Source organism: Solanum lycopersicum, chromosome 4 (genome assembly GCF_036512215.1).
Source record: "Solanum lycopersicum chromosome 4, SLM_r2.1".
Taxonomy (NCBI): domain Eukaryota; kingdom Viridiplantae; phylum Streptophyta; class Magnoliopsida; order Solanales; family Solanaceae; genus Solanum; species Solanum lycopersicum.
The window spans coordinates 6,258,913-6,403,091 of NC_090803.1; the positions used below are offsets into that span (position 1 = coordinate 6,258,913).

The 144,179-nt window shown below is 32.6% G+C and overlaps 13 protein-coding genes across 20 annotated transcripts; 7 read left to right on the forward strand and 6 right to left on the reverse strand.

Annotated features, from left to right (window-relative positions):
- Positions 1 to 7,708: 7,708 nt before the first annotated feature.
- Positions 7,709 to 11,768, reverse strand: LOC101254376 (uncharacterized). 3 transcript variants are annotated; one of them, XM_069297017.1, is made up of 3 exons: positions 11,504 to 11,768; positions 8,947 to 9,445; positions 7,709 to 8,757 (listed from the first exon to the last, which is right to left on the reverse strand). In XM_069297017.1, the coding sequence occupies exons 2-3, from the start codon at positions 9,352 to 9,354 to the stop codon at positions 8,089 to 8,091; spliced, it is 1,077 nt and encodes a 358-aa protein (XP_069153118.1). In that variant the 5' UTR covers positions 9,355 to 9,445; positions 11,504 to 11,768; the 3' UTR covers positions 7,709 to 8,088. The 3 variants fall into 3 exon arrangements, with proteins under 3 accessions (XP_069153118.1, XP_025886409.1, XP_019068871.1); XM_026030624.2 differs by having other exon boundaries at positions 8,947 to 9,451; XM_019213326.3 differs by having other exon boundaries at positions 8,947 to 9,399; positions 11,504 to 11,766.
- Positions 11,769 to 17,401: 5,633 nt separating this feature from the next.
- LOC109118702 (uncharacterized) lies at positions 17,402 to 21,412 on the reverse strand. Its single transcript, XM_004236582.5, has 3 exons — positions 21,168 to 21,412; positions 18,811 to 19,263; positions 17,402 to 18,265 (listed from the first exon to the last, which is right to left on the reverse strand). Exons 1-3 carry the CDS (start codon positions 21,270 to 21,272, stop codon positions 17,606 to 17,608), a joined length of 1,218 nt encoding a protein of 405 aa, XP_004236630.1. The 5' UTR covers positions 21,273 to 21,412; the 3' UTR covers positions 17,402 to 17,605.
- Positions 21,413 to 30,110: 8,698 nt separating this feature from the next.
- Positions 30,111 to 34,312, reverse strand: LOC101249723 (uncharacterized). The gene is made up of 3 exons (XM_004237065.5): positions 34,073 to 34,312; positions 31,489 to 31,941; positions 30,111 to 31,139 (listed from the first exon to the last, which is right to left on the reverse strand). The coding sequence occupies exons 1-3, from the start codon at positions 34,175 to 34,177 to the stop codon at positions 30,474 to 30,476; spliced, it is 1,224 nt and encodes a 407-aa protein (XP_004237113.1). The 5' UTR covers positions 34,178 to 34,312; the 3' UTR covers positions 30,111 to 30,473.
- A 1,281-nt stretch (positions 34,313 to 35,593) lies between these two features.
- On the forward strand, positions 35,594 to 41,388 carry LOC101253773 (pentatricopeptide repeat-containing protein At4g31850, chloroplastic). Of its 4 annotated transcripts, none has more exons than XM_010320899.4 (3): positions 35,594 to 40,440; positions 40,549 to 40,707; positions 41,032 to 41,388. In XM_010320899.4, the coding sequence occupies exon 1, from the start codon at positions 36,972 to 36,974 to the stop codon at positions 40,365 to 40,367; it is 3,396 nt and encodes a 1,131-aa protein (XP_010319201.1). In that variant the 5' UTR covers positions 35,594 to 36,971; the 3' UTR covers positions 40,368 to 40,440; positions 40,549 to 40,707; positions 41,032 to 41,388. The 4 variants fall into 4 exon arrangements, with proteins under 4 accessions (XP_010319201.1, XP_010319203.1, XP_010319202.1 ...); XM_010320901.4 differs by having other exon boundaries at positions 40,549 to 40,702; XM_010320900.4 differs by having other exon boundaries at positions 40,549 to 40,696.
- Positions 41,389 to 50,729: 9,341 nt separating this feature from the next.
- Positions 50,730 to 66,609, reverse strand: LOC101249451 (translation factor GUF1 homolog, chloroplastic). 2 transcript variants are annotated; one of them, NM_001321451.1, is made up of 22 exons: positions 66,237 to 66,609; positions 65,117 to 65,293; positions 63,950 to 64,036; positions 62,669 to 62,725; positions 62,429 to 62,494; positions 61,533 to 61,595; positions 61,115 to 61,159; positions 60,859 to 60,959; positions 60,473 to 60,569; positions 59,684 to 59,755; positions 59,108 to 59,262; positions 58,964 to 59,021; positions 58,470 to 58,550; positions 58,282 to 58,368; positions 57,779 to 57,850; positions 57,548 to 57,682; positions 57,148 to 57,221; positions 54,390 to 54,477; positions 53,777 to 53,854; positions 52,647 to 52,722; positions 52,447 to 52,487; positions 50,730 to 51,117 (listed from the first exon to the last, which is right to left on the reverse strand). In NM_001321451.1, exons 1-22 carry the CDS (start codon positions 66,474 to 66,476, stop codon positions 51,022 to 51,024), a joined length of 2,046 nt encoding a protein of 681 aa, NP_001308380.1. In that variant the 5' UTR covers positions 66,477 to 66,609; the 3' UTR covers positions 50,730 to 51,021. The 2 variants fall into 2 exon arrangements, with proteins under 2 accessions (NP_001308380.1, XP_025886202.1); XM_026030417.2 differs by having other exon boundaries at positions 50,755 to 51,117; positions 65,117 to 65,223.
- A 9,866-nt stretch (positions 66,610 to 76,475) lies between these two features.
- On the forward strand, positions 76,476 to 79,118 carry LOC101253476 (G-type lectin S-receptor-like serine/threonine-protein kinase At5g35370). The gene has a single exon (XM_004237063.3). The coding sequence runs from the start codon at positions 76,476 to 76,478 to the stop codon at positions 79,116 to 79,118; it is 2,643 nt and encodes an 880-aa protein (XP_004237111.1).
- A 573-nt stretch (positions 79,119 to 79,691) lies between these two features.
- LOC101253180 (phosphatidylinositol 4-phosphate 5-kinase 1-like) lies at positions 79,692 to 84,538 on the reverse strand. The gene is made up of 8 exons (XM_010320897.4): positions 82,974 to 84,538; positions 82,705 to 82,869; positions 82,369 to 82,534; positions 82,082 to 82,192; positions 81,766 to 81,959; positions 81,567 to 81,685; positions 81,369 to 81,441; positions 79,692 to 80,400 (listed from the first exon to the last, which is right to left on the reverse strand). The coding sequence occupies exons 1-8, from the start codon at positions 84,107 to 84,109 to the stop codon at positions 80,115 to 80,117; spliced, it is 2,250 nt and encodes a 749-aa protein (XP_010319199.1). The 5' UTR covers positions 84,110 to 84,538; the 3' UTR covers positions 79,692 to 80,114.
- Positions 84,539 to 86,909: 2,371 nt separating this feature from the next.
- On the reverse strand, positions 86,910 to 88,160 carry LOC138347847 (probable sodium/metabolite cotransporter BASS3, chloroplastic). The gene is made up of 2 exons (XM_069296394.1): positions 88,065 to 88,160; positions 86,910 to 87,197 (listed from the first exon to the last, which is right to left on the reverse strand). The coding sequence occupies exons 1-2, from the start codon at positions 88,158 to 88,160 to the stop codon at positions 86,910 to 86,912; spliced, it is 384 nt and encodes a 127-aa protein (XP_069152495.1).
- Positions 88,161 to 93,346: 5,186 nt separating this feature from the next.
- LOC101249169 (uncharacterized) lies at positions 93,347 to 100,176 on the forward strand. Its single transcript, NM_001308012.1, has 10 exons — positions 93,347 to 93,785; positions 95,734 to 95,831; positions 95,912 to 95,957; positions 96,537 to 96,619; positions 96,771 to 96,835; positions 97,783 to 97,844; positions 98,325 to 98,384; positions 98,588 to 98,620; positions 99,597 to 99,662; positions 99,902 to 100,176. Exons 1-10 carry the CDS (start codon positions 93,393 to 93,395, stop codon positions 99,944 to 99,946), a joined length of 951 nt encoding a protein of 316 aa, NP_001294941.1. The 5' UTR covers positions 93,347 to 93,392; the 3' UTR covers positions 99,947 to 100,176.
- A 711-nt stretch (positions 100,177 to 100,887) lies between these two features.
- On the forward strand, positions 100,888 to 117,563 carry LOC101248868 (magnesium-chelatase subunit ChlD, chloroplastic). The gene is made up of 15 exons (XM_004236579.5): positions 100,888 to 101,235; positions 108,240 to 108,418; positions 108,968 to 109,052; positions 109,134 to 109,450; positions 109,707 to 109,830; positions 110,587 to 110,679; positions 111,109 to 111,204; positions 112,679 to 112,837; positions 113,011 to 113,211; positions 113,357 to 113,512; positions 114,205 to 114,312; positions 115,084 to 115,218; positions 116,429 to 116,587; positions 117,092 to 117,212; positions 117,306 to 117,563. The coding sequence occupies exons 1-15, from the start codon at positions 100,954 to 100,956 to the stop codon at positions 117,389 to 117,391; spliced, it is 2,301 nt and encodes a 766-aa protein (XP_004236627.1). The 5' UTR covers positions 100,888 to 100,953; the 3' UTR covers positions 117,392 to 117,563.
- A 6,286-nt stretch (positions 117,564 to 123,849) lies between these two features.
- Positions 123,850 to 126,619, forward strand: LOC101248376 (B3 domain-containing protein At1g49475). Of its 2 annotated transcripts, none has more exons than XM_004236577.5 (3): positions 123,850 to 124,233; positions 125,185 to 125,413; positions 126,001 to 126,619. In XM_004236577.5, exons 1-3 carry the CDS (start codon positions 124,229 to 124,231, stop codon positions 126,484 to 126,486), a joined length of 720 nt encoding a protein of 239 aa, XP_004236625.1. In that variant the 5' UTR covers positions 123,850 to 124,228; the 3' UTR covers positions 126,487 to 126,619. The 2 variants fall into 2 exon arrangements, with proteins under 2 accessions (XP_004236625.1, XP_025886410.1); XM_026030625.2 differs by having other exon boundaries at positions 123,928 to 124,233; positions 125,156 to 125,413.
- Positions 126,620 to 131,677: 5,058 nt separating this feature from the next.
- On the forward strand, positions 131,678 to 132,464 carry LOC138347848 (secreted RxLR effector protein 161-like). Its single transcript, XM_069296395.1, has 2 exons — positions 131,678 to 132,031; positions 132,375 to 132,464. Exons 1-2 carry the CDS (start codon positions 131,678 to 131,680, stop codon positions 132,462 to 132,464), a joined length of 444 nt encoding a protein of 147 aa, XP_069152496.1.
- Positions 132,465 to 135,913: 3,449 nt separating this feature from the next.
- LOC101248091 (remorin 4.2-like) lies at positions 135,914 to 139,260 on the forward strand. Its single transcript, XM_004236576.5, has 2 exons — positions 135,914 to 137,721; positions 138,878 to 139,260. Exons 1-2 carry the CDS (start codon positions 137,002 to 137,004, stop codon positions 139,067 to 139,069), a joined length of 912 nt encoding a protein of 303 aa, XP_004236624.1. The 5' UTR covers positions 135,914 to 137,001; the 3' UTR covers positions 139,070 to 139,260.
- Positions 139,261 to 144,179: the final 4,919 nt, after the last annotated feature.

The following is a 144,179-nucleotide window of genomic DNA, read 5'->3' on the forward strand; positions in this document are numbered from 1 at the left end:
TTTTTCCTTCTACCATTTTCCTTTGCAAAGAGATCCGCCATCATGTTTTAATCCATATGTCAAACTCTTATTATATGCAATCAAAAATAATTATGTCAAAAGAAAGAAGGAAATAAAACTATATCTAATGTATTTGTATATTATCTTTTCAATAGTACTAAAAATATTAAATAATAATTATTTCTAGAAATCTAACAAATATTATATCAAACTATATTATATCTGGAAAAAACTAACTATTAGAAAGAGCAATTGCATACAAACAACACATTGTTAAGAATTACAGAGATTTTTTTAATTATATTTACTTGATAAGTTATAATACAAACATAAAAATATATATTAAGAAAACATGTCTTAGTACATAAAATTAAAGAAAGACTTTAGAATGAAATATATCCTACCTTCATATACTTTTTTTTGTTACATGTTAGTTAATTTACAAAAAAGTATGATGAAGAAGAGAAATTATAACTTTATATGTGGATCTTCATTAAAATAAATATGAATTTATGTAGACAAAATAAAGGAAATAAAAAAATAAGGACTAGAGAATGATATATTTGTTAACATCATGTATTTTTTTTTTGTTACATGTTAGTTTCATTCACAAACCAAATACTAATTTACATAGACAAACATAGAGAAAATAAAAAATAAAAATTTGCAATGAAATATTTCTTACCTTCATATACTTCTTTTTTTGTTACAAACCAAACCTATATGATGAAAAGAGAAAGGATACTTGTGAATGTGAATCTTCATAAACTAATATGAATTTATAGGCAAACTAAAGGAATACCATAAGACATCATAAACTTATGAGAGTTATGAATATTATTAAAAGTAAAAATTAAAGAGGGACAAGTCATGATTAGTAACTCCTAGTGAATAAATTAAAAAATAAAAATAAAAATACTTAAAATGTAAAAAACAATAAAATATTATGATTTCATGATTAGAAGGGAGATAAACAAATAGAGAAAAATATAGAGACTTATAAATGTTTCTACATTAATAAAATATTTATTTGTATAAATAAAGTCATATATTTTTATGATAAAATAATTAATTTAAATTTAAAAAGTCAAAAATAAATAAATTATATTTCTCCTTTTATTATAAGTGAGATAAATAAATAAAAAAGATGAAGAGGTTTTGTTATAAATGATCCTCCATTAATAAAATATTTATTGTAATAAATTTTAGTAATCCTTTTTATGATATAATAATTAATTTATTTTAAAAAAAGCCAAAAAAAAAAAGAAAATAAATAAATGCAAATGGAGGCCATAGAGATGTGCCACATCACCTTGTCTATGGTCCTCATTTATATATATATATATATATATATATATATATATATATATATATATATATATATATATATATATTGATTTGTATTTATAAATTTGAAAAAATCATCTTTATTCAATATAGGCATATGAAAAGACAGAAGTTTTAAGAAACTAATTAAGAGGGTTTTAAAAACAAATACACATCTTTTTATCTTCCATTTTCTTTAATTTCTTAAAATTTCACATTTAATTGGATAATGTATTTAATTTATTTTTTTTGGACTTCTTAAAACAATGATTTAGTTCGAAAAGGTCTTAAAATAATGTTAATGGTTGACTATGATAAATAATGTAATATGACTGACTTTTCATATTTTTCCAATTTTTTGTGATATTCAGCAAGTTTAGAGGTAATTAAAGTTTAATATCTAATTAACAATTAATGAGATGCTATATAATTTTTATTCTATATAGGGGTAAATTGGTAATTTAACTTTACACTTTAGATCTTCCCATTTATAATAATATATGATTATATATGCAATTTTTTCGGAGTTAACAGGTGCACCCCTATCAAATCATGTGGGTCCGCCTCTGCTTGACATCCAGTAACTTAAAATCCTAGATCCGTTTTTGTGTATTATAATAGCATCATACAATCAGTTTGTGTCATATGGTTAGCTTTAGAGCTTATAAATACTAAATGCATTAGAGCTTATAAATACTAAATTACATAATAGAGATTTTTGCTTAGCTGGTGGAGACACCTCCTTGTCCTTGTCAACAACTTCCAAAAAAAAAAAGGGTTCCTTCCATGACGCGCTAACAGATCAGCCACCCTGTTCCCTTCCCTGGGTTCATACTGGATCATTGACTTTTTCATTTGTCGGAGCAGCTCTCTGCATTCAATCAAAATATTTAAATCAGTATCATTACAATTAGCCAACATTTTTATTACCTCTGTGGAGTCTGTGGTAATGACGATGTCCATGACGTTTTGAGCTTGAGCTAGCTTGAGGCCGTGAATTAAGGCTGAGAGTTCTATATATGCCACTGAAACAACACTGATCTTAGTGCTTTTTCCTGTTATCCAATTGTATTTTGAATCACGAATTACACACCCCGTATCTCTTTTATTGTTACTTTGGTTGAAGGAGCCATCGATATTCAGTTTGAGGCCACTAGGGGGAGGGGATCAATTGTAAGTATTGTCCTTAAGGTTTTTAATAGTCTTAGCATTATTTTGTTGTCACGATCCGAGAGCGCCCCCAAGTTGTAACAGGCGTACTCGACCTCGAAGAGGTCTAATACAAGCTCTTAGCATTCATAACATTCGATATGGAAATAGTAAGGAATTTAAATCTTTGATTCAAAACCAAACTATTTAATATCTCATTAAAACATCTTTCAAAGACACATCGGAAGACTAAGTCTCACATTATCATCCTTAGACAAACATAACAAGATAGGGTCAATGACTCTTTATACAATCAAAAATACTAAAATCTAATACAAAGGTCTTAATAGAAACTAGAAACATAGAATCCTTGTCCTCGACATATGAGGACATATCAAAAGGTCTTGAGAGAAACTCTAATCCCAAACTTCACTATAGAAAGCACTTCACTTGTCAACACCTACACTTATAGTAAAATATAGAAGAGGAATGGAGTTAGCATAATTAAATACTAAGTATGATGATCATGCAAAAACATGCAAAAAAAAATACATTTATTTGAGACACACTTTTATGCCATTTTCAATACAACTTCATAAACACAAGTATAAGAGGCACATTATAAGTCATCTACCACATACAAGACAATACCCACATTATAAACGTACTCAACTAGTACCAATATTCAACCATTCACATATTCTTCAAGTAACTCATGTCATCATCTTAGAACATCCACCTAAAGTTACCCTAAGCCACACATAAGTAATACATGGAGGGGTAGCCCATACTACCTCTTCACTCCACCACCTAGGTGTTCCTCAAGGCCACAATAGGTAAGGACCCTTCTATTTCAACTTAACATTCTAGGCAACTCATTCCATAAATATAATTACTCATTTATCTTTTCATTTAGGCTATAAATCAACATTCATTATTAGATACATTTAAGGTTACTTTCATGCATTTGAGGACTTTCACACAGTAGTCTTAAAGACTTAGGGAACTCACTTTAACACCTTCTAAGCCTACTCGTTCCATGTATAGATAGGATCCCATATTACTACCTACACGTTGTAAAACCTATAAGTAACTAGAGTGTACATCCCACATGATGGGAATATGCGTTAACCCACGTAGAGCATCTTTGCTAGACATGAAATTCGGTGTCATAAGACTCCACATGGTGGAGGGTGCTCTACTTGCCAAGGGTAGAACTAATTCACAACCCATGTTTGCACATGGTTTAGGGGATATCCAAAGATGTTGATTGGACTCTAGCCTTTTCTTCGGGAAGATACAATATCTTAACCATATCTGCTCGGTGCTAGACTTAGTTCCCATAGAGTAGTTCATTCATATGTATGTACTAGAGAGGGCGCCAACATTAGGTCCACCAACCCGATCTTCAGTTCAACAAATTTAGTGGTGAGTCCTCATTCTCCGAGGACAATAGTCATGAGTTCATTTCTGTCTTTTACTCATTTAGTTTCGGTTTTGCTACACTTAGCTGGAGCTTGTCCCAACATTTCTAGTCAGTTAGAGGCTTATTTCAGACATAGTTAATTTCAGCTTAGAATTGAGTTAATATTTCCTTTGTATTAAACTCATTGTTTTCAAATATCTCAGTTATAGAATATGGGTATTCACGATCTTTTCAGTTTAAAATTATGATTTAGCTTATGCATTTAGTTACTATATTTAGTATGCTCATGGCCATGCCAGCAGAGTTAGCTTGGGATCACTTGTGGTCCTAGGTTTCGTGTCCGCGTCTCGGGGGTAGCTTGGGGCGTGATAAACTTACAAATTGGTTTTTATAAGGTTGTTTTGCTGGAATTATTAAACTAAGAGCACAATTCTAAATTATATAATTATGCTGATAATACTGGTTGGTTTTAGCAGAAATTGTTTGCCTCAAATTATAGTTAGACTATTGATTATGAGAACAAATCTCTCAAATTAAATTTGATATGAGATGAGTTTATTTAACATGTACGCATCAGGCCAACAAGATTCTCCCATCAAAATTGGTTTAGGGTCAGGAACCAAATTATTTCCATCTAAATATTTGATATGTGTACATATGATTTTATTACTCCACCACGCACAAAGATAGATATCCAAATGAGGTTGAGGGTAAATGTTAGATATCCTAACATTAGAGGGAGATGTGTTTAGTAGTCGAAAATTATGTGTGGTCAATTATCTCGATCCTCGTCAAAAATGTGAACTTGAAGTTCAAGAGATAATTCATTTGCGAAATGTTGCTTTTCTGGATATATAAAAATGACCCAATATTTTATTTAAATTGTAAATGCTCCAATAAATAGTCCTTGAAGGGCAAAATCTATTATACACAAAAAGTGAAGACCAACCGATTCCAAACGTACAACTCCTTAAGGAAGGAGAAGAGAAAATTATCATAATGGTCATGATAATGAGGCAAGTACTTTGAAAAAGTACTACGACATAACACTTCATAATACCTTAGCAAAGGTTCAGGTACCTAAAATAATGAATAATGAAGACATCTCAATAAATTATGTCAAATTGGAATCAATATCAAAATAATTATCGATGGTATATTTGATATGAAGTAACACTAAATGCTATAAATGATTACGAGGATCTTCAATTCAAATTTGTCATATAATATGGATAGATAAATGATTGGCAAAATAAAATGCACGACTCGAATAAATTTTGCTTCACTTAAAAATGTTGTTTTTGAACTATAGTTCATAGTTCAAAAAATATGTCAGTGGGGTACAAATGAATAATTGTGCAGACGTATTACCGTAAGATATAAAGTATGGTTTGTGTCTTAGGACATAAAGGGCTTTCACAAAAGTCCTGACATTAGTTTCTTCAATAGTGAATGCAATAAGACTTATTTCAGTCTGGCAAAATGAATGATTATCATGTCTAACTAGACAGTGAAGGTTATATGAAAATCCTTAAAGATTTTAAAGGTCTTAAAACAATTCCATTGAGTACCCAATGGTTTTGAGACTGCTTAACAATGAAAAATTATCTTTTTGATCTCATGAAAATGATTTAAAATGTCATGTATTAGTGCAAGTGGTGCACTTACATATTGTTGGTTATGAAAATGATAGAAGATTATTTGATATACAAAGTTATGTGAAAGAATTGTCATATTATCATTCAAGTTATGACAAGAAACTAACGAAGCAAGTGATTCAACGCAAAAGACGTGTGATTTTCTTTGAGAAGAAAAGACGAGATTCAATAAAATTGAAATGATCAATCTTTGATTCAGAAATGATTTGATTATTTATATGCAAAATATTTATTTGATCCACATAAATCTCAATCACAAATAGACTATTTATTTATATATGGAGACACAATAATATATTGGCATTCGAAAGAATCACATTAGTAACCACTTCTTCAAATCATGCAGAAATAATATTGATCTATGAATTAATTTGGGAGTGTATTTGGTTGAAATCATGATCTATCATATTCAGAAAATATGTGATTTTCTTTTGAAAAAGATATTTCAATCACCATATATGAAAATATTATACAACTCAATTGAAGGGAGGGCACAATTAAAGGAGATCGGACAAAACATATTTTACCAAGTCTTTTTCACACATGGTCTTCAACCGAATGGTGAGATAGACGTTCAAAGACTCATTCAAGTGATAATCTTGTAAACTTTATTCACTAAGGATTGTCAACATCAATATTTGAGAAGTTGTGATATAAAATTGGAATGCATCGTCTCCGAGATATCACGTAAAATTTTTATCATGGGAAAAAAAATATGTGTTGTACTCTTTTTCTTAACCATGATTTTATCCCAATTGGTTTTCTTGATAAGGTCTTAAACGAGACAACATTCAAAGCGTATAAAAGATATGAACAAATTATAGAAATCACATACTTTTAAGGCAAAATTACAATTTATTCCCTTAAAAGTTTATAATTACAGAAATATGTCAAACATATACAATAATATAAGCGATGAACATTAAAAAGAGGGTCAGATTCATTAATGGGCAAAAAATTAAAGCGCTGATACATTAAAAAGAGGATCGGATATATTAATGGAGGGTCCAGATACATTAATGGCCAAAAAATCAAAGGCTGATACATTAAAAAGAGTCGGATACATTAATTGCATTTTAGCCTTAAGAGAAAAATGAGGAAATTTTTGGATTTGTAAAACTTACAGGAGATAAAGGTAATAAGTACACTAAAAAATGAGATTTTTGTTATTATGTGAATGTCCACTACACCAAGAAGTTACTCTCACCCATTATCTCCATTACTTTATTTACTCCATTATGAAGAAATCATAACCTCCCACCTTTATGCTTTTATGTTACACTATAAAAAGAGATATAAGAGTTCACATTGTATAGACTTGGGATGTACACTTGAAAAAAAAAGTTATCTCATATTGCTCCTCTTGTCCTATACTCTTCTTGTCTTCCTCTTTATATCGTTCTTTTATTCTTAAGTTTTACAACAAATTATAATTAAATAAGTGCCTTTAGGTTTTAATTAAAGGAGACAGGGAGAAGATGATGATTTTGCACATTATTTGTGTGGGTGGATGAAATGAAAGCTCCTTTCTAGAGTATTTTGTGAAAAAAATGTGTAATTAAGGTTTTAAAAAAGTAAGTTCTATAAAGAGATAGTAAAAAAAATATTGTAGAACATGACAAAGTGTTGGTGAATGAAGAATGTCCATGTTTAGAAGATGAAGATGCGTGAATGGATATGTGGGTTAAACAAAATTTGTTAGTTAGAAATGTGAGAGGCTGATTGTAGAAGAAATCAAAGTGGTAGAGTTAGTTATCCGAAAAGAACTAGGAAGAAGGGGACTAGATAGAACTTGACATAACTTCAACTTACATAGAAGACAGCTAGCTCCCCCCCCCCCCCCCCCCCCCCCGGTTTCCTCGTCTCATTATTGTTTCATTTGCTTTGTATCTTGCTATTTGATTGTTATATTTTTCGTGTAATCCTACTTCAACATCACTTTTAAGCTGAGGATCTATAAAAATAGTCTCTCTAGTCTCTGTCCCTTAACACTCTTATTAAATAAAATTTAAAAAGTTGACTACAATTTACATGATAAATATTTCAAATTATTTATTAATTTAAACAACACAAATAATAAAATGATTCTTTATATCTTCTCTGTAATGTAACACTCACAAAACACTTCTTAGAGAAAATTGACCAAACCTTAAGGTCATAAACTATTTATCTAATCAACAACATATCTAAGTATATTCTTATACATGGAGTCGAAGAGAATTCAATATACACAAATCTTATCCTTACCTTTTTCAATTAACAGTTTTTCAAATCATTTAAGCCAATCATAACCTGCTAATGCTCACAAAATACACTTTTCGAAAACTTCACTTTGACCACAAAAATGTTTTTCTATAGGAGAGAACAAAGCATAAGGTCCTATTAACTGCTTGGACTAAAATTTGTTACTAAGTGAATACTGTTGGAGTAGACAAAATGTTTCTCTTCCTTTCAATTTTGTGTGGGAGTTGCTAAAGGGTATTTCTATTATAAGGGAAGAGTGAGATTGTCTGAGCTAGCGTGCACACTTCACAAGGACCAACTAGTGCGGAATACCAATGCAGGAAACGGAGTGGCTCCTTCATTCATCACATAGAGTAGACCTGGTTGACACTTGCACGTCTTTCCTACTTTGAAATTGAGAAAGCTTTCAATTTGAAAACGGTCATAATTTCTTCGACCTTGTTGCAAACCACCAAGGCTCAAACCCCATCCAAAATCATCCTTAGAGGTATCAGACATGGTAACTGCCCACTGTAAATGTTTGGGATTTGATCTTTTCATCTCTACCCATCCACCAATTTTTGTACTTTCATAAACTTCTGACTCTAGGGTCATGGCATGATATCCATCCAAGGCGCTGTTTTCCACAAAGGCCGCATCAGGATGCCCTGAGCGTTGTAAAAAACAAAAAGGCAGCGACATAGCTGCGAGTTCAGGCTGTTGCCGTGACAGCATGGCCATTTTGTGTATGCCCAAGATTGATAGTTTTGTATTGCTTGAAAGTTGGCAAACAACTTGACCAAAAGTGCCAAAACAATACAAAAGACTACCAGACTCTGACTCTGGCAATGCAGAGACAAACTGAGCAAAGCAGCCAACAATATTTGATTTTTTAACCATCACAGAGATTCCACTACCATTTAGCTGATTCAGCAAGGGCGGCCCAAAAGATGAATAGTCAGTCAGCCCCCTTTCCTGCAAAATTCCACAAAAAAATTGTTATTCTAGGCTACACATTAAGGCAACTAAAAATGATGTAATATAACAAGTAGATACAATATGCAACATCTGCAACAACCAACAAATGACTCCCGAGGGGATCTTGCTTGTCAGATTACTATGATCACAAATCAGAAAGCACATTCAGTATTCAGAAGCATTTACCTCACGTGAACTTGTACGTACTGCAACATCTCTGCATCGACCACAGACTGGAATGGCAACTGCAGTACACCAATCACTGATATGTGCTGCATAGAGAACTTTTGCTAAGGAAAGTGGACTACCCAGGATATCCCTTTGGCCTCTTTCGCTGCCAACAAACTCTGCTACAAGTGAATCCTTTTCACGGATAGTTGTTTCAAAAGTCAGCCTAGAATCAATGCCAGTCCTAATTGCATTTTCAATTGCACGGCACTTGGTTCCATCGATGGTACCGATCATCAACAGTGCACCCACAGCATCAAATTCTCCTCTTACGTGAGTGCTAGTTTCTTGGACTGGACTTTCTTTAGAAGATTTAAAGAATGCAAGCACTCGCTCCAACTTCTCTTGTCTGTCTCTTAGCTTCATAATATCTGAAAAAGATTCTCGTTGCAATCTCTCCAAGATTTCATTCTGTAAATGATATTATTGGAAAAGTTGTAAAGCACCATCATACAGACTGTTGCTACATAAGAATTAGCAAATATGTCAAAATTAAAGCTTGCCGAGGGGAGTGCAGTTTGGAAACAGTGATATCTTAAAGCTAATGAGAGTAACAAATCCCAACCAAAATGTCAAAATAAATCGGGTTAAGTATTTTTTTTTTCTCTCGATAAGTAAAAGGATCGTTAAAAGAGATTTTTCTATTACATATGGATAACTCTTTAGTCAATATTATTTCCTGGGAAGCCACATCATACAGGCATCATCACACAGCAGATAATAAACATAAAAGAATTTGATCTAGTGACAATGGAAAAGATAGGAAAAGATGGGAAAAAATAGACGAACTGGAAGAAACTAGATGAGGTTAGGGTACACAGCCAGAGCCTTCTCATACTTAAGAAACCCATCAGAGTAAAGCAGAGCCCAATAACAAAGCTTGTGCTAACTGGCAAAGTAAGAATTTAACTGCTCAAGCTCTGACTACTTCCTAATGACACTGTTCTGCAGTTGAACGTTGCATGACAGGTAACAGATATACCCACTTTAGATCAATAGTACAAAAGTAGGGACGCAAACAGTCTCACCTTCCAAAAAGAGCCAAAACTACCATTATCACATAAGAAATAACATTTTCATACTTGCTTGGATCCCTCACTCTGTATAACTTTTACTGCACATTCTTTTAGGATCATAAGTTGGGAATTTGAATATAATACATATGTGATCCAATGGTGTTCTCTTTTTCCCAAAACATCTATCAGACCTGTCCCAGTAGGGAGGCCTAGAAGTCAAAGAGCCGCATTAACAATTTTCTTTTATGACTGTGAACTTCACAAGGAGCCAGCCCTTTGAGCCAACACCATAGCCTTCAAAACTTGGGGATGATGGATTTCCCTTCTAGTCTCAATCCTTCTCAACTTAATTACAGGACTTAGTAGCTAGTTTACTTGGCACAGGGCTGGAATCTGTGATCTAAGAACAAGTCCCTCAACCTTCCTCTTTTTAACAATCTAGGGAATCAAGGTTCCAGTCCTAATTATAACATATGTAAAACTAAGTAAATTCTTTCCATCAACCTAAATGTTTGGGGACAAAGCTTATCAATACCATTGTTAGTCAAGGAACCTCTAAAAAAAAAAAACAGAGATGTAAGCTCATAATATCCAAATACCAAAAAACTGATAAAGCCCATAGAAGTAATCCATTCCGCTGAACAAAACCAGCATAGCATAAGTCTCATTCTACTTTCTTTACTCATATTCTATAGGTCAATCGGCTTCAACAGGTGAAAAAAAATCAAAATTATCAAATTACTGCTTGAAAACAAATGCAATGAAACTGAAATAACCTTTAATGAGACAGCATAATGTTGCTACTTAACAACGCATACTAGAGCAAATAGGTTTTTATATAATTACTGGCAATCAAAAGAAACAAAAACAAAAAGAACATCTAGTGTCCATCCCAACAGAAATGTTGCATAGGGAAAAAATGAAATGTATCCGAACTAATACTTGAAAACAACAACATACCCAATATAATCACACAATTGGGATCCAAGGAGAGTAGTGTATACACAGCTTACCCCTCTCTATATTATCTCTTTTGATAATCTAGTCAACTTTCAAGCACCTTAACTAGTTCCACAAGATACCTAATACCTCACACAAGCAACAGACACCAGGTAAATCTGTCCACCAAGACAGATAGCAAGAAATCACCAGTATTTTTTGTCTAACAAATCACATAAACAACAAGCATCAAGTAAATTAATCCATCAAAGATAGAACAGATAACAAGTAAGCAGTAATGTTTTTGTAACAACTCACACAAGCAATCCATCAAAGCTAGAAGCATCAGGTAACTCTAACCATTAAGACTAAAACAAATCGCAAGAAATCACTAGTGTTCCTGTCTAACAACTCACACAAGGAACAAGCACCAGTTAACTCTAAGACAAATAGCAAGAAATCACCTGGTCTTCATTGACAATTAGGCCAAAATTTTACTTCTATCCGCAAATGGATCTCTATACAATGACCGGAAAAAACAAAATACACAGTTAATTTACCGGATTGCGGTTGCGGAACACGACGGAAGCCAAATTCTGCGTAGATTTTGCAAAGGATTTTAACTTGTCTACAACTGAAACAGCTCCTCCTTCCATTTTTGAAAACCTAAATGTATGAATCACAAGAAGGAAAAAAAAAAGCTTCGATGAGTTGTGTTAATGGCGTTTCAACAATGGAATTTCACTTTTTCTCTACTCTCCCGCCATAACTGTATAGTACAAGTTTGTTACAGAGAAGATGGAAATGAAAATTGAAATTTAATTTAGATATATTGCTATATCTTATAATCAAGAAATTATTATGTTAACTTATTAATGTATGTTTTTAAAATTATATATTGAAAAATAAATTATTTTATAAATTTTGTGATTCCTATATATATATATTACAGTCGAAACTTAAAAACTTAAAATGAACGAGACAAGTATATACTATGTCATCTTTTATTATTAGTTTTCTAATATTTTTTATCAAATAATTTTTAATAACTCACTTGATTGATCGGATTAATTATTTTATATTCACTTTCTTCATTTTTTTATTTTTTTTCTCTCGTTTTTTTTTTAAAAATGGAGGTGAAAGAAGAAGAAAATAGGATAAAAAAATTTCAAGATGAAAATAAAATTTTCGTAGTTAATTTAAAATAAACAATCAATTAATACCTTTTTTTTTGTATAAAAATAGTCGTCAAGAATTGACTATGAAACTATATATATAAGGTTAATTTTACTTGGGATTAAGCTGAATGATTAATGTTATTGTCATTGTCTATTTTTTTCCACCTATGACTATGTATACTTTTTTTTTCTTAATTTAAAACTTATTTTATATTTTATTTTATAATTATGCTCATTGTTTTGATTATTACATAAATTTTTAATTTATTTTGTTTTGTGTGTTGCGGCTAATGGAAAAGATAATCTTTAAAGGAATAGAACCCCTGGTTGGAACCCAGGCGCCCCCCCCCCTCCGCGAGACCGATTCGTTTGGTCCGACAGGGAGAGTGGAAAGCCTTAGTGGAATCATCGAAACACACAAAATATATTATTATGACTTTATGAAAAAAAAAATTTGTGCGATCGAAAGATCTCCTAAGAAGCCATCAAGCACGAAAGCAGCAAGGAGTGTGCTAGTGAGTCCTAAGCGAAGGAAAGAAGGACATGAGAGGCATAGAGAGGACTCAAAAGAGAAGTCCCTTTAATCGTCGGGCATGTTCAAACATGCCCCGCCAGGAAAACTCGAATATTTTGGGTTCACATGAAAATTGCAAAAAGGATGGTGGATGGTGATAGTGAGCAATTTATTTGAGTGTAATTGGAATTATTATTTTCTTAGTGTGCAACTGATTCTTTGATTTATAACAATAATTCACTAATTTAGTTAAATTTTTTTAAGGATTAATGGCGAGTCCTATTATATTTGGCTTATTATATCTTTGATTGAGGGTAAGACGAAGGATTTAAGTCCTATCTTACTAAGAGGGTAATACATCGCGTGAGAGTCTTGGTTCACCATGATAATGAAATGTTGGGTTGTGTCCAAACAATTAATGACCTAAGATGCCTTTTAATGAGTAAGAAGTCGGATTCAAGTCGCAACGGCATATAATGATGATGTGATGATGACTGAGCAAATTGATATGCTCTTGATAAAAGTCATGAAATTTGTCCAATTGATTTGGTCCTTTCTCTTATGTGAATATAATAGGAGGACATCATGTGTCTGAAAACGACAAGTGATTAAATGTATGATATGAGTATGATAAAATGTTAAGGAAAAATTACCTAACTACGCATCATTTTTTAGCTCGCACGACAATGAAAGAGTGTTCTAGTCCATAGCTTCTCAAAATGAAATTGATAGGAGACCTAACTTTGAAATGAAATATGTGATTTTGATGGTAATGAATATGAGATATGATATGGATTATTTAAAAGAGGGTTGGTTTATGGGTCGAATTAGGGGCATAACTGAGTCCTTTGTTATGGGTCAGATAGGTGTTTTGAAAGTGGATCAGATACTTTAGGGGCATAATCGACCCCTTTCCCTTTCAATATAACTAGTCTTTGCTCACGTGCAATACACGTGTACCCTATTAATTAATATTTTGTTTTTTTAAAATGACACAAGTATAAAATATATAAATGAGGCATAAAGTAGATTTTTTAGAAAAATAATCATAAACTTGAAACAATGAAGGGTGACATGTATACTCCAAATTTTGTGAATTAATTGAAACGTCAAGTAATATTACCCTATTATCAAATATAGATATGAGAACCATATATTTATTCACTGGTCATTTGTATTACATACACTTGTATTATATATATGCATGACTTTTCAATTTAATTGGTACCATAAAAGTGAGGTTCAACCATATTATTTTAATTGTTACCATAAAAGTGGCATTACTACGATGACTTTCTGAAAGTTAATGTCTCTATAATCCTATACTATGTGTTGACAGTAATAACTACATTTCTTAAAGGATGAAAAAGTTCGTCAAAGAACCAACAAAAATTGAAATTCCAAGATAAAAAATAGAAAACTATCACATAACGTATAAAATTGAGCAATACCTCGAGAATACATTTCAAAATTACTAAAAATAGTCAAAAAAAACAAATATAAAGAAACATTCAATGATACAACATATGAACAAGACCACACAAAAATAAAATAATAATTGTGTAAACCTCTTCTAGTCTAGATTGAAACCATAATGAGGCTAAGCATATCAAATACCATAAAACCAACAAAAAAGTTGATATTCAAAGAATACATCAAAATCTAATATTAAGAAAGAAGAATCAAAGGCAAATAACACTAAAAAGATCACACAAAATTAACAAATTGTATTACAGATTCTTAGCACAATTTGATGAAAACAAGATCAAAAACTTAAAGAAAACATATTAAAATACAATAAACAAAATCAAGATTAAATAAATAAAATAATAAAAAAGAAAAAAACATAAAGATTTAGTATGAATGAAATTACCTTTAGTGTCTATACTACTTCTTGTATATCTTTTCTCTATTAACAACCAAAGGTGATAAAGAAATAATCACTGACACAGTCCCAAACCAAAATTAAATTGATTTTGATAAAGAAGAATTGATATACACATTTATTAAGAAAAATACAACTTTTGGTCTTTCCTCTTCTTGTAACTATTTCCCAAAAGAATTTGAATCAGTGTGTCTAGAGGCTTGAATTTAAATAAAAAAATATTATCTAATATTAAATTAATTATATATTAATATTTATTTAGTTTAGAGATAAAATAAGGGCAAAATAATAATTTAACTTTTAAGTTAAGAGCTTCATGCTTATAATAATATATGATTGTCATGTGGTAATGTAAAATAACGTGGCAATTCTATTTGGCATTCTAAAAAGGAAAAATGCACAAGTACCCCCTTATGACTGAAATCCAAGAGACACACCTTAACTAAACTATAAGGTCTTATTACACCCCTGAACTTTTTTTTTTTTTGGTAATTTTGTACACCTTTTTAGCTTACGTGACATTCAAATATCTCTCACGCGCCTCAATTGAGTGGAGTACGATGTGTATTTAAGTTAATTAAGGTGACTTGGGGCAAATGAAATAGAGGCTCGTTTCTAGAGCATTTTATGATGAGCAAAATGTTAGTCAATGAAGAATGTCCATGTTTAGAAGTCGAAGATGTTCAGATGGATATGTGTGTTAACTAGGAGATATGATTAGGAATGAATTTATCTGAGCAAGTGGGAGTGACATTTGTGACAAATAAGATGAGTGTAACAAGGATGTGTAGTTTTGAAGTGTGAAAATGAAGTGTAAGGAGTTAATGATGCGTTAGTTAGGAGATGTGAAAGATTAATTGTAGAAAAGGCAGGAGAGGCAGAGGTAATACTGAAAAAGAACTAAGGGTAACGGACTAAACATAATTTGTTAATGGCCCAAGAGGTGGTAACCGAAAAGAACTAGGGATAATGGAGATAGGGATGACAATGGGGTGTGGTAGGTTGAGCTTGACCCGTAAATTTTTTTAAGGACAACTTTCACGTATAGCAAACATAAAATTCATATTTGAATGCTATAGCAAAGTTTGTATAATTGCACTCCACAACAAACATATAAATGTATAATTCGCTATACATATACAATTGAAGCGAACTATATAAGAGGAAGTGTATAAAACGAGAAAGAGAAAGAGACTTTGGCAGAGAATTGTATAAAAACGAAGTGTATAAAAGCAACTGTATAATTATAAGTGTATATAACGATTATATACAGTTTAAATTTGTATAAAATGAGAAAGAGAGAAAGGCAAAAGAGACTTGGGCATATACAATTGAATCGAATTGTATTAAACGAGAAAGAGAAATTATATACAATTTGAATTTGTATAAAACGAGAAAGAGAGAAAGGCAAAAGAAACTGGTAGGAGAATATTTTTATTGTATATTATAAGTGTATAAGACGAAAATATATGTATATATATATATATATATATATATATACACACACACACACAATTTTTACTCGCTTTATACAAACAGAAACACAATTTATACATTTCACTTCTGTTTGTATAAGCGAGAGAGGCGAGGGTGGAGAGTGAGATTAGGGAGAGTGGCGAGCGTGATCTGGGAGAGGGGAGAGAGGGGAACAACAATATATGTATTTATACAATTTCCTCTGCTTTACACAAATAGAAACAAATTTTATACACTTGTATTTGTATAAAAATTAGAGGAAGCGAGCGAGAGATGGAGCGAGAGAGGAGAGTGGCGAGCGAGAGTTTAAGGAAGATAGGTGATTGACAAACAGTTTGCTACTAGACACAATTAAATCAAAGGATGGTTATAGCAATTAATTTGATTTATTAGTTTGTCATTATATACAATTTTTCTTTTTTAATCCGCCCCACCCCGCACGCCATAGACGTACCCCACATAATTTTATTTAATATTTTCTTTTTATAGTTAAATTTGATACTAAATAATAAAGTTCATAAAAATAATTTATCTTTTCACTAAATTATATTAATTTAATAGGATGGTGACTTAAATTATTTTTTTGTAAGTCAATTAGAAAACATGTAAAAAATTGTATTATTTTTTATTGAACCATATTCATTTATTATTATAATATTTTAGTAACTTTAAAGAAATTATCAAAAGACGTAACGTTTTACCACTCTTATAACCTCTAAAAAATTAAAATTAAGTTTAAACCCAAATAAATTACATATTCTCACAATCCGCTCCGCCCTGCATTAAATTTAAGAAAACATACTTCAACCCACCTTGTATCCCACACGCCCATCCCCACATAGCCATAAATTCATCCCACCTGGTCCTATTATCATCCCTAGATTCGGATTAGAGGGAACTTGACACAAATTTAACTTAGAGATACCCCCTTCTTTTCTCGTTTCAGTACTTGTTTTATTTTCTTTGTACCTCACTATTTGATTGTTGTATTTTCTCTTAACATTCTAATTCAATAACATCGTTTTTAAATCGAGGATCAATAATAACAATCTCTCTACACCTTGATGATTCTTCTATTAAATATAATCTAAAGAGTGTACCCCTAAAACTTCCTTTAAAATAAAATATTAAAAAGTTAATTACAATCTCACATGATTAAACATTTAATATTATTTATTGCTCCAACACAAATCATAAAGTGATTCTTCTAATACTCATAAAACACTTGATCAAACAATATCTAACCAACAACAACATATCTAAGTATATTCTCATAAATGGAGTCCGAAGAGAATTTGATATACACAAAACTATCTTTTACCTTTGTCAACGCTAGTGTTTCTCAAATCATTTGGCCAATCATAACCTGCTATGCTTACAAAAATACACATATCGGATACTTCACTTTGACCACAAAAAAGTTTTTTTAAATGCTTGACCAAGCAGTTGATATAGGAAAGAACAAAGCACTAAAATTTGTTACTAAATTGAACACTGTTGGAGTAGACAAAATGTTTCTCTTCCTTTCTATTTTACGTGGGAGTTGCTAAAGGGTATTTCTATTATAAGGGGGGAGTGTTTTTCTTATGTCTGAGCTAGCTTGCACACTTCATAAGGACCAATTAGTGCGGAACATCAATGCAGGAAACTGAGTGGCTCCATCGATCACATAGAGTAAACCTGGTTGCAACTTGCACTTCTTTCCTACGTTGAAATTGAGAGAGCTTTCCACTTGAAAATGGTCCCACTTTCTTGGACCTCCTAGCAAACCACCAAGACTCAAACTCCATCCAAAATCATCCACAGAGGTATCAGACATTGTAACTGCCCACTGCAAATACTTGGGATTTGATCGTTTCATCTCTACCCAGCCACCAATTTTTGTACTTTCATAAACTTCTGACTCTAGGGTCATCGCAAGATACCCATCTAAGACGCTGTTTTCCACAATGGCCGCATCAGGATGCCCTGACCGTTGTAAAAAACTAAAAGGCAACGACATAGCTGCGAGTTCAGGCTGTGGACGTGACAGATTGGCCATTTTGTGTATGCCCAAGATTGATAGTTTTGTATTGCTTGAAAGTTGGCAAACAACTTGACCAAAAGTGCCAAAACAATACAAAAGACTACCATCGCGTGGCAATGCAGAGACAAACTGAGCCAAGGAGGAAACAGTATTTGATTTTTTAACCGTCACAGCAATTCCACTACCATTTAGTTGATTCAGCAGGGGCGGTCCAAAAGATGAATAGTCAGTCAGCCCCCTTTCCTGCAAAAATTCCCCCAAAAAATTGTTAATCTAGGCTACACATTAAGGCAACTAAAAACGATGTAATATAACAAGTACAATATGCAACATCTACAACAACCATCTAATGACTCCCCTCGGGATCTTGCTTTTACATGAAGCTACATAGAAAGACAACTGAAAGATGTAATATAAGTATATAACAAGTAAATACACTACGCAACAAGCCAACAACCATGTTATGACCTCCCCCCCCACCACAAAATCTTCCTTGTCAACCTGTTGATTTCTTGTCATTCCTCAATCCTCATTCCTAATAAGTGCGAAAACTTTTGCACCTCAGATCTGCAACTCGATATTTTCTTTTGGTTTTGGTGAGTACATCTGCAACTTCATTTTATAGGAATTTTGACCAAACCTTTTTTTGGGAGACTGGTAACAAAACTTTTGACCTTATTACTTTGGCAACTTCTTGCTGATACTGACAATACCAAAAAGAATCGAACATGGAATTGATAACTATGATCACAAATCAAAAAGCACATTCAGTATTCAGAAGCATTTACCTCACGTGAACTTGTAGGTACTGCAACATCTCTGCATAGACCACCGACTGGAATGGCAACTGCAGAACACCAATCACTGATATGTGCTGCATAGAGAACTTTTGCTAAGGAAAGTGGACTACCCAGGATATCCATTTGGCCTCTTTCGCTGCCAACAAACTCTGCTACAAGTGTATCCTTTTCACGGATAGTTGTTTCAAAAGTCAGCCTAGAATCAATACCAGTCCTAATTGCTCTTTCAATTGCATTGCGCTTCGAATTATCAATGGTACCGATCATCAAAAGTGCACCTACAGCATCAAATTCTCCTCTTACAAGAGTGCTACTTTCTTGGAATGGACTTCCTTTAGAAGATTTACAGAATGCAAGAACTCGCTCCAACTTCTCTTGTCTGTCTCTTAGCTTCATAATATCTGAAAAAGCTTCTCGCTGCAATCTCTTCAAGATCTCAATCTGTAAATGATATTATTGGAAGAGTTGTAAAGAACCATCATACAGGTTGTTTCTACATAAGAATTAGCAAATATATCAAACTAAAGCTTCCCGAGGGGAGTGGAGTTGGGAAACAGTGATATCCTACAGCTAATGAGAGTGACAAATCCCAACCGAACTATGTAAAGATAAATTTGGTATTAGGTATATTTTTTTTCTTTCGATAAGTAAAAGGATCATTAAATGATATTTTTCTGTTACATATGGGTAAGTCTTTATTCAATATTATTTCCTGGGAAGCCACATAATACATGCATCGTCGTACAGCAGATAGTAAACATAAAAGACTTTGATCTAGCAACAATGGAAATGATAGGAAAAGATGGGGAAAAGAAAAAGAACTGGCAGAAACTAGATGAGGTTAGGGTACACAGCCAGAGCCTTCTCATACTTAAGAAACCCATCAGAGTAAAGCAGATCCCAATTACAAAGCTTGTGGTAGCTGGCAAAGTATGAATTTGACTGCTCAAGCTCAGAGTACTTCCTAATGAAACTGTTCTGCCGTTGAATGTTGCATGACAGGTAACAGATATACCCACTTTAGATCAATAGTACAAAAGTAAGGATGGTACAATCACACCTTCCCCTGACCTTCTAAAAAGAGCCACAACTAGCATTCTCACAGAAGAAGTAACATGTTCATAACTTTTACTGTTCTCCCCTCTAGTCTCTATCCTTCTCAACTTAATGACAGGTCTTCTTAGTAGTTAGTTCACTTGGCACAGGGCGCGAATCTGTGTCCTAAGAAAAAGTCCCTCAACCTTCCCCTTTTTAACAATCTAGGGAATCAAGGTTCCAATCCTAATCAAAACATATGCATAACTAAGTAAGTTCTTTCCATCAACCTAAATATTTGGGGACAAAGCCAATCAATACCGTTGTTAAAAGAAACAGAAACAAAAACAAAAAGAACATCCAGTGTCCATCCCAACAGAGATGTTACCTCATAATATCCAAATACCAAAAAACCGATAAAGCCCATAGAAGTAATCCATTTGGCTGAACAAAACCAGCATAGCAAAGTCTCCTTTTACTTTATTTACTCATATTCTATAGGTCAATCGGCTTCAACAGGTGAAAAAAATCAAAATTATCAAACTACTACTTGAAAACAAATGCAATGAAACTTAAATAACCTTAATGAGACACCACAATGTTACTACTTAACAACGCATACTAGAGCAAAGAGGTTTTTATATAATGACTGGCAATCAGCTTGCATAGGGGAAAAATGAAATGTATCCGAACTAAAACTTGAAAACAACACCATATCCCGTGTAATCACACAATTGGGATCTAGGGAGGGTAGTGTATACACAGCTTACCCCTCTCTATATTATCTCTTTTGATAATCGTAGTCAACTTTCAAGCACCTCAACTAGTTCCACAAGATACCTAATACCTCACACAAGCAACAAACACCAGGTAACGCTATACACCAAGACTAAGACTAAGACAGGTAGCAATAAATCACCAGTATTTTTTGTCTAACAACTCACACAAATAACAAGCATCAAGTAAATTTGTCCATCAAAGATAGAGCAGATAACAAAAAATCAATAATGTTCTTGTAACAACTCACACAAGCAATCCATCAAAGCTAGAACAGATAACAAGAAATCACTAGTGTCTTTGTCTAACAACTCACGCCATGTAACTCTATCCACACCAAGACTAAAACAAATAGCAAGAAATCACTAGTGTTTTTGTCTAGCAACTCTCACAAACAACAAGCACCAGTTAACTCTAAGACAAATAGCAAGAAATCACCTAGTCTTCATTGACAATTAGGACAAAATTTTACTTCTATCCGCAAATGGATCTCTATACAATGACCGGAAAAAGAAAATACACAGTTAATTTACCGGATTGGAACCTTCGCGGTTACGGACCACGCCGGAAGCGAAATCCTGCGTAGATTTTGAAAAGGATTTTAACTTGTCTACAACTGAAACGGCTGCTGCTTCCATTTTTGAAAACCTAAATGTAAGAATCACAAGAGAAATAAAGCTTTGAGATTCAACAATGGAATTTCACTTTTTCTCTACTCTTCCGCCATAACTGTATAGTACAAGTTTGTTATAGAGAATGGAAATGAAAATTGATATATATATATATATATAAAATTTAATTTAGATATATTGCTTATATTAAAAATGTTTTTATTTTTATAACTTTACTCTCTCCATAATATATATATTATATCGAAATTTAAAGTCTCAACGTTATATATTGACAATGTGATGATTATCGAATAAATTGATATACTCTTACGTACACGTAGCAGCAGGACGTAATATGAATATGAATGAATGCAGTAAGTCATACAAATGTCAATGGTCAATTGTGGTAATTTAAAGGAAAAATATTATGGAATCTTAAGATAACCTTCACATTTGAAGATAATTTTTAGCCATCAAAATGGTATAAAAGCTTACTGGTCACATTGGGTTGGTGCAACTCAATTTGACAATTTTGTAAATCATCTATCAAAATAAAGATAAAAAAATAATAATACAACTAGAATGAGGTAAATCAAATAAATTTGATAATGCTAAAGTGTAACTAATAAAAATTTATGAAGCATGTTCAAATGGTTATGGTCATTTCTTGAAAAGAATGTGACTTTTGTTCGTTTGGATAAAGACATGTTCATGTATGATTAAATAAACGTCGTATTTCACCTCTACAGGAGATTTAAGATATTGAAAAAATATATTTTGACATGAATGATCATTTTGGTAATATACTTTAGTAACTATATAAATATTGTGGTATGTTTTATTATGAACTATTGAAAGACAAAATAAAATAAATACTAATTCTTTTCTATAAAAATTATGGTCATGATCAAAATAAATATTATTGTGTGAAAACACAAATTTGTCATTAGTTGTCAAGAAATAAATCTTGTACGTAATAATTTTAACCATGACAATTATAATATTTTTCTCCTTGAAGGAGATGGTCACCATGAGAAGAGTCTGAGAGTTGTGGTAGTACACAAAATTAATTGAGAGTTTCAAAAGGACTAATTTATTACTATCCGGAGGAATGAAATAGTTCATAGTATTGGGGTTTAAGTTAGTTTCAAAGGAAACTTTTTAAATTTCGGAAGAATTGAAAGAAAAAAAAATTACAATATTGAGACGGTAAATTATTTAAAGATTAAATATCTTCAATTTACTATAATCAAAGCACGTTATGAATATTTACGTAAATGTTACCCGTCTTTCTCTTGTTTGATGTATAAAAATATAGATATGATGAAGAAATCGCATGCAAAAGTAAATAAAAAATTTACTAGAATAAATATGAGTTGGCATAACCGATTGACCATTTTGGTTCAATGTGATGCAAAAGAAAATTGAGAATTCATGTGGCTATATGTTTGAAGAAATAAAAGATTCTTCAAGAATTCTCTTGTGTTGCGTGTTCTCATCATAAAATGATCATGTACCGGCTAAGGTTGGGATCGTATACCCTAGAATTATTTGAAACATATAAAAAGGTGAATATGACCCGTTTACTTACCATGTGGATCGCTAACTGCTATGATTTAATAGATGCATCTATTGTATGACCAAATGTGCATTTGTTTCAAATTACATATTGATTTTTGTAAGGTTATTTGCTCAAATTGTTAAATGCACTATTCCAAATTATATAATTATGTTAATAATACTGGTTGGTTTAGAAGAAATTATTTGCCTCCAATTATACGTATAGACCATCGATTATGAGAACAAAACTATCAAATAAAATTTGATATGAGATGAGTTATTTAACATGCATGCATCAAGCCAACAAGGTTCTCCAATCACAATTGGTTTAGAGTTAGGAATCAAATAATTTCATGTAGAGAAAAGACATAAAGAGACCATCGAAGTTGTCTCATATTTGCATAAAGACACCTAAACTTTTGAAGTGTCCTATCACACCACTAAACAACTATATATCGTTGTAAATTGGCCATTTTTAGTCATTCCATCATCTATGTAATGCGTGTGTTGCTCACTCTCTAGGTAACCCAACCCGACCCTTTTTTTTAAAGATAATTCGTCAACTCCTTTCATTTCATTTATCAACTTTTCCCTAAAAAATCAAATGAAATACACTGTGTTCTTATTGTTGATAATAGTGTTGTTGTTGATATTCTCGTTCTTGATAATTGTTGATCGTTGTTGATGTGTATTTGTGAAGATTCTTGGAGATTGAAGGTCTAACAGGTTAGGGTTCTAAAATCTACACTTTTTTTTCGATTATTCTGATTTTATGGATTATTATAGTGTAGAAGTGTTGGAATCGACCTCCTACAGTTGCCATTGTTAGGATATTTTTGAGTATGTTGGGTAATTGACTTAGTTAGTGTAGGGTATTGTGTTATTGACTTAGTGCAACTGTTAGTGATTAGGGTTTTGTGATTGTGTTTTAGGTTAGGGTTAGATGTTATCCACTTAGTTCGAATCTTATTATTTGTCTCTTATACAATTGTAGACTTCAATTTGTACACTAACAACTGCTATTGTTAGTATTTTTGTTCTGTTAGTACTGTTAAAGCTTAATGTTAGTGCTTTATTCTACTTTTGTTAGTTAGTGTTTCTGTTGTTGTTGTTTGTTAGTGATTATGTTTGTTGTGTACAACTTGTTAGAGTTAGTTATTGAAATGTGTGTGAATTGTGTTTGTTGTTGTTACATGATTTTTCAGGATGGCTTTTACTCTTATAGCTTTAAGATGGTATCATGGTGGGGAAATAGATTTTGATCCACCACCTAAATATATTGGGGGCATGTGACAGAATTCTTAGATGTAGATGTTGATAGGATATCTTATTTTGAGTTGAGGGACTACATAAAGGAACTAGGATATACAATAGATTGTGATTTTTTTCATCAAGTGGGATGGGTTATTGGTCCTTGTTGATAATGATAAGGTTATATTTAACCTTTTCAATATGGTGAATGATGGGGATACAGTGAAGGTGTATGTTTTTCATTGGGTTAGTGAAGCTAATAAGGCCCCACTTGAATTGGAGTTTGTCCCCCATGTGACTGAAAGTGGGGTAGGTGAGGAATCTTTTAATGAGACTTCTAACCCTAATAATCAACCTCCTACTTCTACTTTTCCTTCCATCCTACAACTGGTCCTCCTGAAACTTCCAGCACTCCATTTGAATCTCAGTCTTCTACTGTGCCTCTACCATCTCCTTCTATTGTGTCTCCTCCTTCATCTGATTATCCTATAATAAATGATGATCCAACTGATGATGAAGTGGAAGATGAATCAGGATCTGAAGGGGATACTATTGAAGATACTGAGGTTGACAGTGATGTTCATCAAGAGTATGTAGATATAAGGGCAACCAAGAGTCATTTCAAAAGGTCACAAAGGAGAAGTAGGGGAACTACTTCAGATCAGATTAATATTAATGACAAAGGTCTACATATAGGGTATGATGAGACAAATAATGGTATTAGGGAAAGCTTAGTTGGTAAGCTAGGAGGTGATGAACCTTATTATCTAAGTGATGAAGTTCCTAGCTTTGAAATAGATGGTGAAGAGGTTGATCAAGTAGTGCATAAACCTGTTAGGAGGAAGAAAACCCCAAATAGAGTTGTGTTTGATACAACTGCTGAAAACATTGTTTGGGAATTAGGACTGGTTTTTGGAACTGTTGAAGAATTTAGAGTGGCAGTGACAAGATATGCAATCCAATAACATATTCAAATTGAAAAATATGTAAATGAGCCTGGCAGAGTTAGAGTGAGATATTGTAAAGAGAGTTGTCCTTGGTTGTTGTGTGTAAGTAAGGATAAAACTAGTGGAGATTTCATTGTTAAAACATACAACCCTATCCATAAATGTTTGACATCAACTCATAACTACCTATGCAACTCAAAGTTTTTGGCCACCAAATACAAAGAAAGTACAGACTGTAAATGGTAGAGGTAGAGATAGAGGTACAGGTAGAGGAGCAGGATCAGGAAGAGAAATGGCTCAAGAAAGAAATGTGAATGAAGGACTAAGTAGAGGAAGAGGAATGACTCAACATAGTCAAACTAGTTCAGAAGCAAACTACAGTAGAGGAGGCCTAGGAAGAGGGAAGAGACCAGTAGAACATGAAGACACTAGTGGAGGACAAACAAGACCTTTTAAAAGGCCAAGAATGGTAGGTGTTGGCATATACCAAGCTAAAGATGGATTTACAACTCTCAATGTAAGTTTACAACTATCAATGCAAGTTTACAATTGTGATTGCAAACCTCAATGTAATTGTCTAATATTTGACTGTGTATTTATTTGACCAAGCAGCCTGAATTGCCAAGTAGAAGAGTCATCAATACTGGTACAAAAGTTACAAAGAGGGCTGATGTTGTCACTGGTGATATTGGCTACACACCAGTACGTGGATTCAAATGGAAGGGGAAGACAACTATTACAAGTAGCAATCTGGAAAGAATGAGGGCTGAAAAGGTTATCCAAACTAGGTCTGTAGCTGCTGCTAATGCTGCTAATAGCCAAGGCCAAACAACTTCAAGTAGAAAAACTTCTGTGCCATGGAAGTAGGGCATTTTGATGTTGTCTTGTTCATTTTGACAAACAAAATTTAACTAAGCATATATTTGTGTTGTTTTTTTATTGGAAACAAACTCAATTTTGGGTGTAACCAAACAAACTTGAATGGCTGGAATCAAACTCGATTATGAAGTCTTCTTTTTTGTCAGTTTTGTTATTGACTTTTTAATTGTAATTGACATATTTGTGAAGCTTCTCAAATGGTTGCCATGATAATATAGATTAGAGAACCAAATACATTAACTAATTGTTCAAATCATAACAATTTCGACAACAAAGAACAACAATAACTTGAACATTCAACAATCTTTCAAGTTACACACACCTACAACTAGCAAGATCAAGACAATTAGCTTCTAGGTACACACACCTACAATTTCAAAAATTTGAAAGTAACTAAACATGTCTATGGCAATTTTGATTGCACACACCTACAACCTCCATCCTTCACATTCTTGGTTAGACTTAAACATAGAAAACACACAATAATGATCAAGCCGATTAGCTTCAAGTTACAACATTTGCCCTTCTTTTTCTCCTTCATCATGACTTGGTTACTTTCAACACGACTTTCATAAGATGTCAATATTTCTTCCAACTCCTTAATTCTCTTTGCTATTCTCGGAATAACATACTTGGATCTTATATCAACTTTTCCTCGATCCCTCCATCTAAAGAAGTTGCACGCATCCTCCTAAAATACGCAAAACACAAATTAAAGAAAAATACATAAACAAAAGATCTCCATAAAAAAAATTAGTAAACATACACGATAGCGTGGACAAGACCAAAATCTTTGAGCTGGGTTATGCTCCGACCATGAAGTTTGCATTGATAGTAAGTCACCATGTTTGCATCGCAGTTTCACTCGCAACATCGGATCATTCTCATCATTACAAATACGATTCAACATTGCATTTGACATTTTCAATCAAAAACTAACCACAAAATTAAGAAGAAATTCAACCATAAAAAAACTTCAAATAAACGTTTATACTGGAAATTAAAAGAGAAAAGACGAATTCCTGCCTTATTTTCTCGAGGAAGATGAAGAAGTCGTCAAAAAGAGAGCACCAATATTGTTCTTGCTATGGAAATCAAAATTTTAGGGCTACCAACGGCTATTTTTGAGTTTAAATTGGGGAAGATACAAAAATTGATTAAATAATTAATATTAAAGAAAGAAAATGGCATGTGATTGTTTTAAAGTGGTAAATAAAAAGGAAAAATGGCCCATGACGCGCCTAACGTGCGTGTAAACAACCCAGATGAATTAATGGGTAAAAATGGCCAATTTACAACGATATATAGTTGTTTAGTGGTGTGATAGGACACTTCAAAAGTTTAGGTGTCTTTATGCAAATATGGGACAACTTCGATGGTCTCTTTATGTCTTTTCTCTATAAATATTTTATATCTGCACATTTGATTTTATTGCTCCACCACGCACAAAGATGGATACCCAAATGAGATTGAGGATAAATGTTAGATTTTCTAGCATTAGGGGAGATGTGTTTAGTAGCTGAAAATTATTTGTGGTGAATCATCTAGATCCTCATTAAAAAAATGTAAACTTGAAGTTCAATAGATGATTCATTTGCAAAACGTTTGATTTGCCAAATATATTTGTTGACACGATATTTAATTAAGCTGCAATTCTCAAATAAATAGTCCTTGAAGGTCAGAGTCTATGGTACACCAAAAGTGTTACAGACTTATTGATTCCAAACGTATAACTCCGTGAGAAAAGAGAGGAGAAAATTATCGAAATGATCATGATAATGAAGTAAGTGCTTTGAAAGAGTACTATGACATAACACTTCATAAGACATAAGCAAAGGTTCACGTACCTGAAATAATGAAAAATGAAGAGATCTCGATAAGTTACAAAAATCTTGGATTCAAATTTTTCATATATTGTAGCAGATAAATGATTGGCCAAATAAGATGCATTATTCAAATATATTTTGCTTCACTTAAAAAATGATGTTTTAAAATTGTAGTTCATAGATCAAAATATATATCAATTAGGTACGATGAATCATTATGTGAAAGTATAACCTTAAGATAAAGTATGATCTGTGTCTCAGGGCATAAAGGCTTTTGCGAAAATCCTGACATCATTAAATGGAGATACATTCTCTCGTGGTGAATGCAATGAGACTTATTTTTGTCTACCAATAGATAAAATGTTTGAATATGTATAATAAATGGTTATTATGTCTAACTAGATTATGAAGGTTATATGAAAATCTTTAAAGGATTTAAAAGGTTTTAAAGTAATTCCATTGAGTACCCAATGATTTTGAGATTGCTTAACATTTGATCTCATGAAATGATTTAAAATGTCATTTATTAGTGCACTGACAGATTGTTGGTTATGCAAATGTTAGAAGATTATTTGGTATACATAATGAAAGTTATGTAAAAGAATTGTCATTTTATCATTCAAGTTATGATAAGAAACTAACAAAGCAAGTGACTCAACGCATAAAAGACGTGTGATTTTCTTTCAGAAGAAAAGACGAGATCAATAAAATTGAAATGATCAATCTCCGAGTCAGAAATAATTTGATTGTGTACATGCAAAATATTTATTTGATCTGTATAAAGCTCGATTGCAAAAGGGTTATTTATTTATATATCAAGACACAATAATATCTTGGCATTCAAAGAATCACATTAATAACCACTTCTTCAGATCATGTAGAAATAATATTAATCCATGAATTAAGTCGAGAGTGTGTTTGGTTGGGATCATGACCTATCATATTCAAAAAAATATGTAATTTTCTTTTGAAAAGGATATTTCAGTCACCATATATAAAATAATATATAGTGCAATTGAATGGAGGACAATCAAATGAGATCGGACAAAATATATTTCACCGAGTCTTTTTCACATATGATTTTTAACTAAATGGTGAGATAGACATTCAAGGACCCGTTAAAGTGATAATCTTGTAAGCTTATTCACTGAGGATTGCCAACATCAATATTCGAGAAGTTGTGATACAAGATTGGAATGGATCGTCTCCAAGATATCAAGTAAAGTTTTTATCAAAGGAAGAAAAATACGGGTTGTACTCTTTTTCTTAATCATAATTTTATCCCATTTGGATTTTTCTGGTAGAATTTTTAACGAAGCAACATTCAAAACGTATTAAAGATGTGTACTTTTTTTCCTTCACTAGGATTTTTCTCACATGGTTTTTTCCTAGTAAGGTTTTAACGACGCATATTATCTATGGACTTTCAATTGGAAGTGTTATAAAATATTATAGTGTGAATGTCAACTACACTGAAAAGTAACTCTCACCCATTATCTCCATTACTTTCCTCTATTATGAAGAAAACTATAACCTCCACCTTTATCCCTTTATGTTAAACTATAAATAGAGGTATAAGGGTTCATATTGTATAGCCTCAAAGATAAGGTGTACACTTGAAAGAAAAAAGTTATCTCATGTTGTTTCTCTTGTTTTATTTTCTTCTTGTCTTCCTTTTTATATTAATCTTTGTTTTACAACAAATTATAGTTAAATAAGTACTTTGGGTTTTCATCCAAGGAGAAGGGGAGAACGATGATGATTTTGCACATTATTTGTGTGGGTGGATGAAATGAAAGCTCCTTTCTAGAGTATTTTGTGATAAAAATGTGTCATTAAGGCTTTTAAAAAGTCAGTTCTATAAAGTGATTATTAAAAGAATATTGTTGATCACAAAGGGATAGAGATAGTGCTCAAAAAGAACTTGTTAGTTAGGAGATGTGAGAGGTTGACTGTAGAAGATGTCAAAGGGAGTAGAGGTAGTACCCAAAAAAAACTAGGAAGAAAGGGACTAGATAGAACTTGACACAACTTTAACTTATATAGAAGAGGGATAGCCCCCGCCTTTCCTCGTTTTATTATTGTTTTATTTGCTTTGTATCTTGCTATTTAATTGTTATATTTTTCTTGCAATCCTATTTCAACAACAGCAGATTTATAAAAATAGACTCTCTAGTGTCTACCCCTTAACACTCGTTATTAGATAAAATTTAAAAAGTTGCCTATAATTTCATATGATAAATATTTCAGATTATATATTAATTTAAACAACACAAACCACAAAGTGATTCTTTACATCTTCTCAGTAATGTAACACTCACAAAACGGTCATTAGAGTAATAAACTATTTATCTAAACAATAACATATTTAGTATAATCTCACAAATGAAGTTCAGAGAGAATTTAACGTCAACGAACATTATCCTTACCTTTGTCAATAAAAGTGTTTCTCAAATCATTTAACCAATGATAAAGTGCTATGTTCAAAGGATACAATTTCCTGAAACTTCATTTTGACCAAAAAAATGTTCTAAAAGCTTGGCCAAACAGTTTATATGGAGAGAACAAAACTTAATCCTATTGACTGCTTGGACTAAAATTTATTACTAAAGTGAATACTGTAGTAGACAAAATGTTTCTCTTCTTTTCTATTTTGTGTGGGAGTTGCTAAATGGTATCTCTATTATAAGGGGAGAGTGAGATATATTGTTCACGGGAGTGTTTTTCTTATGTCCAGCCATGGTGTCTGAGCTAGCTTGCACACTTCATAAGGACCAACTAGTGCGGAACATCAATGCAGGAAAAGGAGTGGTTCCTTCATTCATCACATAGAGTAGACCTGGTTGCAACTTGCACTTCTTTCCTACTTTGAAATTGAGAAAGCTTTCAACTTGAAAATGGTTCCACTTTTCTGAACCATGTTGCAAACCACCAAGGCTCAATCCCCATCCAAAATCATCCACAGAGGTATCAGACATGGTAACTGCCCACTGCAAATATTTGGGATTTGATCTTTTTATCTGTACCCAGCCACCAATTTTTGTACTTTCATAAACTTCTGACTCTAGGGTCATGGCAAGTAACCCATCTAAGAGGCCGTTTTCCACCAAGGCCGCATCAGGATGCCCTGACCGTTGTAAAAAACTAAAAGGCAACGACATAGCTGCGAGTTCAGGCTGTGGACGTGATAGATTGGCCATTTTGTGTATGCCCAAGATTGATAGTTTTGAATTGCTTGAAAGTTGGCAAACAATTTGACCAAAAGTGCCAAAACAATACAGTTGACTACCAGGCTGTGGTGGCAATGCAGAGAAAAACTGAGCCAAGCAGGCAGCAATATTTGATTTTTTAACCATCACAGAGATTCCACTACCATTTAGCTGATTCAACAGGGGCGGCCCAAAAGATGAATAGTCAGTCAGCCCCCTTTCCTGCAAAATTCCACAAAAAAATTGTTATTCTAGGCTACACATTAAGGCAACTTTTTCTTCCTTGTTATGATTTCCCTCCCCCCACAAAATCTTCCTTGCCAACCTGTGAGAACTTTCGCACAACAGATCAGCAACTCAATATTTTCTTTTGGTTTTAGCGAGTACATCTGCAACTTCCTTTTACAGGTATTTCAACCTAACCTTTTTTTGGGAGGCCGGTAACAAAACTTTTGACCTTATTGCTTTTGCAACTTATTGGTGATACTGACAATACCAAAAAGAATCGAACATGGAATTGATAACTATGATCACAAATCAGAAAGCACATTCAGTATTCAGAAGCATTTACCTCACGTGAACTTGTAGGTACTGCAACATCTCTGCATCGACCACCGACTGGAATGGCAACTGCAGTACACCAATCACTGATATGTGCTGCATAAAGAACTTTTGCTAAGGAAAGTGGACTACCCAGGATACTCTTTTGGCCTCTTTCGCTGCCAACAAACTCTGCTACAAGTGTATCCTTTTCATGGATAGTTGTTTCAAAAGTCAGCCTAGAATCAATACCAGTCCTAATTGCATTTTCAATTGCATCGCATTTGGATTCATCAATGGTACCGATCATCAACAGTGCACCCACAGCATCAAATTCTCCTCTTACGTGAGTGCTAGTTTCTTGGAATGGACTTCCTTTAGAAGATTTGAAGAATGCAAGCTCTCGCTCCAACTTCTCTTGTCTATCTCTTAGCTTCATAATATCTGAAAAAGCTTCTCGCTGCAATCTCTTCAAGATCTCAATCTGTAAATGATATTATTGGAAGAGTTGTAAAGAACCATCATACAGGCAGTTTCTACATAAGAATTAGCAAATATGTCAAACTAAAGCTTCCCGAGGGGAGTGGAGTTGGGAAACAGTGTGATCCTACAGCTAATGAGAGTGACAAATCTCAACCGAACTATGTCAAAATAAATTTGATAGGTATATTTTTTTTTCTATCGATAAGTAAAAGGATCATTAAATGATATTTTTCTGTTACATATGTAAACTCTTTATTCAATATTATTTCCTGGGAAGCCACATAATACAGGCATCGTCATACAGCAGATAGAAAACATAAAAGACTTTGATCTAGCAACAATGGAAATGACAGGAAAAGATGGGAAAAAATAGACGAACTTGCAGAAACTAGATGAGGTTAGTGTACACAGCCAGAGCCTTCTCATACTTAAGAGACCCATCAGAGTAAAGCAGAGCCCAATAACAAAGCTTGTGGTAGCTGGCAAAGTAAGAATTTGACTGCTCAAGCTCTGAGTACTTCCTAAGGACACTGTTCCGCAGTTGAACGTTGCATAACAGGTAACAGATATACCCACTTTAGATCAATCGTACAAAAGTAGGGATGCGCACAATCTCACCTTCTAAAAAGAGCCAAAACTACCATTCTCACATAAGAAGTAACATTTTCATAACTTTTACTGTTCTGCCTTTAGATATTCATTTGCTTCAAATAAGATTCACATGAAGGAGTAACTGTTATCTTGAAGAAATGTTCAATTTCATACTTGTTTGGATTCCTCACTCTATATAACACTTACGGCACATTCTTTCTGCACATTCTTTTAGGATCTAGGTTGGGAAAATTTGAATACAATATATATGTGATCCAATGCTGTTCTCTTTTTCCCAAAACATCTATCAAACCTGTCCCAGTAGGGTGGCATAGAAGTCACAGAACCATTTTAACAATTTTCTTTTATGACTAAACTTCTTAAGGAGCCAGCCCTATGGGCCAACACCATAGCCTTCAAAACTCACGGATGATGGATTTTCCCCTTTAGTCTCTATACTTCTAGACTTAATTACAGGACTTAGTAGTTAGTTCACTTGGCACAGGACTCGAATCTGTGACTTAAGAACAAGTCCCTCAACCTTCCTCTTTTTAACAATCTAGGGAAGTAAGGTTCCAATCCTAATCATGACATGTGCAAAACTAAGTTCGTTCTTTCCATCAACCTAAATATTTTGGGACAAAGCTAATCAATACCATTGTTAGTCGAGGAACCCCTAAATACCATTGTTAAAAGAAACAAAAACAAAAAGAACATCTAGTGTCCATCCCAACAGAAATGTTGCATAGGGAAAAAATGAAATGCATCCGAACTAATACTTGAAAACAACATCATACCCAGTATAATCACACAATTGGGATCTAGGAAGGGTAGTGTATACACAGCTTACCCCTCTCTATATTATCACTTTTGATAATCGTAGTCAACTTTCAAGCACATCAACTAGTTCCACAAGATACCTAATACCTCACACAAGCAACAAACACCAGGTAACTCTAACCACAAGACTAAGACAGATAGCAAGAAATCACCAGTATTTTTTGTCTAACAGCTCACACAATCGACAAGCATTAAGTAAATTTGTCCATTAAAGATAAAACAGATAACAAAAAATCAATGATGTTTTTGTAACAACTCACACAAGCAATCCTTCAAAGCTAGAACAGATAACAAGAAATCACTAGTGTTTTTGTCTAACAACTCACACAAACAACAAGCATCAAGTAAATTTGTCCATCAAAGCTAGAACAGATAACAAGAAATCAGTAATGTTTTTGTAAACAACTCATACAAGCAACAAGCATCACGTAACTCTATCCGTCAAAGCTAGAACAGATAACAAGAAATCACTAGTGTCTTTGTCTAACAACTCACACCATGTAACTCTATCCACCAACACTAAAACAAATAGCAAGAAATCACTAGTGTTATTGTCTAACAACTCACACAAGCAACAAGCACCAGTTTATTCTAACCATCAAACTAAGACAGATAGCAAGAAATCACCTAGTCTTCATTGACAGCTTGGCCACATTGTAGGCCAAAATTTACCGGAAAAAGAAAATACACAGTTAATTTACCGGATTGGAAACTTCGCGGTTGCGGAATACGACGGAAGCCAAATCCTGCGTAGATTTTGCAAAGGATTTTAACTTGTCTACAACTGAAACAGCTCCTTCTTCCATTTTTGAAAACCTAAATGTATGAATCACAAGAAGGAAAAAAAAAGCTTCGATGAGTTGTGTTAATGGCGTTTCAACAATGGAATTTCAGTTTTTCTCTACTCTTCCGCCATAACTGTATGGTACAAGTTTGTTACAGAGAAGATGGAAATGAAAATTGCTATATATATAAAATTTAATTTAGATATATTGCGATATTTTAAAATCAAGAAATTAATTATGTTAACTTTTATCATGTTTTAAAAAATTATATATTGAAAAATAAATTATTTTTATAATTTTAGTGAAAAATAAATTATTTTTATAATTTTAGTGATTTCTAAGTATATATGATATAAACGTTTTGTCGAAACTTAAAAAGTGTTTGACATGAAGATACAAATATATATACTATATTAGTAAAATTATCGCGCCTCGCGTGAAAATTTAATATCAGAGAATTTATATAATAATATTTTAAATCCATCAGTCACTAAGACTAAAGTACTATATTATCTCATATACGAAATTATTACGTGATAACAAACATTAATAATGTAAAGAAAATGAAATTTATTACATCCTGTCATTTATCCTTGCTAACATAAACATAATTTAATGACTAAATAAATTATACCAAAATCTGTAATATGAGCATTCATCATTGAGTCACTCAACAGGGACAAAGTACATAAATATTTAATTGTGAAGAAGAAGAAGAGGAGGAGGAGGTGGTGGTTTAGAATTTTCGTTGTTTTAATGTGAAAGGAAATCACTTTATTTATAAACAACAAAGAGTATCGTGCACAATTGTTTGTTATACCTTATCTGAAAGGTTACAACTATTTGAAAAAGTTACAACCTTTCGAAAGGTCACAACCTTTCATAAAAGTCACAAATTTTCATAAAAATCACAATTTTTAATGAAAATCGTAATTCTTCATAAAAGTCACAACTTCTCTTTAAAAGTCACAACTATTCATTAAAGTCACAACTTTTTATAAAAATTGGATTTTTTCATGAAATGAGAAGGCTACTTTTAGAAATAAATAAATTTAAAAAAGAATTCTGATTTGTGGTGGTGTCACATAGGCGGATCGGAGGTTTTCTTTTTTATATATATGATTTGTCCTTTATTATTAATTTTTTAATAACTTTTATCAAATAATTTTTAATAACTTAATTGATTGGTTCGATTAATTATTTTATAATGACTTTTTCCATTTTCTCATTTCTTTCCTTTGTTCAAAAAAAGAAATGGAGGCGAAAAAGAAAAAATAGGATAAAAAACTACAAGAATAAAAATTGAATTCTCGCCCTCAATTTAAAATAAACAATCTATAATACATATTATTGACCCCGCAACTATTTAAGAAATTATAAAAATAGGATGATAATTTTACTATATCATGAATATATTTTTTCTATCTCTTGTTTACTTTTTTTTTTTTTGTCTTTATTTATTTGTCCATTTTGATAAATTAAAAAAAAAATTACCTATTATATCCTCAATAAATTACTTTGAAAAAAAGCAGAATTTTTTGAAAATCTTAAATTTTTAATTCATTCACTTTATAATTATTATGGGTAAAATAGTAAATTCATTATGTCAATCATTGTTTTTTTAAATAGGTGTATCAATTCAAAAGAGGATAAATAATTGAAGACAGGAATAATAAATATAACATCTTATAAAATGTAATTAGAAAATAATTATAATTAATGACAAAAATAAATTAGAAATTAAATATAAAATTATTCCTCATTTCTTTTTATTATGATTCTACACAATTATTTAAAAAATTAACAAAAAAATACAATTCGTCTAATATATCCCTACTGGCTATTTAGTCTTGCTCACATAAATAATATTCAATTATTATGGAAATAATATTTGTTAACAGGCTATTGAATTTACACTTTAAATAATCATTGATTGATTATTCTGTTATAGGATTGAATTATAGGCAAAGAATACCGAAAGTTTAATAACATAACTTTATAATAAAACTAAAAATTTCTACACTGCTCAATGAAAAAGATAGCCATTCTCTTTCTGAATGAAATTTTTGTGCCTCCAAATTTTAGTTTAAATAAAAATTATTTCATACTATATGATTGGAGTTACAGAGTATATCACGTAGATTAAATATTTATTTATGTGGTATTTAAATATCTCTCACACGTTTTAATAGTGTGAAATCACGAAATGTGTCATATAAGTCAAGTATCTCTCGCGTGGCATCCATATATCTCTTGCGCGTCTCAACTGCGTAGAATTAAGTGTGTCACGTAAGTTAAAAGATATACAAAATTACAAAAAAGAAAAAAATCAGTTGAGGGGTAATAGAATATGTGTCTCTGAAACTTCAAATCTTTGATGCATCGTAGTTTTGGGACCCTTACATCAAACTTTGAACGAAAGAATCGAAGTTCAAAATTAAAGAATTCCGATATCAAATCAATTTTTTGATTTTCCGATATGTATGCTCACCCATAATTATATAGCGTCATCCCTAATGGATATGAAATAAATATTCGAATTTAGTCGGGGCTCCTCCGAAAGAAAAGAAAAAACTTTCCTTTTTGTCACTTCTCCCCCTTATTTTCCTAAATCCAAGCAAAATGCACTAAAATTTTATCCCACAAATTCCTCATCCTCACTCAAAATTCCAACCCACATGTTTACTTCAGTCCCAACTCCATAATCAGCCGAAAAGCAATCTTTTTTGGCTCATGATTATACATTTCTTATGCAGAACTTGTTCAGATTGTGCTCATGTAAGTTTTTGCATATAAATTTACTTTCTTTTTTTCCATGGGTGTGATTGTACTTAGCTCCTCAGCAATTTGCTGCAATAATTTCAATTGTGTATCTGTTACTGAGACTAGACAATCTACTGGTGGTAATGGGTGGTTGAATTGTGATAAAATTAGGAAAAAACATGTGGGTTCTTCAAGATTTGTGATGAAATGTTCCAATGATGTTGTGTTGGCTGGGAACTTGAATTTTTTCCCAGGTGGGTCTGTGGTGAATTGTGATACAATTAGGAAAAAACATGTGGGTTCTTCAAGATTTTTTATGAAATGTTCCAGTGATGTTGTGTTGGTGAATGGGAAACCTAGAAATGGCATATCTGCTGAGGGAGTATTGAGGAACTTGAGGTCGATTTCGGAACCAACTGAGGCTTTAGCTTTGTTTAAATCCGTAGCGGAGATGCCTAGGGTTGTGCATACGACAAAGACATGTAATTACATGTTGGAGTTTTTGAGGGTTCTTGAAAGGATTAATGATATGGCGGTAGTGTTTGATTTGATGCAAAAACAGATAATATATAGGAGTTTGGATACTTATTTGATTATATTCAAGGGTCTTCATATAAGGGGAGGGATACGCGAAGCTCCGTTTGCCCTTGAAAGGATGAAGAAAGCAGGGTTTGTGTTGAATGCGTACTCGTACAACGGGTTGATTCATTTGATTCTTCAAGCAGGGTTTTGGCAGGAAGCTTTAAAGGTTTATAGAAGGATGATTTCAGAAAAGCTTAAGCCTAGTCTTAAAACATACTCTGCGCTAATGGTTGCCTGTGGTAAAAGAAGGGATACTGAAACAGTCATGAGACTGTTAAGCGAGATGGAGGGTCTGGGATTAAGACCGAATATTTATACTTTTACCATTTGCATTAGAGTGCTTGGAAGGGCTGGAAAGATCGATGACGCTTGTGCTGTATTAAAGAGAATGGATGATGAAGGTTGTGCTCCAGATGTTGTTACTTACACAGTCCTCATTGATTCTCTTTGCATTGCTGGCAAGCTAGATATTGCTAAAGAAGTCTTTTTCAGGATGAAAGATGGGTGCCAAAAACCTGATCGAGTGACTTACATCACTTTGCTAGATAGGCTTAGTGATCGTGGTGACTTGGACTCTGTAAGGGACTTCTTGGACAGGATGGAGGCTGATGGTTATAAAGCGGATGTCGTCTCTTTTACCATACTTGTTGATGCTTTGTGCAAAGTAGGTAAGGTAAGTGAAGCATTTTCTACATTAGATGTAATGAAGGAAAAGGGGATCTTACCGAATCTTCATACTTATAATTCATTGATTAGGGGCCTACTAAGAAAGAAGAGAGTTAATGAAGCGTTGGAGCTGTTTGATAGCATGGAATCTCTTGGAGTCGAGGTTACAGCTTACACGTATATCCTGTTTATTGACTACTACGGAAAATCAGGTGAGCCTGATAAAGCACTTGAAACATTTGAGAAGATGAAAGCTCATGGAATCGTGCCTAACGTTGTTGCTTGCAATGCATCTTTGTATAGTGTAGCAGAAATGGGAAGGCTTGGAGAGGCGAAAAGAATATTTGATGGAATTAGAGAGAGTGGATATGTTCCAAATTCTATCACCTACAACATGATGATGAAATGCTATAGTAATGCAGGGAAAGTTGATGAAGCCATTAAATTACTCTCCGAAATGATAGAAAGTGGTTGTGATCCTGATGTGATTGTAGTCAATTCATTGATCGACATACTTTATAAGGATGGTCGGGCTAGTGAGGCGTGGGCATTGTTTTACAGATTGAAGGATATGAAACTGACTCCTACTGTTGTGACCTACAACACTTTACTGGCTGGATTAGGAAAAGAGGGGAAGATTCGAGAGGCCTATGAGTTACTTGATTGCATGGCTCTTCACGGATGTGCTCCAAACACAATCACTTACAATACTCTTTTAGATAGTCTATGCAAGAATGGTGAGGTTGACACGGCCTTGACATTGCTTTATCAAATGACAGGACCAAATTGCTTTCCGGATGTTTTCAGTTATAACACTGTAATATTTGGGTTGGCCAAAGAAAAAAGGGTAACCGAAGCATTTTTGCTATTCCATCAGATGAAGAAGAAAATGTATCCTGACTGTGTAACTGTATATGCTCTTCTACCTATTCTTGTGAAAGACGGTTTAGTTGAGGATGCTGTTAAGATTGTGGACGGTTTTGTTAACCAGGCTTTGAACAGGTCAGATAGATCCTTTTGGCTGCAACTGACGGAAGGTGTTTTGGGTGAAGCTGAATTAGATCATTCCATTTCTTTCGCGGAAAAACTGGCATCATATCATATTTGTAGAACTGACGTAATAATAGTGCCTGTTATTAGAGTCCTTTGCAAGCAAAAGAAAGCCCTTGATGCTCATGATCTTTTTGTTAAATTCAAGAACAAATTCGGTATTCGTCCAACACTAAGATCATATTATCCCTTGGTTGAAGGACTTCTTAATGTTAATCTTAAAGAATTGGCGTGGCATCTTTTCAAGGAGATGAAAAATTCCGCCTGTTGTGCCCCAGATGTTTATACCTATAATTTGTTTCTTGATGAACTTGGAAAGTCCGGGAAGGTTGATGAACTTTTTGAGCTGTATGAGGAGATGCTCCACAGAGGATGTAAGCCGGTCGCCATAACTTACAATATTCTCATTTCTGGTTTGGTGAAGTCTAATAAAGTAGAGAGAGCAATGGATTTTTACTATGATCTTGTAAGTGTGGGGTTTACACCTACTCCTTGTACATATGGTCCTCTCATAGATGGGCTTTTGAAGGTTAAAAATTTCGACAAAGCAAAGGACTTTTTCGAGGAAATGACGGATTACGGATGCAGACCGAATTCCACTATCTACAACATTCTCATAAATGGATTTGGGAAAGCTGGTGATCTGAAAGCTGCATGTGATCTCTTTAACAGAATGAATAAAGAAGGAATTAGACCCGATTTGAAGACGTACACCATTCTTGTAGATTGTTTATGCTCTGCCAGGAAGGTGGACGATGCTTTGCACTACTTTGAGGAACTGAAATCAGCTGGTCTTGATCCTGATTTGATTTCTTACAACCTTATGATCAACGGTCTTGGGAAATCTGGTAAAATGAAGGAAGCGCTGCATCTTCTTGATGAGATGAAAAGCAGAGGAATCACCCCGAATCTTTATACCTATAATACCTTGATATTCAATCTTGGGATTGTTGGAATGTTGGAGGAGGCCGGAAGGATGTATGAAGAACTTCAGCAACTCGGTCTTGAACCCGATGTTTTTACTTATAATGCTCTTATTAGGGGGTACAGCAAGTCTGGTGATCCAGATGGTGCATATGCCATTTATGAGAAAATGATGGTCGGGGGTTGTAGCCCAAATAGTGGTACTTTTGCTCAACTACCTAATTAACAGCGGACATTTTAGGTTCTTCAAGTGAAGCTTGTGAGAGCGAGTTCCTAAACTCTGCGTTGGGGCTGCTAAGGTATATACTCATTCTACCACTCCAGGGAACTTGCTGGAGAATGTAAATCATTTCTGCACTTTTTGAATATTCAAAACATGCTAAGTAAAAATGTTTTTTTCAAGACAGTTGCTGTAATTTCTTGCTCCTAGAATCATCACGTACCCCGGAGGCAGATCCAGATATTGGTACTAGGTTCATCAAAAAACCCAATGTACTCTGATACTCGTTACTCGAGCTGAGGGTCTTCCAGAAACAGCCTCTCTACCTCCTCGAGGTATGGGTAAGGTTTGCGTACACTCTACCCTCTCTAGACCCTCCTAATGGGACTAACACTGGGTTTCTTGTTGTTGAACCCATGATTTCAAAAATACAATGGGTTCAATGATAAGAACCTTGAAGGTTGAACACAAATCGTAAATCTTGGATCTGCCTCTGTCATCCCCTGCTCTCAAATTTATCACCAAGACTATAAGAAAGATAATTTGCTTATTCCCTTTTCCATTCTCAGAACATCAATGTGTCCAAGCTAGAAGTTATTATTTTGTCAAGGCAGATAGTTAACTTGGCTGAAAGTTGTCTTAACCTTAACTTCTCGATTCTTTTCTGCAGGGGTTACCTCTGCTGATTGGACGTTACTATTTGGAGCTTGTAGATGTGTCAGCAAGGTTCTTGGGGCGGGGCTGAACCTCAAAGTCTTTCGGATTTCATTTTAAGGTGCTCTATAAATCCGAATACGTTGTCTATATAAATTGTTAATATTTGGTTGTTGTAGGTTTATACCTGTGCAGCTTGTAAGAATGAGTGGGCAGTCTTAGCATTAAGTGTAGCATATCTCTTATGCTTGGTGAATACATGGTGCCTATATCTGTAGATAATTCAACCATATTTGAGGCAAAACTCTTTATAAAGTTTTGATTTGTTATTCAATTTACTAAGAAATGTAGTGATCTTCTTGTTGCTAAGAAATGTTTTAATTCATTATTTACGCTGCTTTGTTATGCGATACTTGAGCCGAGGATTTCTTTGAAAACAATCTCTCTATCTCCATAACATAAGGGTAAGGTCTATGTACCCTACTTTTCTTATAGATTTGTCCTTCAAATTGCTCATGTGTGGCATTGTGTAACGACAGAAAATGATACAATCTATCCAAACGTTATAGCATTCGTCACGACAATATTATACAATATCAAATGATATGTAACAACCATCCAAATAAAGTGTTAAAAGTTGAAACGTGATGTTAGATGTGAAGCTCTTCTACAATACAATGCACCAATGTGAAACCTTTTCAAGACATGGATGTTAGATGTGAAGCTCTTCTACAGTGCACCAATGTGAAACCTTTTCAAGACATGAACGTCTTTGACAATTGCATTTAAGGGTTCAGGGGCAAAACACCAACATATCTAGTATAATCTTACGTGGTTGGGTATATATATATATATATATATATATATACTAGTTTCTGAGGACGTGCTTCGCACGTGTATTTCATGTGAATTTTTATAGATACATTAGAATGACTAAAATCTCATGGAAATATATATGTAAATTGTAATGAATAATAAAATATAACAATTACAAAATTCAAAGACTTACGGCAATAAAACATTCACAGAAAACTAAATTAAAAAGTCTAACAGAATGAAAGAAAGGCAAAAAGAAACAGAATATTTAAGAAAAAATACAATATAGACATTATTCTTATAAGATTGATGTATATATAGATGAAAAAATAAGTAAAAATTAGTACATAACTCTCTGAGTTTTTATCGACTCCTTTCATATCCTATCAAAATTCAAGAGTCTTCATCATCTGTTTTTACTATAGAATAAAAATAATACATTTGATATGTGTTTCATGAGATAAAGAAGTTGAATTTATATAAATAGAATAGAAGGAATATCAAAAGATATCTTAAAGTTTTAGTTTAAATATTTGGAGGTTATGAAAATGAAAAGATGAAAGTTATGAATATTAAGAGTATAAAAGTTAAATAAGTAATTAGAAAATAATAATAAATAAATAAAGAATATGAAAAAAAATTAAAGTTAGCAAACCATGTAAAAAGAACAACTAAAGTTCTTATCATGTAATTAAGTATTAATGAATTTAAATTTGTGAAGCTAGAGTCATTCTTTAATAATAATCAAGACGACATTATCAATGTGCGTCTCCATTTTGTAGATTTTGCACCCTTTAAATTATTAAATTTCGTTATTTATCATAAAAGATAATACTTTATCCACATCAATTATATTATTTATGAGAGGGGTTAAGGAAAAAGTTATAACAAGAGGAAAAGAAAAAGAAATTTAGGTAAAGATTTAAAAAAAAATTATAATTATTATATACATATAGATTATAGATGATAAATATTAATAGATTAGATATTTAATTAGGAATTAATCTTAGGAAGTCTACAAGTCATTAACATTTAATTAAATTTATACAATCAAATATTTAAATATTTTATAACAATTAAATTTATAAAAAGGGTAAAACCGTAATTCAACTTTCAATATTTTTGTTCATGCTTTTAGTAATATATGATATATATATATTAGATTTATTCTTGTTTCTGTTTGTGCATTTCAAACATAGTTTTGTGGCTATAAATATGGATGTAGAACAAAATAGTGTCAATATTTTTGTTTTTTCATTCCATAAAATTCATTTTTCTAAAAAAATAAAAAATAAAAAATCTCTTAATTATATTAGTATCAACTTAAAAATTACTTTTCTTACCACTTTGTGTTGATTAAGTAGTAACTGTTATAAAGTCAAGCTTATGGCAATATAAATATAAAGAGATGAAGACAAGAGAAGTAAGATGGAAGATAAGACTTTCTTCTTATTCAAGTGTATTCTACAAAAGATGAATAATGATAACTCTATTTATAGAGTTGAGATATCATCCCAAAGGCCTCCATGATAAATGCTCAATTAGTAGGTACATAGTTATCCAAATGGTTCTTATCACCTTGGAAACATGTATACATGAGTACAATCAAGTCTTGAGTATATCTAAAGGACAATCCACACAATTCAATGGATTTATAACACTCCCCCTTGGATGTCCATAGATAATGTGCCTCGTTAAAACCTTACTAGGAAAAACCCTGTGGGAAAAAATTCTAGTGAAGGAAAAAGATTACACATATCTTTTGATACGCACTATTTGTTGCCTCATTAAAAACCTTGCCACGAAAACCCAATGGGAAAAAAACCTCGGTCAAGGGAAAAAGAGTGCAACGCGTATTATACTCCCCTGATTAAAATAACACTTAATTTCTTGTGATGATGTCTCCAATCTTTGTACATTGTGGTTGGTATATTCTTTTTTAAAGAAAAACCACACATTTCTTGAATATGGTGTGTCATTTATCTCAACCAGACGCACTTTCGACTTGCTTCATGGAGGACTTTTATTTCTGCATAGCAACATTTGTTTGCTTCATTGATCGCCAGGATATTATTGTGCCTCCACATGCAAACACATAGCGTGCTTGAGATAGAACTTTATGCGGATCAGATAAATATTCTGCATTTTCGTAACCAAACAATTTTGTCTTGGATTTCTCGGAATAGAATAAACCCATAACTATGGTCCTTCGAAGATATTCAATCATGTGCTCAACACCATTTCAATGTCCTTTTATCGGGGAGAAACTGAATCTTGCCAATAAATTTTCTGCAAAACAAATATCTGGTCAAATATTGTTAGTAAGATGCACTAGTGCCCTGATTGCACCAAGATAGAGTTTCATCACCAATAAACTCCTCATCCTTCTTTTGAGATCAAACAGAATCATCATTTATGTCAAGTGATCTCATAATCATTGGGGTACTCAATGAATGTGATTTATCCATATAAAATTGCATCAAAACTTTTTAGTGTATGTGCACTGTTAGACAAATATTTCATTTGTCAAATTATCAATCTGTAGGTCAAGACAAAATTTTGTCTTACCAAAACCTTTTCATAAAATTACAAGGACAATTAGGGTCATTCTTTTGTACCCTTTTTCTTCCTTGACCATTTCAATCTATATAAGGATTCTTGAAGCTTTATTGAAAAAGTTTCTTTCAAACTCTTATATGCTTCAGACACCTCGATTGTTTCAAGGATTTTCATATAACCTTCATTGTCTAGCTCGACATTACAATTATTCATTACATGCATTCAAGCTTTTCATATGTTGCCAGATCAAAACAAACCTCATTGCATCCACACAAAAAAAAAGAACATCTCCAATAATGTCAGGATTTTGCGATAAACCTTTATGCCCCAAGGCACAAATCGTATTTGATATCTTACGGTTATAGTATCACATAATAATTTATTTGTACCCCACTGACATTATACCTTGATTTATGGACTACCAGTCCAAAATGTCACCTTTCTAAGTGAAACAAAATATACTTGAATTGTGCATTTTACTTGGCCAACCATTTATCTGTCCACACTATATGACAGATTTAAATTCAAGATCCTCGTCACAATTTATATCATTGAGCGCTACCTCATATCAAAGATATCGTCGACGGTTATTTGATATCGATTCCAACAAGACATAACTTATCGAGATCTCTTCATTTTTCATTATTTCAGGTATGTGAACCTTTTTCAAGATTTTATGAAGTGTTATGTCAATGTGCTCTTTTATAGCACTTGTCTCATTATCATGACCATATTGATCATTTGTTCCTTCCTTCTTCAAAGAATTTTATATTTGGAATCGATTGGTCTATTACGCTTCCGGCGTATCATAGACTCTGTCCTTCAAAGACTTCACATTGGAGAATTTGCAACTGAATTATATCATAGGGTCAGTGCATTCATCTGGCAACTGATTTGCAACATTATGTAACTGAATTATTCCTTGAACTTTAAGTTCACATATATATTTAACGAGGATCTAGATAATTCATAATTAAGCTCACACATAATTTTCAGCTGTCAAAATCATCTCTCCCCCTAATGTTAGAAAATCTAATATTCATCCCAACCTTATATGGGAATTCATCTTTGTGCGTGGTGGAGCAATTAAAATCATAACCGCACATTCTAACATTTTAGATGAAAATTATATGGTTCCTGACCCTGAACCAATTTTAATGGAGAGACCTTGTTGGCTTGATGCATACATGTGTTGCTACATGTTAAATAAATTTATCTCATACCAAATTTTGTTTTGGGAGTTCTGTTCTCATAATCATGATTTAGCTATAGTTAGAGGCATACAATTTTAGCTAAATCAACCAGCATTATCAATATAATTTCATAATTTGGAACTGTGCTCTTAATTTAACAATTCGAGCAAACAACCTTACATACACCATTTGTAAGTTGACAATAAAACACATGCGATCATCGCATAGATGCATCTATCATATAGTTTCAGATGATCCACATGGAAGGTGAATGGACCTATATTCACCTTTTTATATGTTCCAAAAACTTCAGGGGATTACAATCTCAACCTTAGCTGGTACAATGAAAACAAGCAATACAAGAGAATTCTTGAAGAATCTTTTATTTCTTCATCATATAACCACATAAATTCTCAATTACGTTTGTATCACATTTAAATCAGAATGGTCAACTGATCATGCCAAGTGATTTTTATTTCAGTACACTTATAGTTTACTTTTGCATGTGATTCCATCAGCATGCACATGTTTGTGTGCAACAAACACGAGGAAAAAATGGGTTATATTTATAACCCTCTTCAATTGTAGTAATTTAAAGATATTAAATCTTTTCATAATTTATAGTCTCAATATTTCGTTTCTATTCATCCGAAATTTAAAAAGTTTCTTTTGAGACTTACTACAACCCAATATTATTCCATTGATAATAGCACAACTCGTTAGAGCTTGCAATTTAATTTTGTGTACTATCACATATTCCATGACACCATTTCTATGGTGAGCATCTCCTTCAAGGAGGAAATTATATTATCATTGTCATGGTCAAAATCATTACGAGCAAGACATGTTTCTTGTTTTACTTTTGTTGTACCATAGGTACACAACCAATGACAAAGTTGTATTGCCACACAATAATGACTACAACCCTTATAGACAAGAACTATTTGTTTCTTTTGCCCTTTCGGTAGTTCACAATAAACATACCATAGTGACGTATAAACATACAACCATTAACTATTTCTGGCAAATAAAATTTATTTCCTCCCAAACCTCCCGTAGAGGTGAATTTTGGTGTATATATCATTTTTTCTCAAACCTCTCATAGAGGTGAGTTGTGGCATATATTCAACCCATAATGATTTTTTCACATCTTGACGCATTCTCTTATAGAATGATCGAGCATTCACGATACTCATTACAAGTCACATTCTCTTCAAGGAATGGACTAATCATTTATATGTACTTCATAAATTTGCATTATAAGTACATTGTCATGGTTTTTAAAATTCATCATTATTTCCATGACACACCTCAACATCACTTTGAAAGATCAAGTGTATCATCACTTTATCTTCTTGTCTTTTGATGGAGGATTTATAAAGTTGTCAAATTGGGTCGAAAACATTCACAAGTCCAATGACCTTTCATACCATTTTATAACGAAAATTGCCTTCACATTTTGAAGGACTATTTGGAGACCCCGTAGTGTTCTTCCTTTTATAATTATAACAATGATGACTATTATAATTCCGTCATTTCATGCCCTTTTAATATCGTTAAATATTTGTCATCTTTCAGACTAACTATTTACTGCTACCACATTCATACGATAGAATAGAGCAAGTGAACATGCGATTTCAAAATTATCATATGTTGCTACCACATTCTTTTCAAGGAATGAAGCAAATTCAATAGGACTTTTCATCAAAGCCTTAGTCATCATTATATCATCACTATGGTGCATTGACTTAAACTCAATGTCTTATCCATATAAGGCGTTTACACCATAATTCTATGGGACTTGAACCCAATCACGGTGCATCAAAACTCAAATTGATATCTTACCCCTTTGGTGCGATAGAACTTGAATCTTTCGTTTTATCCTTAAATATTTTTCATTATGGTGCATCCGGACTTTAATCAGATGTCTTACCCTTTTGGTGCGATGAAACTTGAATCCATCACCTTACCCTTAACCAACGGTATAATAGACCGAAGTACAACATGATTCACCCTTTGAGTCTTTCAAAACAATCAAAATAACATTCAAACTCATGCTATTAAATTTTTATACCTTCTTCTATTTAAGAAGTTTTGTATAGCATGTTATATTCAACCAATAGTAGTATATGTCTTCGGTTCTTGATAATTGTTAGTGACTGAATATTATTTTTATTCTAAATCATAAAATATTCTAGAAAATACATACCTGATTTTATGCATATAATACCTTGATTCTCATAACGAGATCAACCAAAACATGAGTCAAAGAAAAACTAAAACTCAATCTTAATTGGCTAGAGACTCGTGCTGATAACGTGTTATAAAATCAAGCTCATGGCAATATAAATATAAAGAGATGAAGACAAGAGAAGTAAGTCTTAGTCATCATTATATCATCACTATGTGCATTGACTCAAACTCAATGTCTTATCCATATAAGGCGTTTTACGCCATAATTCTATGGGACTTGAACCCAATCACGGTGCATCAAAACTCAAATTGATGTCTTACCCTTTGGTGCGATAGAACTTGAATCTATCATTTTATCCTCAAATATTTTTCATTATGGTGCATCCGGACTTTAATCAGATGTCTTACCCTTTTGGTGCGATGAAACTTGAATCCATCGTCTTACCCTTAACCAACGGTATAATAGACCAAAGTACAACATGACTCACCCTTTGAGTCTTTCAAAACAATCAAAATAACATTCAAACTCATGCTATTAAAATTTTATACCTTCTTCTATTTAAGAAGTTTTGTATAGCATGTTATATTCAACCAATAGTAGTATATGTCTTCGGTTCTTGATAATTGTTAGTGACGAAATATTATTTTTATTCTAAATCATAAAATATTCTAGAAAATACATACCTGATTTTATGCATACAATACCTTGATTGAAATAACGAGATCAACCAAAATATGAGTCAAAGAAAAACTAAAACTCAATCTTAATTGGCTAGAGATTCGTGTTGATAACGTGTTATAAAATCAAGCTCATGGCAATATAAATATAAAGAGATGAAGACAAGAGAAGTAAGATGGAAGATAAGACTTTCTTCTTATTCAAGTGTGTTCTACAAAAGGTGAATGATATCTCTATTTATAGAGTTGAGATATCATCCCAAAGGCCTCCATGATAAATGCTCAATTAGTAGGTACATAGTTATCCAAATGATTCTTATCACCTTGGAAACATGTATACATGAATATAATTAAGTCTTGAGTATATCTAAAGGACAATCCACACAATTCAATGGATTTATAACAGTAACCATATTGTTTGAAGTTCTCTTATAAAGATATTTAACTCTTAATAAACTCTATTTTTAGTCTGGCTTTGATTAATTTCCTTTCACTCTATGAGAGGGCAACTCATTAAAACATAAAGAAAATAGATCATTTGATAGGATGTGTTAGAAAAAATAATGGGAAAAGGGTCAAATATGCCCCTAAACTATTCAAAAAGGTCTAGATATACCCTCCGTTTAAAGTTTGGTTCACTCATGCCCTCGCCGTCCAACTTTTGGTCCAAATATGCCCTTATGGACGTTAGTTGTCATGTTGGACATATCCAACTCATTTTTCATTTCTTTAAATGCTACATGGAATTGACATGTCATTTTGCGTTACCACATAACATTTATATGAAATGGAAAGATATTCGGATTCATAAACATCTAATCCGACCCATAAATCAGCTCCTTTTAAATTCACTATCCGTCTCATTTTTAACAATTTTGTTTAATTTTCATTATTGCGGTAAATCTCGAAAATGAGTAATTGATTAATAAAAAATAGAAAAAATATGAAAAAAATATAAAATTAACGCCAAAAATTCACAAATAAATATAGTAACCTTAAATCTAACTTGTAGATTTTTTATTTTTTGATAAATCTCGAAAATGAGTAATTGATTAATAAAAAATACGAAAAGTATGAAAAAAAATATAAATTAACACCAAAAGTTCACAAATAAATATAGTAACATTTCAATCTAGAATTTTTTTAAAATTTTTATATTTTTCGGCAAAACTCGAAAATTAGTAATTTTTTAATAAAAAGGGAAAAATATGAAAACAAAATAAAAAAATATACGTCAAAATTCAAAAATAAATATAGTTAACTTAAATTCAATAAAAAATTTATTTTATATTTTTTTCATATTTTCCTTGCGTAATTTTTATTTTTTCATATTTTTTGTTAATAAACTCGTTTTTGGGATTTGTCGAAAAAATTAAAAATTAAAAAAAAATTGAAATTGTTGAATTTAAGGTTACTGTATTTGTTTTTTAATTTTTGGCATTAATTTTATATTTTTTTTCATACTTTTTATTAATCAATTACTCATTTCGGGATTTATCGAAAAAAATAAAAAAAATTTAAAAAAAAAGTGTTTAAATTGAATTTAAGGTTACTATAATTATTTATGAATTTATGGCTTTAATTTTATACCTTTTTTCATATTTTCCTATTTTTTTTATTAATCAATTACTCATTTTCGAAATTTATCGAAAAAATAAAAATTAAACAAAATTGTTGAAAATTGATCGGATAATTTATGTAAAAGGGGTTGATTTATGGATCAGATTAGGTGTTTATGAGTCCGAATATCTTTCCATTTTCATATAAATGTTATGTGATAAGACCAAAATGACATGGCAATTCCATGTGGCATTTAAAGAAATAAAAAATGAGTTGAATATGTCTAACATGGCAACTAACGTCCATAAGGGCATATATGGACCAAAAGTTGGATGGCGAAGGCATCAGTGAACCAAACTTTAAACGGAGGGTATATCTAAACCTTTTTGAATAGTTTAGGGGCATATTTGACCCTTTTTCCAAAAATAATACATGCATTATACTACTAATACGTTGAAATATTAACAATGCAAGGGCCAAGGAATATTAGTGCATGCATTCATATGATTAAAGTCACCAATTGTCCCTCAAAACATTTTCCACATCCTATCCATTATATTTGTGGACGGTAATTTTTAAAAAAAATTATCCTATCCATCGTATTTGTGGACGGTAATTTTTAAAAAAATTATGTAATATATGTTTATTTTTAATACACCATATACTGCATAAAAATAATTCCAGCATAACTACCACAAGCGTAATGAATTGTTTGTGATCAGAAAAAGAATCAACTGTAATTAACAAAAGATAACTGCTCCTTTATATACAAAGTCACTTAAATAGGAACTTCTCAATCTGAATTAGCTATTCATTAATGCTGTGTTTGAAATAATGCAAAAAACTCAAAAAGAAAATTAAAAAAATCCCAGGTCATACAGCTATTCACATGATATTTATATCAGAATCAATGTAGTCCCCACTTTCTTTACTGCATTTTGCCCGCGAACCCAATAGGGTCTGACGAGGGTAGGATGTACGGTAAAAATCTTTACTAACAAAATGAATTATAAGACCTCTTTTTCAAGTTTTAATACAGCCATGAATGCTTCCTGTGGTACATCAACTTTACCAATGGCTTTCATCCTTTTCTTTCCTTCAGCCTGATGAAAAGATACAGCAAATAAATCGTTATGCATAATCATGCGGCCCCAGTTCACATACAACATATTCAGTGAAATCCAGCTAGTGGGTCTGGAGAGAGCGAGTGTACGCAGATCTTACACCTACCTCATAGAGATAGAGAGACTATTTCCGAAAGACCATCAAGTTTAAAAAAATTATTTCAAAGCAGTTTGAAAAAGGAAATACAGAAATAAAAATGATACCACCAACAAGTAAACAAAATCACCATAAGAAGTGATACGAGTACATAAGCATAGTTAACTGCAACAATTTCACAAGCAAAATATTGAACAGTAAGCGTGGATTACTGTCTCATTTATATCACTTCCTCCTTTTCAATTTGAGTGTCACAGTTTGAGTAGACATGGAGTTTAAGAAAAGAATGGAGAATATTGAATCTTGTGGTTTTAAACTAAATGTGTGTAATGTGCCAAAATGTTCTTTGATTCTTGTGGAGAGTTACCAAGCATAAAATGAGATATTTCTTTTAAAAACGACTACAAGGGGAAGTAAGATACTTGAATTGAAACAGGTAAGGGAAGAATGATCAATATAACGTGTTGATAAGTACTATTGCACCGTAAAAATCAACGCTTTCCTCCAAATTAAAGATTCTCAAGTAACTATGGAATAGGTCAGAACTGAAGGCCAATAGCAACTGGAAACATGACCGGGCTAGGTACTGGGTTCAGACTACTACATTTTCAAGATTTGCTAAAGAAAAAAAAAAGAGTAGAAACACAAGCTAAAAGATGATGTAGCACCAGAGGCAGAAGGGAGAACCGTAGAGGAAAGAAACACGAAATGTAGGGGGGAAAAGAGAAGTAGGTCATCGCCAACTTTCAAAATACCGGAATATGCCCTAGGATTGATCTGAATATCCAGAAACAGAAAGGGACTTGCCAGATACTATGGTCTGAAGTGGAAATCACTTCTAAAATTGAATCGTCAAACACAGAAAAAAACTAAAGCAACAATTAAATAGGCTCTCAATCCTTCAACATATGTAGTTTAAGGCCATATTCTCTACAAGTGTTGATGCTTGGGTATAAGACTTAACTCCAAAAGATGCCACATGATTTCTAGGTATGGGTAGTATAACAAACCTAAACGTATAGCACAACTAACACAACGGGAAGAACATCTTGTTGTAAATAATTTGATTTTCTTTGCATAGGTAAGCATAACCCTAATAACAGCACAAGCGAATATTTTAAGAAATACAGTCTAACCATGCACACGAGTAATTGTAACTAATAACGATGTCCCATAAGGCATTTGTTTAAGGGAACAGGAGTGTACGGTACCTGTTTCTTGAGCAGTTTCTTTTTTCTCGAGATGTCACCACCTACATGAACGAAGATGGAATGTAAAAAAAAACTAAGAGATCATACACATGTCAATGTGAACATCATAAATTCTAGATTATCATGAGCAGCAGAATGAAAATTCTTGTAAGTGATTTCAATATGTATATCATACTGTTAATATAATCTTGTAATCTTACCATAGCACTTGGCGAGAACATCCTTCCTGATAGCAGATATTGCCTCGCTGGCAATCACTTTTGAGCCAATGGTTGCCTGTCATGACAAATTAAACATTCAATAAAACTAATAAGCTATGACAGGGAATAGCATTCCCTACAACATTGCTTCACCTTGCATCTATGTTGTCGAGATACTTAAACACATAATAGCACGTTGTTTAAAATTACTAATAGCTTTGCTCAATAACGTGCACATTTTTAGGTCATTGAGAAATGTTTTGGTTTATTAATAGCACACGACGTCTCTATTAAAAAAGTCTGCTGAATGCTGCTCATATAAAAGTCTCCATGAATAATCTTATGCTTTCTGAAAGTACACGTTCAAACAAGCATATATCCTTCGTAGCAAAAAAAGTAATATATAAGTTTGAAAAAACAATGCAGCACTCATGTTAAGAAATAATTTTGACTGCTCTCCAAATGACGGAATAAAACAGGGAGCAGAGAGGAAGAAATTGACTAGTTGCTGGGAGCGCAAGATGAAAGATTGCATCAACTTAAATTTATATCTCTCACAGGATAGATAACTATTTCAAATGTATAGTATATTCAATCATCAACAAAAGCACTCTTCCAAGGCATAGGAAAATTCAGCGTAAAGCTCAAAATAGAAAAGAAAAAGAACACGAAAAGAAAATAGTGTGTAGCCTATGCAAAACCCTTCGCTATATAGAATGAAGACACCCATGAAATCAGATTGATGTAAAATATGTACCAAACAATGATGCACTACTCTAGAGGGAGACTCATACTAACTGATGATACACTTCTCCTAGAATTCACTTAAATACTTTATGAAACAACCAGGAAAGAGCAATATGAAATCAATAACTAACTGAATTCACATTTGACAGTAGTAGGAACCTAACAAAAGTAACTAAGGCTTTTTCCTTAAGAAGAATCAAAGCACGAAAAGCATAGCAAAGATGTACTAACAATATGTATCATTTGAATGAGAAACTACCAAGAATAAATGCAAAAATCGCTTCCTCTTCGAATGAAAAAAAATAATGTGAAATATGAAAACTCTTAATATCCATTATCACAAAAATAAAAAATATGATCAACTAAGAAAAGAGATTTACTACCTGAATTGGTACTTTAAACATTTGTCTGGGTATAAGTTCTTTCAGCTTTTGGGTTAAAGCCCTTCCCACAGAATATGCCTGAAAAAAAAATAGAGAGAAAGCAAATGTTACATCATATCTGTGCCAAGATAATAATTTGTCTCAAATAAGATGGACAATTTCAGATTGGTAAATAAAGTAGAAAGTCAAGATACCTGCAAACTGTAACTCAATGACTAATCGTTTTTATTTTGTACAAAGGTTGAAGACATTAATAAACAGTCAAAAAGATTATACGAGGAAATGACTTGGATTCCATCAATAACAAAGAACAGAAAAATCAATAAACAATTGCCTGCCAGTCTATTTTCAGGTATCTAATGAATGCTTATGTGGAAGATAGAAGTTACATTTTGTTAACCTATATTCATGAGGCATGCATGTGAAGTTATTCCAGTGCAGTAAACTGTAGCTGACATTGGACGAATTCAATTTTTACATCATTTCCATTAGAAAAAGCTCCAAGTCTGTCTCTACTGTGCACCAGAAAAACTTTATGCAGTAGTTCCATTTCTTTAACATGAATTTGCATTCCGTTTTAAGCACAAACACATGTTACAACGTCCTTCCTTACCTTATCTTTATGTACGATTGTTGCCAAGGGTTCGACACGATCACCATTTATGAGAATATCAAGCTTTATCAAATCACTTTCTGTATACCTAGCAGGCACAATAGAGTGGATATTCATGAATTAAACAGCAATAATCTTTAAGGATCCATGAAAAGATCTTTTTTATGTATCCAGATATTCTAACTAATTTAGTAGTGGATCAAGCTAAATGTTAAAACTTAACAGTGTCCATTCACGAACAAAAATACCAAAAGTATACCTGATTCAGAATATCAAGCTAAATGTGTGCCTTTGACACATGCAGCAGAAATAGTGTGAGCTCTCTTCACATAGACATACCATGAAGGTCACATGTAAAAGAGTTCATAATTTTAATGCGAAAACACAGTGGGTGTTTGGTAGTGAAGAAAACATTTTCTGGAAAAAGTTTCTTATTTTCCCATGTTTAGTTGGACAAAAATTTTGGAAAACAATTTCTCAAGGAAAAGAAGTTCCTGAAAAATAGGAAAATGACTTCCTTGATGGAAGTGGGGAAAACAAGTTCTATAAGTGACTTTCTATCTTTATTGTATCCCCCGCCCACCCAACGCCACCAACCCCTACTCCTTGACCATCCCATCCCGCCACCCCCTCCTACCCCTACATTTTTTGCTAGATTACATATAAATACTCTTGAGATAACAATTTTTTGCTTACTTACCAAACACTAGAAAATGAGTAAGAAACCAACTTGTTTTCCAAGAAACATTTTCCAGCCAAACACACCCACAAAAGGTCTTTGACCCACTGTACTGTAAGGTTTAGAATGTTGAAGTCAAAGTCATGATACCAAAAAAAAAAGTAAATACCACTAGATTGCATCTGTTGCTTCCACCTATTATGCCATGGACAGTGAAAACTTCCAACTAGAATACCTAACTACCAATAAACTTTTTACAATTTTTTGATGGAATAACAATAGGGATCTTCTTTCTGCAGCAAGACCATTTTCATGGAATAACAAAAGATAACAATAGGCTGATTTTATGTGGAAAGAGATTTTATAACGTTTGAAGGGGGCCCTTGGCTTAACTAGTAAAGTTGTTGTCATGTGACCTGGAGGTCACGGATTTGAGCTGCGGAAACAGCCTATTGCAGAAATACAGGGTAAAACTGCATATAATGAACTCTAGTGGTCCATCCTTCCCTGCACCCCACACATAGCGAGAGCTTATTGCACCGGGCTGCCCTTTTTAGATTTCATACTGTTCTCCTTTAGGCGAAATGTCTGGTAGACCCTTATACTTGTATCAGTTTGTATTCTGGACAATTGAACCCTTAAACTCAATTAAAACGAGACTTTTAAGCCCCTCCAACCATGTGTGTATCTCATTCTCCTTTACATAAATGACATGTCATATCTATGTGAGATATATTAATTCTATGTCATAATTATTTCATAACTATTTTTTAAAATTGTTAATCAAAATTATCTAATTAAAGGTAAAAGAATAAAATGTTTAATTTATTCTTTAGAGTATTATTTCACCATTTTATGTTCAACTTTTTCGTCAACTTCATTACTCCAATTTCATGTTTTGCATTTTCATATGTTTTTATGTGTTTTGTTTGATCTATTGATATATTTGTTTAATAAGGGGAAGCAGTGGTGAAGCTCTTAATGAGCTATAATGGAAAAAATAAAAAATTCATACATCCGATTTCCCCATTTCATGGCCAAAATCTATGGAGAATGTCATCATCGCCATTTTTGTCAGGAAAATCAATATACTCTCATCCTCACATGTCTACATCTCCACCGCACGATCATCATTTTCCTTTCCTCCTCAACTCCACAAAATCAACAACCTAAGTCATCGCACCATCAGATCTGGTCTCCGGCGTGCACCACCAACGCCGCTTCTCTCTCACTCCACTGCGATTCAGTGCTCCGACGAGTACCACCAACACCGCTTTTTCCCTCAGTGGTGAATCAATAGACTTAAATTATATCAAAGATCTGATAAATTGATGTTAATAGATTTTGAAGAAGGAAAAAAAGTTGGGTTTAGGATGGAAATGGTTGAAAAAGATTCTGACGAAGGAAAAAAAATTGGTTTTGGGATGAAAAGGATTTTGAAGAAGGAAAAAAAAAGATTAGGTTTGGAATGAAAATGACTAAAAAGGATGGTGTAGTGGGTGAAGAAGAAGGAATTTTTAATTAATAGTTTTTTTAAAATTTATTTCTTTTTTAATTTTAGTTTTTTTTTAACCCAATAATGTCATTCACTCGCTGTAAGAGTGTAGTTACACACTTTTGTCAACTCAGACATTCTAATTCCACACAAGTCTGGTCAATGGCCAGAGGGATTTGTTAAATTGTGTTTAATTAAGTTTAAGGGCTCAATTGACAAATGATTAAGCAGGAGGGTCCAGAATACAAATTGATACAAGTATAAGGGTTCACTAAACCATTTCGTCTCTCCTTTATCATGTGAACTTCTCCTATTCCTCATATGTAAGAGAGAGTGGATACGTAAAAAAGAAAAGTGGATACAAATTTGTCTTTAACCTTGGAAAAAAATTAATAAATCAACTGAATGCTCGTTACCCCAATCAATTCAATAGTGATAGAAGCATCACTTCACTCTGTTTACAAAGAACTTAAAAGTGAAAACACGACATGGAGTTAATATTTAAAAGCGGGTGTAAGTTCCAGATTATTAGGAGATCAAAATCATTAAAGATAGACTTGATATTGCATATTATATTGACTTACCCAATGAAGTTGTATTCCATGCTTGCATAACCTTTGCTTCTTGACTTTAGCTGATCAAAGAAATCTCCAACCATCTGGCGAAGAAAATTGAAATATCATAACCGGATAAAGAAAGACCCTGCTCAACATTCATACATGTTCTTACATAAAAGCAAAAGAAAAATGAAATTATTCCATGATTAAAAAAACAAAATAAAATAAAAAGGAAACAAAATTCATCATGGAATCCTTAAAAAATGAATACACAGCATAAATAGCGAAGTACCAAAACAACTAGTGAACAAGACGACAGCCACCCAAATTTTACATCCTTTGGACATGTATGTTTTGTACCCTCCCCCTTTTACAATATACAAGGGCGCTAGATCAGAGCACTGGTTAACTAGTTACAAAATAGTACCTCAGCAAGAGGCAATTCATATATGATAGATGCTCTATTCTCGGTAATATATTTCATCTCTTTGAATATTCCTCGTCGATCTTGAGCCAGTTCCATAAGAGCACCTATATATTCTTTTGGTGTGAGCAGCTCAATCTGTGTGGAGAAGAATCACAAGCAGATGCCCAACTAGTTAGAAGTGAGACCGCATACAAAATACAAATTAGAGGAGTCGGGAATTCAGAGAGTAACCTTAACAAATGGCTCTTCAATTGACCGTCTTTTTCCAGGTTCAGGAAGCAAAGATGGATTTGAACACTCAACCTGGATCAGATCAGATACATGCATATAAAAACATAACATCAAAAAGCAGTCTCCCATACAAAGTAGCGATATTGGAACATGAACATATACTGCTTGAAAGGATGAAAAACTTAAGCAATGAACTATTTATAAACATCAAAAGACAATCTCCCATACAAAGTAGCAATATTGGAACATGAACATATACTGCTTGAAAGGATGAAAAACTTAAGCAATGAACTATTTATAAACATCAAAAGAAAGTCTCCCATACAAAGCAGCAATATTGGAACATGAACATATACTGCTTGAAAGGATGAAAAACTTTAAGAGATGAACAATTTATAATACTCTGAAAAAAGTCAACATTTAGAGCTAAGCTCTGACAATTTCATCGGAACAAAGAGGCACAACTCAGTATAAAAAGATGAGTACAGGGCAAGAGATGTTACAGTATCACCATCTATGCAATGGACTCTGTAAACAACACTTGGGGCTGTAGTTATTAGAGACAAATTGTACTCGCGCTCGAGCCTTTCCTGGTGAAACAAAAGTTTATCAGAGCACATGAGAAGCACAGACATCAAGTAAAACCTAACCTAGTTATTAACATAGAAGTTAACACAAACATTATTCTGACCTGAACAATTTCCATGTGAAGAAGACCCAAAAACCCACATCGAAATCCAAAACCCATAGCACTTGAAGTCTCTGGCTCAAACTGCACATTTGGAATTATGAGAGAAAGATCTTACACAAATTTGCAACTTCCAAGTTGATGAAAAATATCCTTAACAATTGTTTTAAGTAAAAAAGGAAGATAAAATGGTTAGTACACAAGAATATGCATCAATCTGCAAAATTTATTAAACAATATTTGGCAAAGGATCATAATGGGGACGAATGCTGTGAATGCATATATATATGAACATAACCAACATTTCCAATATAAATTGAAACATAGGGAGTATATCATAAAAGCCACTGTAAAACAGAGGACACATGATGCACAAGATTATGAACACTGACTACAAAAATAAAGCTTCATAAGTTTTCAAAAGCGTTGCTGCGAGAAAGTTCAGGAACACAACAAAAACTGTCAGAATTTATAATGTAAGACCAAAAAAAAATTACCTTCAATGCAGCATCATTAAGTTGCAATTTCTCCAACGCATCACGTAGCTCACTAAACCTGCAGGAATATTGATAACCGTTTATAGGGGAAAATCTATTCGAATTCATATATATATTAAATAAAGTTTATAAATAGAAATATACTGGTCGGCATCAACAGGGAACAAGCCACAAAAAACCATTGGAGTAGCCTCCTTGTATCCCGGTAATGATTGTTCTGCTTTTCTCTGGAAGTGTGTTATGGTGTCACCCACCCTAGCATCAGCTACGGATCTTATGGAGGCTGAAAGAAACCCCACCTGAAATGATAAACTGAAAATCTTACAATCCCATCATTTAAAGAAAATTGACCTATTTAAAATGAAAATTTGAAGGTACCCTATCATGATTTGTTAATGTTTGTCAAATCAATTATTAGTTTCTTTTTCGTTTTTCAATGATTTGCAATACTTTGACGCATTGATTTCTCGATAATTTTATCACAATAGTGGTGTCTGAGCCACCCTGTGGGCACCTCGATTATTCCACCAAGCACCTGACCCCCACCAGCAAAGCTACGGAGTAACTTTGGCCATCAAGGCTTAGATAGATGGGAAGAAATTACCTAGTGATTTTTGTCACTGTTGAGTATGATTTCTCAATAATTAACTGTAGAATCAAATCTGTCTATCTTGGTTTTCAAGGTTGTGGAATTAAATAAGTCAGATAAGATATTTTTACCTCTCCAGCGTATAATTGATCAACTTGCAACTGGTTGGGAGATAAAACTCCTAATTCATCAGCATAATAATCCTGCATTTGTTGTAGTTGAGAATAAGCCAACAGATATTGTGATTTATCCATCAACCAAAAAAGAGAACAGAATGAGTTCAGAAAACTGAGAAGGTCATTGGTAAAGAATTAAAAAAAATCCTCGTACATAAGAAAAGAGGATCTAAGTAAAGATCGATATAGCACTCCAGAACAAGATGCCTTCAAAATTTAAGACATAGACCCTAATCAGAAAACTAAAAGAAAAAAAGAAGAAGATTATCATAGGAATAGTTTTCCATCAGTAAGGTTGTACCTCAGAGTATGTCTGATTCTTTAAGACATCAAGAGGTTATTAATATTCATCAGATCCAAGGGGTTATTGAAGATTTGAAGGTAGACTGAACTACTAATTCTATGGGATGAAAGCATACTATTTCTTGTACAAGATTTCTTTTAACACAGATTAGGAGTTAATAGCATTGAACCCCTTATTGTAAGGGGAAAAAAAGCTTATGAACTCTAAAAGATTAGTTTTTTTCACACACATCGGCTTAGTTGTTAACTGCCTACAAACTGTTCTTGCTTTACATTCTCCTTGGGTAGCAAATCAGGTCTTTCTTATCGAACAATAAGTCAGATTATTATTCTCAACAGTGGAGCACATAGAATCGCAACTATATCACAGAATGTTAGATGATGATTCTCCAAATGACCACCAGGTACAAAATAAAAGGTTAAGTATATATTAAGAAATACCTTCCCACTGGCCATAAAAAGCACTCTATCACCTTTCTTAATAGTCCCATCAATGACTCGAAAATAAACAATAACGCCCCGATATGGATCATAGTAACTGCAAAGGGAAACAAATTCAGTTAGTTATGATGTGTTATTCCAAGTACATGCTAGCAGCTTTGGATAAAATTCACAACGTTAGTATTTTGTTTGCAAATATGGTAACATCTTCCAAAGTAAGTAGTAGATAACATCAATCATATTGAGATTAATACCAGTATTTAACATTGGGTATTGCAACTGCAAGATTCAAAATCTATGAGTATTTCCATGCATAATCTTTCAAATATCTGAATATGGTAGTGAAATAACGCTAATATATTCAAAGGGCTATCAATCAGATATACCTGTCAAATATAAGAGCCCTCAGAGGCCTTTCGGCAGTTGCACGTGGAGGTGGAATCCTCTGAACAATCGCGTTTAGAATTTCACTAATACCTATTCCTTCCTAATGAGCAGAAAACACATATCAAATCCCGCAAGTTGTAGCAAGGCTACTTATTCAACCACTACTTCACCTTTTCTTCTCTTTGATCAAACGTAGAATCTGCCATGTATTCTTTGAACAGAAAGAACGGGAAATGAGTGTTATCAAAGAATTACCTTTGCTGAGGTGTATATGGCATTGCTACAATCCAGGCCAACAATCTATACAACAAGATGAGTTGATTCTATGGTTAATTGTGAAGTTACAGAAGCGTCAAGTATCTTTTTCCTTCAATCATATCCTGACAGCTATACGGCAAACCATTGACAGCAGAGCATGGAAAAACATAAATTATCAATTAAGGCATTATAGTGGTCATCTAACCTTAGAGAAAAATTGCAAAATAATATAGAGCAAGTAGTACTAGTCACAACAGCATCAGTAATGTTGAGAATGACAACCAGAGGGGTAGCAGGAATCTTAGCAATTGCATAGTGATTTAGTGGTGCAGACTTATAATGGTACCACAAATAGTATCTATAACTATAGTAACAGACACAAAGTTCTGAACTGTATTTATATCAACAAACCAACCTCTTCTATCTCTTGACAAACACGAGCTGGATCAGCACCTGGAAGATCAATCTTGTTCAAAACCTGAGGAGAAGAATCATCATTCTTGTAAATAAACAAATAACTAAATAAGTAAGAAACGACATGATTTGAAGATAACAATGACAAAAGAACTGGGCTTCATGATGGATAAGAAATAACGAGAGCAAAGATGCTCCTGCATCTCTACCATGATGTAGAGCACATTTAGTAAATTAACAAACTAGTGAATCGTAGCTTTGAAGTAATTTGTGCATCCAACCCAAAACCTCAATGCAATGGATTGAGTGTCCAAGGACACTATAAACCTCTTGTGAGGCCCTTGCACAGAAAGTGTAGCATTCCCAAACACCCTTTGGGAACCCTTAAATTGAAGATACCTAGGTATTTACTAAATAAAAGCTCAGATGACATTAAAAGGAGAGTAAAGAAAAGAGAAAGAACTCTTAAAAAGTTTTGGTTGTTGATGGTATACAAGAGGGGCTTCTTATATAAGACGGTTTAGTATACATACAATAAGGTAAGTAATTTAATTCCTACAATTGGATACAGTATATTTTAAAATACTGTATACCCTACGCAATGATCTTCATAAGATTCTCTACTCAAGTTCAATCAATTTAAACAAGCAGTGATTGCAGACACATTTAAATATATAACTAAATCAAAGCTGTTGACTTTCAATAGTTTTGGAAAAACAAACTTAGCCAATTTAAAACTATTAATCATGAATTGCTAGAAACCATCAATAATAAATAAATATTGTAACACCATAAATCGGCTGACATTTGCCATAATTGAAACATCTGAAATAGTTATGTGCTTGGAATGTAAGTCACGATATACCAATGATACACATTAGCATTCCACCAACTTACCGGGATGATCTCAAGATTGTTTTCCAATGCTAAATACACATTAGCCAGGGTTTGCGCCTCTACTCCCTAAAACATAAGAACTCAACTTAAGAATTGGTCACTTTAAAGAACTCAATTTACTGAATAAAATGAAATAGAGCAGTTCATATACTTTAACTACAGCAACTAATTAGACTGCAACATAGAATATGCATGGTATGATTATATTCAAAAATATAGAGGAGGCAAGTGATTTTAAACCTGGGACGCATCAACTACAAGTAGTGCACCTTCACATGCAGCAAGAGACCGAGAGACCTGATATTAAAGAAGAATTAATATGGCATCAAATGGAAATCTGATTTGTGCTTCACAAGAGATAATTCACAAATCAACCACCTTTGGGGCACACTACAAATGCATTATGCATTTTGGTGGATTTGGTCTGCTAATTTATAGCATATTGGGTGATTTCACTAAGCTTGATGAAAGTTGGTTAGTCACTGGAAGACAGATCAAGTTTTAAGTGAAAATGAATTATCTACATTTTAATGGTCAGCTGGTCATGTCAACATTTCCAAAGCCAAATATATAAGAATCGCCAAGGAGTAGGGTATTTTATAGTTGGGTCCCCACATATATTTGGAACTGATCCCACTTGATTATCCCCCAACAACCAAGTCTAAAAAGAAGTTTAACAAAAAGATCAGAAATATATAGATCTAAATGAACCATGGATGGGAATGCCTAACATGGTATCTATATTCCCTCCTTCCCAATTTATGTGGAGGTTTTTGACTAGGCATCAAGTTTAAGAAAGAAAGAGACTTTTGAAACTTGTGGTCTAAAACAAGACAGACACTTGTACGGCTATAAATCATCTCATTAAGGGTAAACGAAAAAACTCAAAATTATTTTTTAAAAAAAAGAAGTATGACATTCTTTTTGGGACAGGTGAAAAGGAAAATATACCACATAAATTAGACCAGCGGAAGTATTAGATAAATGCTAAAGTAAAATTGTTGGTCTCCAACCTCCTTCAAGATCAACAAAAGTTATACATTATTAGGCTTAACTTCTCAATCTTTTTTGCTTTGGTTGAATCATTTCGAACGGGCCAAATTAACAATAACCACAAATAAGTGGCATATATGTCATGGTAAAAGCAACTTAAAATTTGAGTCCTTGATGAGCTATTCACCACACAAACCAAACGATGTTGTAAGATTCTAATTAGATAAGAAATGAGATTGCTTAAGTTACGACCAGGTTCAGCTTTGGTATATGACGTCTTCAATTTAAGATGATGATGCAATCACTTCATATATTTAGGAAATTTTATCAGTTATATTGTTATACTACAAATTCGTTGTTGTTTTAACAAAATTAACATCTTGCTCAGTAACCCACCTATGAATATGAAACATGAAACAAAAACCATATGCATAGAGAGTGTATACCTTATAAGATTAGGATGGTTGGTATACTGTAAAATTGAGAATTAGCACAACACTTTCATGTTAAACCATTTCTGCCACATACCTCATACGAGAAATCTACATGACCTGGAGTGTCAATCAGATTAAGGCAATATGGCTCATTTTCATAAATGAAACGCATTCGAGCAGCCTGCAACAAAAAGCTACATGAATTTACTTTGTTTGCATTACAACATATCCACAAATAGAGTCTGGAGAGGGTAAGACGTACGCAAACCTTACCACTACCTTTGTGGGGTAGAGAGGTTGTTTCCGATAGACCGTCGGATCAAAAAAATGTAAATGAAACAGGATGTAAAGAATAAGTGACAGAAAAATAACAAGATAAGGCAAATGAGGCAAAGAAACACAGATTGCAAATAGAATGATCAATACTGAGACAAAGAAAAGGTTTTAAGAACATATAACTCAAATTTTTTGTTGCAACTCTTTGTACTTTCGTCAACTAACACAATATCGCCTCAAACAGCAAATAGCATGGAACTTTATCATGTATATTGCTCATCCATAACTAGTCAAACAAGCATGCGCTTAATGTAGATCCCTCGTGTAAGTTCATGGTTATGGAGAACTCCTATGTATCTCTCACTATTGTTCCCACACTTATGACTATTCCTTCATAGCTAATTATTTATGGCATTCTATGTTGCTCAGACCCCACTCCTTCTACCTTTTCTAGCATTCTGCTAAGCCTACTATTACACATAAGAGTATTGGAGGGAAATGGGAATATAAGGTTGCCTTCATGCAATATGCCAGAAACTTCGTTAAAACAAGTGGTCTTTCCATTATAGGAAACTTAAAAATAGAGAAATAGTTCATTCTTTTATAATTTGCACGATATTTAAAAGAGGAAGGTTCTAAAAATAACAACTTGCTCTTATCCTAGAAGCCCCCATAGATGAGACGATTGCTCATCAAAGGAAAGAATTATAATATCACACTGAAATCCCGTAAATAGCAATGAAACACTACAGCTTGCATTTTACTGTCAACAAGTATCAGTTTCTACGTTCTAGTAGTAGTACTATATACATTATCACTCAACATAAATTAGAAGTCTGAAGTGTGTCTTGTTGCTATCTTCATAAATGCTGTTGGAATCAAACAAACTATTAACTATACCAGATATCTTACTCAAAACTCACATTGAAACCAAGTAAAATATGTTTTTCCTTGTTGGGGTTCTGGGTTAATAATTACAATGCACCTGCAATTTGATAGTGATGCCTCTTTCTCTCTCCAAATCCATATTATCTAGAAACTGTTCCTTCATGTCTCGGCTCTCTACGGTTCCCGTCATTTGCAGCAACTTATCTGCCAACGTTGATTTCCCGTGATCAATATGTGCTATTATTGAGAAATTCCTTATATTTGATATTGGTACCTACATACATACAAATATAGCAAATGCCAATTCATCTTACCAAATGAAATATCACAAAACAATGGACTTAAATTATATAGACTCGTGTTAACATAATCAATAAAATTTAACCTATAATAGCTGATTAGTTACCATTTTTAACAAATAATCTATCAGTTCATCAAGAGATTTATCTATACTAAATATAGTTACGCAATAAGTGAGCTGATCGAGCAAAGTACTTCTTATACATGTCCTTTTTACACTTTTTTAACATTTGATAGCAAGTTAGTTGCTGTTTTTCTTCTTATTTGTTTATAACCCTGGTGTACAGGCCAGCTTGCGCTCACCTCGACTAATTCGACGGGATATTTATCACCTCCCAACAACAACATGTACAAGTTTCTCTGTGCACCAAGTCTAGGACAGATGAGGATAAATCACCTAATATTTTGTCCCTACTAGAATTTGAACCCGAGACCATCTCATGGTTCTCAAATCTCAACCTACTATATTTACCACTAAGCCACACGGTTGGGTGCTAGAAGCAATTTTATCAAACAATCTATTAATGTTTATCAAGAAATTTTCCTATAATTTTCTATTAAGTGAGCAAATTTTGTAAATATTTAAGTGTTTAGATATCATCAAAAGGTTAGTTACTATTTTTATTAGATAATCAATCTATTTTCTCCTTCTAAATCTGCTTTGACATGTGTTTTACTTGAGCTGACAGTCTCTCCAAAAGGTAAGGTAAGGTCTGCGCATACACTCTACAATCCTCAAAACTCCACCTACAGAATTTCAGTGGTTATGTTGTTGTTGTTGTTATTGTAATCAGTTAATCGTTTATCGAAAAAATTAACTAACAAATTACCTAATAAATGAGCTGATTATGTAAATACTTAAACTTCAGTGCATATAACTTATCAAACTCAAAAACAAAAAAATACGAAAATGAGACCTTCAACAGACGGTCTTTCCCGGCGCGAGCTGTGGCTTCGAGGTCAGTCGCAGCTGCTTGGCAATCCACACGCAAGCTACTACGCCACCGTTGCCGCCGCCGTCGTACGGACTGAGCTCCGTCGCCGCGTTTGCTTTTTAAGTGTTGACTGAAGTAGAGATTCGTAGGAAGGTTAAAGCAATTCTGGTGCTGATGATGATGATGAATGAACTTGGGGCGGCAAAAATTGGCAGTCGCCATTTTCGAACGGCGCAGCTGATAGAATTTGGTGCAATTTTGCTATATATCTTCTCGTCTTTCCAGTTTTTTTTTCAGCCACAAGATGAAACGATTAGGCAAGAAAAACATGAATTTGCCGGTTTTTCTCCCTATCGATTAGTAGTAGGATCAAAACTATATAATATATACTTAATTTTAAATTATATCTCGAGTAATTTAATTTACTTGTAAACATTAATAACTATTTTTTGAAGAAAATTATGTATCGAGACAATTTTAATTTGATATGAATAAGCGTTATTAATTTTGATTATAATGAATCAAGAACTTTTAACGGATAAAGATTTGTGGAAGGGAAGGGTGAGATTGACATACCTTTTAGTTGTAGTTAACTCCAAAAATATTTGAACTATTCATATCTATTTACGATTAGCATTCAATAGTTAATTAATTTGTTTTGGCCCTGAATCCCACAATTCACAAATGTGAGCTTTCAAAGCCTCTTTATTTTTTTTATCGATGGAAATCATCTAAAGAAATATTTTGAATCATTTATATTATAGACGAAAGATTTATTTTGAGCGAGCTAAAAAAACTTATGCTAATATAATTGACTAATACATAATATTGCATAAATTATAAATTTCACAAATTTCAAAGGACAGTCGAATATTTTGCCTATAAGATTTGAGTTTTTTTTTTGGAGTTAAATTAGATTGAAGTCTAAAGTTATCCAAGGATAATTTTTTAAAAGAATTATATTTGCATAATTTTTTAAAATATGAATAAAATCTTAATAATAGCTTAAGGGGACATTTGTGTAAAATCAGCCAGCTTGAAGTGATCATTCTGTCGAGTGCCAACTTGGGCTTCTCAATGAAATGGGCCTCTGTCTTTGTAAAATAAATGGGCCTGAAAATAGAGTATTTTCATGGTTTTTAGAAGGGCAAATTTTATATATAGCAAAGAAAAAATTGTCAATTGTATGCTATAGCAAACTATTTAAAATTGTGTTCCGTAGCAAATTAAAAGTTTACTACGGGTAACTTTTTGTGTATAACAGTTAACAAATATCTTCCTTTTATACAATTCAATTTTTTAAAAAAAAAATAAGCGGCAGATAAATAAGGAAAAGATCCCATAATTCACGCGAACTCAGTTTTAGTTTCATTCTCTCTTTTTCTCCTTCACTCGTAATAGCTTCATTATAGACAATTCAAAAAATTGATCAAGCTATTGAAGTAGATAAATTACACACAATTGTATAATGAGACAGTAAATTAGGCAGTATAAGATATGAATATAAAGCAGTTTTTAAGATATTATAAATTTATACAAGAACAATTGTATAAGCACAGAAACAGATACAAGAATTTATTATACATTTATACAAATAGTATTGTATAAGGCATGAATCAACAGAAACACGAAAACATATACTAATATAAATTATACATTTATACAACTACAATTGTATAAGCACATAAACAGATACAAGAATTTATTATACATTTTATACACACACTATTATATAAGGCATAAATCAACAGAAACACAAAAACATATGCTAATATAGATTATACATTTATACAATTACAATTGTATAAGACATGATTCAACACAAAAACAAAACACATAATATAAAATCTAAACATTTACGTGAACAATGATTATACAAATACCTTATGATGCTCGATTGATCCAGAACCAACAGCTTCATTTTTATCATAATGAATGGTATAAACATCAGCTTTATGTTTCCTTTTCTTACTTGACCCAGTAACAACATCGACAGGATTCTTCACACCTCCACCAACATATCTACTTGGATCATTATTGAATTTGGATTTAATCTTTTGAATGGTAGTAGATTTAGACAATGAACCTGAAATCTCCCCAAATTCCTGAGTTAGACCCAATGAAGATGATGGGTGTTCAACATCAATTTCAACATGCAATGGTATACCTCTTGTGAATCTTTTCGATAGAGATTGGGCATCTATTGATTGAACCAAAATTCTGAAGAAATTAACAAGTGAAGTGAAAAGGTAGTTGTAAGAAATTCAAAAAAATGAACAAATTGATAATGTGAGATGAGTTTTAGATAGTACCTTGAAATTTTTGAAATAGTTTGAAAAAATGCAATGACGTTTGTGATAGAAGAAGCTGGTAGTTTGAAATTACAATTATGGAGAAAACTGTGGAGAAATTGAAGGAAGAAGAAGAAATTGTATAAAAAGTGCAGAAAAAGGATAAAAGAGAATTTTATTTTGGGGAAATTTTTTAATACAAAATGGTGGAACCTGGTATAGCAAACTTACGGAGAGTTTGTCCTTTAAAGAAAATAACTGAAAGGGGGTTTATTTGATTTAATTACCTTCCTTAGTTTGCCATTCTCCACAATTTTCCCTTTTTAGAAAAGGGAAAATTACGTGAGATGGCAAACTATACTAAGTAATTAATTAATAAGGGTATAATTTATTTATTTTTACTTTCAGTGATTATAGTTTTATTTTTTTGCCATAATTAATGGGACTCACCACCTATTTGTATACCAGTAAAAGACTTACTTATGATTTTCTATATATAATGTTATACAAAATTAATTTTATCTCTCCTATCCCCATTACATTTCTTTCTCCTAAAATCACTCCTCCACTCTATTTTGAATATCAAATTTAGGAAGATTTCATGTTTTTCATTCCGTTTTGCTCTCAATTTTCGCAGGTAATCGCCAAAATCAACCCATGAATCTATTTTTATAAGAAAAAAATTCTTCATCAACAATTGTATATGTATTATACTTCTTAGTTTTTCATATATTTTTTCAAGAAAATCTTTGTTTTCTTATCAAATTACAAGTTCTTCAAAATCAGAATGGAAGATTCATCTCCATCCATAAGAATTACTTGCTTATATATTGTGTATATAGTTGTTTGTACTCAAATTATTATATATAAAACTGATCAAGGTATTTGTGTTATTATATTCATATTTTAAGTTTTTTTTGTATATTCAAGTAGTTATATATGTTATAAGTAATTACTTTGAAAATTGATACAATTATTTGTTTTAAATCACAAATTTTTGTATTTTACGTTATTATATACAAAACTGCTTGAGGGATTTATGTATGTACAATACAATATTCATATTTTTATTTATACATATACAATTACTTGTATATGTATATAATAATTACTTTACTATTTGATACAAATCAAACATTTTATATTCATTTTATTTACATTCGTATATAACTTTGTTTATACATAAATAATTTTTTTGTATATTTTTATATTCATTTTATTTACATTTGTATATAAAAAAAATTCTATACATATACAATTTTTTGTATATTCAACTAGTTATATATGTATATTAGTAATTATTTTAAAAAATTTAATACAATTATTTGTCTAATAATTTGTTTTAAATTATAATTTTTTTTGTATTTTACGTTATTATATACAAAACTGCTTGAGGAATTTGTGTATATACAGGTAATATATTCATATTTTTATTTTATTCATATAAATTACTTGTATATATATAATAATTGCTTTACAATTTGGTACAAATAAAACAATTTATATTCAATTTATTTACATTCCTATATAAACTTTATATACATTAACGAGTTTAGTTTCTCGGAAACAAGTTTGTATAGTCTTTTTGTAGCTATAGAATTCTTTTTTGAGAAAACATTTAATTTTGAATGTTTAGCTTAAATCATGGAATTATGTAAATGTTTGTTACTGTATTTAGGGCTACTGTTACTATTTGATGGAAAAGTACAATATAGTACAATTTTTTTATAAATTTTTTTTTATACAAATTAAAAGCTAGATGACAAACTAAAATATACTCATAAAATGTAATTATGTAAACTATACCCATATAATGTTATTTCATGAATTTAGTTTGCCATATATGAAAATTTCCCTTTTAGAAAACTAGTCCTAGACACGTGTTTTGTACGTGAGTTATGTGAAACATTATATACGATATGTTAAGAAAATCACACGGCAATAAGTATCACAAACTATTCAACAAAAAATATACAATTTGAGATATATAAACAATCAACCTATTATTTTATAAAATATATAACCCCTAGAATTAAAATAACTTTTATATCACATAAAATAGTTAAAAACGTAAGAATAATAGTGCACAAAGCCTTTCATATTATATCTACTTGATGAACTTTGCGAAATTCATGCTCCTAAAATAAATTACACTTGTTACTTATAGCGTAAAAAGAACCATTATCACATAATATAGAAACTAGTATCAAAATTATTTTTCTAACATATAACTATAAAGCCATGTCAATATACTGCTACGAAAAATTTCTATACTCTATAAGAATATAAGCATGATAAAAATCAAGAAAAATAAATATGCACAACATTTAATCTTTTGTTGTGATAAATGTAAACTTTTATACCTCACTATTTAATTCAAAGACTTGTTTTACATATTTACATTTATATAGGGATACATGAAAGAACACAATAAATTATCACAAATTTAAATATTTAATTTTGGGGGTTGTAAATACAAAAGGAATGATAACTATGAAGATTATTTAAAACATAGGTTATGAAACTGAAGAGGTGCGAATTATTGAAATGTCACCTTCTAATATAGAAAAACGACGAAAATCCAAATAAAAAAAAGGCAAAACTTCGAGGCAATTCCCTAAATAGTCACTCAAGTTAAGAGAATTGTCTTGAAATATCATTATTATTTCATTTAGGACCAAAATATCACTATTTTCCTACAAATATACTTGACACTTTAAAAGCATCACTCTCTCCTAGTTGGCATGACATGTAATTAAAGTTTTTTTAATAATAGATTAATTTAATTCATTAGACTCATTTAACTAAAATAATGATCATATTATTTTTAATTTGTTATTAATATATTAAGAATAAATATTCCTACTTAAAATCCTTTATCATAATTAAATTTTTTATTTTTTTTATATTATGCAGAATACCTTTTTAAAACGTACTATAATCTCATCAATTTTGAATACTTATAAACACATACATTCAAATAAATATTGATATACAAATCAATCATGAATGCTAATTTACTTCAATTAATCATAAGTTGTATAATAAATCAATAACATTGAAAGTCAATTAATTATAATATATGATTATTTTTATATTTTGATTTATGTTTAGTGACATTTCACTGGTTCATATAACTATATATTATGATATATTTAGAGCCACAAATTTTAAATATATTTTTAATCAACAACTAATAGTATTATTAGTATTACTATACCTGAGTTCTAAATAAGCCAAGATTGTTTATATATATATATATATATATATATACACTCTCAATATATACCATACCAACAAAAAACATATATTATATAATTTCATAAATAAAGTTTTAAAAAGATATAATATACGTATATCTTATTCCTTTTTTTAAGAATAGAAAAGTTATTTCTATCAAGTTACTTTTGCAATTTCTCTCTTTCTCTCTCTCTCAAATTTCATATACCATCAAATAACAATAGATCTGAACTAAAAATATCAAAAGCATATCTCAATATACTCTACAAATCGAGAGAGAAAATGTATATTTTTCTCTTTCGGGAGATTTTTCCTCAAAATCGTACCATGATGAGAATTCAATCCTTTCATATTTTTTTATTGGGTTTTTCTCGAAAAATGAAAGGTCCTGGACAAATATTTTGAATGTAATTAAACAAAGAAAAAACACTAAAAAAATCGAATTCGCTTTGTAAGTAATACTTCACACCAATAATATGTCACTTATTAAAAAGATGGCAAAAGGAACGTGTAATTATAGTTTTGATTTCAAATTCTGAATATAAAAAGTATGTAACTCTATATAATACAAATTTAAAATAATTAAACTTTAGAATATTAAAAAAAACGATTAAACCAAGGACTTGTAGAACACAAACTTGGATTTACATCAAAACATTTGACCAAAAATACCTTTGTGGTTAACTTATCTTGTCATGTGATTAATTTTTTTTGTTAAATAAATGTGAAAGGAAAATAAAATATTATTTGGGCGTTGACATTTTTAAAGCTTTAAAATGATGCATGTAACTTTCAACCACTTTCATAAATAAATTTATTTTCTAATTTATTACCCAAAAGACAAAAACAAATTGTCTAACGTGAGGTTGTCACTACCCCACTGAAATTATATCGATGTGATTGAAATAAATAAAATTTCTCTTCACGATAAAAAAAAAAATCAATTTCAAATAAGTGTGTATGCAGGAGGAGTTATCATTTATACGTAAATTTGAGTTTTCTCCTTGAAATTATATATAAGTGAAGTTAGAAATTTAAATCTATTAAAATCAGATGACACACTCTAAGTGATTATTAATAGCACTCTATATAAGAATTATTTTAATCTGAATTCATTAAAAATTTTAATAATAAAAATCTAAATATCAAAACGATTTTAACATCGTAAAATTCTAAATACACTGTAGCCCATATGGAAGTAGTGATTTGTATTATTCAAATAAAATTGTAAATCATTGTGTGAATTTAATAAGAATAATACTGCTGTCCAAAGTCATTGATAACAAAAAAGTTGGTAACATATGAAACTAGATTTGGTTATTTTTTTAGTTTTTATACAGTTCATTTACATATTACAACTTGATCATTTAGAAAAAAATAAAAAAAATACTTAATATATTAAAATTAAACTCATATTTGTATTATCCAATTTTATTTTGTTTTAATAAGGCAAGATCATTTATTATTAAACCAATTGGCATCATTGGGGTTCGTATTTAGCAGTATAAAATACGTCATACTTGTTCATAACATTGACATCATCTAACTCAACAATATTTAATTTTATTTTTATTTTTTACTCGGTGTCAAATATCTATCACATTAAGAGGTCGAAATACTGAATTTATGTATTACAAAGCTTATTTCTTATAAAGAGGAAAAATAATTTTAAAAAATATTTTACGTTTTCAACCCTTTTAATATAAATTTTGATTCCTCACTAATCATATTTCAGTTATTCTTTTATTATTTTTAGTAGTAAGGGAAAATGACAACTTACCCCAACTTATGCTCGAAATTTCAGAGATACACTTGTACTTAGAGGCGGATCTAAGATTTGAAGATAATAGGTATCATTTTTTAGGTTAATTTAATAATCAAATATTACTCGTAAGTTTCAACCGTTTATAATTTTTCATTACATATATCATATTATAATAATGTCTATTTATGTTAAAATGTTGTCCATGGCCAAATGGTGTTAAATAGAAAATGCATTAAAAAATTAGCTAATAGAGAATCGGACTTGCGATCCAAAAGCTAAAAATTACATCCTTAGCCACGGGCACCACACACCTAGTTGTGTCTGGGGGTGACAAATTTATTATTCATAAGTTTTTTGTGCATATATATATATAAGTTTCATCTAAGACCACTGGGTATCGTGGCACCCACACCTTGATACATAGATCCGTTATCCTCTCGAACTTATTTCAGAATTAATTTTCAATATCTTTTCGACATACATAACACTATCTTGTAGGCCCAATGCATGTTGACATTTTTTTCCACATTAGTGCCACTTAGGCCGAAAAGAAGTAAAAAATTATTTATAAAATGAGTTCAGATTGATAATAGAATTTTAATATAATATAAGTGTTTCTCTGTAATTTGAGGAATAGATTGAAGATACTTATCCATTTTCTCTAAATAAATTTAAAAGAGGATAATAAGAAGAGTAATAAGTACATGAAAAAAAAGTATTAAAAATATAGCATGTTACATTTTTTGGATGCATACTTAATATAGATTCATAGATCATGGATATTTTTTTTTAAAATTGAATTAAGTATATTTATATACTTATTATGCCGATTTATATTAAGTTTGTTTATAAAAACAGGTACAATAAACTGTACCTGTACTTAATACTTGTAATGATGGTGTAATATATATAATAAATAACAATAATTTATCATATAATTAAATTATTGTAACAGAACTAATAATAATAAATTCAAAATGCATAATAAATAAATAAGTTGTTGTAACTGCTTAGAGGATATCCCCTAAAATCATTATGGTTTTTTTTTTTAATTTTAGAAGGTATGACTATAATTTAATTATTTTAATTCTATCACTAAGATGTAACGACCCGTTTAGTCGTTTTGAGCAACAGACTTCAATTCTGGAAAAACTGGCAGAAGCGACGGACCCCACGACGGACCGTCATGGGCACGACGTACCGTCGCAGGGTCTCGTATAAAAACACTTAGAAAATCTGAAATTGGGTGCTGAAATCGACTCTCTGAACTTTGTGACGGAATGGCAGGACGGACCGTCACAGACCCTTGGAAATACATTTCATCCCATAATAATCAATAGTGTTACTCCAAATTAGTCTAACAATAAATTACATAAGCTTAAGGCGAGTGAAGACTTTTAAAACTCGTAAACTTTAAATATTAGATTTGTTTCTAACTAACAAGGAGAGAAATACAAATTATATTAGAAAAAATACATAAGTATCCCCTAGATTCTAACCGAAATTTCAGAGACACATCTTAAACTAAACTAAGGTTCTATTAACCCCTGAATCTTTATTTTTTTTGGTAATTTTGTGCACATTTTGTCTTACGTGACACACTCCGTGATTCCATGCAATTGAGACGCGTGGAAGATATTTAGATGTCACGTAAGCCAAAAAGATGCACAAAATTACCAAAAAAATGAGTTCATGGGGTAATAAGACTTTAGTTTAGTTAAGATATGTCTCTGAAATTTCGATCATACTTTAGGAGATATTTATCCATTTTTCGGTTATACTATATTATGTAACGAGCTACGAATTGTGAGGCGAGTGATAAATCTTTAAAACTCGTAAACTTTAAATGTTATTACAGATACAAAATTTAAATTAGTCGATAGATAAATTTAAAAAAAGATTATTATAGTTTGAATATAATATGCGCCGCCCTCAACTTGCATATTGTGTACATAAGTCAACAAGCACAAATACTCTGAAAAAAATTTAAAATATTTAATTAAAAGAAGAGTCTCCATCTTCAACAACTATCTGTTTACTAACAATGACATAGTAATTGTGAACAAATCAACACAAAGAAAAAAGAACCATTTTTTTTCAATTTCAATTATGGAAATTATAGTCATACCATTGAAGAAGCACAACCAAAAAGTTGTGTTATGACTTTTTTGAGTTTGTTTTAAATCAAAATTTACGAACTCGAAAAAGATATTATAAGTAGCAGAGTGACCTTACTAGTACAATCCACCTGTATGTTAGGTGGTAGAGTAGCTTGCTATACGCGATCAACTGAAATTCAGCTCGTTGTTGCTCCTAAGAAAACATTTTAATATGTGTAGTCTTGCTGTCACGATCCACCGAGAGATATTCTTGATTTCCGTTGCCAATGGAGATTCAAGTACTTAGTTGCTCCAATGAACAAAAAAACATTTTTGATAGAGTGATCTTGTTGTCAGGATTCACTGAGATATCTTGGTAATCGTGACCAATTGATGTTGCTCCAATTCCATTTCATATAGTAAGCTTTGCTACCAAGGTCAACTGAGATTCAGTTTTTTGTTGCTCCGATACATTTTCTTGCTCTATGAACAAAAAATCATTTTGATAGAGTAATCTTGGTGTCAGGATCCACTGAGATATCTTGGTTATTGTGACCAAATTGAATATTCAACACTTTGTTGTTGCTCCAATTTCATTTCATATAGTAAGCCTTGCTGTCAAGGTCAATTAAGATTCAGCTTTTTGTTGCTCTGATTCGTTTTCTGTTCTCCTTTTTCAAGTAGGTAAAGTAGGTTGACTCGCTACTTTACGTACGGTGTATAAGGAGACGGAAAAGAGTAAGAAAATGCAACTTGGTACGGTATGCAAAAAGATTCTTGATTTCAAGAACTGATTTCTTTTCAAGTTTGCATTGTTGTTAAGAGGATGGGATCATCTTTCTTGTTATTCATTGTTACCCTTTTGTTATCTTGTTTTATTGTACACTCTGGTCCTCTTTCTCTTCAACCATTAACTCCAAATTTCACTGCTTCAAATTTCAAGTTCATTGATACTTCAGGATCATTCTTGTCATCACCAAATGGAACTTTTAAAGCAGCAATTACAAACACAAAACCCCAAGAAAGATCCTATTACTTTGTCATCGTTCACTCGGAATCACATGTAGTTGTTTGGTCAGCAAATCGCGATATGCCTGTATCTGATTCAGGTGAGTTGCGCCTTTCTGTTGATGGCCTTACTCTTTTTGATGATTCAGGTGACACCGTTTGGTCTGCGAAGCGTAGTAGTACTAGTAGTTCTGTTACTTCAATGCAGCTTCTTGAATCAGGAAACTTGGTGTTGGTTGATGCTTTTAATAAGAGTGTGTGGGAAAGTTTTGATTCTCCGACAGATACAATCGTTGTAGGCCAACGATTGCCTGTTGGGAAATCGTTGGTTAGTTCAGTGAAAGAAGATGAACTTGCTAAAGGCGATTATGAACTTGTTGTGGTAGAGAATGATGCAATGTTACAATGGAATGAAAAGACTTATTGGAAGTTAAGTATGGAACCAAAGGCTTTTACTGATGCATATACTCCGGTGGAGTATATGATGATCAGTAGCAACGGGTTGTTCCTTTTAGGGGCGAATGGAACGGACAGAGTGATTCAGGTAAATTTGGATGAGCTGAAAGATCCTGATTTTAGGATTGCGAAATTGGAAGAGAATGGACATTTCAGTGTCAAACGATTAAGTAACGGAAATTGGATGTCTGAATTCGATAGTCCTATTGATAGTTGTCGTGTTGCTTTCACTTGCAAGAAGCTTGGAGTTTGTGATGAGGGGAGATGTTCTTGCCCACCAGGATTTCGTGTTAGTTCTGAGGTGAATGGTAGCTGTGCTCCAGTTGATAGAAATTTGGTAATGCCAGTTTCTTGTAATGCTTCTTTGAATATGAATGTTACTGAATTGGGAAATCGTGTTTCGTACTTGAGGCTAGAGAATGGTTTGGACTATTTTGCTAATGATTTTATCGAACCTGTGAAGCGTGGCGTTAATGTATCTGCTTGTCAAGATCTTTGTTCTAAGAACTGTTCTTGCTTGAGTGTTTTTCATGATCAATCGTCGGGGTCATGTTATATGATTGAAAATTTTCTTGGATCGATTTTGAGGGGCTCGGATTCTGGTAATGGAAGAGGTAGATTGGGATACGTTAAGGTCATTTCTGAACCGTCATTATTTGATCCAAATGACAACTCAAGTGACAAGAGGTCAAGATTACCTGTTGTTGCTTTGGTTTTACTTCCTTCTTCTGGGCTTTTCCTGATCATTGTGATGATGGCTGGGATTATGTGGTTGATGAGAAGAAAAAGATTGATGCAGATTTCAGGGAAAGAGATTAGACGGACGGATTCTTCTTCATCTGCTGATCTTGATAGCATTTCCATACTGGGGTTGCCTGTTAAATTTGATCATGAGGAGATTCGGGTAGCCACGGAGTGTTTTAGAAATCAAATTGGTACTGGTGGATTTGGAACAGTATATAAAGGTACTCTATCTGATGGAGCTGTTGTTGCTGTCAAGAAGATGAATGCTCTCGGGGCTCACGGGAATAGGGAGTTTTGCACTGAGATCGCGATTATTGGGAGAGTTCACCATGTTAATTTGGTCAGTTTGAAAGGGTTTTGTGCACATAGGGGAGAAAGGTTTCTGGTGTATGAATATATGAATCGTGGCTCATTGGATCGGACCCTTTTTGGACACGGACCTGCCTTAGATTGGCATACCAGATATGAAATCGCACTTGGAACAGCACGTGGGCTTGCTTACCTGCATGGTGGTTGTGAGCAGAAGATCATACATTGTGATGTGAAGCCAGAGAACATACTCCTCCATGACAACCTGCAAGTAAAGATATCAGATTTCGGGCTTTCCAAGCTTCTTAATTCTGAGCAGTCTAGTTGGTTTACCACAATGAGAGGAACTCGAGGCTACTTAGCTCCCGAATGGCTGACTAGCTCAGCCATAACGGAGAAATCAGATGTCTACAGCTATGGAATGGTGCTACTAGAGATAGTAAGAGGGAAGAAGAACTCCTCGTTTCAACCACCAAATGACACTACTTCTCAAAGTGAAAGTAGTGAAATGAATAGGCTTTCTCCATCGTCTCTTGCCTCAGCAAATCAGTCAATCTACTTCCCATTATTCGCGTTGGAAATGCATGAACAGAAAAAGTACCTGGAGCTTGTGGATCCTCGCGTTCTGGGGAATGTCAAAAGTGAGGAGGTCGAGAAGCTAGTACGTGTGGCTTTGTGTTGTTTGCATGAAGAGCCAACTCTGAGACCAACAATGGCCAATGTCGTTGGCATGTTAGAAGGCGTGTTTCCTTTGGCTACGCCACAGGTTCAATCACTCAATTTTCTGCGATTTTATGGTCGTAGATTCACTGAAGCATCAATGATCGGTGGGGATCAAGAGGTTAATGTGTTTGAGTTGCATCAACAAAACAGGAACATTAGCAGTACTACTAGTAGCTCTTACAATTCCTTCTCTTATATGTCTTCACAGCAAGTTTCAGGTCCAAGATAGCACTAGTAAATCAAACGTTGCTCAAACACTCCAAAAATGTTGGCACAGTCGTGTCTGGTTCTCCAAAAATGCATAGCTTTGGAAAGATCCGACACACTTTTTGACAGTATTTTTGAAGCGTCCGAACAACACAGATTTAATCTGTTTTTTTAGTTCAATATGTTAGTTATATTACTGTTTGGAAAAGAGTATAAATATAAGTTATAATTTTTTCAATTCTTTTACATATGATACAAATTTAAGAGCAACTCTTTTATCTTTTAGTCACAAAAAAGTTGCTGGTTTTCACAGGGGAGTGATTAGATGGAGTCTAAATCACTCGTAAAGTAAAGTTGTTTGGACTCTTCAAAAACGAAGCATTCAACATGACATATCATAAGTTCACCTTCCGTTATACTTTAGGATCATTCATACCCTTCTAGCGTATAAGGTGAATTCAAAATCACCATGTTCATGTTGGAACTATATTAATGTCAGGCAAATATGTAAAATAAATAGCCATAAACACAAAACAAATGATAGGCAACACACTTCTTCAACTTCCCTTAATCTACAAGCCATTGCTAACACAAATCAAACAAGGAAACTAAGCTTTAAATTTCGTCGTGGAACACAGTAACTACAAATACTAACAAAAAAGATTTCCTTTACTGTACATTTGATCAAAATCTTCATGTTCACTCAACTCAACTAGAGAGTGACCAAAGGATGGGTGAAAGAGAGAAAAAAAAATAAAAAATGATATACATAACTTTACCTAGCTTGATCATCCTTGACATATATAGCAAGGGAGGGAAAGGGGATAAAATAAAATTGGGCATCAACAACTTCATCAGACCATTCATTCACACTTTACCAATGGCCAAGATCTTCACAAAAACCAGTCAACATATAATCAGTAAACAAGGGCGTTAACCGATTCAACTAATTCCAGTCTCATCTTGTATCTCACTTGCCCGTCTCCATATGCTTATCTACATACTCTTCCCATGCTCCTTACCCTTCGTCTACTTTAAAGATTCTACTTATAAAATCCCGAAATCTTTTAGAGTAGAGCTTTGGGTCAACAGCAGATATAGAAGTGGGATCCACCTGAAATGACTTGTATGCATGTTCTAGTCTTTTGCTAATATCATAATCTTGAAGAATGTCAATGATGCCCAGGCAAAGGATAGCATTATTAGCCTCACAGCCACCCTGTTCAGAAGTTGACTCACTTCCACTCCTTGTCACACACATTGCCCTTGCAGGCACATTTGCAGCTGAACTTATAGGAGAGTTCCTGAGACAACACAAGAGCCATGTTGAAATTCTTAACATTCTTGCAATTTCCGAAAGAGGTTTTATTTGCATTGCTGCTTCAAATTTGAAAAATAATGAATTCATAGGACATGATAAAATCCACATGCAAGGTGTTGATCATGGTTTAAAGAGTAACTACACCATGGGATATAGAAATCAAACAACAATTTATTAACTACACAAATGCGCTAATAAAGGTAGAAAGTTTATGCAGAACAGCAGAAGCTACACAAGCAGCAGCTTATATTCAAAGAGTGATCAATAAAGGTTCCAAACTTAGAAGTCTTTGCTATCATAACCAAGACCTTATGATATGTATGTAGAGGATATTTGTATAACTTCTTTTTTCTAAAGAGATGTTATTTGTATAACAGAATTCCAAGTCACCTTGATGCTTGGACAGTTCAAGCATCAAGTAGTTAAAAACTTGACACATTTATTACAAGCATCCACAGTTCAGCGGTTAAGGAAACAAATGTCAATGTTAAAGGTTCTTTAATTATTCAAGGATCTTAAATAGGTGCACAATGATGAACAATGTACTTTTAGTACCAACATTTCACTTGTTGGATTTGGTACTACGACCAAAAGTATGTTTGCATGTGCAAGAAAGAGAAGTAGATGAATGACTACAACAGTGCTTGAACGTATCTGTGTATCAAGCACATAGCGAGAATGGAGGCAAATTAAATAAAATTCCACATTGCTGAGGTAGGTCTCCGTAAGCATATTTCATATTTGTTCCTTAATGCTGGTCAAGCATGAAGAGAAGAATTAGAAACTACAGTTGAACACTTTTTGAAAATGAAGTGCTTTTTGGTATCAGAAGAGGACATGCCTACCCAGTGTTCAGATTTCCATACTAAAGAATTTCTTATATTGATTGGAAAAGATTGAGATAACACCTTTAAAGTTGGGGAACCAAAGAAGAAAGCATACAGGGCATACCTTTTGTCAATGATCAGTCCCTTATCAGGACTTTCTGCATCACATAAGCAATAATCTTGAGCATCAGATTTGCCTAACAGTATACAAGTGAGTATTTTCAGGAGTAGTGTGACCAAGTTGCACAAAAAGTATATTCTGAAGCTGAAAAAAGATGTAACAATTGCAATCTGGATGTCGAAAAGTTTGCAGAATTGTTACCAGAAGGTGAGAAATTCATCTCGCCGTTGTTACTATAATTGCAGATATGAACACCAATCAAAAGACTGTAATCCATGATATTCTCAGCTTCCAGAAACTGACAATCTATATCAATTTGCCTGAGAACCACAAGAATAAAGTCAGATTCTATAAATATAAAGACAACAACAAAAGAAAATTGGACAAAGGTATTTATCACCTTATAAGCTCTTTATACCAAGATTGTCGCAATTGAAAGACAAAGTTGAGATCAAGGTCTTTAAGCGTCGTAGTCTCATCGGCCTCTCCTCCTGGCTTATCAGTTGTACGCCCATACGAGGATCCTTTTAAATCAAAACGCTTATGGATCACGCGTTCAGAGTAGAACAGGTTCCCCATAACAACAAAACGTGTCTGGTTTATACATTGAATAAGAGAATGTAAGAACTCCAAGGAAATGACTGCATGAGGAAACTATACATGATCTTCTTCAGAACTCCAGATATTGTATAGCAATAAAGGGATTTCAAACATACCTTTTGACATCCAACCATTTTAACACAGTGTACACCAAAAAACTTTGTCACCAATGAGCTTCGGTACTGACGAACATGCCGATAATAACTTTGAAGCATTCTAATGAACACCTGAGCAACATGGAAAATCAGTAAAAGCAATCCTATTTTCTCAACCATCAATGTGTTGCTAAAGAGTAAAGCAAGAGTATAAGTGACATATCGATCAGTGTGCCTCATTCAAATAACTACAGCTGTCTCTCTTCGTTCCTATTCTAAAAGATATTGAGCTGCTTGCAGTCACTGACCTTAACTTCGGACTTTTTCAAAGTTTTGATGATAAATCGGTCATCTTGAGTTAGATAGAAGTTGCTGCCACTTTTCCCAGGGGAAGACAGTTCCCTAAGTGCATCACTTCCACAGATAGCCAGCATGTATTCAGCTGGATCGATTCCAAATAACTCCCTAAGATTCCTAACAACATTAACGAAAAGGAGAAAGCAATTAATATAATGCTGTACTTAGCTCAACCACATACCAGCAGTGCCAATATTGAAAACCAATAATGGCTAAATAATAACAACAATTCAATCTCTTCTACTACAAGATAGAAAAGACTGGATCTGGGATCCCACTAAACATACTTGAAAACCACGGGACAGTAGTCCTTCCATTTGAAGTCCACAACCTGATGGGGTGGTGTGGATTTGGAACCCTCAGGTGGAAACCTTGTCCAGAACTTCTCATTAGGATCAAAATCCCCATTCTTTGGTTCTCGGGTAATTGAGGCGTGCTTCTGAGTAGAATACCTGCATATGTGCATATATATGAATACATAACCAACTACGTAAGGTTCTTAAAATGCAAAAAACATGAACTAAATGCTGAAGAGAGCAATAAGAGGCAGCTTTACCTAATACCTAGCTGAAGACTAAGCACCAAATCATAATTCTTATGTCCCTTGGTTATTAGTTGCCCCGGCTTCTTCATTTCCACAACTTCAGAGTGGCAAGGACTCTTTCGAAAATCCCCACTTTCATCTCCTTCGGAACTCTCACTCTCTTCATCATCATCATCATCCTCGTCCTCGTCATCATCATTCCTAGGAACAAACATAGAAGAAGCCTCCCTATTGTCAACAATGTCACAAGTAATATCTCCTGCTTCACCATCAGATTCCCATATGCAAATCCTCGGTAAATTAACATTCCTTTCGCGCACATTCATTGTCACAGAAGATCTCCTTAGAACCTGACCACCATTACCACCATTACCACCACCAGTACTAAATTCTTGTTTGGATGAATTACTATCACCCCATGAACCACTAGTATAACAAGTCCTACCATCAGGCCAACTAAAAACACCATTTCCTTTAGGCATCCCATTATCCCAATCCCCTTCATATCTTTTCCCATTTGCCCAAATCAAAACCCCTTTACCAAACATAACCCCTTTTCTCCATTCTCCAATATACTCATTCCCATTTCCCCAAACATACCTCCCTTCCCCTTCTTGCAAATTCCACTTCCAAGAACCAACATACAAATCCCCATTAGCATATAACTTCTCCCCAAACCCATGTTTCCGATCTGCTGCCCACCAACCCCTATACGTATCCCCATCAGCTCCGATAAACGTACCATACCCATCCATTCTTCCATCCTTAAAATCCCCTTCATAAGTTGCCCCTGAAGGCCACGAAAACTTCCCTTTACCACTCGCCTTCCCTCTTCTCCACTCACCTTCATACATACACCCATCAGACCATAAATACTTCCCATTACCATGAGGCACTTTTCCCAAAAATGTCCCAGTATACAGATCTCCGTTCGGCAGCTGCCGGAGCTCAGCCATATCATCATTCGTCGGCGTAATGCGACGTGACCCAGCTTGTAATCTTGACCGATTAGCTGATGTACACAACGGAGGGATGATTATCACGTCCCCATCTTCTTCCGGACTAGTTTTCTTCGTCATAGTAGTAGCAACAGCAACAACAACAGTAGCAGCAGCAACAACACAAGGTTTTTTCACAGTTTCACGCATTTCCTTCTTCCTTTTTCAGCTCAACTCAACAGTACTCTGCTCGCCGGTGAGTCGGTACCGACGACATTGCCGGTGCCGGAGACTTTTATTAATGATTTTTTTTCTCTCTCTTTCTTACTTTTGCTTTTTTGAAATTTTTTTGGTGGTATTGTTGAGCACTCAGTATGTTTAACAGCTTTTTTAGAATTTTGTTGTCTGAAATATCTTTTGTTTTTATTTTTGTTTTATTTGCCTTTTATCAAGTTTTCTATATGTAATAAATAAAATAAAATATTACTCTAATCATCGTAAAAGTAGAAAAATAGTTTTCGAAAGAATCTCGTTTCAAGAGTCGTAGAAGTTTAAATTTCTTTTTTATATCAAATTTGTATAGTATCATATATTTTCTCAAATTGATTGAGATCGTGTGTTTTTTTAATAGATCTTTATATCTAATTAGCGTCTATCTCTTTTCTATGACTGACATAACAAGTAAATTAATAAAAAAACATTAATAGTAAAATAGTGTGATAATTAAAAGTTAAAACACAATAAACAACATATTATAACAAGAATCAGAGTAACTTTTAGGGATATATGTTTACTGCGTCAAATTTTAATGAAATTCCGGCTTTGTCATTAGTTACAACATTAATCAAAATATGAGATTTTACGAAAAGTTGAAAATAAGATTAGTTATTTTTTCTTAGATAATTAATGAAAAGAATTATATTTTTACGAGTGTAATTAATTCTTTTTAAGAAATACAAACAAAAAAAATTCAACATTGTTTCACAAATAAATTTTTATGGAATCTAAATTTTATTTCTAATTAAATCTCGACTTTATCTTCCTCTAATATGAACGAGGTCATCATACAAATAAAATTAACATGTAAAACAGAAATACAATATATAATCTAAAAGGAGGGAGTAGGGATTATAAGAAACATTAAAATAAATAAAAAGAAAAAACAAATAAATAACTTTTACATATTAAATAATAATACGTAATTATTAATAAATAAATTAATAAAGACGACGACTTCATCAGAATGTATGAGTGGGAGTGGGTGTGTAGAGAAATTAACGACGTGCACCCATTTCTCATGATTTTTTTTCTTATTTAAAAAACATAAATCTTTTATTAATTTATTTTGCTAGATTGTATACTTTTTTTTTATTTTTAGGAAAACAGACAAATTATCGTAAAAAATTGGACGTGTATTAGCAAATTTGAATTATTAATTAATGTCTCATTTTGATTATTTGATATCAATTACCTACTTTTTACTAGCATACACGTAATTAGCTAGCATTTGGTTATAAATTTTCAAATATTCTTGACAAATATTATTTAGATGAAATTTCACCATGTATTTGCTAATAATATTTAAAAGATATATTTTACTTTTTAAAAAAAATATAATTTATACTCGTAAGGATTTTTTAAAAGAAAAAACTAACCATAAGTTTGTGTTACAAGTCAACTGAATCTTTGTTGCGACATATAATAACTAGTGTCCATGACACTACTGCAATGTGGTAGTTTTGAATGAGTGCAACAAACATAATTTCATATATCGTGAAGTAAACAAAGCACATGAGTTTGTCACCCTGAACCGATTGTTCATCATTTTCGTCAACCACCATATCATCATTTTCATAGTCACTGACTATTTCATCAGTACTTAGGTGTTCACGTAAACAAACTATGTAATACAATGCAAACAACTATTATAGAAGGTGTTTTTATAAAAGATAAAAATTGGTGTAAAATTTCAATTTTCAAAAGATACCAAATAATGAGATTTGATCCTTATACTAGAAAAAACTAGTATTGGGAATTTGTGATATTTGTCAAATAATGACAAATTGTATGAAAAAACATTACTTGTCAAATTTTTTCACAAATATTATGTGAAAAATCTATGACCAAACAAGCCCATAATTATGTACTTGTAAGTTGTGTGTATCCGGACTTGAAAATGAGTGGATAAACTATGATTACGTGGTCTTAATCTTCTTGATAAATGATGTAAGAAAATATTAATGTTCCTTGTTCGGTTAATTGATTTTATATTATATATTTACTTTTGGTAGAAAGATTAGAAGAAACGGTGAAGGCAAAATATGAAAAATTTTCTGAGTGATTTTTATTGAAGAAGGAGCAACTATTTATGCTAATACAAAATGACAGAAAATGTAAAATAATCTAAAGAGCTAACAAACTTTGTACACCTATACAAATTCTAAAAGAAACAGTTAAGAAAAGAATCTTATGTTATGTACAAAAAATGATGAAATGTAACGGGCCATGAGTGTGTGAGCTTTCTTGATTGAGAATATTGATCAGAATGTTGAGTCTTGAATATTGGGGCGAATTTGACTTTAGGAGTTCTTGTGACCTGTTCCTCTTTACTCTTCAAATGAGACTTGAATTTAGGGACAGTAACTTGGACATGTAACTTAGACCTAATTTTCATTATCATTACAACACCCCCCTCGAGTTGAAGGGGAGAGAAACAAGACTCAACTTGCCCTGAAATTTATGATGCGATGGACCAGAGAGAGGTTTGGTGAGAAAGATCTACAAGTTGAGATGGAGCGGGTCTTGGCTATGTGTATGTCGGCCTGGCTATTAGAATGAACATAAATAGGGAGAGTTGGAGGAACTTACAAATCATGAAGGAGACAATTGATCCAGGTTAACTCATCCAATACGCGTCACATTGAACGATACTCAGCTTCGACAAATTATAAAGAAACAGAGGTCTGTGGCTTTGATTTCCAAAAAATGGGTGAACCACCAAAAATGATATTTAAAAAACAGAGGTGTTCAACACTAAACCAAGAGCGACGGGGAGAAGAACAACCTGCAAGATTGACTTTGCCATTGCAACTGCATCGGCTGGAACGACTAAACTGATAAGAAGACTAGTTAAAAATGGAGTAATAAGAACTGAAGCAATGGTGCTTGAACTGGTCAAGAGGATACTAAATGCCATATTATTTTTGCTTAAGAAGCTGACATAACTTGATAATTGAGTCCCCGCAACATAAGACCTAAGGACGAAATCAGCGTAGAACTTTGGAGACATCCCAAATGCCTATACTACCAACAAATCAAAAGCTGGCTTCAACACATACTGAGCAATGAATCCAACAGAAAGTCTAATGCCAATTGATAACATGATTCCTCCAAGTGCAAAAGCATACAATTCTTTCAACACACATGTGAAAGTTAAAGGGTGAGAAAGAGCAAAATGAGACTTCAAAGAGCCTTGACGCAAGAGATATCATTCGAATGAGAAGAGACTAAGCTCTAGAGAGAGATCAAAGAAGAAGAAGTAGTGTTGATGAGGTTGCGAAAGGAAAAATAAGTGAATATAAGAAAAAATAAGGCGGAATAAGTTGAATGGAACTGGTTGATGAACCAACTCCATGGATGGATGAATCAGAAAAATCCACAACATCAAGTTGGGATTGAGGGATCAGAAGGTGAACTCAGACCTATTCCCATGTTCAGAATATTAAGATGACGTACTATTATCACAATAAGATTCATCTGCCTGAAGTAACAGAGAAGAGAAAAATATATGAGGGCAAAAGGAAGTGGATTAGACGGAAATCATGAAAATGAATGTCCCTTAACAGAAAGATCTTTCGAGCATCCAAAAATATAATTTGTATCCATTTTGTCAAGGGGATACCCCAAGAAAACACAAGGGACAACTCTAGGTGAAATTTTGGATCAATTTTTGAGAAATGTGACGGTGAGAAGATATTCCTAATGACACATCATATCCATATACACCACAAAACATAATGAAAAATCGAAAACAAACAATGAAAAAACTATAGAAAATTGAGACAAACTCATCTCACTCTCTATTCCTCAAAAACTTCAGATCTTAAGAGCAGATCTGAAGAGAAATTCAAAAATAGCGACAACACTATCCGGCAGAAGCAAGTACCGGTGAAGATATGTCAGCAGCTACTGTAGCTCTGATGAGAAAACAAACAACAACAATTACAGCAAGGATCGATGAAGTTGCCTGCGAGACCACCATTTTTGTTGAGAAGTGAAAGTGAAGAAAGTTATGGGGTGAATGAGATATGATATTGCACATGTTCCATGAATGCAGATTTGGATTGCTGGCAGCAGGGGATTTCCAACTTTCATTGGTGAATCCCAACTTGTTTTGAGCTGAGAGAGTGATCAGCATGGATCTTCTCCATCCTCCATAGTTCTTTCCTTCTAATAGAAGCATGATGAAGAAAATAGGGACTGTTTTGATCCAAAATTTTTGGATAAAACAGTGTGTGAAATCGACTTCGTAGTAGGAATTACTCATTGAAGATAAGAAGAGCCAAGGACCTTCAATGGTGCTCTGATACCATGTAGGAAGATTAGAAGAAATAGTGAAGGCAAAATGTGAAAAATTTTCTGAATGATTTTTATTGAAGAAGGAGCAACTATTTATGCTAATACAAAATAACAGAAAATATAAAATAATCTAAAGAGCTAACAAACTTCTAACAAGCTTTGCACACATATACAAATTCTAAAAGAAGCATCTAAGAAAAGAATCTTATAATATGTACAAAAGATGATGAAATGTAATGGGGCCATGAGTGTGTGGGCTTTCTTGATTGAGAATATTGATATGAATGTTGAGTCTTGAAAACTGGGCCGAATTTGACTTTAGGAGCAGTTTCTGTGACTTGTTCCTCTTTACTCTTTAGATGAGACTTGAATTTAGGGACAATAACTTAGACCTGATTTCATCATCATTTCAACATTTTTATAAGACACATTACTATCAAATAAGGAGAATAAGTTTCCTTATTAAAGGGAACAAAAGTCTGAAATATATTTGAATTTTAATCGAAATTATTGCAACAATATCGAATTTTGAAAAGGACCTTTTACACATGCACTATTTATTAGTGTATCTTAAAGTTATATATGTGTCTACGTGTACATCATAAATATTGCATCATTATAAATAGTAACGTGTCCACGTGGACACATATATACCTTCAAAATCCAATATTAAATAGTGGGGGTAAAAAATCCTCCATAAATTTGGTATTATGACAACAATTTCGACCAAAATTAAAATATTTTTCGGACCATTTTCCCTTATTAAAGCTACATAAAAAAAAATTAAAGAATATATTTTATTTTGTCTAAAATTGAACATAATTAGAGAAGATTGTTTCACCCCTTGTTATTATGTATCTCCACTATTAAATATTGACAATTTCACCATAAATATCTCTATTATATTTGATAAAAACTTGGTCACACTCATAATTAACATTAAATCATATAAATCAATTTTATTAGCTAAAATTAAAGTAAGTAGTACATATTATTTAACCAATGTTAAATTATAATGATGTATATAAAAGACGCATATTCTATATTTTATTGATATGATATATATACTGATATAATTTCTTAATTAAACGAAAAAGTCTTATTAGTTATTATTAGAATTGTAGTGGGGTAATTGAGCTTCATATATACTGAATTATTTGGGTACAAAATTACAATTATACTAGGCAAAATACACATATTTTTAATTATTGTACTAATACAATTATTATTTTAGTTTAAAAGATATACAAGATGAAAAAGGTTGTTTAGGAATTTCAGTGTCATAAAAAAATGAGGGTCTTTTACTTAACCCAATAAAGAATGGATAAGGTGATTTCGATTTTCCTTTATTCTTTGTAGATTGGTTCATTTTTAGAAATTATTTTTCCTTTGCAAAAATGTACTAGTACTAAATAAAATATTTTTTTACTCCTTTAGTTCATTCCTTTGTCTAATTATAGAAAATGTAAAATAATCTATCACTTGATTTTAAAATTATTCTTAGAGAAAAGACATAAAGTGAAACCTAAAGTTATCCCGAATTTTCAAAAAGACACCTAAATTATGCAATTGTCCTATTATCCTCCTAAACAATCTTGAACTGTTATTATTACATCATTTTTTATTTATCTAGTATGGAGAGTGTATGCACTCTCTTAAAGAGCGTGAACAAACTAAAAAAATGAATATAATTTTTATTTTACAAGAACTTTACTATAAAATATATTTTTTTATTTTTTTATTATTTTAACTTTTTGTCCTTGTTATTTTTTCCTTCTTCTTCAAAAATTCATTGTCATCTTCATTAACTTATTACTTTCAATGTCACTTTTTACTACAACTCCATCTCTCTTTTATTTTACTATTAGTTTAACTCTCTTCAATTTTAAAATTATATCTAAATATTTTAATACATTTTAAACAATGTGATAAATCCATTAGATTTCAAGATGATTAGTGGGCATTATTTAGTTTTTTATTCAAATTCTAATTAAACTTTTTCAATTTTTGGAAATTTTTTATGCTTTCAAAATTATCATTTCTAGTTTTGGATTTATACGGAAATGAGATAAATTAAATGATGATACCTTCAAAATTTTGATCTTTTTTAGAAAAATAATTAGTTTTCTTATTAATAACGCAACAAAATCATAAAAAATAGTATAATTTTGACAAGTAAGAAATTTGACAAAATAAGAAGAAGAAACGAGAAAGAAAATGGAGGGGCTCAACTTGATATGGGTGTGAGTTTTGGTGAGGATGAGGGGTGAAGAAGAAGAAATAAAGAAAGAAAATGGAGGAGCTTGAAAGTTGGGGTAGAAGATGAATTAAAAATTGAAATGATGTTGAAATAAAAATAGTAAATCTAAAATAAGTCAAAAAGTAAGAGAAAGAAATAAAAAAAAAACTTAAAATGAAAAAAAAAAATATTTCAAATTGAAATTAACACGTGTCACACAATGATTGATGCGTGATTATACTTGCCATTTAAAATCTGAAATTGATTCAAAAATGATGTAATAATATAAGTTTGAAATAGTTTAGGGGGTAATAGGACACTTGCATAGTTTAGATGTCTTTTTGAAAATTTGGAACAACTTCAGGTGTCATTTTATGTATTTTCTCTTATTTTTACTACTATATTTATTTTTAATGCATTTTTTAAAATATAAATTTATTATATTCACATTAATACGATAAATTTATTATTTTATTAATTATTTTCAAAGTCAAATATAAAGAAGTAAAATAAACAAAAGTGTACTCATTATTTGTTAGATTTTTGAATATGATATTATTTCGACTGAGGTAAAACTTACTCGTATTAGGTGTTTATACTAATTCAATATATGTGCCATGTGTTTAAATTTACAATTCATTTTACTCAATTTTAATTAATTAACATGTATTTTACTTTATTAAATCACATAATAATAAAAATTACACTAATTTAATATAAACATCCGTGCAAATAAATTTTTTCCTTTATATTGTTATGAAAAAAGAATAGATAAATTTGTATCTTTTTACTCAAATGGCTAGGAATAAATGAGTCCCTTTATTTCATGTCGTAATTCTATTAATTATATACAAGAGTAAATTCTTATTTTAATCTACCATACTTAAGTGATTTAATAAAATAAATATATATTTATGAACTAATGTTAAAAAAATGAAGTTCGAGGTACATTGATACATTAAATATTTATTGATTGATATCACATGTTTAGTGTAAATAATTTATTTATCATGAATCAAAATAAAAATATGAATAGATTAACGTCAAGTACACTTTTGAGGTGTATTTTTAAGTATTATTTTTATATCTTTTTAATATCGTGTGTGATTTTTGTAGTATATTTTAAGATTTGATAGGATTTTCTTGATTATTTTGGTTCATTTTTTTTTCCTTTATTGTTTCAAATCTAACAAATTGAATAATCAATTAAGTATAAATATGAAAACCAAAATTAAAGGACCATGTTTGTTGACCTAGAAAATGTGTATAGGAAGTTTTTTCTCTTGGGAGATGTTTGGTGTTTAGCAATGTACTCATGGCGTATACTAATTAGAGCAATTGCTAATATGTCTATGAAGGAGCCAAGACTCGAATAAGAATTGTGAGAGGTGATTTCAAACATTTTTAAATTGTGGTTAAGTTACATCAGAAATATTATCACGTTCACTTTTTCTTAGTGATAAATGTTTTGGCAAGACATTATCCAAGTGAATGTGTTGTAATTTATGTTATTCGTAAATGACATAGTCTTAATTGACAAAATGTGCAATGAAGTTAATGATAGACTATATGCATGAAGACAAGCCTTAAAGTTTAAAGATTTCAAGTTAAGTAGAAATAAAACATAGTACATAATGTGGAACTTTAATGATGTAACACATAAGGAAGACGAGGAAGTGAACATCAATGAATAAGTCATTATTCAATAGAAAAAATCTCAAGTATTTCGAGTCCATGAATAAGGTGACACGAAGATCAATGCCGATGTTGCACACAATATTAGAGTAGTGTGTGTGAATAAAGGCTCGTAGCCGTGGTTATGTGGGATAAAAATGTGTAGCCAAGTTTTTAATAAGTTATACATAGTGATGCTTAGACCAATGTTGTTATATGAGACGTAGTGTTTCCAGTCAAGAACGTCCATGTCATGCTTAGGTGTATGTCTGATCATATTAAAAGAGATATTATTAGTAACAAAGTTATACGGAGAATCTTTGATGGTTAACAAGATGAAGAAAGCGAGGTTAAAATGGTTCGAATATGTAAAAAAAAAGGTGTGTATACGCTATTAAGAAGGTGTGAGATGTTTGCTACAATTGGAGATAAGAGAAGTCGAGTTAATATAAATGAGAACGTAAGGGAAGGAGGGGAGGGAAAGTGATTTGAAAGAAAGACGATTAGACAGAAAATAACACATTTTGAATTTATTGAGGATATGATCCTAGATAAAAAAGTATGAAGGTCAATGATAAATGTAGTAGGACAAGACATGTCCATTTATTATCGCATCAACTTGTGAGAGTGGTAGGAGGTTAGCCTCTTCTTCGCTTCTCCGTATAAGTAGTATTATATCAGTAATCACGTTATTTGCACATATTATCTTATCATCTTATATCCTTGCACCCTATTACTTTTTTTTTAATTAAATGTTTATTAGAAACAATCTTTTTATTTCGAGAAACTCTACCTAAATTCACTAGCGAAATTACACTGACTATTTAAATTCGAAAGGATAAAAAATTGTTTATTGTATACTCAAGGGACTATTTTGAACTTACCCTCAAAACAATAGACCATTTTTGTCATTTTTTTTCAATTTTGTTAATCCTCCAAATTTGTAGCAAAAGAAAATAAAATATCTGAAAGTGTTATCATCTCTGTTAGAGCAAAACAACAATGGCTTCCTCCTCAGCTTCTTCTTCTTCTTCAAATCTCTCTGCAATTTTCCCAAATTCTTCATCATTCAATTCCCAAATTACCCATCTATTCCCAATCCAATCTTCTTATTTCAACAAAAATTACAGAGAAAATGCACTAAAATTTTCATCATTATCTTGCTCTGCAGCGAAACAACAAACTGGACCAGTGAAGAAACGTACATCTACCAATAATACTAAGAAGAAAAAGAAACCCATTTCCAATTTCGAAAGCGATGTTGAAGTTGAAGAAAAAGGGGTACAGTCTTCTGAGACGTACCATCCTTTGCCGCTACCTAAACCCCCAGCTGGGTTTGTTTTGGATGAGCAGGGCAGAGTTCTCATGGCTTCCAATAAGCGTATTGCTACAATCGTGAGTTTTTCTTTTACTGATATAAGCTGCTAAACTTTGGTTAATAGTATGCTATATGTGGAGTTTAAGTTTTATGCACGGATTGTCTGGATACTTAGAAGCAAATTTCAGGTAAATATGTGCACTAACATGGGTCGATAGCTAAAGTGCAAGGGGTGTGGTGGAAATAGATGAGATTGCTCCATCCTTAACGAGACGTTTGGGTTTGAGCTTGAAGTAGTGGTAGAACTAAAATTTTCACTAAGTGGTTTCAAAATATGAAGAATTAAACATAAGGGGTTCGGCATCTAGTTTATATACATAAACAATAATTTTAACCGTGTATAAATAGTGTAATTTTCCATTGAAGTAGGTTTGGGTGAACACCCTTGGTCCTGCACGTAAGGGGTTCAGCATCTAGTGCATATACATAAAAAATAATTTAAACCACGTATCAATCGTGTAATTCCCATTGAAGTAGGTTTGGATGTCCTTGGCCCTATCTGACCTGAAGAATGGAAAAATCCCTGGTTGGGAGCCTCTGCCCTTTAATGGGCTCTATATGGTGAAAATCTAGATTAGTCGGGTACTTGGGCTAGTAGGTACTAGATATGAGATGATAACACAAAAAACATGGGTTGGTAACTAACACCAAAGTGGGTGTGGTGGGATGAATGAGAGTCTGCACCCTTAATGAGACATCTTGGATTTCAGCTTGAAGAATGGAGAAATCCCTGCTAGGAGCCTCCACCCTTTAATGGGCTATATATGGTGGGAATCAGGATTAGTTGGGCACTTAAAGGTTCTTGCTTCGACAAAAAACATGGGTCTGTACCTAGTAAAAGAGGAAGGATAACTTGTTGGTGCATGGTGAGTTGCAATGATGGTGTAAAAATTATTTAAATTGTTCAGTATATATAATATAAAAGATATATTTGGAAATGGCCGAATTATGTGACACAGTATCTGTTACGGACAAAATCTGTAGAAATAACACTATATCTATATGTTTATGTTCTGTGGCAGAAAGGGTGAAACAACGTGCTAGTAGAATATGCAGTCTCTTCTCTTATGCTTTTCAATGATAGGATAATACTGCAAATTATGGGAAGTTAAGAACTTGCAAATGACAGAATGAATGGCTCTGAAGACTATTTGCATTACTTACATTAACTTACTCCCTTAGGGAATTCGACGAAGACCTTGAAGATCTCAATCCCTTGACATGGCTAATTGCGTGACCAGTAATTGGAAGTATTTGGGAATGATTTCCAGTTTTAAAAAGAGAGGGTAGGAAAACACGTTGAATTGATCTAACCAGATAAGGGCAATTTCTGGATAATAATCAAGTAAAGTCATTATGGCCTACAGTGTCTTCAATTAAACTGAAAAAAGGAGTATAATACACCTTGAATTTGGAGAAAACTCAACAAATAATTGCTACGTTACATACCTTTGGCACTCCGTCAATATGAGAAATGCAAGAGTTCATTGACGGAAAAGACCTGATGACAGGGAACATAAAGATAGTTCTTTCTTTTTTGTCTTTCTTCCTTTATTTTTTCTTTTGAAGTAAGAGAAATAAGAGAGTTCAGTGTGCCATGTTCAATCTAACTAAGGTCCTAGCAGAGTTCTCTGGTGAGGACAGTATTACATTTAAAAAAGCTCATCCCTTCTGAGGTCTTACAGGATTTAGTAGATTTTACAAAAGGGTGGAGAAAATGCATGTTTAACTGTACTTGGTTTTTAATCTCCCAAAGTTGAAAGCATCTATGTGGATACATAACAACGTCCATTACCTCTTAATGGGATTTCAATGTATGCAACCACCTAAGATGACTTCTATCACCTTCTCAAGTTTGACTTGTATGAGCAACTTCCTTACAATTTCATGTGCTAGTCTATTTTCTTCTGTATTTTTCTCTATTTTATCTCCGTCAATTAATTTATCTAAAGGGCTCAAAAACAGGTTGATTCTACCAACAATTTCCCATTGGAATGTGTCATCAGGAGGGTTTTTAGAAGCACACGAGGAGATGAATGTCTATTACTTTGTCCTGTTGATATGTAAGTGAGGTTTGTAGCCATTATTTGATATCTTTTCCTTTTTCTGGTGGTACATTAAATCAATGAAACTGTCTCTGCAGGCCTGTTCAGATCTTAAAGAGCACAAATGTCGAGGGGTGGTCTGCTGTATGTCTTAACTAAACTTGTTTTTCCATTGTGTTTGTGGGACTGGAAACATTCTAGAGAGAATCTTGTTTGTCTATCTAATTTCTTTCTTAACAAATGATCAGTGTTCAAATGGAGTTAGGTCCAAAGTCCATATCTTAACATGGTATGAAAGCCAAATCTCTCAATCTACATTGTTGTGTTCCTCAATGTTGGGCCCCATAATCTGTGCTTCAGTTAAGTCCAAGCGTGTGGGGGAGTGTTAAGTCCCACATTAGATGGGTGATGTCTCCTTATATAATCCTAGACAATCCTCCCTGATGAGCTAGCTTTTGAGGTTGAGTTAAGCCCCAGGACCATATCTTAACACATCAAAATTTCCTGATGCTTTCTTTGTTCCAACAGTAACATGAGCTGGATGCCTTTCTTTGTTTGTTTAACTAAAAAATTCTGTTAGGGCTATTTCCATTATCTACTGGTGTTCCAATCTGTGAAAGAAGTCAGAATGCACGCATCTCTTAGAAATTAAAAAGAGAATAAGGAGCTATTGTATATTGATATCATAATTAATTATTATCAATTTATATGACTGCTGTGTAGGTAAGCGATGAAGAAGTTGAAGCTATCCTACCCACTGCAGCCTATGCTCTAGCCAAGATACACATGCATCTGGTGTACAGTGGGTATAATCTCTAGAACTTCCATATTCATGTCTACTTTATCTAAAATAAAACTTCGATTGTCAAGCCTGGTTGTTTTTTAATCTCAATTATCCTCCTTTCATGTATCAAAATCTGATTTCTTTTCTGATATCATCTAGCTATTTCGTATCAGATTCTGTTACACAGCACGAGGAGGATGTTGCTACACAGAGGATGACATATTTGAATTTAGAACAGGCAAGGTTCTTGTCTTCATGAAGCTGCGTGTTACTACCGTCATATTGTTACTACCTCCGGTCCAATTTATATGTTGTTTAGCATTCAGAGTTGGTCCAAAATAAGTGTGATGCAGGAAACCAAGAAGGCATTATTTTTTTAATTTTTCTTGCAAATCTTCCTCTACTTCGATTTAAAAAGCCTTAGGAGAGATGAGGAGTAATTTGAATTTTGAAGAGATAAGAAGGGTGACTTAGTCAAATGACCCATATAGTTTTCTTAATGGTGTGTCAAAACTGTAAACGATATTAAACTGGACTGGGGGTGGTATTGCTGAAGCTTTTCCGACCTTTTCTTTGTGTTAAATGTTTGAATAAAATGCATATAAATCCATGCTAGATACTTTCTTCTTCTTGCTAAATCAATCCTATAATTCATTGCCCTCTTGTTGTGCATTAGTCAATTGTAAAATTTCGACAGAAGATGAAGCATGACTTAGCACAGATGTCATTCTTACTTGCTGGCGCAACTTTTAACGTGCACTCATGGCAGTCATTATTCTAGAGGTTGTCTATTTAGTGATTTATCTGATAATGTGAACCTTAAGATGTCTGATGCTCCTATACTGATGAAGGGAACAAAAAGAGTGTTGCTGCTCATGGACAATTCACATGTGGTTATTAAAATTCGGATCTCTTAGACGATGATTAATGTTTTTGTTGTTCTTATACAAGCTGAGATGTTTGCAATAACATTCTAATAACTTTGTCAATATTATAATCCTATGAATTTTTGGTTTTCTAGTCATTGGTAAATTGTGGATCTGATCAATTCTTTTGTATCTGATCTAGATCTGTCATTGTATGTTACAATGAAGCTTGTTTGTTAATGTGCGTAATGTATCTTTTCTTTGTTCTGAAAAATATCGAAAGAATTCAATTCATTCTCAAGGTTGTTGCACTTTTCAGATGATGGTGATGATGTAGATGGCTTGCCAAGTGAAGGAATAGAAATTACATGCTTCCACATGGTAAATTATCAATTGTCATTGTATTTAACGATCATTATTAACCTGAGATAATAATTGAACAATAATGTGTTCTCTCAACTTATGCACTTCAACTTGTGGACAACTACTGCAGTACTGCTCCTTTTTATGTCTTGATTGCTGGTAAAACCCATTTTATATCCCTTTGCTATATGTTGTATTCAGTAACCTTCAAATTTTTGAATTACTCTTCTGTTCAAATTAATGATGGAACTTTCAACTCTCTTTATTGGTTCTATTGATATTTCAGTTGACAGATATTTTGTATTTTTATAAAACCATGTTAAGTGGGTCACTCTGTTCACTCTTCCAAGTCAGTTCTGATTCTTGTTGTCACTGTTCACATTTTTTTAATGAATCCTAAGCAGCTCAAAAGCTGTCTGTGTCTCCCTCGTTTTAAGCGGTTCGTTGCCAAAATATTATCTAATGTATCTTGTCTTGATATTGATTTCCTTTCCACAGGATGGTTCCCACTATATGATTTATACACCTTCGGACCCACTTCTCTTTGTTGCAGTGAAGGTAAAGAGTCATCTCTCATTTGTATATAGAAGTTCTGCATTCATCCCTAATTCTAAAAGCTATTTCATCTTTTCTTATGTCCAGTATGCTTTGCCGGTTTCACCTCCTGTTATTTCACTTGTTTCAATTTTGATAATTTGCATTTTATTTTACCCTGCTCTTATAATTTTATGAAAATTCCTTTGTCTAACTTATTATTGCAGGGCAAAGATGGTCTATTGCAGATTGCTGATGATGTAAGTACTGAAATTCCCCTCATGGCCTGTTTATATCTTTTCATTTGCGACTTGTTGCTACAACTTTTTTTCCTTACTGAGTACAGATACATGTATGAGTATTTATTTTGTTCACACTTATTTTGAGCTTCATCTCACACTGATAAAGAACCCCCTTAGCTCCAACAAAAAGTTCTTTTATCAGCAAGCAGTTGCGAATTGAAGGAAAACCTTTGTTAAAACAATAGAAGTGTAGGGAAGACGTTGGTGGCATTGTGACGGGTGATTTTCTGTTTTTCTAACTTCTTAAGGAGAGAAGAGAGAAGCTAAGGTAGTGGTTGGGTGGTGTGTGTGTGTCAGTGAGTTTCTATTTAACATTTGTACAAAGTAAGAAGACCACCACTCGCAGAGTAAAACCGAAAGAGAGAGAAAAGGTGATATAATGGCTGTAAAGGATGTTATCCAAAAAGGAACAGTGGGAAATAGTTGAAAGCTGTTCTGCAGATAAAGCACCGTAGCCTGATGACATCACACTTACTTTCTTCAACAATGAAGGGTGATGGTATGAGGACAAATCGACAATATAAGCTCACTGTGAATAAACTTTCTTATGTAATAAAGCCCCAAATAAGGGTAAAGCAGAACCATCAAAGGTTACAGACTTGTTGAGTCTAGTAGCAAACGTTCATAGGATTATTATTGCTAAGGTTCTCTCGATAGATCAAAGAAGGTACTAGACAAGGCACCTCAACCTCTATGAAATCGGAACACATTTGTTGAAAGGTAGACGAATCTTAGATAAGGCATATGCTTTATTTAAGAAAGGTGCCATGAAACAAACGCTTAACAACAGAAATATGAATTTAACAGTCATAGGTATATTGCACCTGAGTGATTTCGCGTGCAGTCTCTGCTTCTTGACTGTACACTTCTCTCTTAGCTTGATTTTCCCAGTTAGAATATTATGTTACAATGTCTGTCTATTTCCCTTCAACAGGAACTCTTGGAAGACCCGGCCATCATCAGCGCCATAGACGAGGAGACTGAATTTAACGCCTTAGTGGTATGTACATTATGCTTTAGTTCACATATGCTACTCCCTCCATTTAAAAAAGATTATCTCTTTCCTTTTTCTGCAACTCTTTAGTTTCTACGTTTATTAGTTTAAGATCTCACAGTATTCAGAAGTCTGTTATTTTCTTAAACTACGTGTCAAGTCAAAACCGGACAAACATTGAGATGGAGGGGAGTAAACTTCTTTTTTCAACCACTGAATGTTCTAATTGATATCTCATTTTGCAGGAAGAAGAGGCTGCACTTCTTGAATCATTGTTGGGGGAAAGATGATCACTTATCTGAATTGCTTTAGGTTTTGATATTTTGGATATTCTTTGTTGTATTATATTTTGATTTGTGTATAGGTAAATTAATCTGCTAAACAGACTATTTTGTCCCTTGATCTACTCAATGGCAAATGTAGCTTATTAGCTCGATGGGTTCAACTGGACCCAATATTTTGATACGGAACACAGATATATATTCTTCTAATTGCACTTATTTTTATGCGATGGACAAAAGTAAATTGTCTATTTAGTGGAATAGAATGTGGAATAACAGTTACTCACATTATCTAGATTAAGATATTTAATTAGAGAGTATAGACCCTTTTAAAGTTTCTAAGTGAGAATTACAGTAATAAATATTTGCTTATACTCTTCACATAATTAGGGATTATTTGGTAGTTAATTTGGAAGAGGGTTGTGCAAATATTAAAGTATATATAGATGAGCAATATTATGCTTGATAATTGATTAGGTAATATGTTGTTAAAATGTATATATAATTTAATTAGGTGTTTGGCACCAATAATAGCCAATGTATACATGTATAATTGAAGAAAAAATTTATGCATTCGTTTATTCATAATAGAGGTGAAATAAGTATTACCTGAATTATCAACAAGGATTGTGTTAAATATGGAGTTTTGGATTTGAGTTTTCATGTACGGGGTCGCCTTTGTTTAGAGCCGCTTTACCTTCAATGTGAAACTTTTCAGCGCGAATTCAAATTTAGTCGGACTTCAATGTTGATACCGGACACCGAAGGGGAAATTCAAAAAAAAAGTGTACGTGGCCCATTTATGACCACTCTTCCACCTTCCTTACTCTTAACGGGTCCCCATATTCTATTATTGTACCTCATAACCCGTTTCACAACTTGACCCGAACGGGTCAAACCCGTTAACCCGGAAAATAGAAAATCAAACAAGATAAAAAAATAGATAACAGAAACTCAAAAAGTGCTGAAGAACACTCAAACTCTGAGCTAAAATTCTTCAAATGCTATAAACAAAAATGACGTTTTCTTCTTCATTTTGTACTTCAACTGTAACATATACATCACTATCAAGTTCTCAATCATCAACATTATTCACATATTTGAAACCATGCCCAATTCTATCTTCAACTTGTTTTCCGAATCGAAAACGGTTGAAATTTCGGTTTAGTATAAATGCTACTGCTACTATTGATTCACCTAATGGAGCTGTTGTTGCTGAAGCAGAAGAACCGGAAAAGAAACCCCAGAATAATTCTTTTGGTAGACAGTATTTTCCTCTAGCTGCTGTTGTTGGACAGGTATAATACACATTTGCTCTAATTTTTATGTTATGGTCCATTGCAAGGTGTCGGAATTTAGCTGAGGCGAATCTATGATTTCTAGAACATGTAAAAATTGATCCTTGTTCTACTAGCTAAATAACTCAATATTGGACAATCTTAGTAGCTTAGTTGGTTGACTACCTGAACTTTCGCTTTGTTGCTGAGGTTTGATTTCCCACATGGTAATCCCCTCCACATTTCCCCTACCGCCCAAAAGAAAACTCAATATCCAACAATTGCACTGTTTAGACTTATACGACACGAGTGCCAATATATAATATTATACCAATTTTAGAAAATATATACATAAAATACGTAGTTATAAGGAGAAACCACAAGTTCATGTGCCCCATATTTTAGGTTATAAATTCGCCCTTGTTTAAATGGGGAGAGGATGTGGGGATTATATGCAGTTGGGGCTCTCCCACCTTAATAACTAGCTTTTGGTGTGTGGTTCTCATTGAGTTAATATTAGTCATAACTACCCACCATCATTTATGCCCACTGTTCCATCAATGCTTACGCTGGTGTTGCGGTGTTAGCCTGGGGAAAGAGCTACCTATTTGTGGAAGAGTGAAAGATACATAGTGTAGAGCCATCAAGGTTGATAGATGTGAGCTTGATGGTTTATTATGGTCCACTGCAAGGTATGGGACTTGAGTTCCACATTTGTTAAATAGAGAGCTTATGTAGGGCTTATATAGCCTTGGGATCTCCCACCTTAATGGCTATCTTTTAGGGTGTGGTTCTCCCTAGGTTGTATCATTTTAACTGTTTGCTACTTGCTTATATGAATAGATGCAGTACCTTTGACGTGTTAATAGAATAAATTTAGTACAAGATGATTTGAAATGAGCTATAATGTAGAAGTGAGGATTCATTTAGTGGAATCCTAACTTGTCTGAGACTGAAATGTCTAGTAGTAGCAGTAGTGGTTGTAGAATATTACTTAGATATTGCCGCACCCATGTCGGATCCTCCACTAATGATGACACACACCTGTCGACAGATCAAGCAATGTAGGACTTGTAGTATTAGCTACCGGTTCAACAGAATTCGTGAAAAACTTGTAAACAAATATCAAATTCTGAACACATAATTTTAGAAATTACTATAAGTTTATTGCTAAGAACCTTTTAAGGTTGAAACTATCAAGTTTAAATCTTAGAACCTCCTTTGGTGTTATATCGTGTAAACACTAGCAGATGTGAATTCCATAAGCTTCTAATGCTTGGTAGTGACTTCTGGTAGTAATTGTTTATCTATATCTACATTAATCTAGGTTAATGTTAGTAGAAATGTACAAGTATGAGGCTTGGTTTGAATCTATAATAATACGAATTTGCCTCAAAGAATCTCTCTAAAGGACTAATCCCTTGTTTGTAACTTGTAACTAGGGCTGGGCATAATATGGTTCAAACCAAAAAAACCGACCGAACCGATTTATTTTTAATTTCGGTTTCGGTTTTTCGGTTATTTCGGTCGGTTTCGATTTTAAATTTTTACATTTCAATATTTCGATTCGGTTTTCGGTTTTTAGATTTGAAAATTCGGTTAACCGAAAAATCGAAATTACACACACACACACATATATATATATATCAGTGTTGTGGACGGCGAGAGGCGACAAAAGGCAACAAGGGCCTGCCTCGCCACGCGGCGAGGCGAGTGGCGAGGCGCTTGCCTTTTTGAATAAAGGCGTCAATTAACACCAAAAATTTAAAATATTTAATTGCATATTTTATCCAAAATCTTAATAGCAATAACACATATTAGCAAATATTCAGCGATGGAAAGCCAACAGCGATGGAGAAGCCGAGAAGAGAACTGGAGAAGAGAGCGAGGGAGAAGAGACAGCGATGGAGAAGCCGAGAAGAGAGTCAATCGAGAGAGAGAGTAGCGATGGAGAAAGCAGAAATTTCAAAAGTATAAAAAAAAAACTAATTTTGACTAATATTGTTAAGTCAAATATTTTTAATTAAAAAGGCGGCGTCGTTTCTGTCGCCATTGTGTCGCCACACCTCGCCATACCTCGCCATTTTGATCTCGCCTCGCCTCAGTAGAGAATGGCGAGGACCCATCGCCTCGCCTCGCCTCTCGCCAAGGCGAGGAGGCGCTCGCCTTTTGTAACACTGATATATATATATATATATATAACTGTAACCCCATAACTCATAAGTCCATAACCCATTCCTAATCCTCCCATACGACCCATACTATTATTCTCAACAGTCAGCCCAAGCCCAACTACATAATTCCTATTCCTCTTACTTAGCAGTCAGCCCAAGCCCAACTATCCAAATTCCTAACCCAAATACCCAATTATCCAAGCCAATTTCCTATCAATTGATAAATGATAAATCCCTAAATTAACATCATACAAAATTACAAACACACACACCAACACCGACCAGTGACGCCGTCCGTAACGCCGACCAGCCACGCCGTTCGTAACGCCGCCACGCCAGTCACTACGGAGACGCAGTCAGCCAGTCACGAGTGACGAGACTCACTACCCACGCAGGCCACGCTGTCACACAAATACACAGGCCGCAGCCCGCAGCCGCAACACACGCTAACGTCGGTCGCCGGCTCGCTGGCCGCCGCCACGTCGGTCTCACTCATCTCGAGTCTCTGTCTTCACGCTGCTCACAATTCACAGCAGGTCGCCGTTGCCGTCGCAGAAGCAACAATGCCGCACGTCGCAGCAGCAGCAGTGCCGCACATCCATCCTGCAATCTCAAAGGTAATGAAAGTAGTTAACTAATTTGTTTAATCCAGAGACTTCAATTGCCGTCGTTGACTAATTTGTTGAAAAAATTATTCGAAAGAGTTAACCCCACCTTTCAATGAAGGGCATTTTTTTTAATCAAACAAGTGTGTATCTTTGTCAATTAGTTATTTTTTTTGTCTAGTGTCGTTGTTATGCTGTTTTGATTCATCATCTGTAGGTGATATAGGATTACTCTACTTTAATAATTAATAGTATGTCTTTATACAACTTGAATAGATTTGAGGCAAAACTAAATGAACTCCACTTCATTCATTCATGTCAGTCATTTTCACAAGAGATTGAAGTAGCTAAAGAATCATATGAGCTTCATATATCACAGTTATAAATGTGCTCTTGCGTTTGATTTTATTGTTTGTTTCCTTGTAAGTTGTAACAAAGTTGAGGGGCGAGGGCTATTGTGACTTTGTGAGGCCTGATCCTTGTAACTTTGTTGATTGTTGTTCTTGTTGTTTGTTTCACTTTTGTATAGATGACACAAACTGGAAGTAAGGGAAGTGAAAGTGGAGCTTCAAATGAGAGCATACCTTACACCTCATCTCCCAGTGAGGTTGAAGTTGATTTTGATACTTCAAAGAAAAGAAAAACCATGGAACCTAGAGCTAATTGTTGGAAGCATTTTGAAAAGTTCACCGATGAAAATGGAGCTAGTAAAGCCAAATGCAAGTATTGTGCAAAAGCTTATGCAGCTTTTACATCATCTAATGGTACGTCATCAATGAATACTCATATGAGAACATGTCTTAAATTTCCTCGTGACATCGTAGATAAAGGTCAAAATCTAATTAATTTTCTACCATCTTCAACGGGAGCAAAGGAAGGGGTCATTAGCACTTGGAAATTTGACCAAGCACAAAGTAGGAAAGCTTTAGCCAAAATGATAATTGTTGACGAGCTACCATTTAGTTTTGTTGAGAAAGAGTGTTTTAAAAACTTCATGAGAGTTACAATGCCGCAATTTCATATTCTATCTCGTAGAACTGTGACGAGAGATTGTTATGAACTATACCTTGAAGAAAGAAAACTTTTAAAGAAGGTTTTCAAAGAAGCACGACCAAGAGTGTCTTACAACAGATACTTGGACCTCTATGCAAAAAATAAATTACATGTGTTTGACAATCCACTTTATAGATAGAAATTGAATTTTGCACAAAAGAATAATAAGTTTTTGTCCTATTTCTAGTCATAAGGGCGTGGATATGGCGGCTTGTATTACTAATTATTTGCTTGAATGGAGTTTGGATAATGTGTTTACTATTACAGTTGATAATGCTAGTTCTAATGATGTTACTGTAATAGTAAACACATTATCCAAACTCCATTCAAGCAAACAATTAGTAATACAAGCCGCCATATCCACGCCCTTATGACTAGAAATAGGACAAAAACTTATTATTCTTTTGTGCAAAATTCAATTTCTATCTATAAAGTGGATTGTCAAACACATGTAATTTATTTTTTGCATAGAGGTCCAAGTATCTGTTGTAAGACACTCTTGGTCGTGCTTCTTTGAAAACCTTCTTTAAAAGTTTTCTTTCTTCAAGGTATAGTTCATAACAATCTCTCGTCACAGTTCTACGAGATAGAATATGAAATTGCGGCATTGTAACTCTCATGAAGTTTTTAAAACACTCTTTCTCAACAAAACTAAATGGTAGCTCGTCAACAATTATCATTTTGGCTAAAGCTTTCCTACTTTGTGCTTGGTCAAATTTCCAAGTGCTAATGACCCCTTCCTTTGCTCCCGTTGAAGATGGTAGAAAATTAATTAGATTTTGACCTTTATCTACGATGTCACGAGGAAATTTAAGACATGTTCTCATATGAGTATTCATTGATGACGTACCATTAGATGATGTTGAAGCTGCATAAGCTTTTGCACAATACTTGCATTTGGCTTTACTAGCTCCATTTTCATCGGTGAACTTTTCAAAATGCTTCCAACAATTAGCTCTAGGTTCCATGGTTTTTCTTTTCTTTGAAGTATCAAAATCAACTTCAACCTCACTGGGAGATGAGGTGTAAGGTATGCTCTCATTTGAAGCTCCACTTTCACTTCCCTTACTTCCAGTTTGTGTCATCTATACAAAAGTGAAACAAACAACAAGAACAACAATCAACAAAGTTACAAGGATCAGGCCTCACAAAGTCACAATAGCCCTCGCCCCTCAACTTTGTTACAACTTACAAGGAAACAAACAATAAAATCAAACGCAAGAGCACATTTATAACTGTGATATATGAAGCTCATATGATTCTTTAGCTACTTCAATCTCTTGTGAAAATGACTGACATGAATGAATGAAGTGGAGTTCATTTAGTTTTGCCTCAAATCTATTCAAGTTGTATAAAGACATACTATTAATTATTAAAGTAGAGTAATCCTATATCACCTACAGATGATGAATCAAAACAGCATAACAACGACACTAGACAAAAAAAATAACTAATTGACAAAGATACACACTTGTTTGATTAAAAAAAATGCCCTTCATTGAAAGGTGGGGTTAACTCTTTCGAATAATTTTTTCAACAAATTAGTCAACGACGGCAATTGAAGTCTCTGGATTAAACAAATTAGTTAACTACTTTCATTACCTTTGAGATTGCAGGATGGATGTGCGGCACTGCTGCTGCTGCGACGTGCGGCATTGTTGCTTCTGCGACGGCCACGGCAACGGCGATCTGCTGTGAATTGCGAGCAGCGTGAAGACAGAGACTCGAGATGAGTGAGACCGACGTGGCGGCGGCCAGCGAGCCGGCGATCGACGTTAGCGTGTGTTGCGGCTGTGGGCTGCGGCCTGTGTATCTGCGTGACAGTGTGGCCTGCGTGGGTAGTGAGTCTCGTCACTCGTGACTGGCTGACTGCGTCTGCGTAGTGACCGGCATGGCGGCGTTACGAACGGCGTGGTTGGTCGGCGTTACGGATGACGTCACTGGTCGGTGTCGGTGTGTGTGTGTTTGTAATTTGGTATGATGTTAATTTAGGGATTATCAATTGATAGGAAATTGGCGTGGGTAATTCGATATTTGGGTTAGGAATTTGGATAGTTGGGCTTGGGCTGACTGCTGAGTAAGAGTAATAGGAATTTATGTAGTTGAACTTGGGCTGACTGTTGAGAATAATAGTATGGGCCGCATGGGAGGATTAGGATTGGGTTATGGACTTATGAGTTATGGGGTAGAAATTATATATATATATATATATATAATTTCGGTTTTTCGGTTAACCGAATTTTCAAATCTAAAAACCGAACCGAAATACTGAAATGTAAAAATTCAAAACCGAAACCGAAATTAAAATTAAATCGGTTCGGTCGGTTTTTTCGGTTTGAACCATATTATGCCCAGCCCTATTCCCAAGACACTTATTTTCTTGATCAAGAACCTTCCCAAGACATTCACTTATTTCTTTAACCTGTAAAGATCTAGTTAGTTACCTTTGTCTCAAAAAAACGATCTAGTTAATCAGTTATGGTGACTTTTGCCTCGGTGTATTTTGTGACCTAGTTGGTTTGTTATTTCAGTTTGTCTAAACTTTTGAAATGAAACATAAACTTTTTTTGGGAATTGAACATTCAAGTGAACTGGAGTATTTTCGATTTCATTAGTGAGGTAAGAATGTGTATCAATATGAGAACTAATGTGAATCTAGCGAAAATCTGAATTTGTTAAAAGAAAAGTTGTATATTGATGGAAGGAAATGGGTCTAGAGAGGAACCAATATAGAGGAATCATATAACTGGCTCAACTAGTTTAAGATCGAGGCATAGTTGCTTGACTGATTAATGAGTTTTTTGGTACTGGCTGGGGGAGATATGGCAGAGTTTGTCAGTTTCCTTTGGCAAGGAAAACTAACTGTAGGGAGAAATGAGGTTTGCATGCAGAAGTAGGGAGAAAGCTGTTGAACAAAACAGCTCTAATGCTAAGAACTGAAATTGTCGTACTATCATTACCTCTTGGCGAAAATTTGCTTTTGTTCAGTTCAGCTTTTATGCTCTCAATATATGTTAAAGACTGTGAGGGCATACAATTTTATGCTTTGCACTATGCAATATTCGTTGACTTCGTATTCAGTGCTCTTTTGATGGTTAAATTCATAATTGTTCCCTTGTACAGTTAGAATGCTAATTGTAATGGATACTTAGTTTTTCATCAATATGTCTATTCTGGGGCCAACTTTATGCAGGATGCTATTAAAACTGCTCTTTTACTTGGGGCCATTGACCGTGAGATAGGAGGAATTGCAATATCTGGGAAGCGTGGAACAGCTAAAACTGTAATGGCACGTGGGTTGCATGCTATTCTGCCACCAATTGAAGTAGTTGTTGGCTCTATGGCAAATGCTGATCCGAACTGTTCTGAAGAGTAAGCTTACTGAATTTTAATTAATTATGCGTTGTAGATATCATTTAAAATTCCATGATGTGGACCTTCGAACGACATCGAAGTAACAGAGATATTAAAAGAAATTCAAGACATGGCTCTTGAAAGTTAGTATTTATTACAAATTTATGTTCATCTAGTTCACTCTGTGGTTTTATTACATATTTATCTTCTATACCAAGCTGCTTTGCTCGCTCAAAAGTTGTTGTTTAATTGTTTCCAAAGGAATGTACTTACATGAAGAGGAGGTGGTGAGTTTGTGTTTTGGAGAAAGATTGCAGTAGCCTTGTGGCTTGCATCTATATTAAGCCTTAACATCTGAATCCATTTTCTTTTATCATTTAAGTTGTAATCTGCTGTTCAATAACTGCTATTTCTTGTACCCTAGCTCATATAATGTTTCTCTACACATCATAATCCCTATGGATAAACATCACTTCAGATGGCCAGATTATTTCAAGCTTTTTATGCATTGAACCATCTTTTACTTTTATTTGCTTCGAGAGCAGTAAATGTATTGATAGCCTTCAGGTGGGAAGATGGGCTAGCTGACAGAGTAGAATACGACTCTGATGGCAATATCAAGACCCAGATAGTTAAATCTCCATTTGTTCAGGTAATTTTGCTCTAAATACTTTTCCAAGGTAGAGATGATTCTTTTGTCTCTTACATTTTCCTACATTCATTTGTATTGTAGATTCCTCTTGGTGTCACAGAAGATAGATTGATTGGCTCTGTTGATGTTGAGGAGTCCGTGAAATCTGGAACCACTGTCTTTCAACCGGGCCTCCTTGCAGAAGCTCATCGAGGAGTTCTATATGTTGATGAGATCAATCTATTAGATGAAGGTATAAGTAACCTACTTCTTAATGTATTGACAGAGGGAGTCAATACTGTAGAAAGAGAGGGAATCAGCTTCCGCCATCCATGCAAACCACTACTAATTGCTACATATAACCCTGAAGAGGGTGCGGTTCGTGAACATCTACTAGACCGTATTGCAATTAATTTGAGGTACAAAATTGTCTTTCATATAACTATGCAAACTTTTTAAGGGCACGTCTATGTTTGGTGAATAATCCAATGGCTAGGTATGCTTGGAACCTGATTTTTTTAGCTTTTGCCATTTGGTTTCAACCTCATGAATCTCTATTTCTGGTTTCTGGCAAATTCTAAGGGGCATTTGATCCTCGTGCTTCTTTTCCTATTTCACCTGCCTTTAGAGGTTCATTTGTCTACTTCAATTAATAATTATAGAATCCTACTGCAGTGCAGATCTTCCAATGAGTTTTGAAGACCGTGTTGCAGCTGTAGACATAGCAACACGTTTTCAGGAGTGTAGCAATGAAGTTTTTAAAATGGTGGATGAAGAAACCGACAATGGAAAGACACAGGTATTATGTTGTGAAAAGAAAGCATGTACTCTAGGTGATTGACCATTAAGTGGCTTCGGAAGATTATGATACTTAGATGCTAGAACACAGCACCATTTCCTGCTATGCTTGTCTTTGTCACTGATCCTTATCCACCTGAACAAACTCCTCTGTCTTCCCCTACTATCTCTCATTTGTTTAGTGCATGAAACCTGTTGACAGACCTAGCCTAACCTAAAGATGTTTTATAGCAAACTTTTGGTATATCCTTCCGTCGTAACAAAAACTCTCTCCTGTTGAATTTTATAGTCCACTGATATCTTCTTGACCTCCTCCCTGGAGATAAGCCACCCAGCCCCAATCCCAGGATATGGAAAAGTTTTCTTTTTAAACAAATGTCTCATCTATCCTGATGTACTTTCCTTCTACTCCATTTTGTTAGTCTTACCACTTTTAATACCTATTTTCATTTTCTCAGCCCTTGAGCGGGATCTTGGAAGCCCGACACCAATGCTAGCTTGCTGCAATTTATGCAAGAATCTAACTGATGCCAAGTTTTCAAAAATTGATCACTCTGTGTTCATTACATTATGCTTTATTGGGGGGACTATTTCATTACACTCTCTAACCTTTAGGGTAGAACAGTTTAATAAGAGTTCAGTAAACTTCCATTACCTACCATTTTGCTTAATTGATGAATTGATACTATTTCTCACATGCTTTTCTTATTTTATCTTGGCCTGTGTCAACCAATGGTCTGATAGCTCTTCTCTACAGATTATTTTGGCAAGGGAGTATTTGAAGGATGTCACAGTCAGTAGAGATCAACTAAAATACCTGGTCATGGAAGCTATACGTGGTGGCTGTCAGGTACTTAATATTGAAATCCTCCTCAATTGCTGTTGAAGTGATCTACGCTGAACCTTAAGTCTTGGGAATAACTTTCTTTAGATCAAAGTAATCTGTTGTATACAGAAATACTTCTATTATTGACATCTTATTTGAGAGGGTTCTCCAAAGATCTGAAGATAGGGCATAAAATGTAATATCAAAGAAAAACTCTAGTATGCAACGAATTTGAGTTTTTCATGTAGAAGTCTTACAAGGGAAACCTGATCTTGATTCACACTATCTCATGACTGACTAAAGATGCCACCTTATATTTGAAAATGACTTCATTGACTCGAAGTCAGAAAAGAATATGATAGGGCTATTTCATTTAAAATTGCTGCTTCTTCAATGTTTCTGTATGTCACTTCTACATACAAACTTATTCAATATCCATTATTTGAATACCAGGGGCACCGAGCTGAACTATATGCTGCTCGTGTAGCCAAATGCTTAGCTGCCATCGATGGACGTGAGAGAGTAAATGTTGATGACCTGAAAAAATCTGTAAGTATTTTCTGGTTTTGTGTTTCCTTACTGTATTCTCAAACTGTTAGATAATGAAACAATCAGTGTTATCAAAAGCAAAAAACGCTAAAAAAGCTCTTAAGGTTCGTTGGGGCTTTAAGCGCAAATAAAGTGGGGGCGTTATGAGATAAGGCACAGAGGGAGAAAAAATACAAATATATATGTTTTGATCCAAGACTAATAATTTAAGCTAGAAAGACAAATATATGAACAAAGAAAATGAAAAAAAAATACAATAAAGTGAAATACTAATTGTTTAGAATTGCTTCTTCAGAAGAGGCTGACAAGGAAAGGCAAGTCTTAGAACCTTGATGACGACATTGAAGTGCACATTAAGCGAGGCAAAGCGCTCAACACGTTTTGAGCCTTGCTTCAGGGCTTTAGTGCGCATCTGGCAATACTGTTAAGCAATAACTATTCATTTTTTATTCATCGGATGCAGTATTACGGTACAGGTTTTGTTCAATTCTGTGGTCTGGTGTGATATTGTATATCTGGCTTTGTACACTAATCCTTGGCAAAAACTTTGCTCAGACATGCTTGTTCAGGTCTCTTTCTGTCTCTTGGTGTTTCTTGTTATTAAGTCAATACTATTGGGAGAATATAACATAATGTTTATCAGTTACTTGAGGCATAATTATTAATTAATTTTTTTTTAACCTTAAGAAAAGAATAGCAGTTAACCTTGTTGATTTCTCCCTTCTGGATATCTAGGTTTTAGTTATTTTGATTTGAAGGCTTCAGTTGAGATATTACTCTCTGATGCATAAATTACCCATATCCTTATTTTCAAGAGTAGAGCCCTTATTATTGCTGCACTATTTAGTCGATGGGGCTCATAGCGTTGATTCTGGTGGAGACACAAAATTCCTTTGGAAAAAGAATTTCCGTGCTGCATTTAAATTTCTGCATGTAAAATTATGAGGAAGTTAGTGACATGATTTTCCTTGAGTTCACTATGACCTTGTAGTTCTGATAGGGTTCAAAGAATAAAGCTCTGTGCTACATTCAAATTTCTTCATCAGCAGTGCACGGTTTAATATGACGTGTTTTCAATATATGGAAAGGAGTTGGATTATTGTAATAAATTTTTTGTTACTTGACTTATTTCATAACCTCGTGTCATCTGGGACCACTGGTGTTAAATACCAGATTGGATGAGATCCTCTCCCTTGCATTAATTAGTTCTGGAATTAAGGTAGCTGAATGGGAGACATAGTGGAACCAGTGTTCTAACATGTTTCTTGGCTGAAGATTGCTATTGATAATCAGCATCCCATCTCATTTTAATTTGTAAACTAATTTTTCTTACTCTCTGGAAGCTTTGCTTCCACATCATGCTTTTCAGTAAGGTTGCATCTGTTAGTCTGTTTTTTTGCCTTTGCTCATCAATCCAGAAGACTTTCTCCTTGGCAAGCGATTCAGCATTATTCTTATAAATCCATTCATGTAGGTAGAGCTGGTCATCCTTCCACGTTCAAGTATAATGGAGAACCCACCAGACCAGCAAAACCAGCCACCACCTCCTCCCCCACCACCTCCCCAAAATCAAGATTCTTCAGAAGAGCAGAACGATGAAGAGGAAAAAGAAGAAGAAGAAGAAGATCAAGAGGTTTGTTGACGAAAAATGTTTTTCTCTTCGCTCTCTCTCTATTTTGGGGAGGGGTTGAGGGTAGGGATTCATTACTTACGTGCTCCTATCTGCCCCAACCAACAAGATGCTGGGAGGGGAGGGAAGGGGGATGATTGATCTCGTTGACCAGATACTTTTTAATTTGTTAACAGGACGAGAAAGATGAGGAAAACGAGCAGCAACCGGATCAAGTACCTGATGAGTTTATTTTCGATGCGGAAGGTGGTTTAGTAGATGAAAAACTTCTCTTCTTTGCACAACAAGCACAAAGGCGCAAAGGAAAAGCTGGACGAGCAAAGAATGTCATCTTCTCTGAAGATAGAGGTCGATATATAAAGCCAATGCTTCCAAAGGTTACTGTTTTGTTCCCTTTATTATTCCATTAGTCTCATTAGGTTATTGATTTCCCTTGAAGAATCGATCAATCAATGGTTACAGTAAACAACAAATGATTTATCATTTAGCAAACTAGTGTTTAATTAGGATGTACATATACAGGGTCCAGTGAAGAGATTAGCAGTTGATGCAACTCTAAGAGCTGCTGCACCATATCAGAAGTTACGAAGAGCAAAGGACGTCCAAAAATCTCGGAAGGTTTATGTAGAGAAAACTGACATGAGAGCCAAAAGAATGGCACGCAAAGCAGGAGCTCTGGTAAAGTTAATTTTCTTTTTTCTTGATTACCTCCTTGAAGTCTTCATCTGTTCTTTTGAAACTATGTTCTTGTGAAGGTCCTTATATGTCGACGTTCCTTGTAATTTTCTTTTTAATAAAGGGCGAAAGAAATAAACATTTCTTTATAATTCTTATTATTCCTCAATGCACAGAACTCAGTCTTTCATTTGATATCATGAAAAAGAAGCAAGAGATTAGCATGATGGAATTTATACTAACTTCACACTTGATATCGTTCATTGAAACTTGCAGATCTTGATAACTTCAATCACAAAATGGATAGAAGCTTCTATTCAAATTGGCTTCTTGAGTTTGCCTATGCTAGCCTAATTGATATCTGAAGTTTACTATTTGATATGAAATTTGTGGTAGATGAGAAAATGTACATTCAGAATCAGGTTATGACTTTGATATTGTTTATTCAAAATTGCAGATCTTGAAAACTTTAATCACAGTGTGGATTGAAGCTTCTATTCTAACTTGACTACTTAAAGCTAGCCTTTGTTACCTTAGCTGTTAGATGAATCTCAATATTTGATAGCAGTCTCGTGGTTAATGAGCAAGTGGTGTATCTAGAAACATGTTTATGATATTTGAGATGTCTACAGAAGGATGAACCAAGTAGACAAAGTATTGACTAAATGCTACTCTCGATGATTTGTGTCTTTCAGGTGATATTTGTAGTTGACGCTAGTGGGAGTATGGCATTGAATAGAATGCAGAATGCCAAAGGAGCAGCACTTAAACTACTTGCAGAGAGTTATACAAGCAGAGATCAGGTCCACTTTCAATCCTAATAGTACTGTATACTGTTAACACTGAATGTGTTGTTTGCCCCAAATTTTACTACTGTCATATTCCTTTATAAAATTCTCTCTATCCACTGGCAGAAAAAAAAATATTTTGCTTCGGTATATGTTAAATTGTTAACTTAGACTCGGGATCTAACATAGTAATTTTTTAATCATTGAGGATGAAAAAGAAAGAAATAGAGAAAAGTAATGTACATTTAAGTGAGAGTGGGGAACAGAGAGAGGAGAGAGAATCTTAGTTGGCATGGACAGAAAAATTAGTTAAGCATTTCTTTATTCATAACAGGTATGGCCCGGAATAATTTAGTCAGTAGATATGTCCTTGGTGTTTTATTTCACTTGCAAATCAAAAGAGTAAAGGAATGTTACTTAAGACGGAAAACAGCTCGTGATTGATCTGAAACAGACAGCTTGTAAAAGGTTATACTAAAGTTAATCTCATGTTCTTGCAATGTAGTGATTCTTTCATATGTCCACTTGCTGCATACACTTGAAGAGGTTGCTTTTGTTCTCTAAACTAAGTAAAAATTCCTTTAGTAATCTACTTATAAGCCATTCTCCTTTTTAGATTCTTTGTGACTACAGTTCATTGATTTATCCTTTTTTCGATCTCTTTCTTTTCCTTATTGGTTAATTTCTAGCTGAGCCTGATGGTATCTATGAGCTTGTCTCTTGGTATAGATTATTTGGGGAGACCTCAGTAAATTTCTTTTTATGTTAATAATGAACTTTATACAGGTTTGTATCATTCCCTTCCGAGGAGATGCTGCTGAAGTTTTGTTGCCACCTTCTAGGTCAATATCGATGGCAAGAAATCGTCTTGAAAAACTTCCCTGTGGTGGGGGTTCACCCCTTGCTCATGGGCTTACAACGGTATGTTAATTGGATCAGTTTCTAGTGCTGCGGATGATGTCATATTTTTTCTTCAATTTTATTTTGCCTGGTGAATGTGTGATTGTATTCTTTAGTTTATCAGACATAACACACACATGTTTATTCCCACTATTTAGAAGAATTGGCCCCATTCAGATGATCTTGGCTGACTAGACAAACAGTACACTTGAAGTAAAATTTGAAAACTTAAGAAGATAATTACTTTTAGAATTGGATCAGTATACCTTGTAATTTCTCACATGACGACCTTCCCTCTAGGTTCTAGACCAAATGACTACCCTACTTCCACCCCACCACATGTAAAACAATAGTACACATAGTAAAAATTGAACATGCAGAGATATCTTAGAAATTAGAATCTTGGTCTATAGTTCACATTAGATGAACAGTTATTCATAGAATCACATTAGTTGTCTAATTTCAGTCTCTTATATAGAAAATTTTGAAGTACTTCTACCTTCAATTGACTTCAAATGTAAACAAGAAACACTTCTCTTGCCAATGCTATGGGGACAGTGTCCTACGAGTAATTAGTTATGGAAACATCTTTTTTAAATTTGGTCTTGTTGCCTCTCTACATAAGCTCTCAAGCTTTTCTATGTTCTAAAAGCAACAAACTTTTCAGTATTCTGAATGGTCAATTATAATTTTATTTTGGAGAAATGAGAATGTATGCCCTGTTTTATTTCCAAGTTCTGTAAATAATATATGGTGTCATGTGTTCTCTTTGTTTCTCGAAGTTTTTCATCCATGTATTCCCTGGTTTATTTCCAAGTACTTATTGAAAATCTTAATTTTTGTTATTGCTAATACAGTAAAAACCTCATAAATAATGTTTAATAACTGATAGCCTTTCCCTCTCTTGGGACTATCAATTCTAGAGAGTCAATTTTGTATGTTGTGGAAAGTAACTCATATAACAGGCACTTCACAAGGCTTCCCAATTGCTAGGTGTATCGAGGCGTCAACATACATAGCCTCGTCCGTGGCCGGCAAAACACTCTTTTAAAACATGGTTACATGACCTACAGGTCAAAACAATCAACTTTACTTGTTTACACAGAGGGTCACATTCTTGCATTCTACCTTTTGTTTCTTACTAATATCAAGATTGCTGCAGCTTTGGCTAAAGGAATTTTCAAATTTTGATGATTTCTGTTATGTGATAGCTTTAGCTAACTTTTTTCAGGCAGTTAGAGTTGGGATGAATGCAGAAAAGAGTGGTGATGTTGGACGTATCATGATTGTTGCAATTACAGATGGTAGAGCTAACATATCTCTTAAAAGATCCAATGATCCTGAAGCTGAAGCTTCCGATGTACCCAGGCCTTCTGCTCAAGAGCTGAAGGTAAATAACCAAATTGACATTCTTTAAATTCCTTGGTACCCTACTTGAAATACAATTGCTTATTTTGACTTAAAATTAGAAAGGCCTACTTCAAGTTACACCAATGCCTCAAAGTTCCCACACAACATAAATGACTTCTCTTGGTTCTAAATGCTACGTTATTTGCCTAGTGTTTATGTCAAAGTGACGTGCCGGCAGAAACAGATTCTCATCACTGAACTCATTGTATTTTAATATTATGTGTTTAGGATTTAATATTTGTTAACAGTTTAGCGATTTTTTTCTCATATACATCGATGCTTTGTAATATAACATGGCCAGTGGGGATTCATATAACTGACCCCATCCAACTTGTTTGGGACTGAAGTGTAGTTGTACATTGATGCTTTGTAATATGTTGGGTTCAGTTGAACCTATGCTACATCTGTCTTTCTTTAAGTAGAACAGATCATTACAGTTTCTTGATCCTCATATTTTTGAAGGTTCATTGCAATATTTTTGTAGGACGAAATTCTCGAGGTGGCTGGTAAAATATACAAAGCAGGAATGTCTCTCCTCGTCATAGATACAGAAAATAAATTTGTTTCTACAGGTTTTGCCAAAGAAATCGCGAGAGTAGCTCAAGGTTTGTCGTCTACTCAGTTTTGTTTCATGTAATTCTTCAAAACGCTAGTACTATATCAATGACAAATTGTCTTCTGAATTGTTGATTCCCCAGGGAAGTACTATTATTTGCCAAATGCTTCAGATGCTGTGATATCTGCAGCAACAAAAGATGCATTATCGACATTAAAGGAATCTTGACTTGAAACTTGATCAGATATAATTGTAAATGTTGTTTTTGATAATAGAGTATTGAGAGGATTTATAAGCATACTTGAAAATTCTCAATCTTCTTTTTGTACTAATTATTATAGAACTTTTTTATTTCAAATGTGAAATCAGGATAATGAAGATTCTTTTTTTTGGGCATCAATTTTGGTTTCAAAGGAACAACTTGTCACTATTTTTTAGGTGGTGGCCACCACCACTTTAGGTGTCTAATTGACAAATGTACTAGTCAGTATAATTTCATATATGCACATATTCTCTATAAGAATTCTGGGTTATCATCAAAAAATACACTGTGTTAACTTTCATGAACCATCTTGATATATGACCAAATTAAAAAACCTAAATCCTTTGGAAATAATCTAATGAATAACTAAGTTACTTTTGCATGTTGTAGAAGACAACTTTATCTTACATTCAAGATTTACAAATTCCTATTGTTATACTTTGAATAATTTGTACATCCATTTTTACAAAGGCTACCTCAAACGATGTTGTCTAGAGGTAGCATTTGGAAAAGGGGTAAAATAGTAAAAGAATGGACAAAATCCTCTCATTGTATCAACTGCAACCAATTGTAAATCTAGGAATATTTCAAGAAACACAAGGTTGAAAAATATTTAAAAAAACATATATATAGTGTAATTTTTTATGACAAATGTCCAATTGATCATACTTCACATTATGTGGCTACACCACTGAGTGCGCTCAGATCCTTCTTAAGAAAATGTTCATGAAATTCATTATTAATCTTGATTTATATTTACTTATAGAGAATCGTATCTACACTATTAATTAAGGGTCTCGAAAAGAAGAACTAAGAGTCATAGATCAATTCATTTTTCTTTACGTCTTTTCTTATTTACATAAGTTTAAATAAGAACATGAGATTTAGAGCTGTCAATATGGGCTAACCCACCCCATTCGGGCTAATTCATACAGACTTTGATATTTTACGGGTCAAGCCGGGCTAGCTCATTTTTGGCGTGGGCCAGAGAATGATCGGCCCAACCCATAAGTACGTGGGCTACAGGCTTGACGGGCCAGTCAATTTTTTTTAAAAAATTATATTTTTTTATAATTATTAAATTAAAATTTTAAATTATAATTTAAAATATTATCATAAATATCGACAAAACAATATTACATGATGTTAATATTAATACTTGTTAATCAAATCAAAATAAATTTATTTTTATAATATTTATTAGGGATAATTTCAGAGACCTCCATGTTTCGCTTTATAACACTCACCTCCCCTTTGGTTTACGATGTTACGTCTACCTCCCTTATTTTCATTTACTTGTAATCATTCTTTAAATTTATTTAAAATAAATATAAATTAATATAGATTTGACAATTTTACTCTCTTTTATATAAATTTCTTCTTATTAATAAATATTATATAAAAAATAACTTATTTGACAAATACTTTAAAAATAAATTAACACAAAGACTTGTAATTTTAATCCAACAAAGATCAAAGTCTTCAACTAAGCTGACCCACATTTTCACCAAATATTAACTCTTTATCTCTATTTCACCTTTACCAATTCACGTAAATTTTTCTCCCACAATAACCCATCATTTTCCGGCAACAATTTCTTCAAATAGAAGATAAAATTGAACTTCCCAAGAAAGAAATATTATATTATATTTTTTAATTAAATATTATTGGCCCACGGGCCTACCCTACCTATATTTCTCAAGCCCATCAAATCAACAAGCTTATTCAGGCCGGGCTAAAAAGCCCTTTTCTTAAATGTCCTCCAAAAATCTTAGCCCAACCCTATTAAATCACGAGTTAGGCCAGGCCGGCCCAACGAGCCTAGCCCATATTGACGGCTCTAATGAGATCATTACCAACTTGAATTACATTCTTTTGTTTATGTGATATATTTTGAGATTCATATTAACTTACATCTTACTAATTAAATCATAAAAAATATAAATGAGTAGTTGATGGGGAAAAATTTCTAAAAAGTAAGTGTAAAAAGGATATGTCATGGTTGAAATGAAAATGATAAGAATGCTTTATTAAAATATCAATCTCCTCTTTAATTAGTTGCTAGATTTCAAGAAATACAAATTGATTTATAACAATCATTAAAACTATTTATTTCTGAATGAGGCCTTCAACAATTTTTGCCATTAATACTAGATCAAATTGTTTTCTACTCCTATCTAACATTTCAGGTGTTGTCTTGCTACCAAGTGCAATCTGACAGGCACTCACAAGTCTGGGACACTTAAAGAGTGAATTTTCCAAGCCATTATAATCCTTTTTAGCCAATGATTGAATAGAATCTTGGAGGAAACTTGTCAACAATTCATAGCTTGTTACACAAACGGCATATAAATCTTGGAGCTCTTTGTCTTTTGCTTTTGCTTTAGCTTTTTATACGAAGGCATGGTTGTCGTTAGCATTTTGTAACGATTGACTAAGAGAAGCCCGCGTTATTTCATCAGGGACATATGGATGTAAAATTTGTTTGAAAGTGCTTAAGCAAAATTGTAGATCTTGTACTTGTTTACATATATTTTCTATTAGTATTTCGTCTGCACGAAGGTCACACAAAGAGGTTTGAAAGTTGAAAATATTTGAAACAAGTATTAAAAGAAAAAAGTATAGAGTAAAAAAGGAGGCCATTTTAATTTCTTAAATAATTGTTGCTTTGATATATGAAGTGAATGCAAGTGAGTATATATAGAGAAAAGGGATGCAATATATACATATTGGATCATATTTATGTCAAGTAAAATGAATTAATATCTAGTAAATACTAAGTTCTTTACTAATTTTTCTTTGACTAGGAGTCTGTTTGAATTGACTTTAAAAAGTAGCTTTTAAGTCCAACTTAAATGACTTTTAAGTAAATAATAAAAGGTAAGGGAAGTCTACTTTTTTTTTTTTTATACTTTTTAAAGCCATTTTAAATTTATTTAAGTCATTTTTGACCTTGTCAAATATTTCTACGCTTATTTTAAGTCATCTTTGACTTATTTTAAGTTACATTTTTATATTTACCAAACACTTTCAAAAGTAAAAAATTGAATTAAATGTAGGTTTGACCAACTTTTACGCCAATTTAAACACCCTCTAAACTTGCTAATTATAATGCTTTGAGTAAATTTGTGAAAACATTATAATTAACAAATTTATTTCAAATTTTCATTCCAAACATATTTTGTCTTAGCTCTTACAAAAACTTTTAATTTGGACATTTCATCAAATCAAAAAAAGTTTATTTATTTTTTTCCAATATTACTCTTATAGTAAATAACAATATAAAGTAATAGTAGTCAAACTTAGATTTGAACCAAGTAAAATGAAACAGAGTATAATATAACATATAAAATGCGGAGTTTTTGCATAAAATACATCAACACAAGTATGTTATTTTTGCCGCACATACAAGGTTGCTCAAAGATGTTAAATTGATATTAATTTAAAATCTTACTTTCTTTAATTAAAGGTCTCAATTTCGAACTCTAAATATGAAAAAACTCTTATAAGGACACGTTTTCCCCATTAAATCAACCTTATACAACATAAATTTCAAATTTCATATTTCATGTCATATTAACACTTATATCTAATAATGAGTACATATATTATATAGACAACTCAATTATGTGTCTCAGTGAACTTTTTGACAAGTTCAAGAGATTTTCTATCCATTCAACCTATATTAATTGTTTGTTTTTCTGTTTATGCGCTTGTAATTGATAGGCCATATCAATTTGATGTATCCTTTTACTTTGGTTTCAAAGTTAATTAGAACATCAAGTAAAGTTACATGATACATAAATATTCATAAATGATACATAGATATTTATATGAAAATATATATCAACGTCACGACAACAAAGATTCACACTCCTACAAAGTAATCAAATAACGATAATATCTCATATTATGTAATAGGGAAAAGACTTGAAACAACAAACATTGAGTGATTATAATGTCATATGACATTCTTGATTATCTAGTGTTGCTTCATGATTGACTTATTCAAATATTTAATAATATGACGCTCTCTATAACACTAAAATTAATGATATATGCTTATAACAAATTACAAAAACAAATCACATGTAATACTGCAAATGAATAAATACATAACAATTTAGTTCATATTACTTCTAGCTCCTCATCCTGAAACTAATACGCATATCTTTAAACGATACTATATAAAAATTGTTGTGATGATCAACTTACCTTAACTTCAAAAACCAAGTATACACGAAAGAATGTCTTTTTCAGGGGGGTTTCGATATCAAAATCGTTGAGGGTTCATTATTATTGTTGAAGAATGTGTAATCAAGAAAACTAGATATGAAATGATTCATAATGCATGACAAGTAAGTTGAAGAAAACTATACAAGTTCTGTCGGAAGTGTAAATGTATGTGAAGATATGACATTGGTGTTCTATTGTGAATCATGTTAATTTTGAACATATTCCTAAGACTTTTAATAAAAAAGAATAAAAAATGCTTTCTGTTGATAATTTAGTTCGATAATACTCTTACTACTAATAACTTGATGTAAAATTATTTCCATTGTATGAACAAATTGAAATATCATAAGAAAAATGATATGCTTTAATTTGATTTTTTTTTTATAAATTAATGCTAGGCTTAAAAGATATTTAAAATAGGAAAAATGACCTAATTACTAAAATATTTCTACCATAAATACTAATTTATTATATAATTTTGAGAAAATGCATAAGTACCCCAAATCTATGTCTGAAATTGCAGAGACACACTTATACTATACTAAGGTCCTATTACCCCTAAACTTATTTTATAAATAATTTTCTATCCTTTAGACCTACGTGACACTTGCTTGAAGAAAATGTCAATACGCGCTGGGCCCACAAGATAGTGCTACGTAGGTCGAATAAAATAAGTTCAGGGGTGTAATAGGTATAGTGCCACGTAGGCCGAATAAAATAAGTTCAGGGGGTAATGAGATCTTAATATAATATAAGTGCGTCTCTGTGATTTCAGACATAGATTGGGGGAGGGTACTTGTATAATAATTATTTTTCAAAATACAAATACAAAAGATGCGAGGTAAGCATGAGCGAGAGAGGAGGGATGAAGCGAAATAGAAGATAGACAAAAGAATCAAGAGTATCTCATATACATTCGAATCACATTAGATAAATGTATCTAGGATATTAAATAGGGAGAAGGGTTAAAAATGCCCTCAACGTATTCCAAATGGTTCAAAAATGCCCTCCTTCCACCTTTTGATTTAAAAATGCCCTTAACGTTTTTTTAAGGTTTAAAATTGCTCCTTTTTAACAGTCTGCCGACATGGCAAACGTGACATGGATTTTTTTTAAAACATTTCAAAATTTATGACCCATTTGGTCTAAAAATCAATTTCTAAAATATTGACCCGACAATCGTTTTTGGGTCCTTTATTTCCATTGCTTTAGTTCTCTTCTTTCTTCTTTTCCTTCAATTCATACGTTCCATCTGCTTCTGATTTTCATTATAGAAATCTAACTCAATAAAATTGCTGCACATTTCTTATCAATTTATTCATGTCTCTCTCATTAGTTTGGAGTGGTATTCTGTTTCTTTCTTCTGCAACTTCCAACCATAAAACATAATAATACTAAAATAAACTTTTGACAAGTAAAACAAATCAACAATACACATAGCTAAACAAATCAACCATGTTGTCTAACAACCATTAATAATACAAAAATCAGCAAGAACACTAGATGTTTGGACTCCCACTGGCAGTAAAAAAATTCTACAATAATGAAGACAAAGACAAATAAAAGAGAAGAGATATGGACCACTACAACTAACACAATACAAAGAAAGCATAAAAAAATTCAAAATACATGATTTTTTAATAGATACTCAAATACTCTATTAGTTGCAGGGTAATGAAATCAACTGAGTGAAAACTTGAAGTAACAAAACAACATAACTAGAAGGTGTTGTGATTTTCAACCTTATTCCTCCATCTTCGGCGACTGCTACAAAAAGAAAGGCTGAGAATCGTGTGCTAAAATGGAGTTCAAGAATATATTAGGTTAAAACATAAACGGGTTAGTGGGTGGGTTTGAGTTTTTATAACATAGATGGGTCGGGTCGTTGGGCTAGATTATGAAAATTTAGGTGGACCAATAAGATGAAGGCATTTGTCTAATTTAATGATTCATCATTTGCCATGTTAGCAGACTGTTAAAAAGGGGCAATTTTAAACCTTAAAAAATCGTTAAGAGCATTTTTAAACCAAAAGGTGGAAGGATGGCATTTTTGAACCATTTGAAATACGTTGAGGACATTTTTAACCCTTCTCCCTATTAAATACCTTTTAAAGAGAGAGAGAAGCGAGTGAGAGAGTTGGTGTATTCACACTTAAATATAAATATCTTTATTTAGTGAAGTAAATATAGTACGAAAAATAATTTCAAAAACTTAAGTAATCGCACTTGGTTATATCTCAAACAAGTGATATTTTTGCGGTATAATATGTAAGTGGTAACCAATTTGCCTACCTAAACCATCCAGGTAAATTCGGATCCTAAAACGGGTCGGTTCAAGCGGCCAAATAAATTTCATTTGGATTCCGCACTGAAAATTCTTCAGATTCGAAAAGGGTTGTCGGCGGGGAGATTTTCCGGGAAACCCTTGACGGACGATTGATATATGTAAAGGTGGTGTTGGATAGTTCGGGTATTCACTTTGACCCGTTTATGGAACACTGGAGTATCAGTTAGCAGAGTAGAGGAGCTGATTGTTGAGTGTTTTGGTCATACTTTGATTTCGCCCAATGAGGTAAATTCTAGATTGTTGCTTTGAATATATATCTGTAGTGCTGAATTTGAGGAATTTTGTGCTTCGTAGGGTAGGAATTGTTGTGTTTGTGGTGTCAGCGTATCTAAATTACTTTTAGATGATTTCGTTTACGAACCTTACTCCAACCACATGGAGGTAGAGAGGTTGTTTCCAGAGGACCTTTGAAAGAAAAACACAACTATGTGCACAAAGAGGAAAAGGAAGGGGGAACAAAATTAGATTTTTGAGCTTATTCAAGCTCTGATTCGGGTATTCAATTTGACCCATTTATGGAGTAGTGAAGGAGTCTTTTACTGTAATCCATTGGTGTATCAGTTAGCAGAGGAGCTGATTGTTGTGTATTTTGGTAGTCGCAATTAGATTTAAGTCGATGAGTGTAATGCTAGATTTTTGCTGTGAGAATATGTAATGCTGGATTAAGGAATTTTGGGCTTCATAGGGTAGGAATTGTTTGTCTCAACCTACATGAGATAGGGGTAAGGTCGACTACGTACACTCTACGTCTCTACCCTTCCCATACCAAAGCCCTACGACACCATTTTTGGAGGATCTGACACGGGAGCGGCAACATTTTAGGAGAGTTTGAGAAACATGGGTCCGAGGGCTTTGGTATATTTTTAAGAGTACAATGCGGGTTTGGGGTATGAGCACATCATGAGTGTAAGTTCATCACTCTCCTCAGATATTTCTCAGTTATTCAAGAGAAAAGATGAAGAAAAGTGATAGTGGAAATAAAGTGGAGTGAATTAAAAAGAACATAGATTTTCAGTTTTATTATGTATTCGTTCTGTTTAGTTTCTTGAATAAGTAAAAGACCCCACTTTGGAATGAGCTGTATGATTATTGGTTAAAAGTTTCAAAGATTGATGTTGAGAATTCAGTTCTCACACATCTGATGCAGTGGTAAATGTTTTGTTTTTGTCACTGCAGTTCCCAAAAGCTAATGCAAAAGATTGGCAATAGTTTACCAGAAGAAGAGCAGCCGGTAGAGATGGTAGACAGACGGGAAGATCATCTGGCAGAGACAGCAGCCAGACGGGAAAAGCAGCCGGCAGGGATGGCAAGCAGACAAGGGCAAGGGGAGCCAAGACCGGTGGATATCCCGGAGAGAACCCCTCACTTCTTCAAGATTATCCTGTCTCCACATGCCTCTAAATTAGTAAGTTCTGCAAGTGGCTTTATGATGAGACATTTTCATCTTATATCACTCTCTTCTGTTTCTACAAAGGAAAAAAAGTACCCAGCTTTAGGAATGAAAAATGGAAGCTTCAGTTCTGCAAATTTGACTGATAAATGCTAAACCCTAACTTACTAGTCACCTTTACTATTTGTTGTTGGTCTATATTAGGGGTTTTCTTACTTAGTATCTTGCTACCTGTTTCTCTTGCTCCTTTTTTAGCAACATTATGCGATTGCACCCCTGGGGTTCTTGTCCAGTGGTTAGAGCGCAATGTATGATATGTGTGTTAGACGCACGTCACCCGGTCACGGGGTCACGTTTTCTTACCCTTCCACGGACAAAAGTATGGTATTTGAGTTGAGAAGGCTAGAGGGGCTGACTCATTATCTATCTAGTTTCATTGGCTTTCCGGATTATTTTTTAAAAAACAAGAAATGCCATGTGTGATTAGAAACTTGTCTACACCAGCTTGTCTGAAGCTTTTCTTTTCTGTCTGTTTGTTTTCTACGTTTCTTCTCTTATATTTTATATTTTATTCATATCTTATCAGTTTCAGTATTTTACAGCACATCCCTGATGAATTTGTAACCGAGCATGGCGCTAATCTGGGGGATATTGTGCTGCTTGAGGTCCCAAATGGCGTGGTATGGAAAGTAAGACTGCTAAACTCTAGTGGCATGGTATGGTTAAATGAAGGCTGGAACAAATTCAAGGAGTACTATTCAATTGGTTGTGGTTACTTTTTACTCTTCAGATACAAAGGAAATTCCCAGTTCTGTGTGTTTATATTTGATTTAAGTGCTTCTGAGATTGAATATCCTCCTGGCCCAAATGAAGATATGACACCAGAAAATCGATCTGTTCTGTGCGTGCGACTAGAGGAAAACGGGATAAACTTACCCCCACCCGGAGAGCCACCAAAGGAGAAGAGGATAAACTTAACCCCACCTAATGATCCACCAGAGGAAGATGTGATATACTTACCTCCACCTGGTATTTACACCATGGAGGAGTTATCATTGATATCCATGCCATCACGGCCAAAGGTATAATAGATATATTTAGGGCTAGTTTTTCTCTTACTTTCAGAGCTGCACAATGTATTTTACGATTTAAGTTATGTATCCTAGGAATGTAAATATCTTTTTTATACAATAAATGAATTCAGCACCAAGTTAGTGACCAGTTTTACTATACTAAGTTTTATGTATTAAAGAGATTAACTTGCAGTTATCTTATTTCTTCATCGGAAACAACTTCAGTTCCCTATATATTCTACCTTCAGATTAGGTGTGTTTATGTGTGACTGGAGTGCATGCATTAGGCAGATATACTTAATTGGAGAAGCATGATATATAGATTAATAAATTAGCTGCCAAAAAATTCATGTTTGGATCAAAAGGAGTCATTATACTAGAGCAGCTAATGTAAATGCAAACCTCTTAAAGAAAAGAAACATCTTTATTTTAATAAATTGTTAATTAATCAGTTCTAATGGAAATAAAAATGCATATGTAATTACAACTCTATTTTTCGTAAAAAATGACCATCTAAATATTTGCTCAAATTGAAAGTTAAGAAAATAATTTAAAGTATTTTAGATTTATGAAATTTTTAGGTGGTGGCCACCACCAATTTAGGTGTCTAATTGACAAATGTAATTTTGTGTATGCACATATTCTCTATAAGAATTCCGAATTATCATCAAAAAAGACATCGTGTCAACTTTCAAAAACCATCTTGGTATATGGCCGGCCATATTAAAAATCCTAAATCCTTAGAAATAATCTAATGAATAATTAAGTTACTTTTGCATGTTGTAGTAGACAACTTTATCTTACATTCAAGATTTACAAATTCCTATTGTTATACTTTGAATAATTTGTACATCCATTTTTACAAAGGCTACCTTAAACGATGTTGTCTAGAGGTAGCATTTGGAAAAGGGGTAAAATAGTAAAAGAATGGACAAAATCTTCTCATTGTATCAAGTGCAACCAATTGTACATCTAGGAATATTTCAAGAAACACAAGGTTGGAATATATATATATATATATATATATATATTGTAATTTTTTGGTTGCAAATGTCCAATTGATCATACTTCACATTATGTAGCTACAGCACTGAGTGCGACCAGATCCTTCTTATGAAAATGTTCATGAAATTCATTATCAATCTTGATTTGTATTTACTTATAGGGAATCGTATGTACACTATTAATTAAGGGTTTTAAAAAAAAGAACTAAGGATCATAGATCAATTCATTTTTCTTTACGTCTTTCCTTATTTACACAAGTTTAAATAAGAATATGAGATCATTACTAACTTGATGTATACTCTTTTGTAAATGTGATATATTTTGAGGTTCATTATCAACTTACATCTTACTAATTAAATCATAAAAAAATAATATTTCTAAAAAGTAAGTGTAAAAGGATATGCCATGGTTGAAATGAAAATGACAAGAATAATTTATCAAAATATCAATCTCCTCTTTAATTAGTTGCTAGCTTTTAAGAAATACAAATTAATTTATAACAATCATTGAAACTATTTATTTCGGAATTAGGCCTTCAGCAATTTTTGCCATTAATACTAAATCAAATTGTTTCCTACTCCTATCTAACATTTCAGGCGTTGTTTTGCTACCAAGTGCATTCTGACAGGCACTCACAAATCTGGGACACTTAAAAAGTGAATTTTCCAAGCCATTATAATCCTTATTAGCTAATGATTGAATAGAATCTTGGAGTAAACTTGTCAACAATTCATAGCTTGTTACACAAATGGCATATAAATCTTGGAGCTCTTTGTCTTTTGCTTCTGCTTTAGCTTTTTGTACGAAGGCATGATTGTCGTTAGCATTTTGTAACGATTGACTAAGAGAAGCCCGCGTTATTTCATTAGGGACATATGGATGAGTATGTAAAATTTGTTTGAAAGTGCTTAAGCAAAATTGTAGATCTTGTACTTGTTTACATATATTTTCTATTAGTATTTCGTCTGCACGGAGGTCACACAAAGAGGTTTGAAAGTTGAAAATATTTGAAACAAGTACTAAAAGAAAAAAGTATGGAGTAAAAAAGGAGGCCATTTTAATTTCTTAAATGATTGTTGTTTTGATATAATGAAGTGAATGCAAGTGAGTATATATAGAGAAAAAGGATGCAATATACATATTGGATCATATTTATGTCAAAGTAAAATGAATTAATATCTAGTAAATACTAAGTTCTTTTACTAATTTTTCTTTTACCAGGAGTTTGTTTAAATTGACTTTAAAAAGTAGCTTTTAAATCCAACTTAAATGACTTTTAAGTAAAAAATAAAAGGCAAGGGAAGTCTACTTTTGTTTTTTTGACTTTTTAAAGTCATTTAAAACTTATTTAAGTCATTTTTGACTTTGTCAAATATTTCTACGCTTATTCTAAGTCATCTTTGACTTATTTTAAGTTACGTTTTTATATTTATCAAACACTTTCAAAAGTAAAAATTGAATTTAATGTAGGTTTGACCAACTTTTACGCCAATTTCAACACCCTCTAAACTTGCTAATTGTAATGATTTGAGTAAATTTGTCAAAACATTATAATTAACAAATTTATTTCAAAATTTCTTTCCACACATATTTTTATCTTAGCATTTACAAAAACTTTTTATTTTGACAATTCAGAAAATCAAAAGAGGTTTATTTTTTTTTCCAATATTACTCTTATAGTAAATAACAATATAAAATAATAGTAGTCAAACTTAGATTTGAACTAAGTAAAATGATACAGAGAGTATAATATAACATATAAAATGCACAATTTTTGCATAAAATACAACAACACAAGTATGTTGTTTTTGCCGCACATTCTAGGCTTCCCAAAGATGTTAAATTGATATTAATTTAAACACTCTTGTTAGGGCACATTTTCTCCATTAAATGGGCCTTGCACAACATGAATTTTGAATTTTATATTTTTGTGTCATATAAACACTTAAATCTAATAATGAGTACATATATTACATAGACAACTCAATTTTTGTGTCCAAATAAATTTTTTGACAAGTTTAAGAGATTTCATACACATTAAACCTATATTAATTGTTTATTTTAATGCTTTTGTGCTTGTAAATGATAGGCTATATCAATTTGATGTATCCTTTGACTTTGGTTTCAATGTTAATTAGAACATCAAGTAAAGTTACATGATACATAAATATTTATAACTGATACATAGATATTTATATGAAAATATATCAATGTCACACAAAAAAAGGTTCACACTCATACAAACTATTCAATAATCAAGATAACATCTCTTATTATGTAATAAGGAAAAGACTTGAACAACAAACATTGAGTGATTATAGTATCATATGACATTCTTGATTATCTAATGGTGCTCCATGATTGACTTATTCAAATATTTAATAGTATGACGCTCTCTATAACACTAGAATTAATGAATATATGCTTATAACAAATTACAAAAACAAATTATATATAATACTGCAAATGAACTATGTACTTTTATTTCAAATACATAACAATTTTAATTCATATTACTTCTAGCTCCTCATCCTGAAACTAATATGCATATCTATAAAAGATACAACATGAAAAGTCTTTTTTCGGGGGGGGGGGGGGGGGGGTTCGATATCAAAATCGTTGAGGGTTCATTATTTTTGTTGAAGAATGTGTAATCAAGAAAACTAGATACGAAATGATTCATAATGCATGACAAATAAGTTGAAGAAAACTATACAAGTTCTATCGGAAGTGTAAATGTATGTGAAGATATGCTATTAGTCTTCCATTGTGAATCATGTTAATTTTGTACATATTCCTAAGACTTTTAATAAAAAAGAATAAAAAATTCTTTCAAACTATATGAAAATTGAATAAAAATATCTTTTATTGATAATTTAGTTCGATAATACTCTTACCACTAATAACTTGATCTAAAATTATTCCCATTGTATGAACAAATTTAAATTTCATAAGAAAAATGATATGCATTAATTTGATTTTTTTTATAAATTAATGCTAGGCTTAAAAGATATTTAAAATAGGAAAAATTACCTAATTACACAAATATTTCTACCATAAATACTAACTCATTCTATAATTTTGGGAAAATGCATAAGTATCACCAACCTATGCCTGAAATCCAGAGACACGTTTCTTTTGATTTGTGTTTATTTTTTATTGTTCTTTGATTTGTCATATTCAATTAATATGCATGCTATAATTTATAAGAACTATTTGTTTATTTACAAAAAAAACAGTTGTTTGTTTGTAAAAGAGGATTTAAGGAGATACTTTTGTTATTTCACATTTTTTCTGGGGATAAGTTATCATGGAATTAATATTCCATTCAAAAGTAGGGATAACTTATATCACTCCCAATCATAATTATTAATTTTATGATTAGTTAACCTTTTTAGTTGTGATTTATGATGTTTTTTAATAAAGTTTTGTCCAAAAATATCCTTTTAAACTATATTCTAAAATTAAACTACATCCTTAAAGTATCATTCTTAGCAGAAAATATTCTTCAAATATTTAAAGTGAATAATTTTCATTCTTCTGTTACATATCATAAAAAACCTAAGGAATCATACAAAAACATGAGCAGTTCACGTGACCATCAATAAATTTTTCCTGCATATTTTCATGACCATGAGAAGTTCTGTAAAAAAACATATTAAAAAATCTTAGACACTATTGATTCCCAAAACAAAAACTACTTTGAAGGTGTGAGGATACACGATCTGCTCTTTTTCTCATTCAGTAACGGAATGAAGTTGAAGTTTAATTACTTTACCTTATTTATCTAAATTGTATTTAAATCAATGTATTTTTTGTCCAATCTGATCTTGAAATGATCAAAATAACGATTATGTCTCGCATTTGAGTTTCATTCTACATTATTAGAAGAGGAAGCTTCCAACAACGCCGCTTCTAGCATATTCAGTTGAGAAAAAACATATCTCAATTAATAAAAAAAAAGATTTCAACTAGTAATATTTATAATATAAAAATTTTACATGGAAAATAAATGAAAAAAAAAGTTATCAAATTAAAATATTTTGCATAATGCTAAACTCAAGAATAAAAAAAGTTCACGATTAGCATTCTCGTTATTAATACTGTCATCTTTATGTGTGGTTCTAATTTATTCCTTTTGACAAATGGTATTTTTGTTCATCAATCTGCCTACACAGAAAAAGTGTTGAAAATATTATGCATGGATGAAGCGTATCCATTAAGTACTCCGATGGTTGTTCGTTCACTTGATGTGAATAAGGATCCATTCCGACCTCAAGAAAAGGATGAAAATTTTTTTGGTTCTGAAGTACCAAATCTTAGTGCAATTGGTGCACTAATGTATCTTGCTAATACTACAAGGCCTGATATAGCTTTTGTTGTTAACTTGTTAGCAAGATATAGTTCTGCTCCTACTAAGAGATATTGGAATGAGATCAAACACATTTTGCGATATCTTAAAGGGACAACTGATATGGGCTTATTTTATTCTGTTAATTGTAGCTCAAATCTTGTTGGTTATGCTGATGCAGGATATTTATTTGATCCACACAAAGTTCGATCCCAAATAGGTTATGTGTTTATATGTGGGGGGGACTGACATATCTTGGAGATCTACAAAGCAGTCCACCGTAGCCATTTCATCTAATCATGCTGAAATAATAGTTATTCATGAAGCAAGTAGAGAATGTGTGTGGTTAAGGTCTATGATACATTTCATTCGAGAGAAATGTGGTTTGGAATGTGATAAAGTACCCACCACTTTATATGAAGATAATGCAGCATGCATAGCACAACTTAAGGGAAGATTCATAAAAGGAGATAGAACAAAGCACATTTCACCGAAGCTTTTCTATACACATGAACTTCAAAAGAATGGTGATATAAATGTGCAACAGATTCTTTCAAGAGACAATGTGGCTGATCTATTCACCAAGTCTCTACCAACTGCAACTTTCAAGAAGATGGTGCACAAACTTGGAATGTGAAGATTCAAGTCTCTGAATTGATGTTCTCATTAGGGAGAGTTAATACGCGTTGTACTCTTTTTTGTTTACGAGGTTTTGTCCCACTGGGTTTCCCTTGTAAGGTTTTTAATGAGGCAACCTAGATGCGTATTAATAGATATGTGTACTCTTTTTCTTTACTAGAGTTTTTCTTAGTAAGGTTTTTGACGAGGCACATCATCTATGAATTAAACATTCAGGGAGAGTGTTATAAAGTATTTGTATTATAGTGAATGTCTATCATGTAGAGTCCTTTTTAGGATATGGTTAAAGAGTCCTATTTGGGGACTAAGTTAGATTTCTCGTATAAATAGAGTGTTCCTCTTCATTGTAAATTAATTCATCAAGAGAAATAACAAATCTTCTCTTCTTTTCTCTCTAGTTTCTTCTTCTTATTCTATAGTGTTATAACAATAAATGATTTTTTTATTAAAAAGGATGGAGGTCATTGGAAGGGGGTGGGGTTGGTACGTCTAGGAGGTGGTGGAGTGGGGTAAGAAAAATAATTTAATTTTTTATATGGATAAAAATACTTTAATCTTTAATTTTTTATTAATATTAGTATTTTATTATTTAATTTTTATCTATGTGAAATGTCATATGTCAAGGTTCTTTCAAATAAAAGAGATAGTCTATTACACACACCACTGACGTGTGTTTTTCAAACTAAAAAGTAATAGTTTAGATATGAACCTCACATTCTCAATAGTTTAGATATGAAACTCAAAAAAAGTAAATAGTTTAGATATATTTTACACTTATCTGATGCATATAATTTAATTTTGAAGCAGAAAAAAATGAAATAACCTTTCTTAGTTGACTATATAATAAGAAAATTTTATTTTTATATTAAAGACATATTAAACCTCTTGACTAATTTATCCAGTCACCAAATTATCCAACAAATTTTATTTTTATATTAAAGACATATGAAGTCTCTTTTACTTACAATTTATGTCTTCATTCTCTCCCTATTTTACTTTCTCCTATTAGCAACTAGACTACTATATGAAGAATTTATATATGAAAAGTGATAACATAGGGTTTGTAGGGTTATTTTGTCATTTAAAAGATTTATTCCATGACAACTTATGATAGGATTATTACACCAACTAAAGAGAGGGATAATTTATCTAGGTACATAATTGTTAATTCTAAAATAAATTTGTAGAGCTTTATTTATTTTTTTTTTTAAAAAAAAGGTTATAAGTATCCTTTTTTTTAAATCGAGTATTTTTTTTGGTAGAAATAAAAAAAATTCATAAAAGAGCAAAAAAGTAATAGAAGCTTGACAAATTATATGTATTATGTCTCAAGAAAGATTAAATAATTGGTTATAGTAAAATCATAAAAAAAAATATATTCAAATTTAAGGCCTACATTTGAATTTGACTTTAGACAACTAATTTATTAAAGTGGACCATGTTTAAGCTCAAGGCTATTTCATATAATCCTTTATACCAAACGACCCTTTTGAGATAAAATATCTCAGACTTTATAATCAAATTAAAAATTGAGCGATACTAAAAATTTATTTCATAACTATTTTTTCTTTATCTATCGTACCAGACGATTCCTTAAGACTATTGAGAGTGAATGATGGCGTGTTTCATAGTAGACTTTTCACATATCATTATACACTCTTACTACTCTAACTAATTAGTTACTGAGAACCAATCAAACAGTAAAAAAAATCTCATTTATTACAAAATGACAAAAATATCAACTTCAAAAGTGGAACTTTCAAAACACTATGTTATCACTATTTTACAAATTTCATATTAAACTATTTATTTTTGCTATTTAACTATTACCATCTGTATTAGATACACTTTAAAGCTAATTAGGTCAATTACTAATTGTTACTCTTTTTTTTGCAATCTAAATTGTCAGTATCTCTTAAACTTGGTGTATTTGAGTATATAAATAATAAAAGTTTATTTAAGAAAGTGAAAATAACTGATAATTGAATTGTGAATTTGTAAAAAAAGGGAAAAATGTACAAGTACCCCCTCAATCTATGTCCGAAATCGTAGAGACACACTTATACTACACTAATGTCCTATTAGCCCCCTGAACTTATTTATAAGTAATCTTTTACCCCTTTTCAGCCTAAATGACATTAGTTTGAAAAAAGAAAAAGTCAATCAGCATTGGGCGCAAAAGATAATGTCACGTAGGCCGAAAGAAGGTAGAAAATTATTAATAAAATAAGTTCAGAGGAGTATTAGGACCTTAGTATAATATAAATGTCTCTGGTATTTCGGACATAAGTTAAGGAGGTGCTTGTGCATTATCCCTAAAAAAATTGATAATTTAGATGAGTTTTTTTAATCATAATTTTTAATTTTTTAGTAGGTGATGGAGATATTACCAACTGGAAGTAATATAAAAGGACAAAATTAAATTAATCACCACATCTTTTTCAAAAACTTATTTGTTCCAATAATATTGCAAACACCTGTCTAATTTTCAATTAAAAAACACAATGGAGACTTGTCATATTCCAATTCCTCATTTCCCCCACCCACATTTACATCACTAATTTTAATTGGAAAAGAAGAAAAAATAATTGGAAAGAAATCCAAAGGTAAAAAGTAAGCTTCTTTGAATTTTCTTAATATTTAGAATGCATTGAATCTGACTATTTCAAAAAATTACATCGACTAGAAATATAATAAAAGGGGATGTGTTAGAAAAATTAAAATATCTAATTACAGATAGAAAGATATTATTCACTATAAACATATTTTTTGATGATACATATATATCAGACCTAATTAATTTAAATTTGTGACAAGTATAAACCTATTTAAAGAAAAAATGTTTTTCTATTATGAGTTTTGCAAATCGCAGAACTTAAACTCGAGAAACCAAACATCAGAATAGATAAATTCAATTTCAACATCACGTATATAAACTTGTTCCCTATCAAGAGCTTCTCTACTCTCAAAAGTCGAGCACAGCAAGACGAGAGATAATTAATAGCTTTAATTAAGAATGAAGAAATCTCGCAAACTAATTAATGATCTTAATCAATGTCTTAATCAATATTTTACTACTCTAATTATTGCATTGATAAATGTTTGATAAATTATCACATGTGACGTGGTCATCTTGTTAATCTTTAATATTTTATTCATGTTTTTGTCGTACACGTGTCGATAATCTGACGGTAATGCTTGGTTCCTTAATGCTTAAAATGAAAACGACATAAAGCATTGAGTTTATTGGTAACCAATGAGATTCATCCACGTGGTGATATGTGCGACACGTGTTAGATTTTGAATGGTCCCACTAATAAATAGAATCATCTTTGGCCGACACTACTTAAAATGATTCTTTTGCAATTAAGTCCCTATAGTTTAGTGTATTATAGATTTGCTCCTTCTTCTTGTCATATAATACATAACATAGATGCATGTAATCTTAACTTAAGCGATTCTTCTTCTTCTTATTCTTATTCTTCTCTTTACCTTTTACCTGAACTTGATTTAAGTTGACCTCGTAAACATTTCAATTTTGAGAATGTACATTTGAAAAAGTGTGATAAAGAGTTAGTCTAATAAAAAACTCAGTATTAGAATTGCTATAAAGAGAGCAAGTTAATGTGTCTAAATATGCATTTTGAAAATTCGAATGTTTGATTACTATGCTAAGATCATCATGTTAAGATGTTTATCTACAATGCACCATATCGTTTTGAATATATATATGTTTGAATTCCTTATATAAATTTCTAACTCCATCAATTTAAGAAATACTTTAATTATCAAGAGATAAGGAGTAACTTGAAACTTTGTGCTACAAAAAAGAAGAGAAAAAATAATATTATGTAGTCGTGCATTAAAATAGTAGTCAATATATATATCATATGCATAAAATATGCATATTTTAATCATCATAATCAGCACTAATATCACTTTTTTTTGTAGCTTTATATTTGTTACTATCTCCGTCCCATATTATAAGTCACCTTTTTATGTTTAGAGAGTCAAACAAGTCTATCTTTGACTGTCAAATTTTCATAAATTTATTAAACATTTTGAATTATCAATTATTATGACCCATAGTACTTTTTACCTAGTTTACAAATATATAAATTTTAGTCCAAAAGAATTGAAAATTTCATGCGCAAATTTCTAATTAAACTTAAATTATTTGACTCTCAAAACATAAAAAGTGACTTATAATATGGAAGGAATAGTACTTTATTTAGCTTTATCTGTGAAACATGGGAATTGGGAACCATAGTACTTAATTTCTTGAACTTTCCTCATATATTACTCAATTACTACTATACTCCAACGTGCATGTGTGGTTCATATCACTTTGACCATATTTCTTTGATTAAACTATAGTCCAAAAAAATAATAATGAACATGATGTTGCTCTTTTCTCCCTTTTATTTTTCACCCTTTCATTTTCCTTTTCTCCTTCATCCACTAGTATGATCATTCTACCGAATACACACTGAAAACCTAGCAAAATCCCTATTGAAATTAACAAAAATATTGACATGTCTAATGATCAAAGAGCTCTAGTCTTATCAAGTAACAACAATAATAGAGACAACAATCACGAAGATCAAGATCAGAATCAGAATCTTCGAGATGATGATATCAGAGATATCCATGCTATGACACCACCACAACCACCAGTACCACCAATCATGACAAATATTAATCGTGGACGAAGGAGGGAAGCTTGGGAAACAAGTAGTCATAGATCATCATCTTTGTCCTCAGAGTTAGGAGGAGTTCCAAGTGAGAATTTCACAACCATGAGTAGAGAGTTCAATGCCTTGGTACTTGCTGGATCTTCTACCAACAACAACAACAACGACAACAACAACAATAATAATGATACAAGTCATGAAGTTGAAGGTACAATCAATAATAATTTAGGAAGGATTTTCGAAGAGGAGACTATAGTTGAAGAAAATAATTCTTTAGCTATTGTAGCAGATAATACGAATAATAATAATTATAACAATAATAATAATGTTTATTTAAACCCTAGTACTCCTTCTCCTAACAATAATTTGAGTGGAATTAGTCAACAAGGAGAAGTGATTGTACATAGAGTGAAGAAAGAGGAAGTTGAATCAAAGATTAGTGCATGGCAAACTGCAAAAATTGCAAAGATTAATAATAGGTTTAAGTGTGAAGATGCTGTGATTAATGGATGGGAAAATGAAGAAGTCCAAAAGGCTACTTCATGGATGAAGAAAGTTGAGGTATGTATTCCCATCCGTTTATATTATCTGTCTTTTAAGATTTTTGTACACGTTAATGGGATCTATGATTTGAAGTTTCATTTGTGATCATTTAGGATTGTAATTTTCTTGAAGTATTTGCATTCTAATATTGATAATTTTAATTACATACTAGCTAACTGAATTTTCAAAATAAATATAATATTTAAATAAAATTTAGTAAGGTCTGTCGAACAATATTTTATCTGAATTTTTATTGATTATCCCTTAAACGTCTCACTTACTTTAACATTCCACAAATTAAAGCATTAAGAGTATATTTGAATGGATAACAACAAACGGATTCCTACTTTTCCAAAATGCCAAATATTTTGAAATATTTGCATTAATTATGCTTGTACAAATTTGAACTTTTATCTATTGTTTACCATCCTCAATCTTTTTATAAAAATTATTATTATTATTGAATATATTGAAATGATGAGTCATTTGACTTTAACCTACCATAAATTAGGGGACTAACATAGTGGAATAAGTTTACTTTTAAAAAAGTGAAAATTTTCTTGGTTTAGTGAGTTAGTTATGCTACTTCAAATGATTTATTTGGTCAAGTAATCACTCAAAGTGGAAAAAGTTGTGAATGAAATCCTTCAATGAGTCATGAATGCACAACTCCAAAAATTGCTTTGCTTTTCTTTCCTTTTTTCCCTCTTCTGCCCCCCACCCCCACCCCACCCCACCCCACCACCACAAACCCACAAAACAAAATCAAAAAAAGAAGAAAATGATTTGTTTTGGTTCCCTTGCCCCTATTCTAAGGTTAGTGTTTGGGACCATAATGTTAAATAGTGGATGTATCGATTTGCGTGCATTTTAATTATTTTTTATCAACATAAATATAAAGTAACTCTAGTCTCTATCGACTACGTGTTAGGCAAATGACATTAAGCATCTATTATATGCTTTGAGATGGTGAAATGAGGTGTAGATCACGTTTGATGTGGTAGACTATGAATTATTGAAATTAAAATTAATTCACCAATGAAAATACTCTTATTTTATATATAGTTGTAAATATCATGACATGTGTTAGACCACTAATTTTCAGGATATAATTTTGTGCGCAATCAAACACTATATATAGTAACATTGTTTGTATTATTTTTTTTCCTTTCAGAGGAAGTTAGAGGAAAAAAGAGCAAAAGCACTAGAAAAGATGCAAAATGATATAGCAAATGCAAGAAGAAAAGCAGAGGAAAGAAAGGCATCAGCAGAAGCAAAAAGAGGAACAAAAGTAGCTAGAGTTGTTGAATTAGCCAATTTGATGAGAGCTGTTGGTAGAGCTCCAACAAAACGTTCCTTCTTTTAAATTTATATAAAAAAAAAAAAGTATTACAAAAAAAAGTAAGTGTGTTAGGTAATTGCTACTTTGTGTTTTGTTATATCGAGGCGCTTATACTTATAGTGATGGATTCAGAATTGAAATAATGTGAATTCTGAGTAGAGAGAGTGTGTTTTGAAATGTATATATAGCTCTCCTATCGGTTCATTTTGGTTCTATCGACAAATTGTCTTTCTTATGGGAGGAAGAGAATCATGAAGTAGTAGGTTCTGTCGAACTCACAAACCCTATGGTTGGATTCTCCATTGATATCTTAGAAAATCATGTTATATTTTTTGAAGGGTAATATTGGAGCACTCTAAGAGTTTAGTGAGTGAGTGAATGCTAGTATTGAAACATTTTGTATAGTTTTTTGGGTATTACTTGATATAAATATATAGTGTGTGTTAGGTAGAAATGCTATTTTGTGTTTCGTATATCTACTAGTTTTTTTTTTAAGTTGACAGATTTAAAATTTAAATATCGTTTTCCTTTTGAAAGAAAGAGGATCTTGAAGTATTAGGTTTTGTCGAACTCACAAACCCTATGATTGGATTCTCTATTGGTTTCTTACAACATTATATTATATATTTTCAAGTGTATCTTAGCACTCTAAGAGTATGATGAGTGAGTGAATGCTAGTAAGGAAACACTTTGTACAATTGTTTAGATGTTAAATTACATAAATATAGGGTGTGTTAGATAGAATTGCTATTATGTGTTTGTAATATCTAGTTTTTGCCTAAGTTATATATATATATATATATATATATATATATATATATATACGGTTATATACGATTATCATTTGATTCTATCTGCAAATTTTGTTTCTTATAGGAAAAACACTAAATTTTACCAAACTCACAAATCATATGATTGAATCCAATGGAATTATGTTGAATATATTATCGTATTTGCAATTTCATATTCTAGAGACTTAGAAAGTAGATACACTTGTCATAAATTGATATTTTGGAAGTTTGGATTAATCCCACTAATGCTTTACTTAATTTGTTAATAATACACAATGAGAAAACTTTGGTTGGGGGGGGGGGGGGGGGGGGGAGAGTGTGTAAGATCAGACAAACGGGATTTTGTAGTTTTTAATTTAATTAATTCCACTAATGATTTACTTAATTTAATTTGTTAATGACAAGATAATGCAAAGTAGTATTATACTATGTTGGGCATGATTAGAAAGGTGTTAGGTTCAAATTCGAAAGGTGTTAGGTTCAAATTTCAGCGGAAAAAAAAATTACACACTATTTTTTATTTATTTATATCTTGATGAAGAGAATTACTCGTTACTCATTGAATCAATAATGGTAAATACATACTAGTTTGTACACCAAGATTATCAAACGCAAAAAAAAGTTGGCGGTAAATAGGATAGTTTTTTTTTAAAAAAAAATCCATCCGATATTTTGATACCTATATTGAAACTCGATTAAATTTTAATTTACACATTTCAAACTCATTTCTTAGGACGTGCTCCCAACAATTTAATTGTTGAGGAACTTTCACATATAGTTACACAAAAATAGTTTAATTACTCTTCATAGTTAAAGTTTGATAATTATATTTGTAGCTACATGTTATAGAGTGGAGAGAGGCAAGCGATACTGGGAGAGAGAGGAGTGAGGCAAGCGAGAGAGGCAAAGAATGAGAGAGAGTTGAATTATATATGCATATTGATTAGATAATTATATATTATACATATGTATTTGTACATATAGCCAAAGAGATCGGGAGAGGTACGAGAGAGGTGAGCGAGATTGAGATAGGGAGGACAGAGGAGAGCGAAAGAGGGCATAGAGTGGGAGAGAGGTGAACTATATGTGTATATAGGTTAGATAATTGTATATCATACATATGCACTTGTATATATGGCAAGTGAGATTGGGAGAGCGAGGAGAGCGAGTTTGGGAGGGGGAGGAGAGATACGAGCGAGAAAGGACAAAGAATAGAAGAGCGGTGAATTGTATATTTATGTCAGTAAAATAATTGTCAATTATATATACTTATGTATTTGTATATTCTGGGGAATTATACATATACAAACATGATTTATTATATAAAATCAAAGTCAGCCCACATAATTAATGTATAATGTTATTCACGAATAGTAATTAAAACAAACTATTGCTTATAATAAATAATTAAATAGTACATATTTTTTAACCGCGTAATTTTCCCTTGTCTGTTGCACATAATGAATGATAGTAATGGTCCAGCCCAAAATGGCCCAACTGGCACCAACCGAAGTGATGCAAATGGGCTGAAATCATGGTACAATCCAATTACCGGCCCATTAAGTCCTTTTGGTTAGACTCAGAAACTTTTCAAAAGATTTGATCTAATAGAAATCTCGCACGTTGCTAATTACAAAGGAAAACATTAAGGGTCCGTTTGGATGGGCTTAATAAAAGCAGCTTTAAAAAAATATTTTTGAAAGTGCTGAAACTTATTTTTAAAATAAGCAGTTATGCGTTTGGATAAAAGTGCTGAAATTAAAAAAAAAATTGTTGATGTGTTTGGTAAATAAGTGCTGATAAACAACTTTTTAAATTAAAATGTCTGAAATACCCTTAAAAGATGTTAACATAATAAAAGTTAATTAATTTGTATTTTACAGCCATAAATAATTATATTTTGCTATCATTCACATATTTCTTTCTCATCACAAATTATTTATAAGAGGAATATAAACTTATTATAGATTTTAAAGATATATAATTTGAATAGATCAAAGAACGATTTAAGATTTATTTTAGTTTCGTCCATAGGTAATAATAATTGTCTATCATTCACATATTTCTTTATTATCACAAATTATTTATAAGAGGAATATAAATTTTTATTTTTCAACATATTATCGGCATTAATCAAGAGAAAATAAAGAAAGCTAATAAAAAAATAATCAAAAAAACTTACTTCAAGGTTTATCTTCACTTCAAATTGGAAGAACAGGAAGAATTCAGCAGCTATGCCAAACGTGAAAAGGGAAAAATGGAAGAGAGATGTTAGGGTTATGTGGGTAATTTGGAGATTGTATAAAAACATTAAGGGCGAAAAGGTAAAAATGTGGTCAGCTTAAAACAACTTATAAGCCAAAAAAAAAAAAGCACCACTACTCCAGATTTTAACTTTTGGCTTAAAATAAGTTTTTTTTAAACTTAAAATAAGTTATTTTGAGTATTGTCAAACAGCTAAATAAGTCAAAAACCAGCTTTTAAGCTGAACCAAACAGGCTCTAAAATACAGCAAGAATTTACTCCCTCTGTCCCTATTTAGTTGCCCACTTTAGAAATGACACACATATTAAGATAGCAATAATTAGCATAGTGAAATTATAATTTTACCCTTATTAATTATGATTTCAAAAATGATGGAATTAAAATTTGGAAATTTTCAAAAAATTTAAATGTGGGTATGATAGAATTTTTTTTTTTGTACTTTCTTGATTTGTCAAAATGAACAAGTAAATAGGGACAACTAAAAGAAGAAATATGGACAAATAAATAGGATCAGAGAGATTAAAACTTGATGAGGTAAATATAGCTAATGTTTGCTAAATTATATAACGTAGCTAAACAGGACACAATTTGTATATCTCACGTGACTATTAAATATTTATACAAAGAGGACTCTTATATTAATTAATAGACGTTGCATTTTCAAAAAAAAAAATCACGAATCACGCATAATTCCACGAATCAAGCAGAAAATCGAACAAATCAAGTAAAAAATCCCACAACTAATTCATTATATTTATTTCAATTGATTTTTATTTATATTTAAAATTACACGAAAATTATATTAAATTATATTTGTATTATTGATTGATCAATGCAAATGCTAAATTTATACAAATAATAGTTAAATGTATACTTGCTAATAATATACTAACATGAACTAAACTTCTACACGTGGATTAAAAATACATAGATATACAAATCAAAATATGCAAAAACATTCACAAATGTTGAACTTATACCACTAGGAGCTATAATGTATACTTCTTGACAATATACAAATTTGAACTACAAAAATTATGTAGAATATGAGTTGCTATAATGCTATCTATATATGTCTATGGTTGTTTGAGATATACAAACAATGGTAAACTTATATAAATGCTGAAATTGTATAAGTATAATAACTATATTGTATAATTTATAGGGTATATAAATTTTATGTGTAAAAAATCATATGTGGCTTAGAAATCACGTAATATATACAAATTAGGTGAAATACAAAAAAAAATTATATTAAAAAAAAACTATTGAATTTAATGATACATATACAAATAAGACATAAGAAAAAAATACAAGCTATACTGTATAAATACCTCAAATCTTCCCATCTTGTTGGTCCAATAACTCAGTTTGAATACCTTTTTCTTCGGATGATTTCGATTTGTTGTTTGTAGATGTAATTTTTTCTACCTTACGCTCAGTGACAGATTTATAATTTTAAGATTGTGTGTACTCCTTCACCAATGAATTACAAAATATAAGCGCACAAATATAACATTTGTCTTAAAAAAGACAATCATACTTTAATATGATAGCGAAAAAAAGTCAATGAAACCGATAGAAATTATTTCGGATAAGGAAAAGTTTTGAGAGAAGAGAAAAAAAATTGTGGAACTTATGCATGATTTTGGGAGTACTTTTGGATGGTTACTACTATTCTATTGTATTTAAACCTTTTAAATGAATTTAATAAAGGAAGAATGATTAAAAGGGAGAAACGATATCTTTGAAATTTCAAAAATAGCTTATGGTTGAGTGAATTAAGGTGAAAAATAGGTTATATGTAAAATGAGAAGAAAAAAAAACTAATTTGTATAAATAAATAAGAAAATAGGCAAGAGATAATTATAAGTTGATAAAATTGAGTTGATGAGACCGCACAAAATTAATAACCATTCAAATTTAACATTAGTTGCAAATCAAAATTATCGTAATTATAGCTATATCAAATAAATCAATATTTATTTAGTTACGTAACTTTTCTCAATTGTAAATCCTAGTTGTTTCATCCTCAAATGTTCTTACTAAATCCAATATAAAGAAAACATGTCATAATC

Excerpts from the sequence above, each read along its gene's own strand:
- LOC101254376 (XM_019213326.3), bottom strand. The coding sequence starts at position 11,599 with ATGGAAGGAGGAGCTGTTTCAGTTGTAGACAAGTTAAAATCCTTTGCA. Across the intron at positions 9,400-11,503 it reads TGTTCCGCAACCGCAATCCG|AATGAAATCTTGGAGAGATT; the intron begins GTAAATTAACTG and ends TATCATTTACAG. Across the intron at positions 8,758-8,946 it reads TACGTACAAGTTCACGTGAG|GAAAGGGGGCTGACTGACTA; the intron begins GTAAATGCTTCT and ends GGAATTTTGCAG.
- LOC109118702 (XM_004236582.5), bottom strand. The coding sequence starts at position 21,272 with ATGGAAGCAGCAGCCGTTTCAGTTGTAGACAAGTTAAAATCCTTTTCA. Across the intron at positions 19,264-21,167 it reads ACCGCGAAGGTTCCAATCCG|ATTGAGATCTTGAAGAGATT; the intron begins GTAAATTAACTG and ends TATCATTTACAG. Across the intron at positions 18,266-18,810 it reads TACCTACAAGTTCACGTGAG|GAAAGGGGGCTGACTGACTA; the intron begins GTAAATGCTTCT and ends GAATTTTTGCAG.
- LOC101249723 (XM_004237065.5), bottom strand. The coding sequence starts at position 34,177 with ATGGAAGAAGGAGCTGTTTCAGTTGTAGACAAGTTAAAATCCTTTGCA. Across the intron at positions 31,942-34,072 it reads ACCGCGAAGTTTCCAATCCG|ATTGAGATCTTGAAGAGATT; the intron begins GTAAATTAACTG and ends TATCATTTACAG. Across the intron at positions 31,140-31,488 it reads TACCTACAAGTTCACGTGAG|GAAAGGGGGCTGACTGACTA; the intron begins GTAAATGCTTCT and ends GGAATTTTGCAG.
- LOC101253773 (XM_010320899.4), top strand. The coding sequence starts at position 36,972 with ATGGGTGTGATTGTACTTAGCTCCTCAGCAATTTGCTGCAATAATTTC.
- LOC101249451 (NM_001321451.1), bottom strand. The coding sequence starts at position 66,476 with ATGGCGACTGCCAATTTTTGCCGCCCCAAGTTCATTCATCATCATCAT. Across the intron at positions 64,037-65,116 it reads GCATCACTATCAAATTGCAG|GCTGCTCGAATGCGTTTCAT; the intron begins GTGCATTGTAAT and ends TTTTTGTTGCAG. Across the intron at positions 51,118-52,446 it reads AGAAACTGCTCAAGAAACAG|GCTGAAGGAAAGAAAAGGAT; the intron begins GTACCGTACACT and ends TCTTTTCATCAG.
- LOC101253476 (XM_004237063.3), top strand. The coding sequence starts at position 76,476 with ATGGGATCATCTTTCTTGTTATTCATTGTTACCCTTTTGTTATCTTGT.
- LOC101253180 (XM_010320897.4), bottom strand. The coding sequence starts at position 84,109 with ATGCGTGAAACTGTGAAAAAACCTTGTGTTGTTGCTGCTGCTACTGTT. Across the intron at positions 81,686-81,765 it reads TGGTATAAAGAGCTTATAAG|GCAAATTGATATAGATTGTC; the intron begins GTGATAAATACC and ends TGTGGTTCTCAG. Across the intron at positions 81,442-81,566 it reads GATGAATTTCTCACCTTCTG|GCAAATCTGATGCTCAAGAT; the intron begins GTAACAATTCTG and ends GTATACTGTTAG.
- LOC138347847 (XM_069296394.1), bottom strand. The coding sequence starts at position 88,160 with ATGGTGGTCTCGCAGGCAACTTCATCGATCCTTGCTGTAATTGTTGTT. Across the intron at positions 87,198-88,064 it reads CTGCTGACATATCTTCACCG|GCATTTGGGATGTCTCCAAA; the intron begins GTACTTGCTTCT and ends TTGGTAGTATAG.
- LOC101249169 (NM_001308012.1), top strand. The coding sequence starts at position 93,393 with ATGGCTTCCTCCTCAGCTTCTTCTTCTTCTTCAAATCTCTCTGCAATT. Across the intron at positions 95,832-95,911 it reads TTACTTTGTCCTGTTGATAT|GCCTGTTCAGATCTTAAAGA; the intron begins GTAAGTGAGGTT and ends CTGTCTCTGCAG. Across the intron at positions 98,621-99,596 it reads TATTGCAGATTGCTGATGAT|GAACTCTTGGAAGACCCGGC; the intron begins GTAAGTACTGAA and ends TCCCTTCAACAG.
- LOC101248868 (XM_004236579.5), top strand. The coding sequence starts at position 100,954 with ATGACGTTTTCTTCTTCATTTTGTACTTCAACTGTAACATATACATCA. Across the intron at positions 113,513-114,204 it reads CACGCAAAGCAGGAGCTCTG|GTGATATTTGTAGTTGACGC; the intron begins GTAAAGTTAATT and ends TGTGTCTTTCAG. Across the intron at positions 117,213-117,305 it reads AATCGCGAGAGTAGCTCAAG|GGAAGTACTATTATTTGCCA; the intron begins GTTTGTCGTCTA and ends TTGATTCCCCAG.
- LOC101248376 (XM_026030625.2), top strand. The coding sequence starts at position 125,162 with ATGTTTTGTTTTTGTCACTGCAGTTCCCAAAAGCTAATGCAAAAGATT. Across the intron at positions 125,414-126,000 it reads CTCCACATGCCTCTAAATTA|CACATCCCTGATGAATTTGT; the intron begins GTAAGTTCTGCA and ends AGTATTTTACAG.
- LOC138347848 (XM_069296395.1), top strand. The coding sequence starts at position 131,678 with ATGGATGAAGCGTATCCATTAAGTACTCCGATGGTTGTTCGTTCACTT. Across the intron at positions 132,032-132,374 it reads ATTTATTTGATCCACACAAA|ATTCTTTCAAGAGACAATGT; the intron begins GTTCGATCCCAA and ends AATGTGCAACAG.
- LOC101248091 (XM_004236576.5), top strand. The coding sequence starts at position 137,002 with ATGTCTAATGATCAAAGAGCTCTAGTCTTATCAAGTAACAACAATAAT. Across the intron at positions 137,722-138,877 it reads CATGGATGAAGAAAGTTGAG|AGGAAGTTAGAGGAAAAAAG; the intron begins GTATGTATTCCC and ends TTTTCCTTTCAG.